The sequence below is a fragment of the Primulina huaijiensis genome, chromosome 17 (genome assembly GCF_012295235.1).
Source record: "Primulina huaijiensis isolate GDHJ02 chromosome 17, ASM1229523v2, whole genome shotgun sequence".
In the NCBI taxonomy this organism is placed as follows: domain Eukaryota; kingdom Viridiplantae; phylum Streptophyta; class Magnoliopsida; order Lamiales; family Gesneriaceae; genus Primulina; species Primulina huaijiensis.
The window spans coordinates 5,024,820-5,131,034 of record NC_133322.1 but is presented as its reverse complement, the minus strand read 5'-3'; the positions used below and the strand labels follow the sequence as shown (position 1 = coordinate 5,131,034).

General features: G+C 34.1%; 10 protein-coding genes across 12 annotated transcripts in view; 6 read left to right on the top strand and 4 right to left on the bottom strand.

Annotated features, from left to right (window-relative positions):
* Positions 1–1,168: 1,168 nt before the first annotated feature.
* On the top strand, positions 1,169–5,202 carry LOC140963566 (sugar carrier protein A-like). Of its 2 annotated transcripts, XM_073422943.1 has the most exons (5): positions 1,169–1,224; positions 2,459–2,701; positions 2,996–3,315; positions 3,651–4,277; positions 4,693–5,202. In XM_073422943.1, the coding sequence occupies exons 2-5, from the start codon at positions 2,557–2,559 to the stop codon at positions 5,098–5,100; spliced, it is 1,500 nt and encodes a 499-aa protein (XP_073279044.1). In that variant the 5' UTR covers positions 1,169–1,224; positions 2,459–2,556; the 3' UTR covers positions 5,101–5,202. The 2 variants fall into 2 exon arrangements, with proteins under 2 accessions (XP_073279044.1, XP_073279045.1); XM_073422944.1 differs by lacking the exon at positions 1,169–1,224 and having other exon boundaries at positions 2,458–2,701.
* Positions 5,203–5,859: 657 nt separating this feature from the next.
* On the bottom strand, positions 5,860–8,284 carry LOC140963531 (uncharacterized). Its single transcript, XM_073422889.1, has 3 exons — positions 7,695–8,284; positions 6,201–7,123; positions 5,860–6,114 (listed from the first exon to the last, which is right to left on the bottom strand). The coding sequence occupies exons 1-3, from the start codon at positions 8,221–8,223 to the stop codon at positions 5,989–5,991; spliced, it is 1,578 nt and encodes a 525-aa protein (XP_073278990.1). The 5' UTR covers positions 8,224–8,284; the 3' UTR covers positions 5,860–5,988.
* A 17,406-nt stretch (positions 8,285–25,690) lies between these two features.
* Positions 25,691–40,155, top strand: LOC140963095 (protein ENHANCED DISEASE RESISTANCE 2-like). The gene is made up of 23 exons (XM_073422329.1): positions 25,691–26,223; positions 26,991–27,065; positions 27,235–27,288; positions 27,905–27,970; positions 28,227–28,285; positions 28,677–28,753; positions 29,366–29,491; positions 30,392–30,426; positions 30,608–30,708; positions 30,779–30,874; positions 31,697–31,761; positions 32,486–32,557; positions 33,276–33,446; positions 34,005–34,213; positions 34,302–34,368; positions 34,497–34,672; positions 36,278–36,379; positions 37,209–37,256; positions 37,733–37,876; positions 37,971–38,066; positions 38,836–38,937; positions 39,742–39,828; positions 39,925–40,155. The coding sequence occupies exons 1-23, from the start codon at positions 25,921–25,923 to the stop codon at positions 39,931–39,933; spliced, it is 2,340 nt and encodes a 779-aa protein (XP_073278430.1). The 5' UTR covers positions 25,691–25,920; the 3' UTR covers positions 39,934–40,155.
* Positions 40,156–44,600: 4,445 nt separating this feature from the next.
* On the top strand, positions 44,601–61,798 carry LOC140963094 (dicer-like protein 4). 2 transcript variants are annotated; one of them, XM_073422327.1, is made up of 25 exons: positions 44,601–44,863; positions 46,060–46,237; positions 48,030–48,140; positions 48,346–48,486; positions 48,589–48,661; positions 49,956–49,996; positions 50,239–50,382; positions 50,461–50,589; positions 51,546–51,684; positions 52,005–52,101; positions 52,323–52,509; positions 52,684–52,844; positions 52,914–53,120; positions 53,230–53,492; positions 53,574–53,848; positions 53,931–54,358; positions 55,943–56,037; positions 56,573–56,781; positions 56,898–57,107; positions 59,071–59,529; positions 59,618–59,890; positions 60,284–60,610; positions 60,744–61,095; positions 61,170–61,284; positions 61,619–61,798. In XM_073422327.1, exons 1-25 carry the CDS (start codon positions 44,715–44,717, stop codon positions 61,791–61,793), a joined length of 4,938 nt encoding a protein of 1,645 aa, XP_073278428.1. In that variant the 5' UTR covers positions 44,601–44,714; the 3' UTR covers positions 61,794–61,798. The 2 variants fall into 2 exon arrangements, with proteins under 2 accessions (XP_073278428.1, XP_073278427.1); XM_073422326.1 differs by having other exon boundaries at positions 48,322–48,486.
* Positions 61,799–64,619: 2,821 nt separating this feature from the next.
* On the bottom strand, positions 64,620–69,369 carry LOC140962706 (ATPase 8, plasma membrane-type-like). Its single transcript, XM_073421665.1, has 12 exons — positions 69,122–69,369; positions 68,520–68,738; positions 68,299–68,436; positions 67,894–68,208; positions 67,272–67,718; positions 67,037–67,159; positions 66,838–66,942; positions 65,908–66,732; positions 65,639–65,812; positions 65,343–65,525; positions 65,050–65,231; positions 64,620–64,918 (listed from the first exon to the last, which is right to left on the bottom strand). Exons 1-12 carry the CDS (start codon positions 69,170–69,172, stop codon positions 64,822–64,824), a joined length of 2,859 nt encoding a protein of 952 aa, XP_073277766.1. The 5' UTR covers positions 69,173–69,369; the 3' UTR covers positions 64,620–64,821.
* A 1,929-nt stretch (positions 69,370–71,298) lies between these two features.
* LOC140962707 (triosephosphate isomerase, cytosolic-like) lies at positions 71,299–76,137 on the top strand. The gene is made up of 9 exons (XM_073421667.1): positions 71,299–71,469; positions 71,964–72,039; positions 72,624–72,747; positions 73,542–73,626; positions 73,739–73,871; positions 75,097–75,191; positions 75,379–75,457; positions 75,725–75,807; positions 75,916–76,137. The coding sequence occupies exons 1-9, from the start codon at positions 71,431–71,433 to the stop codon at positions 75,964–75,966; spliced, it is 765 nt and encodes a 254-aa protein (XP_073277768.1). The 5' UTR covers positions 71,299–71,430; the 3' UTR covers positions 75,967–76,137.
* A 1,711-nt stretch (positions 76,138–77,848) lies between these two features.
* On the top strand, positions 77,849–85,441 carry LOC140962764 (protein INVOLVED IN DE NOVO 2-like). Its single transcript, XM_073421744.1, has 7 exons — positions 77,849–77,996; positions 79,323–80,361; positions 80,447–80,628; positions 81,474–81,563; positions 81,657–81,944; positions 82,523–82,732; positions 85,047–85,441. The coding sequence occupies exons 2-7, from the start codon at positions 79,443–79,445 to the stop codon at positions 85,281–85,283; spliced, it is 1,926 nt and encodes a 641-aa protein (XP_073277845.1). The 5' UTR covers positions 77,849–77,996; positions 79,323–79,442; the 3' UTR covers positions 85,284–85,441.
* Positions 85,442–89,657: 4,216 nt separating this feature from the next.
* On the bottom strand, positions 89,658–91,230 carry LOC140963169 (nod factor hydrolase protein 1-like). The gene is made up of 2 exons (XM_073422434.1): positions 90,048–91,230; positions 89,658–89,946 (listed from the first exon to the last, which is right to left on the bottom strand). The coding sequence occupies exons 1-2, from the start codon at positions 91,159–91,161 to the stop codon at positions 89,924–89,926; spliced, it is 1,137 nt and encodes a 378-aa protein (XP_073278535.1). The 5' UTR covers positions 91,162–91,230; the 3' UTR covers positions 89,658–89,923.
* An 8,741-nt stretch (positions 91,231–99,971) lies between these two features.
* On the top strand, positions 99,972–101,663 carry LOC140962902 (class V chitinase-like). The gene is made up of 2 exons (XM_073421982.1): positions 99,972–101,152; positions 101,250–101,663. Exons 1-2 carry the CDS (start codon positions 100,069–100,071, stop codon positions 101,306–101,308), a joined length of 1,143 nt encoding a protein of 380 aa, XP_073278083.1. The 5' UTR covers positions 99,972–100,068; the 3' UTR covers positions 101,309–101,663.
* Positions 101,664–102,117: 454 nt separating this feature from the next.
* LOC140962903 (mannose-P-dolichol utilization defect 1 protein homolog 2-like) overlaps positions 102,118–106,215 on the bottom strand; it is a 5,465-nt gene continuing 1,367 nt past the window's right edge. Inside the window, exons 2-8 of the mRNA XM_073421983.1 lie at positions 105,978–106,131; positions 103,601–103,673; positions 103,417–103,483; positions 103,244–103,303; positions 102,895–102,955; positions 102,766–102,807; positions 102,118–102,464 (exon numbers count right to left, since the gene is read on the bottom strand). Of these exons, the coding sequence (XP_073278084.1) occupies positions 102,361–102,464; positions 102,766–102,807; positions 102,895–102,955; positions 103,244–103,303; positions 103,417–103,483; positions 103,601–103,673; positions 105,978–106,131 (561 nt within the window). The 3' untranslated portion in view covers positions 102,118–102,360. The remainder of the gene's footprint in view (positions 102,465–102,765; positions 102,808–102,894; positions 102,956–103,243; positions 103,304–103,416; positions 103,484–103,600; positions 103,674–105,977; positions 106,132–106,215) is intronic.

The window sequence follows — 106,215 nt, the reverse complement described above, 5'->3', positions numbered from 1 at the left end:
AATTATACTAATCAAGTAACATAAAAAAAATTCGTGTGACGGTCTCACAAGTCAATTTTGCAATACAGATTTCTTATTTGAAGCTAATGTAATAACCTGCAAATTATACTAATCAAGTAACATAAAAAAAATTCGTGTGACGGTCTCACAAGTCAATTTTACAATACAGATTTCTTATTTGAATCACTCAATAAAAGATATTACATTTTCATAACAAAAGTCCACCTACTAACAAAGTAAATGATATTAAATAAATCATATATAATAAATTCGTCTAATAAATCAAATTGTTGATCATTGACATGACCGAATACCATATACTCCAACGATCATTGGAGGCTAGTAGGGTTATATTTAATCATTCTAATTTGAATCTTATAGTTTAAAATATCTTTAAAAATATAATAATTACACACGCACTACACATTTGCCAAATTACTTAGTTTATTTAATCAATTTTGTACTTATTTAGATGCATAGAATTAAAAAATATATTTTTCAAACATATTTTAATTTTTTTGTTTTACCCAAAAATAAGTAATGACTCTGTTATTTCTAAGTTATTGTTTCATTTCAATTTCATAATTATATTATAACTTTAAATAAATTGTGCTCACGTTTTGTTTAAATTCTTCTTCCGTCGTGGTATTTTTTTCGAACATCTACTTTATTTAATAAATATATTTTAAAAAACATTAATATTATTTTTAAAATTAATAAANTAACTTTAAATAAATTGTGCTCACGTTTTGTTTAAATTCTTCTTCCGTCGTGGTATTTTTTTCGAACATCTACTTTATTTAATAAATATATTTTAAAAAACATTAATATTATTTTTAAAATTAATAAAAATTATTTTATTAAAAAGTAAGATTATTTTAAAAATTAGAATAATGATTTAAATAATGTAAAATATATTTAAAACATATTTATTTAATATGAAAAAAATTTAAGATGATTGAGTGGACTGTGAGACCCATAAATAATGAGTTTTAATGTTAAAAAGAATGTGGGTAAAAGAGATATGTTGTTATAATGAGTATGTGGCAGTAGACCTCACGATTTTTGATGACTCATTGCGGATGCTCTAAGTGATTGGGGGAGTTTTTTGCAACATTTTTATTTATATTTCAAGAAAGGTTCATGGGAAATTAAACAAATTAGTTACAAGTCAAATGGTGATAAAAAGACAGATTTTGTCAAATCTTTTAATATTTCTTTCATGTTGGCTATTAGCTGTGGATCACTTACAGATTATGTATAAATAAATAGACATGCATATCTTCTTTCTTGTATCATAACATATTCAAAATATTTATCTATAGGTGTTGTATGAGTATGCAGCTAAAGTAAATATCATAATTTGTTAAAATATAAAATATTATTAAAATAAATATTATTTGTTATATAAGATCAATAAATTTTAAACCATAAATTAATTTGTTGGATATATGCTCTAACAGAAACACCATTGTTCTATTAATAATCAAGAAATAATTTTTGTAGATGGATTAACTATTCAAAAAATTATTCAAAAAATTGTAATTTGGTCATGAAAATTATTCAAAAAATTATTCAAAAAATTGTAATTTGGGTCAAAAAATTATTCAAAAAATTGTAATTTGTGACGATCTTCCGAGTCAATTTTGTGAGACGAATATCCTATTTAGATCACCATGAAAAAATATTGTTTCTTATTCCAAAAGTCTCACAGGAGACATACTAACCAAATAAACCACAGTCAAAAACTTTTGTGATAATCTTCCGAGTCAACTTTGTGAGACGAATATCCTATTTAAATCATTCATGATAAAATATTGTTTCTTATTCCAAAAGTCTCACAGTAGACATATTAACCAAATAAACCACAGTAGACAAGTTGTATATGATAAACTCGTCCAATGAATCAAATTGTTGATCATTGATCGAATACTGTATATTGCACTAATACTGTATACTACACCAATAATTGTGGGGAGTAGAGTTATATTTGATCATTCAAATCTGAATCTTGTAGTTTAAAATTTTTTTTCAAATATAATAATTACATAGGCACTACACATTTTCCAAATTACTTAGTTGACTTAATCAATTTATATTTTTTTAGATGCATAGAATAAAAATTTATATTTCAAATATATTCAAAAAAATATTTTAAATTTTTGGTTTTACCCAAAAATAATAAGGGTAATTTTTTTTAACCCCGATCAATTATACATATGAGATGTTATTTTCTTAAAAAAAAAAAAAGAGTTATAGATATTATTTAATCGATTTCCCCAAAATAAGTCATGGCTCTGTAGCCCCCCAAGTGATTAGTTTCGGGGGAGTTGGGCAATTTTTTCTGCAACGTTTTTATATATATTCAAGAAAAGTTCATGGGCAATGAAACAAATTAGTTACAAAGTCAAATGGTGATGAGAAGACAGATTTTCTTAATCTGTTAATATTTCTTCAGGTTGACCATTAGCTGTGATTGTATAAATAAATAGACATGCATATCTTCTTTCTAGGTGAAGAACAGCTAAAGATTCGAAACAAAGGTCAGCTGCAGCAATGCCAGGCGGTTCGATTGGGGCGGCCGGAATTCCCAAAGAGAGGGCCGAGGAATACAAAGGAAGGGTCACTGGTTATGTGATCATTGCTTGTGTTGTTGCCGCCGTTGGCGGATCACTCTTCGGCTATGATATTGGGATTTCAGGTACTGTTTCGGTTGGCTGTGTGTTGTTGCAAATATTTTTTTCCACAAATTTATGCCCAAAAGTTGGAAACTTTATGGGTTTTATTTATATATGATTTTAAAGTTGATAGAAATGTAAGTGGCGAGAATACGGATTTAAAGGAAATTTATGTGTGGGTTTTTGAATTTGGGTCTGGGAAATGAATAAAATGAATTCGGGTGCATAAGAATTTATGATAAATATGAATTATAGCAAGATGGATGGAGTTTGAAAAAAATATCAGAATTAGTGATCCTTTCTGTGTTTTTAATCAGGAGGAGTCACATCCATGGATGGATTTCTTGAGAAATTCTTCCCGGCTGTGTACAGAAACAAGAAGCATGCTCATGAGAACAATTATTGCAAGTACAATAACCAAAGGCTTGCAGCATTTACTTCATCACTTTATCTTGCTGGTTTGGTGTCTTCATTGGTTGCTTCCCCGATCACTAGGAGATTTGGCCGTCGAGGGAGTATAATATGTGGTGGTATATGTTTCATGATAGGAGCTGCACTTGATGCTTCTGCAGTAAATATTGTCATGCTCATTTTAGGCCGAATCATGCTTGGGTTTGGTATTGGGTTTGGCAACCAGGTAAATTTGATGTGTTTTGGCATGTTATACACAGTACCCTATTTTGCTCATTTGCAATTAAGGAACCAAAATCTTGTTAATCAAACTGCGTGAAAAGAGTTTTCATAAAGCATTTCATATCTAATATTCAAACAAGTTAAAAACATAGTTTCGAACTTTGCGTTTTCAAATATAAGTTGCACATTGAAGTAGTCTTTTATTTGGTGTTGAGGGAACTATTGCCGTCTATCCGAACCTTCCATAGTATAAGAATGGTGGATCTTGCTTATATCACTGGAAAAACAAGATTTAGTGTAACTTCAACTCCCTTAACTGTTTCTCCTTGCTGTTTGAAGGCAGTGCCGCTATATTTGTCAGAGATGGCACCAACCCATCTGCGAGGAGGCCTTAATATGATGTTCCAGTTGGCCACAACACTAGGAATTTTCACTGCCAATATGATAAATTATGGAACAGAAAAGATTCGTCCTTGGGGATGGAGGCTGTCCTTGGGGCTTGCTGCAGTACCGGCAGTCTTGATGACAATTGGAGGAATCCTACTACCCGAAACGCCAAACAGTCTAATCGAGAGAGGCCACCAAGAAAAAGGAAAAAAAGTTCTTGAAAAGATCAGAGGCACAAGTGATGTGCATGCCGAGCTGGAAGACATAATTGATGCGAGTGAACTTGCAAATTCCATCGAGCATCCATTTAGAAATATACTCGAGAAGAGAAACCGACCACAGTTAGTGATGGCGATTTTTATGCCAACTTTTCAGATACTCACGGGCATAAACTCCATTCTTTTCTATGCACCAGTCCTGTTTCAGAGTATAGGATTTGGCGGAAATGCATCACTTTACTCTTCAGCTTTGACGGGAGCTGTTCTTGCTTCGTCAACCTTTATCTCTATTGCAACGGTTGACAAATGGGGCCGTAGAGCTTTGCTGATAAGCGGAGGAATACAAATGGTTGTGTGTCAGGTATGAGAAAAAACTGATACTTGTTGACAATTGCATCGATCAAAAGATTTTCCATGGACTGCATAATCTCTTTAAAGACATTTCAGTATTTGAGATGGCATTGAACATTTTTTAGTCTTGATCCACCATATTTGGAGGACGGAATGTTGGAATCTAAAATATTTAATTTGGAGTGGAAACGAAATGTTGACTTATAGTTTTATGGGGGGTTTTACGGGAGGGTTTGGGTTGTATTTTCTAATATTTCCGCTTGAAATTTTAGTACTTTTTCAGTCAGGAGGCGACTATCAGCTACCCCTGCTATAGCTAAAGCTGAACAATATAAATCGCACACTTCAACACATTCATAGATAGCCTTGGTGTCCTGAGATTTTACCTAAACGATAGCTGATAATGTCTTATACTGCCAAATCAGGTGATAGTTGCAGTAATACTTGGACTCAAATTCGGCAGTGACAAGGAACTTTCCAAGAGCTACTCAATACTAGTGGTGGTAGTAATCTGCTTGTTTGTGACAGCATTCGGATGGTCATGGGGCCCCCTCGGCTGGACCGTGCCGAGTGAAATATTCCCATTAGAGATACGATCAGCTGGACAAAGCATAACGGTAGCAGTAAACCTTTTCTTCACATTCATAATTGGCCAGTCCTTCCTCTCCCTGCTGTGTGCCTTCAAGTTCGGGATATTCCTCTTCTTCGCTGGCTGGATTACAATTATGACCATCTTTGTGTACTTTTTCTTGCCTGAGACTAAGGGTGTTCCCATAGAAGAGATGATTTTCTTGTGGAAAAAGCATTGGTTTTGGAAAAGGATTGTGCTATAGGTGAGCAATACTAAAGCATTTAGAGGCAAGTGTACTGAAATAACATGTTGAAATATGAAACCATTTAAAGTGAAATGAAGCACCTCAGTATTTGAATTTTTATGGTATAGTATGATATAGGAAGTGCTTTTCATCCCTTGTAAGGGTTTTCACAAGTTATTATTCGTGTGATCTGTGTTTTTTTTAAAATATTAAAAAAATGAGATTCATAATATATAAATATATAATACATAAGTAACAAATACATCAGAAAATACTAATTTTCTAATTCCTTTCTCTGAAAAAAACATATCTGTTAAAGTAATATTAAGTAGTCTATTTCTATGATTCAATAAATATGAAAGGGGTTAGGTAACTATACTTCAACGGCTTTTTAGACATGAAAATTTGAAGTCTCCTTTTTTGGTAATTTTTGCTAATACTTGATTATCAACCAAAATGACAACATACTTCATGCGTCCCAAACATATATGTTTGTTCATTTTTCATACAAATTAAGAAAATAATTTAAAAAACAAAGCTTACAAACAAATTTTCTATTTTGTTCTTCTTTATTCATATTTAAAATAGTTGTACATTTTCCAATATTTAGTTAACAAAGATATTAGTGAAAAAACAAGAAAATTTTTAGGGATCGAACTATATATTTGAAAAAACTGAAAAACAAATTCTATTAATCTATATAACTGAAAAGGAGGGAGCAGGTGTTTATTCTGCTCTCTCTCTGTACAAGCACACCAGTAAAAGAACATCTTTCACGATCAATCAAATGTGTGTATACAAACATAAGGATGATTCTTAAATCTTTATTATGATTATATTCCTAAAGGATCATCAATCCCATAATAGGGAGACAAATATGTATAAAATCCTTATTCTTAACGAAACTTAATCACTTCCAACACCAAAGCACAGGAGTGGGCATATATAAGAACAGAAACCTCTTTTCTTCTTCGGTTGTTTAGACATTGCATCCCTCTCAGTAACAAAATCAGCCATATATTGTACAACAGCCTGAAAAATTTACCGAAATAAAAAGGTTAGTGCATGCTAAATCAGCCGACAGGTCGAATCACTACGGTGATACATAAGTGCCATACCTGCGCGCCCATTTTCGTTATATGCATCGGTGGCACTTCCAATGGAGTCTGATCAGCTCGAAATTTTGTCAACTTTGACAGAAATCTAAAGGAATCAGGCAAGATTTTGATTTGATTGTCACTTATGTCGAGCTCTTCTAGCATCTCAATCTTTCCAAGTGATTCTGGCAATGTTCTTAGGTCAGCAAAATTTTTCCCCACATTCAGTTTCTCCAACTTTGAACCAAAACAAAGTGTTTCGGGTATGTTCTCAAGTTCATTGAAGCTAGCGTTGAGTTCTCTCAAGTGCGAAAGATTCCCAATGGTTGATGGTAATCTTTTGACCCTGTTGTAGTGAAAAGTCAGGATCTCTAACTGTTCAAGCTGTCCGATTCCCTCAGGAAGAGCTTTGAGATTATTGGAATCCAATCTCAGTTCTACAAGTGAAACGCATAACCCAATCGTATAAGGAAGTTCTTCAAGAGCATTTGTCTCCACATTCAAGATCTTTAAAGAAGTTAGATTCCCAACTACATTTGGCAAATTCGAGAAGCGGTTTGAACTTAAATCTAGATTAATTAGATTGGTCAAGCTCCCAAAAGACTCGGGAAGTGATTTTAACATATTTGCAGAGAGATTCACATCGGTCAAATTACACATTTCACCAAAAGAAGAGGGAAGGTTTATAAGTTGATTGCCACGGGCATCAAGTATCATCAAGGCGCTAAGATCAGCTATGGATGTTGGAAGAGCCATGATACGGTTTTCAGATAGATATAGCTCTGTGAGTGTTGATAACTTCCCAAGAGAGAGAGGAAGCCATTCGACCTTGTCTACCAATTTTCCCCGAAGGTCTAAAATATTTGCTTTCTTTCTAGCAGAATTCTCGATTACTGCAGCCAAGTCCAGCAGATCCAATTTTTCAGCTTCTGCCTCTTCTTTAGCTGGAAAAGTAGATGAAACTCATTCAAGCCACCAGAAATCGTTTTATGACCATACCTTGTGAGAAACTAATGCAGTCAACTAGCTACACATTTGAATAAACAAATACTTGAACAACAAAATTTTCCTTTTTCCCTCGACAAGCTGTACTCGACCCATGAATTATAAACAGCTTGATCAAGATTTAATATAGAAGAAGTTTACATGACATCAGATTTCGGAAAAAGGATTGATAAATCTTAGTGAACTACAGACTATCTATCTGCTTCAGCAATTCAGCCAGTAATACAAAAATACTCGAAACAAGCCCATCATTAACAAAATCCTAAATCAAGATTTAAACCCTTCATATATTCATAACGTGGAACCCAGTATCTCCATGTTTTAACTTTTATGGGGCAAGAAATTTACATTTCTATACAATTGCACACGAAATTTGACCTGCCACCTGCTTCTCACAGCTTACCTATAGACAGTTCTCAAATCTTTCCTTTACCGTTGTTATTAAAACTGAAAATCATACACTAGAGTTACCAAAACATAAGTAAGGTAACGAGAATTAACCAATCAAACCTGAAGATGGAACAATTGCATCTGTTTTAGAAAATCTTGGCAAAGAACCTTTGAATTCATTCCCACTCTTGGAGTCAACTTCATCGCAAGTTTTCGCAGTCATCACAACACTTTCCTCGAATTCATCATCAACAGAACCCGAATCATACTCTTTCTCCACATGGTCATCCCCAGAAACCATCGCAGAAACCTTCTGGATGAGCTCATCAAACACCTGAAAAATCTTGTCTTGCTCGATCAAGTGCGCCGCCTCCTTCTTCTGCTCAAGGCATCGAAACAGTACCATTGATTTCCGAGCTTCTTGAAGCACGGAGAAGATTTCAGGGGGCACGTCCTGTGGAGGCACTTGCTTTGAAATGTCCTCCAATTGAAGAGCTTTCTCTGTTTCCACTGTCTGGACTACAGAGATGGCGGCCTCAACCACTTCGATGGAGGGTCTCGGCGGGAGGGTTTTGTAGATTCTAGTGATTTCATCAACAGTTTCTGCATATGCGTGTGGCGGGTTAGTCGTCGCCGGGGCGGAGGCCATGGCGGAGAGGAGCTACGTGGGCGAGATCAATGGTTGACGTTGGTTATATATGAAGCTAATCATTCATATTTTCTTAGAATATATAAGCATATCATCATTGAATACTTATATTTATAAATATTATTATATGAAAATTTTGTTTATGAAGAAACAATTATTTTATTTTATTTTTCTATATTTAATCATAGTTAATACGTACATAAATAGAGATTATTGGATTAATAATATTTCGATATTCCCATTTAGAACAATATTATTATAATGCACGTGGAAAATATTACTCATATTAATGATGTAATAATCAATTATATCAAACATACGGAAGAAGGTATAACTTGTAAGAAACATGCTAATTTTCTATAAAGCTATATTAATTATCACTCGAATACAGAGATAAGAACCCTTGAACCAGATTTTTTTAAAAAAGGAATTTATAAAATTTCATTTTCTATAATGTTAAAAGACAAAAACTTGTGTGATACGGTCTCACGGATCGTATTTTGTGAGACAGATCTCTTATTTGGATCATCCATGAAAAAATATTACTTTTTATGTTAAGAGTATTACTTTTTATTGTGAATATCGGTAGGGTTGACCCGTCTCACAGATAAAGATTTGTGAGACCGTCATTCAAGAGACCTACTCATGTTAAAATTGAGTTTTGGTCATGCATTTTTCAATTTTTGATAATTTTAATCATCTTTCATCAAAAGTGTTGATATGACACTGCACACTTAAGCTTCATGCTAACGTCATATAAAGTCATATTGATGTTAGGCCAGCGCCATGCTGCCACATCAGAAAAATGAACAACATTACAAATATAGGAAGATATATAGCGTGTTAAATGTTAAATTTGACCCAATTAATTAGATTACATGAACAAAATTACAAATGTAGCTTTTCAAATATTTAATCATTATATCAAGATTTTTTTTTAATGATCATACAGTCTTCAAGCTTTAAACCTCTATAAATCTTTTATATATTTTTTTCATTTATTATTAATTTTCTGCATTAATTTATTTACTCATTTGATTCGAGTTTTTTCAAATATATGTACCAACCCTCCATTTATCTAAACTATTCTCTATTTGAAGGTGATCATTTTCTCTTGAATATGTAATATAAAAATATAATATAATAATTTGTTTGTCAATCTAATTTTATTAATTAATATATTAAATTATATTTTGTTACTCATGTTGTCTAGTCTCTTTACTAACAACCAATGATTTTTAATTAAGATGAACCTTATAGCAACTCATCTTGATGGAGATCAAGAGATTATTGTAGTCTTTTTGACTATCATGTTATCCATATTTCAGGGTAAGCATTCGATCAATTATCGAGTGAGTGTTTGTAACATTTAACAAAATAATGATTCTCCATGTTTTTTCTACTCTATAAACCGAACTTCTTAAATTCAACTAACAAATTCAAACTATCTATATCAAATAACAGGGTGATCGTGAATGTTATGTATATGGTGTAAACGAATCTTGTCAGTTCGTTTTCAAAATTATCAAATTTGGACAAAAATTAAACATGTTTGGATTTTTTTAACAAAACTCGAGATAAAATTATTGTTTTCGATAGATTATGAGTCGCTCGCAAATTTTAGTATTTTATTAATATATATAATATAAGTTTGGAGTATTTATAACCTTTGTTTATTTTGGAATAATTGTTGGAATTATTTTGTGGGCTCACATAATTTAATTAATTGTACATGGACAAGCTATCTAATAAAGAACCCAATAAAGTGATCTAATTAATTATGGGTTTCCAAATTATTAAATAAATTGGTATGGTCCACCTTATGTGTAGAAACCCAGCCCAATTAGGTCTTCTATGATGGGTTGAAGACTGCTAAGGTTATATAAGGTTATGGTCCCCAAGGCACAGAGGATATAACACAGAATACATACGACAAACGTATTCTAAATCTCTCTCGTTCTCCCATCAAAGGCAAGAATAAGGTGGTCGATCCTCTGTTGCCTCAGAAGATCCATAACTCTGACGCTAAATCAATCAATGGATTCTGGTACGTGTTTACTGTTATTTATATATTCTGATAATTCGACATGAATTCCTGGCGTGTTGTGATATATGGATTTAATCACATGATTTATAGATTTATTTTATTAAATCTCCAACAAGTGGTATCAGAGCCACCTTCATGTTGAATTATGAGAAATTTTTTTATTGATAGATCGAAACAGAAAATTATGTTTTATTCTCAGATCTGATGCGATTTTCTAGTCTATGAATTTTTTGGATTCAGATCTGAATAAATTCATGCTTTTGGATATAGTATTTTTCGAATTTTACTCACAAAATTCAGATTTATTTTCGAAATTAAAAAAAAACGAAAATCGAAAATTTGATTTTTCGAAACTGGAAAATAGCTGCCGGATTTTTGGCCAAATCGGACGTTCTCCGGCCTGTTTCCGACGACGAATTCTTAGGTGTTTTGTTCGAAACACTCAGGCGCTCCATAACCCTCCATTAATTTCCCGTAAAAGCTTCTGTATCGATCGAATGTAGTCGCGTTTTCTTCCTGAATCGCGATCTTATGTGTGTTTTGTATCTGGACTGATTCCGGCCGATTTCCGGCATAATACGGACCGATGATTGTATGGCGGTGGTCGGCCGTGATAATGCAACGCCTGGGTAATGGTTGCCGCCCACTGGTATCGCCGGAGAAGGTGGCGGCGCCGATTTTTGGGGCTAGGGTTTCGAATTTTGGGATTGATTTTTGGGTTTAATTTAAGGTCTTGTTTGGTTGTCCAAATTTTGAAATCCAGAATTTTAATCTTTTATTAAATTTTGATTTCCGCAATTCTGATTTGTGAAATTAAACTCGACCATTTCAAGATTTAATTGCATGAAATAAAATTAATATAGAATTATTCATTATTTTATCGTCTTTATTTATTTCGATAAAATATTTGTGGATGAATAATTATAAGGTGCAAATATTTTATTTCTTACATATTTGGTCTTCATGCTTTATTTGGCCCAATTAAAGTAAATTAAATTTTCTTGTGAAAATATTAAGTTAAGTTGATATATTGTATCTCAAATTTGGTTAAATTTAAATTTCATGTTAATAAAGTGATTTTGAGATATGTAGATATTGTTAAAGTTCATAATAAATTGTGTTTCAATTTATGTGAAAAATAGTCGGCCCAAAGAAAGATTATTTTTTGGCCAAATTCCAAACACAATAGATTATTTTAAAGTGCTTCTAGATCTATGCGGAAAATAATCGGTCCAAAGGAAGATTATTTTCTGGCCAGATTTTAGATTCAATATATCTTCTTCAAGTGCATTTATATCTATGCGAAAAATAGCTGGCCCAAAGGAAGACTATTTTTTGGCCAGATTGCAGACTTAATAAAAAAATGTGTTTATATCTATGTAGAAAATAATCGGCCCAAAAGAAGGTTATTTTTTTGGTCAGATTATAAGCACATAATTATATGCTCTTAAAGTGTGTCAAAGCTATGCAGAAATTAATCGGCCCAAAAGAAGATTATTTTCTTGCCAGATTGTAGACACATTATATGATATTAAGTTGTGTTAAATTTATGCGGAAAATGATCGACCCAAAGGAAGGTCATTTTCTGGTCAAATTTTAGCACAATATGTGGTAATAAATATGTGATAATTTTGGATTTATCCATGCATGCAATTGTCGGTCCAAAGAAAGGCATATTGTTGGCCGGATTTATTATCAATATTTAATAACCATGATATTTGAGGGTACCACTTACAAATTGTTATTTTTGTTCAAAGACTAAATATCAATGTTGTGCTAGGTATTTTTTTATGGGCCCACCACCAGCATGCTTATGTTTTGTTATTCATTTAATTTAAATATATGCATGGACTATATTTTATTGTGAGTTTTTTGTTCAATTTTGTTATAGCATCTTCTATATCTGCCAATCTAAACAACATTCCAGTACTTAATGGCTCAAACTTCAAGAAATGGAAGAGCATGTTATGATAGTGCTCGGCTGCATGGATTTGGACTATGCGCTAAGGGAAGATCGCCCCGCACTTTTGACCAGTTCAGGAACTGCTGATCAAAAGAGTTCTTTGGAAAAGTGGGAGCGATCAAATCGCATGAGTCTGATGATTATGAAACATTTCATTCCAGATACTATAAGGGGTGCAATTCTTGAAGAAAATGATGCCAAAAGGTTCCTTACTCAAATAACAGATCGTTTCGCTGCAAACGAAAAGGTCGAGACAAGTACTATTCTGACTAAACTTGTCTCAATGTGGTACAAAGAAAAAGGGAACATAAGGGAGTACATAATGGAAATGTCAAATCTTGTGACTCGACTAAAAGCATTCAAGTTGGAATTGTCGGAAGACATAGTCGTGCATTTAGTCTTGATCTCTCTGCCTGCGCAATTTAATAAATTCAAAATAAGTTATAATACCCAGAAGGAAAAGTGGACTTTGAATGAGCTTATTGCGCAGTGCGTTCAGGAGGAGGAGAGATTGAAACAAGATGTGATTGAAAGTGCTCATTTGACATGTAACTATCAAGGTAATTGCATCAATAAGAAAAGGAAATTGAGCAATAAAGAAGGAAACTCTGGGACTTCACAACATATGGAGCAACAGAAACAAGATAAAGTGATCACTTGTTTCTTTTGCAAAAGGACTAATGGGCATGTGAAGAAGGATTGTCCCAAATACGCCAATTGGCGTGCAAAGAAAGGGTTGCCTAAGGAGCCGATTTCCAACTGATGGTGAAAGATACATCTTATGAAAATGACAATAAAACTGTTGGTGTTTTTTAAAAGCTTTATTTAGGAACTGGGTTTTTTATTTTCTGGTATTTGAATTTGAAAAACGAAATTTGATTTTAGTTACATGTTTGGACAAATCAAGTTTTTTTGCTTTAATTTATCCATGTGGTATTTTCAATTTTTTGAAATACAAATATATTTGGTATGAGTTCCTTGATTGATAAGCTTGATAAATTGAACATCAATATTTTAAATGACATTGACATTATGCATGCATGAAATTTTGAAATTAAATGCAAATTAATTTCGTATGTTGACTTTAGTGGGAGTGAGTAAATTGGAAAGTCAACATTGAGAAGAATATATTGATGTTTATGTCCACATATGTTGTGGTATAAATTTTATCAGGTGGTAATCTCATTCGGATTTATAGAGAACACCGTTTGGATATTGTGTACATCATTGGAATGTTGGGCAGATATTTAAGAAATCCGACACTAGATTTTTAATCGGGTTATGCGGTACATAAAGTGAACTAAGGATTTTATGCTCACATGTTGGAAATCTGACATTTGGAATAGTTGGATATTTGGAATCCGAATAAAGTTGCGGAATTTTAGCACCGGTAATGATCATTGGTCTAAGAAACCATTGAGGATCAATTGTGATAATAAAGCCGCTACATTATATTTAAAAGAACAACTGAAACTTGTCAAAGTTAAAAGATATTGACATGAAGTTTCTAGTTGGAAGGAAATAATTCAGAGTGGTCGTGTGTCAATTGAGCATGTTATTGCAAACTCTATATTGCGGATGCGTTTGTCATGGGTTGGCCACCCAAGATTTTTGGGCATGTGACACACATTGGTGTTGTCCATATAGTTAATATGCTTGTACAGTGAGAGTTTGTATTCGGTTTAAGCGTTGACTCATTTGACATGATTTAAGTTTCTGTACAGACTAAGGTTTATTTGAATTACTCTGAAATAAAGTGATGACTTTCATTGCGATTTAGCAATTGGTTGAAAGTTTGTTATTGGACTCTTTGAGTCATTAGGAGGACCAGTTGGAAATACATGTTTTATTCTTGGATCACATTTATGTATTTCTATGCTACACATCCATACTTGATCTATGTTATTGATTATGCTAATATTGTGATCATTGATGGGTCTAGTGATTTTAAATGTAGCGATGACTGCTTTTGTTCAATATTGGTATAATTGATAGACCAGATTGTTAAGGAATATTTTGGTTTAGATAGCAAGAGCTCAATCTAGTTTTTTTTGCATGTACAATATCCGGATAACTTATGTGGCCCAAGTGGGAGATTGTTGGAATTATTTTGTGGGCTCACATAATTTAATTAATTGTACATGGACAAGCTATCTAATAAAGAACCCAATAAAGTGATCTAATTAATTATGAGTTTCCAAATTATTAAATAAATTGGTATGGTCCACCTTATGTGCAGAAACCCAGCCCAATTAGGTCTTCTATGATGGGTTGAAGACTGCTAAGGTTATATAAGGTTCNGGACAAGCTATCTAATAAAGAACCCAATAAAGTGATCTAATTAATTATGAGTTTCCAAATTATTAAATAAATTGGTATGGTCCACCTTATGTGCAGAAACCCAGCCCAATTAGGTCTTCTATGATGGGTTGAAGACTGCTAAGGTTATATAAGGTTCTGGTCCCCAAGGCACAGAGGATATAACACAGAATACATACGGCACACGTATTATAGATCTCTCTCCTTCTCCCATCAAAGGCAAGAATAAGGTGGTCGATCCTCTGTTGCCTTGGAAGATCCATAACTCTGACGCTAGATCAATCAATGGATTCTGGTACGTGTTTACTGTTATTTATATATTCTGATAATTCGATATGAATTCCTGGCGTGTTGTGATATATGGATTTAATCACATGATTTATAGATTTATTTTATTAAATCTACAACAATAATAACTTAATAAGTTGAGATTACCCGCATTTAATCGCTTGAACTTCTTTGTTGACTTCTTGTGAGATTGTCGGGGCAAAATACAATGAATTCAACTTTTTAGTGTTTACGGATTAAGTAGTTTTGATTCTGTCATCATTACAAAACAATTAAGAAAATATTCAACAACTTACATAAAGATAATATATAATCAAAAAATAAAAGAAATAATGAGTTCGGATTTATTTAAAAAATATATAAATTTATAGAAAAATATAAATTATAGTGTATGATCGGTTGNTGTGGCGCCCCAAACCTCGCCACGTAATCATACAACATGTGACGTCATATGCATAAAAATTTTCTTTTCAACGACGTAATAATATAATGCATATACGACAAAATAGTGCAATCACCACACTATCTACATCAGTGTAGCAGAAACAATATAATAAATACACACATACAACTCAAATAAGACAATAAACTATACTGTCTCTATCTACTATCAACTACAGGACTGTTTGACTAGACACACCTAGTCCTTCACCACTATTCTGTCTCACAGCAGAGTCCTGTAACCTGTCCAACAGAAACAGCCCCCAAAGGGTGAGCATACACAACAATCATCATCGTAATACATAACAGTTATATTATCAACAATATAAAATATAACTGGAATGATAACAGAAATACTCCCTTTGCTGTCTCTTGACAATCAAACCACCAACGATATCAACGTCATCACTCCCATACTACTGCAACAACAACATCGACGATACGTCGCACCCCAACACCGGCGACGGCAATATCGTCGAACGAATAACATCAACGATACGTCGCACCCCTACTCCAGCGACAGCAATATCGTTGAACGAATAACATCGACGATACGTCGCACCTCAACACCGGCGACAACAATATCGTCGAACGAACAACATCAACGTGACGTCTCCCAACAAACAACAACCAACAATATCAACGATAATAAACAACAACAGATATAATATCAAATCACCCAATACAAGTGATTTATCATCGTTCAACGTAATAGTATTTATCAATACTAAACAATAACAACATATGCTCATACGTCAACACGTACCTCATAATCGAGTATATATATAATCTGGCTATTTCTTTGATCACGAGGCTTGTGTTGTATCTAATTAATTCAACAACAATTATCAGATCATTATCACCGTATCAATACAATCATAACATCCTCAATATACAACATTAAATAGCCCAACAATAATTAATTCAACAACATATAAAACTCGATTATAAATTCTTATCGTTCATCAATTTAATATTCTAGTGTATTTAATTCACAATACTACCATCAAATACACACTAATTAATTTAACTTCAAATAATAGGCTATTCTACAACATCCGTCATATTTTTCTTATATAACAACTCTCGCTGGAAAAAAAAACTTATATTCTTATAAAATCCAACATATTTAATATGATTAAATTAAACTAAATTAAATTGTATGTTTTTTTATTGTTAAGAAATTTTTTAACTCTTTTATTTTTCTTATTTAATTTACTGTTAGAAATGAAGACACCAAAGAATCAACAAAATCAGATTCCTTTTCTCGCCTCTCTCTCAGGCAAACAGTTCAATCACAGCTTGTGCTTACGAAAACTTTATATCAACGTGTAGCCTATACTTCGTAGACTTCGAATATATAATTAGAATTAATAACAACTGACAAACAACTCTCCAATCTCAATTCAACGATCAAAATCCCTAATTATAATAAATTAGGAATAATTCAAAACAACAACACAATAATCTTCTCTACTTCGTTAAGATCATACACTATTCAAAAATCTTCAATTTCAGTATGATTTAACAATTTATCGGATTTATTCCAGAAATCTACGAATTTTAAATATCACCAAAACTATAAAATTTATACCTCATATCGAAGACCTCGTGTCAACGATTCCAGAACTGAAGTCGGTTCGTCGATTGGATAAACCGATAAGTCGCACGAGCGAAAAGAAAACCTGAAATCTATTTTCTATCCTCTCCTCTCGTTCGTTTCTATCATCTGTCAATTGAGTTTGGTGGAATTCAAATATGAATTCTACCGACTCAAATCTAATTTAGTTTTTTTTAAATATTATATTATATTTTATTAATAATATAATATAATATAATATATACTATTTAACATTTTAACATCGTTATATCCCTTTGAATTAGTCGAACGATCAAATTTTTCCAAAACTCAAACCATGAAACTTCTATATCTTTCAGTGTTCTATGTTATATCCAAATCTCAAATCATTTGGACTTCATATGAGCAAGATATGTCACTAATTACCATTTTGCCTTTAAAATTAATTCATTATTTTTCAACTTATTTACGAAAATGCCATCAATACTATTTTATAGTTGTAAATCTCAGGCATTACATTTCTACCCCCTTAAATGAATTTCAACCCCGAAATTAATCAACAACAGTAATAACATGCATAAATAAAAATACGTCATACCATCAGAATAATTAGGGGTAGAGTTCCCTCATATGCCGCTCTGTCTCCCAAGTGGCCTCTTCGACACCTCTATGTTCCCACTGAACCTTCACCATCGGTATAAGCTTACTACGAAGCTTCCGTTCAGATCGATCCAAAATACATACTGGTCTCTCAACATAAGACACATCAGGATCTAACTGAACCTCAGAAATATCCAACACATGTGAAGGATCTGGCTCGTACTTCCGCAACATCGACACATGAAACACATCATGAATACCAGATAAAGATGGAGGTAGAGCCAATCGATAAGCCAAAGTGCCTATCCGCTGCAATATCTCATACGGGCCAACATATCTCGGTGCCAACTTTCCTTTCATACCAAATCGTACTGTACCACGAAAAGGAGACACTTTCAAAAATACTCGATCGCCCTGCTGAAACTCCAAGGGTCTTCGTCTTTTATTTGCATAGGCGGCCTGTCTATCTTGAGCTGCTTTCAATCGCTGCTGTATCAACTTTACTTTCTGTTCCATCTCAAGAATCATCTCAGGACCTGTGACTACAGCTCGATCAACATCATCCCAGTATAAAGGAGATCTACAACGTCTCCCATACAATGCTTCAAATGGAGCCATCTGAATACTACTCTGATAACTATTGTTATACGCAAACTCCACCAATGGAATAGATGAATTCCAAATAGATTTAAAATCTATAACATAAGCACGCAACATATCCTCCAGCGTCTGAATAGTACGCTCAGTCTGACCATCTGTCTGAGGATGATAAGCTGTACTCAATCTCAACTCTGTCCCCATCGCAGTCTGCAATCCTTCCAAAAAATGAGAAGTAAATCTAAGATCTCTATCAGATATAATAGACACTGGAATCCCATGCAACCGTACGATATCTCGTATATACAACTGTGCCATCGTCAAATACGTACTATTCATGCTATAGGGTATAAAATGTGCAACTTTTGTCAATCGATCAACAATCACCCAAATAGCATCAATAGTTCCAGTGCTTCTTGGTAAATGAGTCACAAAATCCATCGATATTGATCCCATTTCCAAGTCGGTACTTCTAAACTCCTCAATTCACCTCCTGGCCTTCTCCTCTCAGCTTTGATCTGTTGACAATTGAGACATCGACGTACAAAATCAATCACATCACGTTTCATTCCTTTCCACCAAAACTGAGAACGTAAATCCTTATACATCTTCTTGCCACCAGGTTGGATAGAATATCGACTACAATGTGCACGTCGCAACAGGCCCTGGCGCAACTCAGAAGTATCAGGAACTACCCATCTATCATTCATCCTCAAACTGCCATCATCAGTCACTCTAAAACGAGTTTCTTGTTTCCGAGAAACCAACTCCTTCCATCGCTGAACTCTCTCATCTGTCATCTGTGCGTCACGAATACAACCATATATATATCAGGTTCAGCTAATAAGGTAGATACATGGATAGGAGTCGTCGAGATTTCAAAATCATATCCCAAGGAACAACAAGTCATCATCATAGCTGATAAACGACTCACATCCTCTGCAGTACAACTAACTTTACGACTCAATGCATCAGCTGTAAGATTGGCTCGACCAGGATGATACTCAATTTCACAATCATAATCTTTCAGCAAATCTAGCCATCGTCTCTGTCTCATATTCAACTCTGTCTGTGTAAACAAAAATCTCAAACTCTTATGATCCGTATAAAGCGTAAACGAGGTACCATATAAATAGTGTCGTCATATCTTCAAGGCAAAGATAATGGCTACTAACTCCAAATCATGCATAGGGTACCTAGTTTCGTGTGGTTTCAGCTGTCTCGAGGCGTATGCCACGACATGTCGATCCTGCATCAAAACACATCCCAAACCATGTAATGATGCATCAGTATAAACAACAAACCTCTCGGTTTCTGTAGGGATTGATAACACCGGTGCAGTCGTCAGTCGGTGCTTCAACTCCTGATAACTCCTCTCACATGCTTCAGACCACTGAAATCGCACACCTTTCTGAGTCAACTGTGTCAAAGGTCTAGCAATCTTTGAAAATCCCTCGATAAATTGACGATAATAACCTGCTAAACCCAAGAAACTACGGATCTCTGGTACAGATGTAGGTGCAGACCACTGTAATACGGCTTCGACCTTCGTTGGATCAACAGATATCCCATCTTTCGATATAACATGACCCAAGAAGACCACTCGATCCAACCAAAACTCACACTTACTGAGTTTGGCATACAACTGTCTATCTCGCAGTACCTGTAATACTGAACGTAAATGCCTGCATGCTCAGCCTCACTCCTGGAATATATCAATATATCATCAATAAACACAATAACAAACCGATCGAGATAAGGCTGAAATATCCTATTCAACAAACTCATGAACACAGCTGGAGCATTCGTCAATCCAAACGGCATAACCAAAAACTCATAATGCCCATATCTGGTCCTGAATGCTGTCTTCTGAATATCCTCCTTTCTAACTCTTATTTGATGATATCCTGACCTCAAATCATTCTTCGAATACACTGAGGTTCCCTGCAACTGATTAAAAAAATCATCAATACGAGGGAGGGGATATTTATTCTTAATCGTCACCTTATTCAGCTGTCAGTAGTCAATAAAAAGCCGCATCGTTCCATCTTTCTTTCTCACAAATAAGACTGGTGCACCCCAAGGCGATACATTAGGGCGAATGTATCCCTTGTCCAGCAAGTCCTGTAACTGGGCTTTCAACTCTCTCAACTCTGCTGGTGCCATTCTGTAAGGAGCACGAGAAATAGGGGAAGTACCTGGCATCAACTCAATCCCAAACTCCACCTCACGGACTGGTGGGAAGCCTGGAATCTCATCAGGAAATACATCAGCAAACTCAGCAACTACAGGTATCTCCTCTATTCCCACCTCTTTTTTCTTCTCTGTCACATCTACAGCATAAATAAGATAACCCTCATGGCCATGCTCCAATAACCGAGACATCCGGATAGCAGATACCAACGGAACACGGGGACGAGAACCCTTCCCATAAAATGTCCAACGCTCTTTGTCATCGGTGTAAAAATATACTACCCGCTGATAACAATCAACAGTTGCACAATATCTCCTCAATACATTAATTCCCACAATACAATCAAAATCAGTCATCTCTAGAATAATCATATCAGATCTCAACTCATAGCCCTCATAAGAAATAATACCATCTGATATCATCGATACAACTGATATATCAACTCCAGAGGGTGTCGAAACAGAAAGAGGCATAGACAATGGAGACGAGCGCATATGATGCTCAACCACAAACCTCTTCGATATGAATGTATGCGAGGCACCTGTATCAACAAGAATATAAGCAGGATAAGAACATAAATAACACTTACCCGCTATCATCTCCTCTCGTGCCTCCTCTGCCTGCTCTCGTGTCAAAGCATACACCTGTGCCTGAGGCGGACCAGCTCCCTGCATACGTGGCTGTCTTCCAGAAGGTCGTGGTGTAAACTGCTGAGGCTGTCGTCCTCCTCTCTCTGAGGGTCTACCTCTATCACTCCTGGGCTCTCGCTGTCCCTCACGGCTCGGACACTGTCTCGCTATATGGCCAACACCGCCACACTCAAAACAGGTGATCTCGGTCTGTGTACACTGTCTAATCAGATGAGGTCCCCCACAACGAAAAAATCTCACTACTCTGGACTCCCCTCTGTGCCCCTGAACAGACTGAGAACTGCCCCCACGACTCTCAACACGTCGTGAATCAAATCGGCGCTTCCCAGATGATGCTGAAGAAGATGATGAACCCTTCTGATATTTAAAAGACTGTCCCTGCGGTCGCAATGACTCCCTAGTCGGCTCTGATAATCGTCCCTGAGCCCCATACTCCTGCATAACCAACTCAGCCATCTCAGCCCTCGTCACTGCATCCTAAAATGATACCGGGTTATTTGATTGCACACGATCAAATAACTCTAATTTCAACCCTTTCAAGAAGTGTCTCATCTTAGCATGAACATTCGTAGCAACATGTGGCACATATTTCAGCAATGCAGAATATCGAGTCTCATACTCAGCAACAGACATACTACCCTGTCTCAAATCTTCAAATTCTTTCTCTTTCTTTTGCTTGGCTATTATAGAAAAATATTTCTCAAGAAAACAAGACCGAAACACATCCCAATCAACAGTACGGCCCTGGGCTCTCAATCCGGCCTCAGTCGTCTGCCACCACAATAATACATTCCGCGAAAGCTGAAATGTAGCCAATCGTAACCAAGCAGATCTAGCACACGGTGCAGTCACAAATATATGTTCAATCCTCTCAATCCACTCCTCTGCTCGCTCGCCAGTCTCAGAGATATCAAATCTCGGCGGAAGATAACTGCTGAACTGTGCCAAAATCAACTCACCAGGCAATAAAGGCTGATCTCCAGGTGCATGTTCCATAGGAGGAGGTGGCAATGGATTCATTTGTCCAAACCCACTGTCAACCTCGTCCGTTTCCTCGCGTGGATGTACCTGTTCTCTACCTGCCATCACTGATAAGCAAATTGTTAATCATAATATTTAACAATTACAATCCAGTAATCATCAGCAGACATTTCTCACGAAAGCACACGCAACTAAAGAACAATCAATCATATCGAGAAATCATCAATAACAAGTCAAATGCACAGACACACGCAGATAATATCGTCATCCAACTCTCTCATCACAAACCCAACTCCTAACCATCCTAGACATCTAACATATGCTCTGATACCACCAATTGTGGCGCCCCAAACCTCGCCACTTAATCATACAACATGTGACGTCATATGCATAAAAATTTTCTTTTCAACGACGTAATAATATAATGCATATACGACAAAATAGTGCAATCACCACACTATCTACATCAGTGTAGCAGAAACAATATAATAAATACACACATACAACTCAAATAAGACAATAAACTATACTGTCTCTATCTACTATCAACTACAGGACTGTTTGACTAGACACACCTAGTCCTTCACCACTATTCTGTCTCACAGCAGAGTCCTGTAACATGTCCAACAGAAACAGCCCCCAAAGGGTGAGCATACACAACAATCATCATCGTAATACATAACAGTTATATTATCAACAATATAAAATATAACTGGAATGATAACAGAAATACTCCCTTTGCTGTCTCTGGACAATCAAACCACCAACGATATCAACGTCATCACTCCCATACTACTGCAACAACAACATCGACGATACGTCGCACCCCAACACCGGCGACAGCAATATCGTCGAACGAATAACATCAACGATACGTCGCACCCCTACTCCGGCGACAGCAATATCGTTGAACGAATAACATCGACGATACGTCGCACCCCAACACCGGCGACAGCAATATCGTCGAACGAATAACATCAACGTTACGTCTTCCAACAAACAACAACCAACAATATCAACGATAATAAACAACAACAGATATAATATCAAATCACCCAATACCAGTGATTTATCATCGTTCAACGCAATAGTATTCATCAATACTAAACAATAACAACATATGCTCGTACGTCAACACGTACCTGATAATCGAGTATATATATAATCTGGCTATTTCTTTGATCCCGAGGCTTGTGTTGTATCTAATTAATTCAACAACAATTATCAGATCATTATCACCGTATCAATACAATCATAACATCATCAATATACAACATCAAATAGCCCAACAATAATTAATTCAACAACATATAAAACTCGATTATAAATTCTTATCGTTCATCAATTTAATATTCTAGTGTATTTAATTCACAATACTACCATCAAATACACACTAATTAATTTAACTTCAAATAATAGGCTATTCTACAACATCCGTCAAATTACGAAAACTTTATATCAACGTGTAGCCTATACTTCGTACACTTCGAATATATAATTAGAATTAATAACAACTGACAAACAACTCTCCAATCTCAATTCAACGATCAAAATCCCTAATTATAATAAATTAAGAATAATTCAAAACAACAACACAATAATCTTCTCTACTTCGTTAAGATCATACACTATTCAAAAATCTTCAATTTCAGTATGATTTAACAATTTATCGGATTTATTCCAGAAATCGACGAATTTTAAACATCACCAAAACTATAAAATTTATACCTCAAATCGAAGACCTCGTGTCAACGATTCCAGAACTGAAGTCGGTTCGTCGATTGGATAAACCGATAAGTCGCACGAGCGAAAAGAAAACCTGAAACCTATTTTCTCTCCTCTCCTCTCGTTCGTTTCTATCCTCTGGCAATTGAGTTTGGTGGAATTCATATTTGAATTCCACATACTCAAATCTAATTTAGTTTTTTTTTATTTTAATATTATATTATATTATATTAATAATATAATATAATATATACTATTTAACATTTTAACATCGGTATATCCCTTTGGATCAGTCAAACGATCAAATTTTTCCAAAACTCAAACCATGAAACTTCTATATCTTTCAGTGTTCTATGTTATATCCAAATCTCAAATCATTTGGGCTTCATATGAGCAAGATATGTCACTAATTACCATTTTGCCCTTAAAATTAATTCATTATTTTTCAACTTATTTACGAAAATACCATCAATACTATTTTATAGTTGTAATATCTCAGACATTACACTCAGGCTCTTATGTCACACGTTCTTTCTTTTGGAAGGCTCACACTATAAGATTTTGGATAATACAAGTAATTTGCTAGATTCCAGTTCAGTTTGAACTTAAACACTGCCAAGCTGAAACTTATTTATATATACCTCAACTGATAATACACAGTATGCAAACTGTAATTCAAATGTAGTGAATTACAATATTATCTTATCACTTAATGATCTTTAAATTATCATATACATTCTTTTTATGAAGTGCTCAACTGATTGAGTTTCATTAAGATATATGAAGGCTTTAAATATTAAATCTTGGCAGTGCCGAGAATCCCTTTTGTTAGGCTGAATTCTTCATTTATATATAGTTTCTGAAATAAAATATATGTTACAAAAAAGTGCTTGTTTACTTGTTTTTAGTCCATGTTAACATTTGTGACAATCGTACACTGTTGCAGTCGGTTTTGTATCAAATTACTTTAATTAATCATCATTTTAATCTTCTTGTGTAAATTGATTCTTGTAAACTGAAATCCTTGAAACTAAACGAGGAAAACTGATGATATGATAAGAGCTATTTCAAATTGGGACCGTATTAGTTTTGTTCGATTACACCAGTTCATCTTAAGTCAGTTTTGACTCAATTATTTGTTAGAATTAAAACATAAAAATTCTTGATTCTACATATAGTGATTTAAACAATATATTTTGGTGATAAATTTTTAGCGTGACGAAAAATCTTATTTTACGATAAAAATAATATATTAACAACAAAAAACTAAAAATATAAGCGTGGGAGTCATATTTTTATTTTTATTTTTATGATGTTTATCTTATAATTTTTTCAAAAATAGATTTGTCCAAGTGCCAGAATTTACCTATTTATTATTTTTTAGAAAATGAAAAAATAAAATATTATGATACAATATCTTCAATCGGACAATATACTGTGTTTTTCGAAAGAAAAAGACAATATAATTCAATTGTTACTTATTGTCGCAAAGACATTTTTTATTGACAAGCACCCAATGATATCCATAAATGATAATAATCCTGTGCATTGACATTTGACAAGTCAATATTAGACTTAAATTCCATTAAATGATATTTGAATCCATGACTGCCGACAATTTATAAAATTATTAAAATAAAAAATTATATAGATGATTTTTATATGATTTAGATATTTTATAATAATACTGTACTGGTAAATTTACCATGATAGATTTTTTTTAAAATTTTATAATAATAAATGTTAAATCAAATAAAGATAATTTTGACATCGAAAATTGACTGACCATAATGTCTACAACAATGTTCCATGTTTGTCCTCCTGAATCGGAGGCTAGACAAGAAAAGATGCGTAACTCGTCCGAGCTCGTAAATAACTCGTCTGATCCTCAAACATCGCTATAATTCTCGCTCAACCCCAAATTAAGGAATATCTACCCGGAGACTTTTCAATTGGATATAGATTAAAAAAACACAAAAAATATGACACATTAATATAACTAAAGTAATATTTTACTCAAGGATTTATATATTCATGTCATATTGAATATACGCATTGGATTATCTTGATACTGTCTAGGTGTACGCGCAAAGCACACACAAAGCCCGAATAGTATAATTCGGAGAAGTCGGCACCGAGTGACGCGACATGCCTACAAATTCCTTGTTTAGTCGACTTTCGGGTGTTAGTTTTTCCTGCTTTGACTTCATTCGCACCACGTCTGCAACCACCATTTTCCATTTTTTTTTATTGTAATCCAATTATACCGGCTACCATATTTCCACGTTCACGCGTAGATCTTGATTCTTGCCTATGGCTTCAGCACCGATGATGAAAAAGGTGGGGAGTGAGGCAGAATCACCCGCGAGTATGGGCTCGGAGTCTGGCTCCGAGGAGAGATTGCGGACAAACAATGGTTCTGCCAAACATAATGATAAACACAGCACCAGCATCAGGAGCAACAGCGACCATGGCGAGAGGTTTGAGTATTCCGGGTGGGTTTATCATCTGGGGCTCAATTCAATTGGGCATGAGTATTGCCATTTTCGTTTCTTGTTCATCCGCGGCAAGTACGTGGAGATGTACAAACGTGACCCCCATGAGAATCCCGGCCTGGTATATGTTGTTTTCCCTTTCTGGGCTTTTTTTCCTGGAATTTTTCGTCAGCTTGTGCGCGGTTATCGTTATATTGTTTTGTTTATTTATTTATCGTTGGTTTGCTCAGAAACAGTAACGGACTGTATTGGGGATGATTTAAAGTATTTTGGATGAGAAACTTGTAGTTTTAAATGATTGCGAATAAAGTTTGAATTTTTTTAAAGAGATCGGCTTCTACACAGGAGAAAATTTGCTTGAGAACGCGTGGTTAATTTTTAATATGGTTTGCACGACGAGGAATGGGTCAAAGTTATGTGCATGTTACATTGATGGTCCATACTTCATATATTGAGTCTTGAGATGTTTGAGGGATCAGTGATATGAGGGACTCTAGACACCCTTTTCCAATACACTCTTGCTAATGCTTTCTTTAAAGTCAAACCACCTAGGTTGGCCTAAGTTTCCTTTTTTTATGGAATCTTGTTTGAAGACTTACCATCAACTTTGAATATTTTTTAACTGTAGTACTTCTGGCCTTGGATGATAGAAACATCTCTGTACATCTTCCATTCACATAATATTGGCACTTGCATCTCTGTCTCGCTAATGTGCTAGTTTCATGCATATGTACACGTTTGGTCATGGAGATAAACAGTATACCATGGTCATTTTGTTGAGGTTTGCGCCTCATGTCACAAGAATATTTAGAGAACTTTTATAGTAGAGTTTAATGTTAAATCTAATCTCTGCAATGTGTTTTCCTGTTCAATAATTGCATATTCCAGAAGCCCATTCACAGGGGTGTCATAGGGAATACGTTTATGGTGGAGGAGTCAGGACGTCGGAAGGTTAACCATGGTGTAAGGGCAATTCAACTCTTACCTTGTTTTGATGGATGTGTTACTTGACTTCATTTGTTCTCTCTTTTGTTATGTTTTATTTCCTTGGTTTTTCCATGCTTGAAGTAAAAATTATAAGGTATAGATAAATATAGCTAATTGTCCTGTGGATATTTGGTTTATTTTGTAGGATCTTTATGTGCTAAGGTTCTACAATCGGTTGGATGAAACCAAAAAGGGAGAAGTAAGTTATAGTTTGATTACATTTTATACATTAAAGAAAGTGAGTATGAATGCATGAGGAAGACAACCACATTACTGCAATACTGCTGTAGTTGCTATTTTAATTATCTGCATTTGTATTATTATGCTCCACTTTCTCAAGTTCAGAATTTTTATCTATAATTTATTCAGCAAAGAGAAACTAATCTATCAGCCTTATTAACAACTTTGTGAAACTTTAGTTCTGAATTATTTCCATTTTATTGGTCTCGAACTTATGTCACATGTATTTTATACTCGAGTGAATTGGTCCGGAGCAAATGATCCTTGACTCAACTGTGAGAATCAGCGTGTATTAATAAGACCTTATTTTCTTCCAAACACGAAATCTTCATCCTGTTCTTGCGTACTTGCGGCGATCGCCAAGCTAAATGATTGCATCTTGAAGATAACCTAATGAACAAGATTTCCATAGAACCACGTGTTTAGTTCATGAAGTTGTTTATTACTTAAAGTGGTGAAGCCTTAATGTCCATATTTGGGCTTTATGGCACCGTTTTGCTGCTGCGAGTTACTTTTAAATTTTAGTACTCATAGTTTAGGTTGCTCACATTGAATAATTATTTGGCTGCTGCAAGATTGCTTGTGCTACCGCTGGTGATGCCCGGAAATGGATGGAAGCATTTGATCAGGCTAAGCAACAGGTATTGATATGCTTTGCAGACCAGTCTTAAACTTTTCTTGTGCACGAAATTGTGATATTAGTTTTTTCATTATTATGATGCCGACTTTGTTTCACTCTCACTCACGTTTTTGACGTTCTAAGATATGTGTTGAAAAACATTAGTAAATTGTTTTATAAATATTGTGGGTATGTTTATATAAGACTTGCTGATTGCAGTTGATGTTAGCATAGAGCCATTATTCTGCTCACGGATCTCACTATATGTTGTATTGAAGGTAGAGTATGAGCTTTCAAGAGACAAAAGCGTGAGAAACAAGCTGAACATGGAGGATGAGTATGTTAATTCACTCCTTAAATATTTTTCCAGAATTCTCATTCAGAGATTTTGAGTCTTCTTTTCTCATTATGAAGTACTTCATCAGATCAATCCCGATGAATAATAAACTTCCATGTCATTATACATTACTTTGTTTCTACTCCTACACTACAACATCAAGATTGAAATTTTGAGAAGAGATCAACTACAGGAAAATGTTCAAACTGCTTGCATTTTGATCTTAGAATAATTTTAATTCTGAATGATTATGTGTACCATTATGCATGTTGGCCATGCAGTTCTAGCCAATATGATTTGCTATTTACTCGTATAGTTTATCTTTTAGGCTTACACTTTGAGCTATATGAGTTACCCGCACAAAATGTAAGATTGATTTTCTTTTTGGAAGGATTAACCTGGAGGAACATCGGCCTAGAGTACGGCGTTATGCACATGGTTTGAAGAAGCTAATAAGGATTGGTCAAGGTGAGGCAGCATTATGTGGTTGGCATTCTTCTTAGTGGCCTTAATTGGGTTATTGGTACGGAATTATGTTTAGAGGATCTTATACGCATGTATTGCTATATTTAGACGATTGTTAGAGAGATATTCTCCTTATCAAAATGTTGGCATTTCTTTTATTTTTTCTACATCACCTCCATGGAGCGTGTGTGTATAAATACGTTTGAAAGTAATTGTTCTTGTTTCCTGTTATCAGCTGTGTAAACAAAATAAATACTCTAGACCAAAGGTCTTGTGTTTCAAATGACTTTTACCTCTTCTTTAATGTTTCAACCAAAAATTTTCACAAGCAGCCCAGATACCTTAGTTTTAAACTGTGAAATTACTAAAACAAATCATAACTCTTATTCTTCAATGTAACGATCATACAAGTGTCAAATTATCTCGAGTGTGTGTAGCATTTTGTTTTTTCTTGTGTGCTTATATTTTGCTTTGTACCACATCATAGAATTGCTCTATGGTTATAGTAGGCCAACATATATTTTATGTGATTTCTTTTTGGGGAATTTAGTTGCTGTTCTGTGATTAGAAATATCAAATATTGTTTTGTGATTGCTTTATCTTTGCTGTAAACAGGGCCTGAAATGCTTTTGCGCAAAACCTCAGACTTAGGTTCTGCTGGTAGATTGGATGCGTATTTTGATGCCGATGGTGGAGATGTGGTCGAAACGTATGAATGGAAATGTGTCCGTACAATCAATGGTAAACTTTTGTTCTTGTTAGTGCATTGGTATTATCTTTCTGAACTTGAAAAACAAAATAAAAATCTCATTTATCTTAGACTGTGCATTTCATCATTTTAAGTATTAACATGAATGGTCAAAAAGGATTCTTAGTTAAAATTCAAATTTAACAGCATTGTGTATCATGTGCTGGTGGTTGACTCCATGTTTGTCTGATGCATGTCTCTAATTTTTCTTTGTTTTTTCAGAATTATTTAATTTAAAATGAACTCATCCATTTCTATTAAAATATGAAGAAGCTTTTCTTCTGTAACATATGTGTGAGTGGGTGGGAGGATTCTGACACGCATTTGTACACACATCGTTGAATATGTAATTGTGTGTCCTCTGATGGCTTAAACGTTTTGACAAAGTGGCCAATCAAAGTTGGACATAGAACATTCTATAAATTGGAATTGAATGAATGTTGGGGTTCATGGAACTGTTGCCAATCTTTTCCCTAGGATTTTAACTTTGTTGCTTCCTGTTGGGACCTAAGGTATGGGTTTAGTGAAGGAACCCAGATACAAGTTGAAAACATGGATATAGGGGTCTGCAAGTGTTGTAATCAGCAGCATTTGGAAGTTAGATACTTAGTCTAAAAGTGGGGTTCTTAGTTTTTAGATGCGTTAAAATTTTAGTCTGGCAAAAATATTAATGTCTCTATGGATTTCTGGTATACGACTGCGAACAAATTTAATTAAATTTATAGAATGGAGAAACGCCTGATTTGAGAATAGGAATAGGAAGCAAAGAGGATGTGATCACTTGTGGATCGGAACAAATATTCTTGCTTTGAGATATCATTTGGTATTTATAAGAATTTATATCCTACTTAGATAACTGTCCCTAACATATGTTCTTCTCGCTCGGGTTTCAGGTGTGAGAATATTTGAAGATGCGGCCCACTCAAAGGTAGATAGTTGATCAAATGTCGCTGTAATTCTCATGTTGTGCATATTTCAAACTTCTGTTAACACATCATTCTACTTATGGTTTATTTTGGAGCGGAGACTAGAATGCATCTCCCTTCATGTTAAATTATAATGTGGATTTTGGCATAATGATTTCATTGAATGCTTTGCTTCTTTTGAAGAGTGGCAAAGGCATTCTTGTCAAAGCTGTTGGTGTTGTTGATGCCAGTGCAGATACTGTTTTTGAAGTTGTATTGAGTACTGAGCGACATATGAGATATGAGTGAGTTGGCCTGATTAATGAATTTGGATTTGCCTTTTCAAGTGAAAAATAGTTAATGCATCTTTTACAGGTGGGATACGTTAATAGGTGACTTGGAGTTGGTGGATTCAATAAACGGACACTATGATGTTGTGTATGGTACATTTGATCCGCGTTATCTAACTCGGTATGTTTATTTTGCACTAACTTTCTTGTATTATAATATTCTCTTTTGGAGATAAAGGAGGACACATTGAACATTTGGTTTAAATCTCCTCAAGCATTTTGGTAATACTTTCATTGAAGAATCCTAACATTTTTATTTATCGCTCAACTTTATATCCTCTTGGCTTTGCATTAGAAGGTAACTGATATAAGAGAGAACTTAATCAATGATTATATTACCACAGGATGCTGCTAGTTTGAAACTTATTCAAAGGGTTGTTTCCTTGTTTGAGGACCTGTAAAGGCTTGAGTTTATACCAAGTTATTGACTATGTCGAGTGATAGTGTTATACTTGACTTAATCATTTTCAGAGATTGCACTGCCTTATATTTTATATATCATTGGTTATCACTTTGTGGAACCGAGAAGTTCATCTTGGCTGAAAGTAAACTGTTTCAACCCATTGTGTCGATTGACTTCGCAAATCTTTTGTATGCTGAGAGTTAGTGGCTGCATCTATGTGTGTTTTCTTCAAGGTGTTCCCCTGCTATGTAATAACCCAGATCTCTATGATTTCATGGAAGTGTAATATAAATATCAATGAAGCTTATGGCGGCTGCATTATATAATTGGCTTGAATTCATGCAATTGTTAGGCTATAGCCTTTCTTCCTGTCCGATTTTGTGGTTTTTTTTTCTTGGAAGTCTTATCATCTAAATATTTCATTCTTATCTCTTTATTCATTATTTCAATCCATTTCATAGAGAGAAAATGAAGTTTTTTTTTTGCTGTTATTTTCTGCCCATATCATCGATCATCATTTTTATGATGTTCTATATGCAGGTGGAAGTCAAAAAGAGATTTTGTCTTTACCTGGCAATGGTTTCGTGGACAAGATGGAACATACAGTAAGCATTAGCTATTTTGTGGCTTCTCCATGCTTACATTCAGTTAGCTTCACTTGATGCATAATAGTCAAACTTCAATACCCATAATCATTCATTTTCTGTTCTTGAAAATTGTTAGAGCTTTAGAGTTTAGAAACTTCCATAAGCTAGCGATTCAATCAGTTTGTAATTCACAATACTTTCTTAAGACACGGGTGAAGAATGCAGGTCACGTGGAGTTTGAGAATGTCTTAATATCAGATTTATTGAGAGATTGAGTTTTTGTGTATTGTTGATATAGTTAGGGTATTGTTTGGCATTTTGTCGTGAGTCCGCTTATTGTAATTAAAAGCCTTTAAATATTTAATAAAATATCAATTTTTGTTGCCAAAAAAAAAATACTTCTTAAGACATACTGTTAAAATAGTGGATAAATGTCTCCCAAATCTACTTGCCACGAAATCATCTTTCTAGAGTCTACTTTGAGTGGTAAGAACCATTCTATAAATTTGTCGTCCATAATTATTTTCCATACAAATACTTTCCAGGATTTTTTGTATTAGTTTAATTTTAGAATACATTTGACTTTCTGAAGACGAAGAATAGATGTTTCTGTATTATTAATCTGGAATTATATCAATTTTTTTCTTTGGAAATGACTGTCCTTCCTGGATTGAGTAGTACACGCAGTTTAAATCAACTAAACCATTTTGTGATTGACAGTCTTTGTGCACATATTGTGCAGCAATCCTGCAGTTCCCCTCTGTACACAAGAAGCAGCCTTCAAGATCTGGATACAAACGCACAAAAATTAACCGTAAGATGATTCAATATAATCAACATGAATTTCCAGTATTTGGTAATCAGTTTCTGTATTGTACTTAAGAAGATAGAGGAACCGGAGAATCGAATCATCTATATGCTTTTTTTGGCTTTTATTTTACCTGAAACAATAGAAGCTAAAGCTCATTGGTAACTGCTGGTGTATTGGCCATATGAGATGTGATACCCAAATTTCATGCTTTTGGAAGTTAATACAGATAACACGATTTGTCATTGCCTCTCATTTTCATTTTCCGTTTGGTTTATCAAAAATATTCTGAAGCGTTGGCATGAGACTAGCAGCAGGTAATTACCTGCTTAGACTTTGTATGGTAATCGCATGATTGGAGATTGCATGAAATCTCAACTGAAATAGATTTTCAATCTGTTGGCAATATAGTTTTCCCATGGGTCCAATGATCTTAAGGTGAAAGTTATTTTGTATTCCTCCAAAAAAAAGTTATCTTGTATCAAATACCACATTTACTGTCCTAATAATAGCAGTTCTGCATGAGAGCCAAATTGTTATTCATTCTATGTGACTTTGTTGTTTATGGGTGCTTTGTCAACATTTTCTCTCATAGTTGAAGTTTTTTCTTCTTTTATTGCCCTTTAAATAATGTATGTCAGATAGCTTGATTGTCCTTAATTTTTCAAGTTAGCAGAAATTCCTATGCCTGGTAGTTACCTTTTCGATTTGCTTCACTATGTAGCTTCCACATGGGAAATTAGTAGTTTAAGCACATCTTCATCGCCAAAAACTGTTAGATGTCTTGTGACACAAACACTGGAGATAAACCCCAAAGGTTGGCTTAAGTGGAGGAATAATCACTGCCAGAAGTTTGAAAAGACTGTTGCTTATGCATTGCTGAGTCAAGTAGCAGGTTTGTAATGTTTTTTATCCGGATTTGCCCATAATGCGTGAAACATTAATGAGAGGAGTCCCTTCCAATCACTGATCTGATTCCTGTCTGCTTTTCTTACTGCTTTCTATTGTTCATACTGTTTCCCCATCCTCATAAAACTGGGTTTCTCGTAACTTTTTGAAGGAGAGAAGATATAAGTCTTTGACTTTTTTTATAGGTAATTATAGTTAGGTTGAAGTTCAAATCGAATTGCCTCCATGATTTCTTGTCTCGTTATTGTCCAAAATTCGAGAAATATAACCATTATACTTCTTGATTATTTGAAGGAGCTGGTATAACCAATGATTCTTATTTCTTCTTTTGAAATCTGTGATCTAAAACTTAACTCTCTATTTAGATGCCCATTAGTTGCCGTCAATTCCTTTACCCCCTTAAGCGATTAACTCTGCTTAGCAATGCCTAAACTTCATCTATCCAGATTCTCTTCCTCTTCTCTGACACATGCTAATGCTTTACTTTTTTTTTTCCAATTTCCTCTTAGTTGCACAAATCCTTTATTACTTTATGATATTTCAGGTCTCAAGGAATACGTCGCAGCAAATCCAACACTTGCATCAGATTCATGTACCACGGTAGTTCATACAACTCTATCCGATCATTCTGGGTCCTTGAGTGAATTTGAGGATGCAGAAACAGCAGATGAGTTTTATGATGCAATTGCTGCTGATTCTTCATCAGATGATGATGATGACGATAACGATGACGATGAAATGGGAGTTAATAAGGTTATATTCCTTACTTGGTGTTGGGAGTATTGTATCATCTACTTTTAAAGGACTTCATGGTCTTTTAACTTTTGTCGTTTTTTGGCAGGTCAAAAAAATTAGGCTGAAGAATGTTTCATGGGCTATAGCAGGTTTGGCACTAAAGAAGGCTTCAGGTATTTTATCCAATCACTGTATTAAAGAATAATTCTAGTTTTTTCCCTGATATTTTTTTCCCTTTAACAATAAATATATTTTTGCATTTAAAGTATTCTTCAATCATCTCTCTCATTGATTTATACAGATCCAGACCCAAGTAATCAGTTGAACTCGAAGGTACATCCAATCAACCTAGATGCAAGTCAGTTTCAAGGGTCCATGAGGAGAGCAAAGGATGAAGCTGATAAGAACTGCTGGTCTTCTCCAGATGGTTCTGGATTCATGATAAGAGGGAAGACCTACTTGAAAGATAGCATAAAGGTCTATTTAGTATTTTAAATGCAATGTTTCCCTGATATTTATACCATATCTTTGTGATTATAGTGATGTTAAATCAAATATCCCCTGCCAACCTAAAATTTTTTCATAACTCAAGTGGCATTGAGGGTTAAAATATGGAAGGTTTCCTGCAATTGGTGCAATGTAGGATGATCAATTCTTTAATGCAAGGCTGTTTGGCTTTTACAATTAGTTGGAAAAACTTGAAAGTTGATCAACATTGAAGAATAGGAAGAACAGCAGAAAGACATCACTTTTGAAAGCTGTAAAAATCATAGGATCTCTTTGATAGCTTCCAAGGATGTCTATTGAAGAAAGTTAATGAATTCTCGCCATTAAACTTGAGATACTTCAAATAGTTTATCGCTCTTTAATCGATTAAATTTATCAAAGCTCTTTCATATTTATAAACTTCTTTAAACCTAAGTCTTACCTGTAAATAACTAGGAAACACTATGATCAAGGATTCAAGGTGATTATTCTACGAGTAAAGTTTGACTTAACTTAGTAATTCACAGCCAGCTCTCAAAAAGAAAAAAAATCAGAAACATTGAGTTGTGGAAAAATAAATGGAAAAATAAATATAATACTGAAATTGACAAATATCCAGAAAAAGATACTGAGTACTTGCATCACCTGCAGTATAAAATGTGGATACTAAAAGGACTATTTTACGAGCTATGTACCAATCACCATCCCTTGAAGCTGAAAAGTGAGGATGATTTCTCTTTAGGTGTTATATCTTCTTTTTTGTAGCATTCTAATAAGAGTTCCTGATTCTGTATGAATACATTGTGTCAATTTAAAATCACATGAAAAATATTTACTGGAAAAAGCCCAAATCTGAATTCAAATGATAACTGTGATAGACTTTAGCAGTCAATTAAATGGTTGTATGTGTGTGTGCGTTGAACATGAATCCTTTTATATTCTCGAATTAAGTTTTATTATCTACACGGAAGTCAATAAAAAAAATATGTCCACTAATGAGCATAATTTTTTTGTTTGTACAAAGGAATACATCCAGGCGATTAAAGTCTCTTCCTAGAGTTGTTATCTCTATTATATAATTTAAACTACAAAGAAAACTTTTGGAGCATTAGTTTATCATGAATAGTAAGAATGTAGCTTTCTGGTAATGCATTAAATTTCCAGTTATCTGATCTATATTCCCGACAATAACTTCTTGAGTATTTCAAGTTTATTTATCCGATATCTTTAGTCAGCTACATTTGGTCTTAGAATTATATAATTGCTGATTTTTGTTTTCTTGAGATGGTGTACAAAGCCATTTTTCCCTGATTTGTTATCCTTCTGCCACCATTACCATTCATGCTTTTTAATCTTTATTATTATTGTTGTTGTTGTTGTTGTTGTTGTTGTTGAGTTTCCATTATAAAGCTGGAGTAAATCTAGTCCATTTACAAAGTAGACCCATCTTGTACAATGAACCGTTTTCTACATGGATGTTTATAGGACAAAATCAGTTCAATTTTTTTTGCATTGGTTCTTTTATATTTGTAGATATTTTCTCTCATACATCATCTATGATTCTCTAACTTCATCAAATTGTACTTCCTGATCCAGGTAAAAGGTGGCGAACCTCTTCTTACGCTCATTGCAGTTGACTGGTTTAAAGTGGAAGATTGTGTCACAAATGTTGCTTTGCATCCTAAAAGCATCGTTCAGGTAATGTAAAACATTGAGATTGCATCATTTCACATCAGTGGAAAGCTATACGAGCTGATTTTCCATTCTATTCTATATTGATTCTCTTAACACCGTAACTGAGAGCTATTGAGCTGTTACAATTTGAAGTTTCGATATGCTGACCAATGTTGTGCTCTTCTCAAATTGACTTTTGGAACGAAAAGCTTTTTAAAGAAGCTTTCCACGATCTATAATAGTATGGTAGCAACCTCAGTTTTCTATAATCATGCTTGTAATAATTATTTTGGTAATTCATGAATTCAGAGTGATTGATCAACTGATGATTAATTGATAATGTAATGTTAAATCCATTGTATTGTCCAAAATGTTTTTCAGACAGTGTTTCTTTACTAATTTGTGTCTGAATGGCATGGTCGTTTGGATTACAACGAGAATTCTTTATGGCCGACTTCTATCTTCCTGCAATTTCCCCTTAATTCTTTGTTGAATGAGCTACTCAGTTCATGAAGCCCCGTGTATGAGTTAAATATGCATTTTCTTCAAGTGCAATGCCATTGAAGTTTAAGCAGTTCCACGTGAGTGTTTCCTTTTGTTTCTTGTAGGATGCATCATGTTCCCTGATGTATTTCCACATCGTTTTCTGATATATTATTTGTTTTCTTATTATGTTGCTTTCATTCTCTCTTATGACAGCAATGTTGATAGTTAGAGTGTCTGCTTCAACAAAGAATTTGCTAGCTCAAGAATTGTTTTATTTCACTGATATAATTTTTCCCTAAGAGTATTTTCTGTCTCGTGATACCTAATTCAAAGAAAAAATTTCTTCTTTCTTTTGTCTCAATTGCAGAGTGAAGCTGGGAAAAAGCTTCCATTCATCCTTGTCATTAATCTTGAGGTGTGCTGATAACTGTTGTCTATTCCTTTTCTTCAGAGTATTGTGAACATAATGTTTGAATTTTATGTATTTTTGATTAGTTGTCTTGGTCTCATATTACAATATCAACTCCTTTTCATTGTGTAACTCTGTATTTTGCTTCAGAAACTCTATTGCAGGCAAAAAATAAAATAGATGCTTGAGGTTGGTGGAAACTGACAAACATTGTAGCAATTATCATACACACTTATTTTTGTGTAATCGTGGAAAGCTCTTGTGATTTCTAAAACTGCACTGATGCTAATTTGTACTGGGGAACCTATTATTGTGCAAAAAAGTTGTAAAGCGAAAACATATATGTATTTTAGGTGCACAGAAGTCTAATTGAAGCTGGAAAATTCTCCTGCTTAATCTCAATGATTTTGTAGAATTTTTTCCTCTTATTTCTTGTAGCAACTTTTTTTAATTGAATATTTTACACTTGTTTTCTTTATCAGGTTCCAGCCAGACCGAACTACAGCCTGGTTATTTATTTTGCGGCAGACAGGCCCATAAACAAAAGTTCTTTGTTCGGTAAATTTGTCAATGGCACTGATATGTTTCGTGATTCAAGATTCAAGCTTATTCCTAGCATTATCAAGGTAGCCCTATTTCCAATTACACGAAGTGGTGTCTTTTTGCGAAACCTGCCTGACATTCTCATAAATCATAATTTATCTAAATTTCTTTTAACAGGGATACTGGATGGTAAAGCGTGCTGTTGGAACGAAAGCTTGCCTTCTGGGAAAAGCAGTAACATGCAAATACCTCAGGCAAGATAATTTTCTTGAGGTGAGAAATCATACTTTGTTCCCATCATGCTAATATCTGGTGACTTTTGTTCGGAATTCTGCATCTATTATTGCTGCCTCTGAGCTGATTGAGTTAAACTTAAAAGTATTTTGGGCTTCATTTTTCACATTACTCTGCAATTCACTGCTTATTGAAATGGTCTATTTCTACCCACTTTGTATGTTTCTTCCTCATCGGTTGCTATTTTTGTTACAGTTTGTATATCAACCTTATGGTGAACAAGATGACATTAACGTTTGAGATGAATTAGTACTCTGCTTGACTAGCTAGTTAGCCCTGTGAAACAAATTGATGGAGCTTTTGGCTTGGCCTGACCTTAGATTACTCAAAACGTCAAACAGTAATTCTTAAACTTGATTGCAAGAATGGTAGAGCTGATACCATGTTTCTACTAGTGTATCAAATAGGTTGAACAAATTATATGGTACCTATAAAAATAAGTCCATTTCATTGTTGGCAACTAAAATCACCAGGATTTCTTTGGTTAAAATTTCCAGTGAGATTTCTGCAAAGAATCTTGTGGACTGGAAAGCAAGATAAATGTGGCACTGTAATATTTCTGCTTATAGATCATTGTTTTATCTTACTTCATTGGCTGGAATATGTTGCAGTCCCATGATAACTTCCTCTTGTCTTTTTAGTCTTTCTGTATTTGCAACTTATTAGCTACAAAGTTTCTCTAGTATAGAATATGGTGGCCTTTGACATTTTTACAGATTGGGCTATTGATGAATAACCCATCCTGCAGATTGACGTAGATATTGGTTCATCATCAGTAGCAAGAAGCGTCATTGGCCTTGTCCTGGGATATGTCACAAGCATTGTTGTTGATCTTGCAATTGTCATAGAGGTTCGTGTATTGTTATTTCCTCTCTTTGCCACTTAGTTTCACTGATAAAAATTGAATCGATATAGTGATGTTTTAGTATTGACATGCGATTGAATCATCTTAAGATTGAAATCCTTGGGCATTCACTTGTAAGATCATTCCTGAAAAGCTATGGGTTGTCATGTGCTTATGGGACAAGATTGCTTTTGGTTTTAGCCAATCTAAGTTCTCGTCAATTTAATACGAAATAGAATTTATATTCTCCAGTCAACTTTGAAGAATAAATTCCATCCTCTTTTCATCAAAAACTCATTCCATCGACTTACCTTTTTTAGCAGCCAAATTTTTTCGACATAGCGGGTTCCCATTGTCTACAAAGAGTGGCTTAGTTTTCTTTGGTGTTTCTGCTTGCTGTAATGTGCTGATATTCACATCTTTTATTAGATGTCTTTTATTCAACATGTTATTACTAAATTAGAGCATGTTTGTTTTGTCTTCGGCTGTGGCTTGTATTTTTAGCAATTACGGAAACCTTTATGTTTCCACATAAATCTTTTAGTAAGTCCACTTTTTGTGAATGGATTTAAACTTAAATATTTCTGAACGTGTCTGTGAGAACTATAAGCTTAAATCACTGCCTTAATGAATAAATATTTCTGAACGTGTCTGAAAGTTAAATAAATAATGATTTCAGTAAGATACTCGTTACTGGATGTCCTATAAGCTTAAATCACTGCCTTAGCTTACGGTTTAACTACTGAATAGAGATACCTCGTAAAGCATAGATGTTACATGTGAAGAATGTCTCATCTCTCTTTATTACAGGCAAGAGAAGAGGCGGAACTCCCAGAATATATTCTTGGAACCGTTAGACTGAATCGTTTTCAGCTTGATTCTGCTGTAGCCTTGAAGGTTTGAGGTCACCTATTCATGCTACTTGTTCGATAAAACATAACACAGATGATTTTTGTCTACTCTATACTAGAGTACAAAAATTGGTACATGCAGATATATTAATGCTACGATGGTTGAGCAAGCATTTGTACATCTTCTTGCTTGTCATTCGGTATTGCGTTCGGATTGTGAAAAGGGTGTATCTAGATAGGATTTTGGATCAATTTTCCATGATAGCTATTTGTGAAAGTTGTTGCTACTGAACTCTGTTAATACTGTTGTAATACTACTTTAAGCAACTCAAAATTTTGTGATGTTACAAATGGAAAGGTATTTGGTGTGACATGGACTCGTCCAAATAATTCATAAAGTCACATGTATTTTGTGTAGAATCTATACCAGTCTAGCATTAATATCGCGTAAAAATATAGCATAGATCAATACACTATGCAAATGAATCTTTGGAGATCCTTAGTTTATGCGCTATTAGCAGATGGCCTTCAACTTTCATCACTTGTGCTGTATATGCTTCGATTTCTAGATGAAAGAACTTTTCTTCAAGGTATATGCTTCAATTTCTACATGAAAGATGTGTCTGTTTTTTTAAAAATAATTATAAAAAAATGAATTTAAAGAGTATATCGATTATTATTCGAATTTTTACCATCAGGGCTTGATGTTAATACGGTGATGATGATGATAATTTTTATATATTAAAGATAAGTAAGCTCTATAAAGTTAAGAGTTTAGTTTTCTTGGAAGAATTTATATTTTGGTTACATATGTCACGAAAGCTTGGAATGTTAATTGTTGCATGGATAACAGTAGAATTTGTTGAAAGGTCTTAGAATAAAAATTAAATCAAGAAAAATTTACTTCTCGGTATGTTTGTCTTGGTGGACTTTTGAATTTTACTTTTTTGGTCTGTTTGGATCTCTCTAAAATCTCATTTTGATATTATTGAACTGACCATTTCGGGAAAAAATAAATAAATTGGAGTAAATACAAAAATAATTTAATTGTTCATGTGATTAAATTAGCCAAATTAATTAAAGTACAATTTATCATGAGAGATGAAAATAATTAATTCTGTTGTGATTATGATTATATATCTGGATTATCTGTTCATGTTAAATAATCTTTTTAAGTTAATAAATATTATGCAAGAAAGTAAGAGTTTGAAAAATATAATACACGAGTATTAATAATGAATGATCAACGAAACTGAAAGTTGATTTGTTTAACATAAGAGTACAGAAAATATTGTGTGTATAAGATTTTAGGTATTGTTAGATTGTGTGTATAAGATTTTAGGTATTGTGTGCAAGTGTTATAACATCTATCTACAACATGCAGCAGAATAAATTAGGTAACCACACAAATAAAGTTTTATGACTAAAACAAGAAAGAATAAATTATGCACAAAATATTCACTAGAAATTGTAAATAGTTTACAAAACTAATACTAGTGAAACTACGAAAAAGATATTCTTTAACAAGACAAGGAAGTAGAGTGCATCACAAATAAACAATTACAAAACCACAGATACACTGATTGTATTGCCAAAAACCCGGAACCACAAGTAACTCTTTGACCAGTACTTTACATGAGCGTTGTCTTCGAGTGTCTGCAACACTTTATGGCAACACAGCAAAACAGCGTAAGTCAATCACGCGAAATCTTCACTTATAAATTCTTTTCTCTTCATGCAATTCTCGACCATCAACAACAAAAGTATCTTTAGTCACACACAACTCTCTAACGAGAGGCTCTCATGTTCTCTTATTTATATCCTCTTTTTCCCTAGATTTTATTCCTTATATAGAGTCTTACAGACATAAGAAATCAAGGCCAATTCTATCCTACACCAGGTGAATTACACCCCATTAAATTTTTTCTTACACGTGTCTTTTTTTCTTTTTCTTTTTCTTTTTCTTAATTATTATTGCATTTGACACTACTTTAACCATAATCACACAAAATCATTAAACTAATTTCGTTTCATGTATATAACATGTGTCATATTATTATATTATTATTATTATTATTGTTATTCTCAAATTTTAAAACTTAATATTTTATATTTAAAAATTACATGAAATTTTTATTTCATAGTAAAACTTTTACGTTTGAGATTTAAAATTTTTCGTTATTTTTGTGGTAGAATAATATAAAATGTCAAAAATAAATATTTTAAAATTTAATTATTATAACAAATTTATATAAAAATAAATATTCTACCCATTTATAAATGCTAATAAAATTACTCTAGCTATTGTAAATGCTATACAATATAAGAGATACAATTACTTAAATCTCAAAACTACATAGCTTGTTTATATATTTATTCAATTTCTATTTTAGACATTAAAGCTTATACTTAAATTAAAAAAAAAATTCTCTCTTGCTTCTTTCATTCTAACACTATAAAAATTTTAAGCATACCCAGAAAATAAATCATGTTTCTTCAATAAAGTATAAAACATGTGTATCAAAATCACGTAAAAATATGATATCACAAATCATAAATGAAATACCAAAGACATGATATCTCTGTCAACAAAATAATTGAAATTGCAAAACTTTTTCATCTCGAATCAACAAAATACGTGTTCTAGCATTGTGGTCCAAAATCTCCAAACTTTTTAATTTATGTTAATTAGTGATATATTTTAAGAAAAAATGATTTAGTGGCAAAAATAATTATTAGTGACGGAATAAAAAGAGGGAATTAACTAATAACCAAAATAAATTGATAATAAAATAAAAATTTTTGACACATATATTATTTAATAACAGGGAGTAAATCTCCCGGATTAGGATAGAATTGTCCAGAAATCAATAATTCATTAGGAAAAAATTATTTTGAATAGTAATATGATATTTAGAGAACTTATCATTAATATCAATGATATTATCACAATATCATCGAACAAGGAAAAATTAATTAAAGAAAATATAATTAGTTTAGAAAGGAAAAACTCCATATTTAAATATATAATTATTATCGATAAAGAAAAAATTAATTAAAAAATATTTAAGAATAAAATATTCTTTTAAGAAACATCGAATAATTTTATCATCTCATATATTGCTTTATTTACTTACAATTAAAATTTTCCATTTGTAATACCATTGACAATTATGCATCAATAAAATGTTAAACATTTTATTTGGACTGTATAATCGACATGATTTAATTGTTATTTACGGGTATATGCTTCATATTACCATATTAATATAAATAAGCTTTTTCACATTTGAAAGATAGAGAATTGTATTTTGTTCGAATATTGAAATGCTGAGAGAGTTAAGTGGTCGAAATTTTATATTAATTGATTTCAAAGAGTAACTGTGGTAGGTCATCTACCAACACTTATAAGACGAGCTTGCCACATTTAATTTGCTTAGTGTGTTTGTTTTGCTACCATGATTGATAAAATATTGCGTTAGTCAAAAGTTCACACAATGTACATAGAATTATATTAGTTACGGATCTTTATGTCATAAAAAAAATTACTATAGATTTCAAATAATCTAAGATTTACGTGATCATTTCTCACATCAAACACCTTTTTCAAATCCACAAATTTTTATACACTCCACGTAGGAATCAATAGTTTCTTGATTTATTTATTTTAAAATGCATTTTTTGAACAATAATATTTAATTATTGTTCTTTTATTCCATACCATTAGATTTTAGAGTAGTATTTTTTGAGACGACCTCACGAATCTTTATCTGTGATACGGGTTAACCCTACCGATATTCACAATAAAAAGTAATACTCTTAGCATAAAAAGTAATACTTTTTCATTGATAACCCAAATAAGAGATCTGTCTCACAAAATACGACCAGTGAGATCGTATCACACAAGTTTTTGTTTAGATTTTTTTATTTGTTTGGAAACCATAATTGATAAATTTTTGAGTCGATTTTCGTGAAGAATCAAGTCTTCCCTTAATCGTTAAGAATTGAAGGGACAACTCTTATTACTTTCATCATCAATTAACTATAAAAAAAGTCTTAAAAAAAATTTGATTTCCCATTGCTTTTATTAGAAAATCGAATAAAAGTAGACCATTGAATTGACCAAAAAAGAATATAATTAAGGAGAGAGAGTCACGTCACGTTACAATCACCTTGTCATAGTCCTTGCACGCTTTACATTGCATATTTGCTCACAAGTTATTTTTTTAAAAAAAACAAAAATTTGTGTGAGACGGTTTCACCAACGTATTTTATGAGACAAATATCTTATTTGGGTCATCCATGAAAAAATATTATTTTTTATGCTAAGAGTATTACTTTTTATTGTGAATATCGATAGGATTGACCTGTATCACAGATAAAGATTCGTGAGACCGTCTCACAAGATACATACTCTTTCAAAAATTAGATTTTTTTAAATAATCATTTTTAATATTTTATTTTAAGTTTTCAAGTGGGGTTTTTTTTTATAAAGTAAAGATAATATGAGGTTTTTTTAAATTATAAAATATGAGATAATGTGGTAATTTCTAATTATTATGATTTATCTTTTATTTTTAAAAAAATGATTAATCTTTTACGATATATAATACAAAAACACCCTATACTATATATAATATAAGAATAAAAAATTATTTTCAAACAATTTTTGTTTTTTTTTTCCCAACAAAAAATTTCTATAATTGTTTTTTTTAATTTTTAAAAAATACGATATAATAATAAAATAAATTCGAGTATAATTATTATTTTTATTTAAGTTATTATATTTTGGTTTATTATTTAAGTCTCACGAAGCCCAAAAGAAGTCACTTTCTTACGCAAGTGACAATCTTAAGACTCTTGTCAGACTTTTGAGTTAACTACAGGTCAATCCACTGTCCGACGCCGATAACCAGCGCCGGAACCGCCTCTATGGACGGCGGCTGCAGCATCCCGCACCATCAGAGTCAGTTTGTAGCAGACGGGATTTCCGAGCAGCTATCATCTCTTTCTCTCGAGGGTGATGAGGAACAGAAAAATACAGAGAAGTCGGAGAAAGACCCCAGAACAATCGCTAGAAAGTAAGCTTTTTTAGCTCTGGAAAGTATAGTTCCTTAATCATGCTACTGAATTCTCATTGTGGGTTTTGTTTGATTTTTTTTTTTGTTTTGTCGTGTTTTTTTATTTTTATTTTTATAATTGTGTATGGGGAAGTAGGAGAGAGGGAAACGGAATAGAAGGGAGATGACAATGTTGGTAGATTTTTTGGCATGACAGAGCCATGTGCGATCATTAAAGCATGCTGTATTGGATTTTGTTGGGAATTTGAAGCTGGCTGGACTTTTGCATGACTTGTGGGAAATCCCTGTCTCTTTGTCCACATTCTCAATTTTAGTGTAAATAATACAACATATTGAGATGTTACCTCGTTAATTATGGGAACCAGTTAAAAAAAAGGTTCAGGTACATATGTTCTTACGTGCAAAATCCATCCTTTGTAATTACAAAATTGGAAAGCTGCTTCTTGCGAGGTTGGTTTTTGGATAAATTATCTGTTAATCCACCCTGACACTTTGGAGATCCTTAAATATGTGTTCTTGCGCAATAAAACTGGTTAAATCCATCAAGCATGTGCAGTAGCACACAAGCCTGCTAACTGCGGACTGTGTGTCGGCTCATGGCTCGGCCCTGAGAGAGACCAAGCCCAGCTATTCATTCTTCTTGGTGTGCTTGTAATAAGAATGTTTATATGCTTATTTATGGCATGCCAATATTTTTTCCATACGTTACCTTAAGCATTTATATATTGAGGTCTCGATAATATCATAGTAATTGATGTCAAAGGCACCTGAGCGATCACTTGTTTTTTTTGGTCCACCTGATAATGTGCTGACATAAAAGAAGAATGTCGAAAGAATTTTCTTATTGTTCTTCCTTGATTAGTTTATTGGAGAAAGGAAATTTGTTGACCATTTTACACTGGAAGGTTGTTTTTTACTTTAAATTTTAGATGTTGTTTTCTTGGTTCGTTCAGAGTCTTTTTGATCTTCCTTCTCTGGACCAAGCAAGAGGTATTGTTATCATCACCTATAAAGGAATGAAAGAAAGAAACTAATTTAATGTTTGTTTTTCATGTTGCCTGATGTCATCTTAGTGACAGTCTAAGGCATTAGAACTCAAATGAATTAATTACCGTCCCAAATGTATGTCTGAATTCTGATCTCGTATAGGTTGAGACAGAAAATCAAATCTAATTGATGTTTTGAAATACTCACAGGTACCAGATAGACCTTTGTATGAAAGCCGTGGAGGAGAATGTAATCATCTATCTGGGAACAGGCTGTGGGAAAACTCATATCGCCGTTTTACTAATTTATGAGATGGGACACCTGATTAAAAAGCCTCAAAAGAATGTATGCATTTTTCTAGCTCCTACAGTTGCTCTGGTCCAGCAGGTTTCCCCATTCCTTTCTGCAGTCTCCATTTTTTCCTTTTTTGTGGTATTGTAAATATTGGATCTAGCCGTGGACTGATATTAATGCGTGTGGGGCCGTGGACTGATATTAATGTGTGTGGGCCTTTGCTGTTTCATTCAAGGATCCATATTACCAACTATACCATGAATCATTTGCCTTCAATAGTGAAAATAGCTCTATGTCCTTCCATATTTGGTGTGAATTCAAATTTTGTGCTTGCCTCGTACATTTAATTTTTCAGAACTAATGATGAATTATGCCGGTTGTGGCGGGAAGAGAGAAATGGGGACTAGATAAATTTTCTATGGCTTCTGCCAATTATCAGAAAGTTGTGTGACACATGTTTTTTCAGATTCCCCGAAGTATCTTTTCTTGCAAAGCTGTATCCAAATTATTCTGACTGCTTGTGATGCCAAAAATTAGGTGCATAATTGCATATGCACTTGTGGTTTAAGTCCTTCCTCAAATTATGTCTGCCCATTTATGTCTTGTATCCCCAGCGCTTTTCTGCTAATACCATTCCTCAGCCCTCAGTGAACTATATCGAATGGTTCGATGAAGTATAACAATGCCTAATAGATGAGGTAACATGTTGAGGGATAATTGAATGTGAGGAGAACATAAAGGAAAAGTAAAGTTGGGCAGAAATGTAGTGGATACGTTTCTGTAAACAAAAATACTGAATATGGAAATTAAAGTAAATGAATCGAAATAAACTGGGAAAACTCAAAATGAATTTGGAGGATTAGTATAAGAAGAAGGATTATAGGCATTTTCTTGGGCTCTGAATGAATATCACTCTCTACATGTTATATTTTCAAAATGAGGATGGGTCTTATACATATATATACTATAGTCATGGTTGTGGCAAGGGGGGGTTGGAGAAGCACATTTCTAAGTCTCGTAGGACTCGTACACCGGGTCGCCGTGTCAATACTTGAACATCAGAACATATTAAATTGTTTAGATCAAGGTTTGTTGGGCAGAGCAAGAAAAATATAATGATGTGAAAGAGACTTGAGAATTGTATATTTAGTCACTGATATTCTCGTATACAGCGTATCCTATTTATATACAATTGCATTTAACCTCATATTGACAAGTGTAGAAAGAGTTTGTTACGCTGTTGTAACAAATCTATCGAACAATGACAAAAGATGTTTGTAGAAGAATCTGTAGACGTAATGGGCCAGTTCTTTCCGATGGCTAATTCATCTTGGACTTATGGACTTGTTGATCTTGGACTTATGGGCCAGGATGATTGATAAGCATTGGGCCAGCTTATCATTTAACTGGTAGCATAATGAGATTATTGGCATTATGTTTCTGTGAAATTATAATGCTTTTTTTCCTTTTCGACAAAATGAAATTAATAATGTCGAGAACACTTTATTACATGTATGTTTAGGTTGACCTCTTCCTTTTCCTTTTAAACTTTCCCGGTCACTTTTCTCAACTGGTGAGCCTTTGTCAAATGTGATGTAACTTTTTCAAACCACCTTAGCTTGAGTGCTCCAAGGGTTTAATTATATTTTAAACAGATTTCAGCTTGTGTACGTAACATAAACAGTGCCTTTGTTAGATGAACAGCTTATAAATTAAAACTATTAACTTCTGGTTAAAGCATGTCAGCACTGTGTTGTATTGATAGAATAATCACTCCTCTTATAAAGAAAAAATAGAATAATCACTCCCTAAAGAAGTTCATCCGGAGTTTGTGATAATTTATCGAAATCTTACTTCGATTTTTTTTTTCCATGGGAAATTAAAGCAAGCCAAGGTCATAGGAAAATCTATTGATTTCAAAGTTGGTACCTACTGTGGGAGTTCAATGAATTTAAGGAGCAGATGCAACTGGGAAAAAGAACTGGAGGAACACGAGGTTAGTTTAGTTAGTTGTCAATTTTTAAATATGGATGTACTAGAACTGTTTCTTTAATACCTTTATGGTTCATTCAACATGTTTGCGATAAATTGTCTCCCTCTGGCTTGCCTGGGGGAATTATCTTCCTCTGGCTTGCGAAGGAAAATAGTTGAAGTTTTTTTATTGTTTTGATTTCCAGATTGTACATTTCTTCCATTTCCAGGTCCTTGTTATGACACCTCAGATATTGTTGCATAATCTTTCACATTGCTACATTAAGATTGAGCTGATTGCCCTTCTGATATTTGATGAGTGTCATTATGCTCAAGTTGAAAGCAATCATCCTTATGCTGAAATTATGAAGGTGGGTAAACTGAATTAATGAGTTAATCAGCATGCAGTGGTTGAAAATTGATCCTTTTAGTCATAAGAAGAGACACATGGATTAATGTTGAAAATGCTACAGATCTTTTACAAAGTGGATTCTGTGAAACTTCCACGTATTTTTGGAATGACAGCATCTCCAATATTAGGGAAAGGTAAGCTGTCCAGGTAACTTTTGAAGAACATTTCTGTTTGAGCATGCTAAGAAACTTCTTTCTTTTTTTCCCCTTGATATGACGTATTTTGATTGCATTCTTGTTGAAGTTTTCATATCGTCCTATTTCAAGTATGCTGCATTGTAAACTAAATTGCTGTATTTTGTAGTGCTTCATTTACTGGGAAAATGTTGTAGTTGGGGTGAGATACCTAACTGTGGAAGTTGAGCAAAGGATTATCGGTATTCAGTAGCAAGAATAAAATTGTCGGATCCAACAATCTTTGGATAAAATGAATTTTATGAAAGAATTTGTGGCCTGATATCTTATGATTGTGGTGGCTAAACTTCAATCATTCGTAGTTTTATGACGTAACACATTATATTGTGCTTTAATTCAAAATGCTAGGATAAAAAAACAAACAAAACACGATTGTTAATATTGAGGGTCACAATTTAAATATTCAGTGAGGCAAGTTGGAGTTCCGATGCATACATTTAGTTCCTATATTTTCAGAGGTGGGAAGGGGTTAGCAGATTAGCTTGCAAACCAAGAGCGTGCTGCTAAGTGAGAAAAGCAATGTGAGGAAAATTATTCTGATGGTGCCATAGGTGAGTCTGAAAATGGACAAAATGGAATTTCCTCCTTCAGGTTTAAATGACTTCTCTTGTGTCTTTTTAATTTCAGAAATCAAGCTTTTACGGCTCGGTCCTATTTTAGTACTTTGGTATGATGTATAAATTGATTGGTTTGATCTGACCCTATTCCTAGGTAGTTGATTAAATGTATTCGATGAGAGCTAAGTACTGGAACAAAGGCTTATACTAAATTTTAGAATCGTATGTAGGAAAAATGTCTACTTTTGTAAGCATTGGGTTTTAAATTTTATGTTGTTGAGTATGGAGCAAATTATTTATCAACATGTTGGTAATTTTTATTTCTGTGAAGTGAATACATGTTACTTGCATCAGTTGCATTGACCTGTTAAATGTATACATTTAAAACTGAAAAACATACTGGTGTGTTGGATAGTTTCATTTTTAATTGTTATTGATCTCCCAAATGAGTGTAATTTGTTTATCCCGATTTCTATTTTCTTTAACTTGCACTCTCACTTTGCAACCGATATTTGCTTGCGTTTTTTTCTTCCATTACTCCATCGATCTCCATTTTTACGTTTATTTCCGAGCTTCTGTATATGCTACGAAGTACTGGAAATTCTGTTGATTTTTGCAACCAACAGATTGTACCTTGGTTCATTGATTTGTTTCCTGATAATTTCTTGTGTTTTCAGGAGGTTCAATTGACAGTCTCGAGGCTTTGTTGCGAGCAAGGGTGAGTTCCGAAGGATGAATATGAAAATACTCATTTTTTATATACTTCAATTTGATAAATTATATATTTTATAGTACAAACTATATAAAGCTGCAAGTTCAGAGGATTGGCAGATGAAGCAACTCTCACTCATTCTCTTACTTTAAATTCAGTTTCCTAGATGTTTTGGGATTAGAATCACGATGTTGTGGCTCTGGTGGCTGTGACGTAAATTTTTGATCATTTGACTTTCTTGTTGATAGGTTTATTCCATTCAAGACAAAGATGAACTGGAACAATTTGTAACATCCCCCAAAGTAAATGTATACTATTTTGGTTCTACCGAGAATGGCAACTCTTGCACTCACTCGATGTTCATTAGGAAACTTGAGGAGATAAAGCACCAGGTATTGTGTACTGGTACATTTTAGTTGGTGAATTCATTGCATTTAATACACTGTGTTGATCCCTTCACGGTATCACAGAGTATGTCTACCATTCGGATGAGCACACTTGATCAGAATATTCTCAGGATCTCCAAAAAGTCACTTCTAAAGAAGCATTCTGATTTAGTATTTTGTCTACAAAACCTAGGACTATGGGGGGCATTACAGGTAAGGTCAAAATATTTAGAGCTATGAGTTCTTTCCCATTTACAATTATTTGTCTGTTTATACTTCTAAATTGTTCCTCAACTCTATTGTTTTAGCAGTAAAAATAAAGAGATTTTCTCTGTCTTTCCAAACTCAGTGGCGTTATTGTTATTCTTTCTATTACATTGTGCCAAACCTCTAATTTGTTTTTAACTTTTTTTTTTGTGTTTTAATTGTTAGACCTAGTTTCTATTCAAATGTCAAACCAGAACCCAAAGGGTTTTGCAGGCTGGATTTTTGAGAAGACGTCCTGATCAACGAGACCAATAAATGTAAATTGACTTGATCAGTTGAATTTTCATGTCATGTCACGAACCATGAATGGTTTTATAAAATCAGAATGATTCAAAGTTGGATCTATCTCATCAAAATCCACTGTCATCGTGTCTGTTTTCATCACTTGATGGTTGAACTAACATTTTTGCCATGTGCTAAAATTATCATATGTTGTTGTGCTAGTATGTGCACTGTGATGAGACCGAGTGTGCCTTACATTACGGCCATCTAGTCTGCATTTTCCAGTGTCATATATGAGTTGGAACTCATTTCAACTTTCCTTTTGTAAATGTCAATATTTGAGAGTGTTATTTTGGCAGCCCTTGGCTGAAACAGTTGGTATCATTAGTTTTCAGAAAATGTACAGCACCAAGGGGAAAAGATAAAGATATTTCTAAGAACTTTTAAGGATTGCTCTGCTCATATCCCTACCTGAATTTCTATGAGAGGTTGAGCCATTGTAGGTTTTCTTACCTGTGACTTTTGAAGGACCAATTCAGTCTTCTGTGTTGGATTTTACTGCTTGATATCTTGATTTTAACAATCAACCCAATGTCGCTGGTTTAGGGTGTGTACGTGTGTCTTAAAATCTCTGATGGGAGATGACTGACTTTTTAATTCGCTCTCTCTCTTTTCCAAAGGCCAGCTATATTGCTTCAAAGGGTGATCATTACGAGAATACTGAAATGGTGGAGGAAGAAAGGAGTTGCAGTGATCACTATTTGTGCAACAAATACTTGCAGCGGGCAGCCTCAGTCCTCGCTTCTGATTGCGCCGGAGGTAGTTTGTAGTTGATACTATAGGTTTTCATCCATCATATGGCTTTTTAATGTTATATATGTGTGTGTGTGTGTGTGTGTGAGTGTAACCTACACATGTGCTATGTGTCCCTGATGTTAAAGAAGTGCGGAGACCACCTCTATCACCATCACTGACTTCTTTTTACCTTATATTAGCGTTATCCGCGTTGCATGATTGCATCAATTGATAGGGAGCCTAATATTTACATTTATTTTGGTACAGATATTTCTTGATAAACTTTTTGGCATGTGCATTTTTTCCTACCGTCGATGTTTGAAATTGTCCTATTATTTTTTCAGATGGCATGCAAGCTGATATATCCCGTGTAGATGTTTTGAAGGAGCCATTTTTCTCTAAAAAGCTCTTACGGCTTATTGGAATCCTATCAAATTTCAGGTCGGTATTTCGCTGGCGCAAAATTATGAATACACTATATCAACTTGAATCTGTTCTCTAGAAAAGTATTTTGCCGAAACCGAAGGTAAAGTTAATCTACATTTTGCTATCGCCACTGGAAAACGATTATCATGACCTAGAAACAAAACTATCATAACTGAAGTATGTATTTGTGGTCATTTCTTTGTTGCTTCTCTGAAATTTAACCAACTTTTTTCCAGGTTACAAACAAGTATGAAATGTATAATATTTGTCAATCGAATTGTCATTGCAAGATCTCTCACATATATACTTCAAAATCTGAAGTTTTTATGTTCTTGGAAATGTGGTTTCCTTGTTGGTATTCACTCTGGACTTGTCTCACGTAAAAACACAGACATCATTCTCGAGAAGTTTCGTTCTGGTGAGGTAATACTTTCTTTTAATTTCTACTATTTATGGCCTGGAAAAACGGTTATTTAAGTAGGTATTGGTCGTCTTTAAGCCTCTTCTTTCCTCACTTAGTTATGTTTATCTGATTGTTTGCAGAAAGAATCATGTTCACATAGCTTTTCAGTTTTTCTGATGAACTTGTTTTGGCAGCTAAATCTCTTAGTTGCGACAAAAGTTGGCGAGGAGGGGCTTGATATTCAGACATGCTGCCTTGTAATACGATTTGATCTTCCAGAAACAGTTGCTAGTTTTATACAATCAAGAGGCCGTGCTCGTATGCCCCAGTCTGAATATGCATTTTTGGTGGACAGGTGATTTATGCAAATCCATTTTTTGGTTTCACTTTATGAGTAAAGTTAAAATCTAATGAAATACTACAGGGGCAACCCGAGGGAACTTGATTTGATTGAACATTTTAAGAAAGATGAAGACCGGATGAACGAAGAAATTTTCTCTCGAAAATCTCATGTGACACCAACTGATTTTGAGGAAAGAACCTACAAAGTTGATATTACGGGGGCAACTATAAGTTCTGTTTCGAGTGTTGCATTACTGCACCACTATTGTTCCAAACTTCCACATGATGAGTATGATATTCTAGTTATTCAGTCTCCATTAGGCTCTCTGGTTTTGAGTATTAAGGCTATTCCATTTAGTTTCACCATATTTTGTTTAATTACTTTTTGTCTTGATTAGGTACTTCAAGCCAAAGCCACAGTTCTTTTACTATGATGATGCAGATGGAGTGGTTTGCAACATAATCCTCCCAGCCAATGCTCCAATTCATCAAATTGTCAGTGCACCACAATTGTCGATTGAGTTATCTAAAAGAGATGCCTGCTTGAAGGCATGCAAGGAATTGCATGAAGTCGGAGCATTGACTGATTACCTTTTGCCAGATCATGATGATAAGTATGATGAGGTGACTCAGGACTTATCAGACTCTGACAGCTGCGATGGTGAGGGAATGTTGGTACTCGTGAGTTGTACTATCTTTCTTCAATATTAGTTTGATAATTTAATGAATTTGTTCATTGCAGATGAGAATTCACCAGCAGAACTCCATGAGATGCTTGTTCCTGCAGCTCTGAGAGGACCGTGGAACAAAGTGGGTGATTCCACTTGTTTTAGCTCTTATTACGTCAAGTTTTCTCCTAATCCAGTGGATAGGATTTACAGAAAGTTTGGTCTTTTTGTGAAAGAGCCACTACCCCAAGAAGCTGGGAACATGCAATTGGATCTTCGTCTGGCTCGTGGTAGAATGGTGACTACAAAATTTATTCCATCTGGAGATGCCATATTTAATGAAGATGAGGTAAATTTCAACTTTCTATTCAAAATAGTTAAGCACGCGTAGCATAATTTATGCAGCGGAATTTGGAATTTATATTGCACAGGTTGCATCTGCGGAGAAGTTCCAGCAAATGTTTCTTAGTATCATTCTTGATCGGTCTAAATTCATACCAGAATATTTTTCATTAGAAGAGAATGACGTCCATAAAGCAAACACTTCAACCTTCTATCTAATGCTTCCCATTGTTCAGCATGATGATGACAAAATCTCTGTTGACTGGATGCTAGTGAACAGATGCTTGTCATCACCAATTTTTAGACACCGAGACAATGTTGTGGATGATGAAATTCCTCAACCCGGCAGCCACTTGCATCTTTCTAATGGTGGCAAAGATGTGCATGATATCGTGAACAGTTTGGTATATGTCCCATGCAAAGATACATTTTTCTTTATTTCTGATATTTGTCACGAAAAAAATGGGTATTGCTTATATGATGAATCAAAAACTCATGCGGAGCATTACATTGAAGTGTAAGTTATTTCTTTCTTTGACTTTTTTATCGCTACTAATTCCTTGTTTTTATTCTCACCATCGGCTTCATTTAGGAGTAAATGATAATATATGAGTTGATATGAACTCCATCCATATGAAACATACTTTGCTTATATCTATACTGCATTATTAAATTTGAGACCATTAGAGTAACTAACTTTTGGTGTCATAGTCTGTTTTAATAATATATATTTTAATAAAGTGTTAAAATATAACGTAAATAACATGCAGCTTAACGGATAGAGTTTGTGTTTCTTAAACATTAAGTTGTATGTTCAATTCCTACTTTGGTTTTTTTTCTTTCTTTTTTCTATTTAGTTTTTAATTTATATATCAAAATTACAGTGTAGTCTTTCACTATTTCTTATAATTACATTTTGATCTTCATTTAAATATAAACCAAATTAATTATAAAAAATATTGTACAAGCACGCAACACGTGTGGCGGAGCACTAGTTTCAGTTATTTCTGCATGTTATAAATTACAATAATCAACAGCACTAAAGTAAGAGTGAACTTCAGAAATTTAGTGACTCTGAGCATTGAACCAGTATTTTCTCTTCAGTAGTTTTCATGCGCTTTAGATTTTGTTAAGAGTGCATTATAAAACTATTTTACTTGTCTGTTATTTGGTATTATGTTTGATTTAAGTACTGAGAGATTCATCTTTAGCTTACGTTTCTGTTTACAAAATTTATGTAAAGGAACAACTAAGGCAAGTTTTTCAACAATAAGCTTTTCTTTTACACTGACTTTTGTGACAAACATTGATAATCGTTTTGTATCTGGATCAGGAAGCTTATTTAGTTCTTGAATAGAATTTTAGATCAGAATATCTTTTTTTTTTATTTTATAGAAAACTAACTTTATTATAATATGTTGAGGTTACACCATATCTGCGGATGAGTAATCCGCAGCAACGTTACAAACAACAAGAAAAATAAAGTGCAACTCTACGTCATCTTAAATTTCTCACAACCATACAAATTTCCAGTCCCTAACTAGATCTGATATGCGTAAATGATTATACTCTTGCAAGTTGATCGTCCAAGATGCCAATCTGAATTTTATTTTATCCCACATTTGGTCGACGGACTCCGACACATCTTCAAATATTCTGCTATTCTTTTCCAACCATAATGACCAAAAAATGCAGTGAATTATCAAATACCAGAAGTCATTGAATTTTATCCCGATGGGGCACATGGAATCGAAAGTGAACAGATCTTTAGCTTGCCTCGGGAAATCCCATTGAAAACCCAACTCTTTTAGGACATTAGTCCAAATTCCTCTCGAAAAAGAGCAATGCACAAGAAGATGATCTTGATTTTCTTCATCCTAACTTCATGGTTTTTACCTCATTAGATTAATAGTTTATTATTAGACTTAAAATATTTGTTTGATAAATTTTGTAGCTTTGTTGTTTATTGATTCTGAGATCTCAGTCCAGCATGTATGATTTGTTGTGCTGGTGTTACACGATTGATCATGTTGTGGTGAGTGTTTGCATCAGGTTTTAATGTCACTTCAGCAAATGTGACGATTCATATTTCACGTTGTAGGTTTGATATTCATCTTGCACACCCTGATCAACCACTACTTAAAGCAAAACAACTTTTTATTTTGGACAACTTACTACGAAAGAAAAAACACTCAGGTATAGTTTGTGTAAGTCCGTGAATCTTTTATAATTATTTTGTCAGATTATGTGCGGAAGTGTAGTGTGAAAAAAAAAAGATAATAAAAAGCTATGGTTTGAGTTTAAGGTTTTTACTAAGAATAGAAAGCATTTGCCACATTCCTTTGTATGTATTTCAACAACACTAGTTTGAGAAGAAATTTATAACTTTTCTCTTTTAAGAAATTTATAATATTCGAGGAAGCGAATTTTTTAGTTTGTCCATTTTTCAGTTGTGAAGGCTAAAACTTTTTTGTTTGAGTCCTGACACCCAAATTGTTTAATAAATGAGTATGAATGGTGGGGCAGCTGAAATTCGAGCTTAGGACCCATTCCTATCACAATTCACAATACCATGTACGTTGATGATATAATCTTAAAACATAAGTAGCTAGGAAATTGAAATTTATTTCTTCTGGTACTTCATGTTGACTTTTATACACTTTTAGAATTAATTTTCCAATTTTTCTTCCTTTTTCTTTGAATTCGACATTTTGGAGTATTGTTTTTTCAGAAGAATGGCGAGAAAAGGAGGAACACTTCGTTGAATTACCTCCGGAGATATGTCAATTGAAAATTATAGGTTTTTCTAAAGATATTGGAAGTTCATTGTCTCTATTGCCATCTATCATGCATCGGCTTGAAAGCTTTCTTGTAGCCATTGAATTGAGGGAGAAATTATTTGCTTCATTCCCTGAGGCAGCAGAAGTTACTGCTGATCGTGTAAGGTTTATTTGGGTTTATGGCTGAGCTTTTGTTTAAGGCCTGCATGGACATTCTGTTATAATCTAACCAGTTTATTATAAATTTATGTGATGAATGATTTAAAATTATGTCAGATTCTTGAAGCGCTGACTACTGAGAAATGTAGTGAACATTTCTCTCTTGAAAGACTTGAAGTGCTTGGAGACGCATTCCTCAAGTTTGCTGTTGGAAGACATCTTTTCCTCGAGCATGATGCCTTAGATGAAGGGCAACTAACAAGAAAGCGTTCCAACATTGTAAACAATAATAATTTACACAAGCTGGCGACAAGGAATAATCTACAGGTAACTGACATGACGTGTATTTTTTGTCATGTTTGGTTTTCTCAGGATATATCTGTCCTTAGAATGTGAATTCAAGAACATTGGGATTGGGCGATTGCCCGATCGCCAGTAGCTTTTGTTTCTTATTACTTATTAGAAAAACAAATGTCAGGATTAAGACGTTAGAATGGAAAAAGGACATCCTAAAGGTGATAGTGGATCAAAGTTTTTTAAAACAATAATAAGTTATCAGGTTATCTCCATTTTAAATCTGTAAAGGCTTCACCCATGAAGAATGTGGATCCCCATGCTAATGAGTAGATTTAAAACTGTGGTTACTTCCAGTTAAGAAAACCGTGGTTACTTCATATTTACTATGTTATTTTGCTGACATGAGCAGAGTTATATTGTGGTTACTTCGTATCTACTATGTTAATTTTGTTCACCTGTTGGTTCACTATTACTTCACAAATAGTTCTTTCTTGAAATTGAAATTTAAAAGGTTTTTAGTACCTTTCTTAACAAGATGAGAAGGAAAAACCTGAGTGAGTGACAGCATATTTAGCAACATGATATTTATCTGTTATTAAACCACAATAAGTTCTTAAAATGCTCTTGATGGTGAAAATGGATGGAGACAGATGGAGTTGAGTGGGATCAACAACAAATTGAGGTACACTTTACTTCCTTTATTGATTTGATTGAGAGACATGGGCTGAACTTAGCTTGCTAAACACACTCTTCCATTTTATTCACACTCTTCCATTTTATTCATGGCTTTTACTTGACCATACCAGACCCGCCATTGAATTGCTCTTCGTTGGAACTATGGGCAGTGCCTCATTGAGTTCAGTGGGATCAACTGGGTCCTAGAACATATTGTTTATAGATAAAAATATTAATAGTATAGATGTGCACCTGGGAGTGGATGTTGTTACCCTGACGCGGATATGCTTGGAATAGAAAACTGCGTCAGGAAGTGGGTTAAATTCTTGAATGGGAGGACCGAGAGTCTATCTGGGATGATTTTTTGTTACTTATTTCTTTTCTATTTTTGGTGTGTGGCATTTTTTCCCAAAAAATAATGAAATAGCTGGCTGTTTGGAAAACAATCATGTTTGAGTAGAAATAGAAACAAGTGATTGTTTGTGAGTTTGTTCAAAAGCAACTTTTGTTTGGTGAAATGATCAATGAGTAATTGTAAATAAGTTTAAATATAAATTTAATTTTGAAGTTAAATATAGTCGTTAGATCATTAACTAAGTATAGTATAAATATTTATAGATATTTTATATAAATACTATACTTAGAAATAACTAAAATATGAAATTAAAATAAACTGCTAATTACATTAGTATATATTAAAAATAGAACGCCAAAATTACTACATTCAAATTAAAATGCCATCCAAAATATTTTGACGTAATATATCGGTAATTTTATAATAATAGTAGTGTAACAATTGTATATTATGTATTCACAAATATTTTTGTTTAAGTTCTACAATTTGCTTTATATTTGGCTAAAATTCTTTGGATTTTCATTTTGTGAAATTTTTTCTGTTTTTAAATTTATTATTAATGCATTTGGTGAGAAATGTGTTATTTTGTTAGAAAGTGAAGGGTAAAGAAAGATATTGTCTTATAAAACCTAAACAAAAACATATAATAAACAGAGGTACTATTTCTGTTTAAGCTGTGTTTCTGTTTATTATTTCTCTAGAATAGGCACTCTGTTGTGGTTCTAACGAACTAATTATCTGCTTTTTGGCGGAACACTATATATGACACTCGAACATTATTGACAAATTATTATTCTGTTTTTGGATTTGGAATATAAGCTTATAACATATTAAAGAGATAAACCTGTTGCTCTACACATAATGTGCCAGTGCTTTGAAGATGTATGGCTCTACATTAACAATTGTTTCCTTAATAGTTTATAATTAGCTGACATGTTGTATCATATCCAAATACATTTTCAGGTGTATATTCGTGATCAATCATTAGAGCCAAGCCAGTTCTTTACATTTGGTCATCCTTGTCCTATAATTTGCAAAAAGGAGACTGAGAAAAACATACATTTTAGATGTTCTGACAAGATAAAAGGTGAAAATGCCGAAGTTAGGTGTAACAAAGGTCATATCTGGTTATACAAAAAAGTCATAGCAGATGTTGTTGAGGCACTTATTGGAGCTTTTATTTTTGACTCTGGCTTCAAAGCTGCAACTGCATTTCTTAACTGGATAGGCATACAAGTAGATTTTTCACCTTCCCAAATTCATAACATCTGCTCTGCTAGCGCAGCATTCCTCCCACTTTCCGATCAGATTGATGTTAATGCCCTTGAAAATCTGTTGGGGTACAAGTTTTACCAGAAGGGATTACTCATTCAGGCTTTCATTCATCCATCTTTCAACAATCATTTGGGAGGTTGCTACCAGGTATTCCTCACTGCCTCTAATGTATGAAAATCTGTAAGTTAAAGTTTTTTTTATCTCTTCTTCTAACACAACAGATCTCTTGAATCAGAGACTTGAATTTCTTGGAGATGCCGTCCTGGATTATTTGATCACTTCCTATCTGTATTCAGTGTACCCAAGCTTGAAACCTGGCCAGCTAACCGATTTAAGATCAGCTTCGGTAAACAACATTTCATTTGCTGGTGTAGCTGGACGATGGTCCTTGCACAAATTCATTCTTTGTGATTCTAGTTCTCTCCATGAATCAATGACTGAATATTTGAACTCCATTAGCACATCAACATCAGCAAAAGGGCATATTGAAGAGCTAACTTGTCCAAAGGTTGAATCTATGCACTTTCTGTGTCCTCATTTGAAGCTTGAGTATGTGTTCCATTGTATAATTGGATTCCACAATTCTTATTTTTCAACTAAATTATACTTCTTTCGATGTATTTGATGATTTAGGTGAATAGCTTGAAAAAGTTATCAACTATTATATTGCATGATGTCTATGAATTGCTAGGATCCACCTATTATTATTGTTATTTATTAACTATACCATGATCTCTTGTGGCAAAATTTCAGAACTGTTCAAATTGAAGTTGTCAATATGACATGGCTTTTTCTTGAATTAATAGCTCTATTGATGTATGAGATCATATTTATCGATTATCTCTATGTTCGTTTTATTACCGGAAACAATGGTGAACTGATTAAACTTGTATCGATTCAGGTGCTTGGTGACGTGGTGGAGTCTTGTGTTGGTGCCTTATATCTTGATGCAGGATTTGATTTGAACTGTGTTTGGAAAATAGTATTGTCTTTGTTGGATCCTGTTGTTACTTTATCCAAGTTGCAATTTAATCCTCTCAGAGATCTACGAGAACTTTGTCAATTCCATAACTGGGAACTGCAGTTTTCTAAAGTGAGGAAAGATGGTAAGTTCTTGGTTGAAGCTAAAGTGGATGAAAAAACGATTACAGCAACAGCTTGTGCCACTAACGTAAGCGGAAAAATAGCCCAAAAAAATGCTGCAAGACAAGTATTTGAATGTTTAAAGGTGATTTTGAAAATTATTTCACTATTTTGTGTTCTCATTTCATTGTTTTTTTTCCTTTTTATGGATTTTTTCTGTAGCATATTAATCCCTAGCATACTGGGGTCTGGGTTATGTTCTTTGCTTTTGTTTGAAGGCTCAAGGTTACAGATCCAAATCAAAATCACTCGAGGAAGTGATTAGAAAATGTGAAAAGAGAGAAGCCAAGTTGATTGGGTTAGACGAGACATCCTCTATTGAATCTGTAAAACTTGGTAAGCTGATAATTCAAGAATCTCCTCGAAGTGACTGTGAAGCGAAACTATATCCTCTCAGTGAGGCATCCACCAGCAAGGATGATATTGTTTCTAGACCCTTGAGACATACTTCTTATCGGCACACTGCTTCAGAATTACATGTGACACAAACCATTCACAATAATGGCTTCAATGTTGAATCACCGGCTAGTCATCTAAATATTGACTCCGGGTTTGATCCACAGGGAACAGGTGCGGACCCATGTGCCTTGTAAAGTCTTCTTTTCAATTTTTACTCTTTCGTTAACTTATAACAAATGCTTTAGGTTCCATCTGTAATGGCATGGCAAAGTCGTGCCTGCATGAGATGTGTGCTGCCAACTGCTGGAAACCACCTATATTTGAATGTTGCAATGAGACAGGTCCAAGCCACTCTAAACAGTAAGTTATCGGCTCAAACTATTTGAGTAATCATTTTCTATATCTGAAGTCCATTTGTAAGTAGCTCGAAACCGTGGTCTTGTCTGTTTTTGTTTGAGTTTTAGAAATAGAATTTTGTGGAAATGATTTGAGCTCAAGCTTGATTCATTCTCTGTAAAAAAAAATAAATTAAAAATTGAGCTAGACAATCTAGTTATAAGTCAGACTAATTTGCGCCTTTGGGAGATCATGTATTTTTCTCGAAAGGTTTCAATTATGCTGTATCCGTTTTCATATTTTTTACACTCCTCACTGCTCAAAGAATCTCATTATGCACAACTCTTGTTTCTTGCAGATTCATCTACAAAATTGTGTTGGACATTGAAGAGATGCCAGAAGAAACTTTCGAGTTCTATGGCGAACCTCGAACAAGAAAGAAAGATGCTGCTGAAAATGCAGCACAAGGGGCGATTTGGTTCTTGAAATGCCAAGGCTATTTATGGGATAAAAAATTAAATAAAGGACACTAAACAAACAAATTGATATGCTGGTGTTTTGATATGAAAATATAAAGTGTGATTGATTTTCATAGTGTCACTTATTGTGTTGTAGATATATCTATATATATGTAAAGACCTCTGAGTAACAAAAACTTATACATGAATCAATTTATAATTGATATCTCATTCAATGTTTGGGTTAATGTAAAGTTTATTATACTAAGATCATTGTTATTTACTACTTCAATGTTATTTTAATACTATTTAGCACCACCTGTCATGTTCTGAATCGAGCCATGTACTGCGCTTACTTTCTTACTCAAAAGAAGCTAACTAAGGATAAAACACGCAGACTTTGTATTGCTTGAATGCTTTACAAGACATGGATTGTGAGACCCGAGTCCAACGGGGTCTTATACTTTTAGCAATAGCCCAAAGCGATAAGCAATCTTCTATCTCAAAGTTGGCGGACAAGAAATTTAATAAGGCAGATGGTTGGTAGCTTTGTTGAAAAATGAAGATGGAAGTACTATCTTTACTCGGTTTCACACGACGAAGAGCTCAAGAGCTCCTTCCCCTCATTCTTTGTATCCGATTATATTTTTGTTTGAGTGATTAGTTCTATAATATTTGTGAGACATTTTATTCTGTTATATTAAGAGAGTGTATGTTGTCTTTGGAAACACAGTGAATGGTTGTACACTATAAAATATTATAGTGAAATTCTTTTCATCTTACCCGTGGTTTTTACTCTAATAATTTTTAGGTGTTTTACACGTAAATCTTGGTGTCTAATTTTATTTTTTATTTTCATATTTATATCTCAAGATGCCGCACCTGAGACCAACATATACTCGGTGGCTAAAAAACTGAAGATTTCGAAGTCATTTCGCAACCTAACTCCGTCCGCTGCCTTCATAGCAGAAAACTACAATTGAAATCACAGCCTATTCTAGTAGGATGAAACTAGGGGAAATTGCGTGCAGACGTTGACGATGGTTTCCATTGATATTTTGGATCAGTATTGTGAGTATTTGAATATATTCTTATGAGATTTCGATACATTATTGTTTTAAAAAACATGAGAATACGTCTAATTCGCTAACAGGGTGTCTTCCCCAAACACTCGTTCTTTACAGTAAAATTTATTAATATAAATAAATAAAAAGTATATAATATGATAATTTCTTTGTTCTATCCCATCTCTATGTTCAAAGTGACAGGAAAACAAGAAACCAACCGATTTAACTTCAATGCCATGAAAATATGCTGCTTCAGCTATATATTACGTCTTATTTTAATTTTATTTTGCCTTCGATTGGGTGCCAATAATACTTGGAAGACAGCAATAAAAATAACACGAAAATTAATTGTTATATATATTAAATTCGTTTAAATAAATAACATCACATTCTTTTTATGTTATCAAACAACCACATCCGATGCATCTCAAATGAGATACATGTAACAAGGCTTCACTTGTTACATAAAATTTACCAAAATAAATACTCGCAATTGTAATGTGATGTTATGATAGGTTCCATTAATAAAAGACATGATAGGATCGATTAGGAGATAATCGTAGAGCTGTAATAATTTGTTTATTGAAATATTGAACACCGAAAAATTAAATCGAGTTTGATTTTCAAATCAAGAGGAAGACACTTAAAAAATATCTCGTATTAAATATTTTGAAAATCATTTAAAAGTTATGTAAGTTGAATATATAAAATATTTTTGGTTGAAGTATTTTATCAAGCACATGATATGTAATATTTTGGGTATTTGAAAAACACATAAAATGCTTCAACATGCATCTTAAAAACAATAGAAATAATTAAATGCAATAAATAAATAGAAACCAATTTATTTATGTATATTTGGAGATTGACAACACCTATTTTTCCACATAGAAAGGATCTATTAGAATACTTGATTTATACAACTTCTTGTACAAAACCATTTCAACTTACGACTTATTTATTGCTTAACTGAAACTCCCAGCACACTCGCTTGTAGGTCGTAGCCTCATAATCTACATTAATGTTTAATGTCTCTTATGTCAAGACTATAAACACAATATTTAATGTCTTTGTGATCAGACTAACTCATCTAAATCTGCACGAAGGCGATGAAGCTTTTCTGTGCTTATGTTACAAAGTGCTGAAGCTCTGCGAGACAGTGAACCTTCTCCATTGGTTTGAAAGGACCCGAGTTATAGAGGACGGTCATCCCTTTCTTGTAAGGAATTATTGTCGCTGTAACTCTTGAGCCCAGGTTCGAATTTTCGGCGTACGCATTAGGAAAGCCCGAAAGTTGGTCTTTTATGAACTGTACACAATCAAAAGAATCTGAATTTTCATGTACAAGCATATTTTCGGGTAAATTAGTGGCAAAATCATTCCATGTTTTGACGCTCAAAATGGTTGAATGAATACCTTAAAATATCATTCAGCATCACCAAACTCAAACTTAAACCGGTTGAGATCATCTTTGTGTATTTCTTGTCTCTGTTATACGCTAAATCGCATGGTTAATACTTAATAAACACATTTTCAAATTTATTTTGACATTTCTTTGCTCCCCTTTTTGTTGTTTGAGTTATTGTATGGCAGCTCAGTTTAACTTGTTGAACCATCTACAAGAATTAACTTTAATCTTATTTTATATTCAATATTTACATTGTAGATAACCCGGACACATAATACATGGCCTATTATTTTTAATTTTCCCTGATAATGGTGAGCATAATGTCCTACTCTATTTGTCACTACCTCGTGAAATAACTCACATTCAACCAAATAATACTTTATCAACCAAAATTCTTTGTATGTTCTTTCCCTGGTGGTCACTTCAAAACATATTTTGAAATATAGTAATTACTACAGATGTAAGTTTAATGGTACAAGTGCATAATAGATGTTAATTTTAATGAAGACATCTGCCTTGATATACAAAAGAATGTTTACACGTCACAAACGTGTTCTAGGTGAATCTAAATTCTCCATTTTCTCTTGTTTGACAATGAATTCGGTCGTCCAGTTAAACTTATCGGATGTTAGACAGTGTAGTGTTGTTGTATGGTTTCAATGTCCAATCCCTTTAGCTTGACTACCGATTCGACGTGTCCCTTAAGAGTGTGAAGCTCCCTCAGCCTGCAATATGTTTTTTCATAGAAGTAAATGAATTCAGTAGGGTAACTGATGAAGAAAAAATATTTTAATTAAGAAAGTACTAGAAAACATTCCCAAAAGTAGTAGTCTTTCTATAAATCATATATGGATACCTTGCAACTTCAGCTCTTTTCTTGGCCTGCTCAGCAATCTCAGACAATTCACGATAGTTTTTGTCGTTGAACAGCCCAGAAGTGTCGGTTGTGGTCGAGAGACCGTGAAGAGTGCGTTGAGCCACTGCCCACTGTGCTTCTCTTTCACCCTTTCCATAATCTTTCTTGGTTGTGAATGCAGTCTAATTTGTTCAAGAAAGAAAACATGAAATTGAATATTTGATAGCAGGTAAGCTTATTTATCTTGTATTTCTTGTTTGATATAGACATGATTAATTTCATCATGTGCATACCTTGTTCTGGATCATGGAATCCCATGCCTTACCACTTAATGCATATCGAATGATGAACTTGAGAATGTCAAGTGGGATGTAAGTAATAATGCTGTAGATCCAGATGACTCCTGCCCATCCCCATCCGATGCCTTGAATTCTTGCAAATTCCCATGATGCGTATACGGCAATAACTGTAGCCAACTGAAATCCAACAACTTATAGTTAGTTAAAACTTCTAAAATTTGAGTAGGAGAATGATCTGATCAACTATGATTTCTAATGAAACTGAGGAATTTGGTTTCTTTGTAACCTACCAGTTGAGCTATCAGGAATGCGCTCACAAGCAAGAGACCAGGGCGTTCAACAAATGACCAGCTTCGTGACCTTGTGACAAAGATGAGTGCCTGACTGATTATGCTCACTTGAAGGTATAGGGCGGCGGTGAGCTCATCTGGACTGTCCCTAATAGGTTTTACTTTAAAAATTTCCTACAAGCGATCAATTTTTTGTCAATAATCAAATTTTTATTTATTTTCCTAAGAGTTGATTAAAAAATGATGAAACTGGGACTTAAAGAGCTTACAGAGAAGAAATCCGTGTCAGTTGCGAGGTAGAAGAAGATAACAGTCATGATAGCCATATACGTTCCAAGGACGACGCCTGTGGCGAAGATTTCCTTGAGCTTCCACGAGTCAGGCAATGGAGATGGCTTCACTCTGTCTTTTGAAATGGTCATGATGGTTCCGTCATTCAGGATTGCAATTATGAGAACCATGAATGGTGAGAAGTCAAACTTCCATATCAGAGCAATGAGCATGAATCCCATGACAATACGGATTGTAATGGAAACTGCGTAAATGGTGTAGTTCTTCATTCTCTGGAAGATGGCTCGGCTAGTCAGCACGGCACTAACTATCACGCTAAGTCCTGGCTCAGTCAAAACAATGTCCGATGCACCCCTGGCTGCATCAGTTGCATCTGCGACAGCAATACCAATGTCTGCTTTCTTCAGTGCTGGAGCATCATTAACACCATCTCCAGTCATACCACAAATGTGCTTCCTTTCTTGCAGTTTCTTCACAATCTCGTATTTGTGTTCTGGAAAGACACCAGCAAAGCCATCGGCCTTTTCAATGAGCTCATCCACTGGGATTGAAGCAATGGACTCATCTTTGCTCTGTCCAAGAAGAGAAGATGATGGATACATGTTGGTTCCCATTCCGAGCCTACGACCAGTCTCTTTGCCTATGGCTAATTGATCACCGGTGATCATCTTGACATTGACACCGAGATCAAGAGCTTTTCTTATAGTCTCTGCACTGTCGTGTCTTGGAGGGTCAAACAACGGCAACAATCCAACAAACTCCCACGGTCCACCAGCACTCTCTTTGGTTTTCTCGGGGATAGTCTGTGAAGACACCAAATTCACACTGTTTAGAATTCAAAATTTTTATTTTATGGCTATTCCTATGTATAATGATGTTTTATTACTTATTGAGAGCCATGCCATCACCTGTCGTGCAACCCCAAGAGAACGAAGTCCGCGGTTTGCAAAGTTGTCAATGGTCTCATGGGCTTTCTTGCTTGCTTCTCCACTGAGTTCACAAAGTTCGATTATCTGTCAAATCATAGAAATAAAAAAGGTAAGCCCTAGAGTATGGAACAGATGAAGACCATTTATTAGTTACCACACACATTGATATAGCCCTTACTTGCTCGGGAGCACCCTTGCTGCATCGATGCCAGTTTCCATCCGAGTCGTAGTACGTGATTGCAGTGCGCTTGTCGACTGGATTGAAGGGCAAGAAATGCACTTCTGTGAGTCCGGCTCTTGCCTAAAGTTCAAAATGAAATGTTTTTTCAATTTTGAACATAACAATAAACAGATTCATATCAAGAGTACAAGTCTAAAGAGCGAGGGCTAAATGATAATTATTCCAAACTCACCTCCTTTGGATCACCGAGCATGTTAACAATTGAAGCATCAATAGCATCCTGGTTCTCAACCCTGGAAGCCCTGGCAGCCAACAAGACAACACTGTCCTTATCAAGATTCTTTGGGAAGACCTCGATTAAACTTTTATCGACTGTGAGCTTGTTTAGGGTGAGTGTTCCTGTCTTGTCACTGCAGAGCACATCCATGCCAGCCATTTCCTCGATGGCAGTCATTCTCTTTGTGATGGCTCCCTGCTGCGACAGCCTGTGAGATCCAATGGCCATGGTTACGGACAGAACTGTTGGCATCGCAATTGGGATACCTCCAATGAGCAACACAAGAAGATTGTCAATTCCTTCCCTGTAATTCCTGCCTTGGATTGGGAACATTACTAGGATCTCAATCACCATTCCCACAGCAATGGAGCAGATGCAGAAGTTTCCAATAGCAGTCAGCACCTGTGTCATTTCAAATGAATTAGCATCAGGGATAAAAGGAGAATCTTGATAACCCTTATTGGTTCACATCTTTATTACTAGCTTCAGTCTCGAACTAGTAAGTTTTTTATGTTTCATTCAAGAGATGGTACATTTTCGAAGTGTCCTTTTTCATGTTTTATTCAAGAAATTATACCTTTTGGAAGTGTCCAACATTGTTGGTGTTGTCCACGAGATGAGCAGCTTTGCCAAAAAAGGTGTGGACACCGGTGGCGATCACAACAGCCTCAATCTCACCTTGCTTGCAGGTAGAACCAGAGTAGACTCCATCACCTGGGTGCTTGGTTACAGGAAGGGACTCTCCAGTGAGGGCCGATTGATCGATCTTTAGAGGATCACCCTCCAAAAGACGAGCATCAGCAGGGATAATATCTCCCAACTTGACACTGATCAAATCTCCCGGAACCAAGATTGCGGCTTCTTGCTCAGACCAGGCACCATCTCTCAAAACCTTCGACAAATGAATCATACAATTAGCCAGGTATTGAACAAACAACAAAATTGAATCCTTTTTCTCCTAATGAAATGCGTAATATAGTACCTTGGTTTTGGGAGCTAGGCCAGCCATAAGGGCAGCAGCTGCATTTCCTGCATTGTTCTCTTCAATGAAACTAATGGTCGAATTGATAATGAGCAGCACGATGATACCGACAAAGTCTTGCCAATCTGGAGGCTTGCCCTACATTTATTAATAAAACTGAGTTTATGCACGGATATTTCTAATTATATAAAGAAAATTTAGTGGCCTAAAAACAAATTTACCCCTCCGTTTGCCAAAACAATGGCCATAATGGCAGCAGACTCCATGACCCATGAGAGAGGATTCCACATAAATCCCAAGAATTTAAGGAACTTGCTCTCTTTTTTCTCCTCAAGTTTGTTGGGACCAAAAATTTCGAGCCTTTTCTGCCCTTCTGATGATGTCAAACCTTCTCTTGAACATTTCAGCTGTGTAAACACTTCCTCCAATGGTATATTCTCCTGTACGAATAACAAGAAAATACATCATTCACCTCCTCTTTCTTGAATCCAAAAACATGCTTGAATCAAGAAACGTACAATAGATGTAGGTGTGGAAACCAGTCGGATGATTTATTGAATCGAGTATATATTATAAGAGCATGCATCGTATTATGAAGAGAAGATTGAATCAAAACTTGAATATCAAATGAACTTCATTATTATTATTATTTTTTTTTGAGAATAACTTCATTAATTATCATGATGTTTAATTAATTGATACAAAAATTGATAGTTTAATAGCAGTAAAACACGAGCTTTTGGAACGATCATGTAAAAGCTCAAATTTAGCTCGAATCGAACAAACTCACGAGCCTGTGCATGGGATGAAAAACGATACTTACAAGGTCAACAGTCTCATTCTTGATCTCTTCTAGTGAAATATCGGAGGCCATGATCTTTCTTTCTTTTTTTCTTCAGTAAAAAAGGAAAACAATCAATGAAAATTCAAAATAGATCAAGGAAGAAAGATTGAGAACCCAAATCTCTCTCAATCTCCCTCCCTCTTACTCTCACTTTTCTTCCACACACCAATCAACTTTCCTTAGGCCTCCATGCAAATGAGCACACAATGAGGAAGGAGAAGCCTTGGCTATTTAGAGGCCTTTCCTCTTTATATTTAGCCAATTATCTTGGCCTTGAGCTCTCTAAAATGGTGGCGGATCACACAGTTCCAACTTCTTGTTTTGGCAAAAAAAATTTGAACCTTGAAACTTTCGTGTAATATACCTAAAGGATTTTGAGTTTTGTCCTTCAAATTTGGAGAGCCACTCGTGGAATTTGGTCATATGAACTTGAGTGGACTCAAATATTTTAGATGAGAATGTTAAAAAAAATGCCTAAAGAGGGTATATAAATGACAAGTAAACTGGACAAAAAAAATTGAAATTAACATTTTTTTAAATGTAATTGATATGGTAACGTAATAAGCAAACAAAATATAAAGCCAAAAAATATTGTAAAACACAAAAACTCCTGTGAGACTGTCTCACGAGTCAATTTTGTGAAACGANCACAAAAACTCCTGTGAGACGGTCTCACGAGTCAATTTTGTGAAACAAATATTCTATATGAGTCACCCACGAAAAAGTATTACTTTTTATGTCAAATATATTAATTTTTATTGTAAATATGAACATGATTGATCCGTCTCACGAATAAAGATCCTTGAGACCGTCTTATGAAAGACCTACTCATTGTAAAATAGTTAAAAATATGAAAAACGGAGAAATTTCTGCTCTATGACCAAGAATTGGCCTTATAACTACAAGCACGTGAAGAATTCCATGAAAAAAATTCATAATGTTACGATATCACATGGTTATATTGTAGATTAGATTGTTCTACAAATTATAATACGACTATAGAGTGTGATATTATACTTGGGACCGATATTTGTGTGATTAATGGAATCAATAAATTTTTATGTTCTCGATTTGAAATGAAAGATCGTTGAATAGATTTTGTAATACTTGTTGTTTCATTCATGGGACGATGAAAAATGTGTAATATTTACGTATGGATAACATAATGTATAATGACTCTGATCATTTGTATAATTTGAATCAGATGAAAGAATGATGTAAAATCAATTAATGTCTTATTATTTGCATCAAACGGTGTTTATGTAATTTATCACGGAAGAATACGATAAAATTAAATAAATCTAGAAGTATATAGAATTTTTTTTAAAAAAAAAACTATTCAATGATTTCATATTTTTTCCCAAATTTAAAGTAAAAGTGTATTTATATCTATGCTCCAAAAATTCCATAAAAGTCCAATCTGAATTAAACCGGTAAACCTTTTAAATAGTAAAAATATTTTTAATTCTAGCAAAATTTACAAATAAAAAGTCCTAAAATTAACACACACCTCAAATTTATATCCAAACAATAACATTTTAATAATAATTTAGAAACAAACGATGATAATATTGTGAGATAAGGTATCATTTATCTTACTATATCATAAAGTATAAATTAATTTTGGACATTTAAATGGTTAAAATTTTGGAAAAACTTATATAATTATAATATAAAATATAAACATGTTATTAATACATATGCAGGACGAATTTATTAAACTCGTTCTTCTTCTCGTACCCAGTTTTAGACTTGTTTGATCGGATTTAAATCTATATCAAACAGACGAGTTTAATACGAAAGTATATTTAAAACCGACTCTATAACAAGTTTAATACGAGATTAAGTTTAAAATCGACTAATCGTCAATTCTCGTGGAAACAACTCTCTGTCAATAGTTTCTCCATGGGTCAGTTTACATTTTAGATACACACCTGCTTAGTTAAAAAAATTGAGCCAAGAATTTTAAATATTTTTTGGAAAAGACTGGGTCTAATGTCCGTGAGACGGGTCAACCCTACCCATATTCACAACAAAAAGTAATACTCTTAACATAAAAAGTAATATTTTTCATAGATTATTCAAATAAGAGATCCGTCTCAAAAATATGACATGTGAGACCGTCTCACACAAATTTTTTGTATTGGAAAAAATAGAAATAATTTTGTGTTGCATAATAGTAGAAAGTATTCACTCATAGCTTATCCCCAATCCACAGTCCACACACCCAAAGCCTCGAGGCTTCTGATATTTTCCTTGTTGAGCAATTATTGTGATCTTCGTCGGAAATGGGGAGAAAATTCATCGTCGGAGGCAACTGGAAATGCGTAAGTTTCCGAATCTGATTCTACTATTTCAATCCTCGACTTACCCACCTTGGTAACTGATCCGCTGGTCCGTCCACCGTTGTTTCAGATTTAACGTTAACCGTGTTGAATGACGGATCTTCGAGATCCGAAATTGAATAATTAGTGTATGATTTCTATCAGTTGTTTATCCAGATATTTAAGTTTTACTCGTGTATTTTTCGATATTTTTTTGTAGAAGGTAATTTGTTATATTATAGCTGATTGATGGTATCGATGAAATAATTGACGCGTGTATATGTCTATGTGTTCATGCGGTATAATCGTAGATTCGATCGAGAAACTTGTATTTTTTCTTGGAAAACCTATATATACAATTTATTTATATATTCTTTTCATGTGAAGCTTGCAATTGGTGAGTCGTCTCAAATGGCTTAGCCCTTCTGTATACGTACATGTTTGCGTGCTAAATTTAGGAAATGATAATGTTATTTAAAGAGTGAAATTCTGTGTAGAATGGAACTGCCGAAGAAGTGAAGAAGATTGTTTCAACGCTAAATGCTGCTGAAGTGCCACCTGAAGATGTTGTGGGTCAGTACATGTGTATAGCTACTCTTTCTTTAACCGTACTTCATGGAGGCTAGCAGTTGGCTATCTGATGGAATTTATTCAGGATGGAGAAGAAATTAAATGAAAGCTTAAGTAAAAGCAATCTTTGGCATGAACTTGCATGTGTATTCTAATTCTTTTTTTTTTTAACTGGTACGAAGAACTAAAGACAGTGAGGGAGCTGTGTTCCCTACATTCTACTCAGTCTGAACATTGAGTATTCAAGCTCCGTACCTTGCATGTTTATCTCTAAAAGCAAGAGATTAATATTTTTCTGTTGAGAAATTTACATACAACGAAGACCAAGAATAATGTTCTGTTGTTCCCTTGAACAACCGAAAGTATCCATTCTTGATTTTGAAAACAGTTTCCTGTATTTGAGCTTGGGTCAGTCATATTTGAATTTAAAATTGTTTCGTGGAACTATTCCTAGAGATTGAAAACTACAAATGATTAATTTAAACCTTTTTGGCCTTTTAACATATGCACTTTCTGTGATGCAAATTAGATTTCCGTGTCATTAGTTGATTTGATTGCTCGAGTTACGTGATGTTTTTGCCTTACAGAGGTGGTTGTCAGCCCTCCATTTGTTTTTCTTCCTGTCGTAAAAAGTCTCCTGCGACCTGATTTTTACGTCGCTGCTCAGAACTGTTGGGTTAAGAAAGGGGGTGCTTACACTGGTGAGGTTAGGTATGTCTTCTTGAACACGTTTTCTTGATTTTTATTGTCGAGTGTCTTAAAGATCAATGGGTTTAGGCGTTTGGCACATAGGTATTAGAAGCCATCCACACCTAGGCTCATGGTGCAGCGATTCCTATGCAAAGCATGCGCCATGGCACATGGCCGTGAAGCGCATGCCTATATGCTGCTTAAAGGCTGAATTCAAGAGTTATAAATACACGATTAAATACGTTGTTATGGTAATTGGTTTTTTGTTTGAAACCAATGAATCATTTGTATTTTTCAATAGTTTTTAAAGTACATTTGGATGATATGTGGCCAAATTTATTTAATATATCTAAATTTAAGAACATTATTCTTTAGTAAGCCTTGCTTTAGTAAGTTGCATGCATCGCGCTCACCTTGTGCTTTGGCTTCAGATCACTCGCAGCCTTGTATTTTTTTTTTTTTTACAAGGGAGGGGGGACACCCACAATAAACATCTAACATAATATTACTCTTCTACAAGAGCCAATTCTCATCTTGTCTTTGTCGATGATGTCTTGTAAACCTGTGGGAGGATTCCATATGGTTTTGTAATATAGTTTAGAAAGTCGTGGTTTATATATTTTCTTTACCATGGTTGACATTTAAATAAATTTTCCTAGTAAATAATATATTTACACAGTACTTCCATGGTTTATTTCTATTAATTTATTCAATTTTAATTTTGGACATTCATTATTTCCCACTCAGAATGTGGAATAGCATTTTAATGAATCTACTTTAACCTTGGTTCATAAATTACGTGTTCTTTTGTCTAGTGCTGAGATGCTTGTTAATCTGAACATACCGTGGGTAATTCTTGGTCACTCTGAAAGGAGAGCTTTGTTAGCAGAATCGAACGAGGTAATTCATCCCAGTGATTTTTAATAATGAAAATTATATTATATATTGGTATTGGATCTTACTCTGTTTCTACTTAAGATTTATGTGCTTTTGTGCTGCCTTCTCATTTCAGTTTGATGGAAGTAAAGTTGCATATGCACTTAGTCAAGGTTTGAAGGTAATTGCTTGTGTTGGCGAGACTCTTGAACAGAGAGAAGCAGGATCAACTCTTGATGTTGTTGCTGCACAGACGAAGGCTATTGCAGGCACTTGAATCGTCTCAAAAAGCTGTTCCATGATTTCTCTTATTTTAAACTTAGTTAAAATTTGTTTTTCCTAATTGACTATCTTGAACTTTACTCGATTTTCATTTTATATATATATATATATATATATATATGCATGTATGTATGTATGTATGTAATATCTTATTTTTAGTTGCTATAAAGAACTGTCTCTGATCTCTCAGTGTTATAATTTGTCGACAATATTTTTTCCCGCAACTTCAATTTCCTGCCTTTCTACTATGCTTCGAAGGTGCATAAATCTTCAGTCATTGGGATTTTTTTTTTTTGACATTTTCTCGTTGGTAAAATATGAAACTAGTTATAAGGCATCTCTTTATGAATTCGAGGAAATGAAGTGAAAAGTTTGAACTATAATCTCTGAAAATTCATGTTTAAATGTTGCTGTACATTCTCTTTTGTTTCAACACATGTTTCCTGTGTAACCGAGAGACTTGGGTTGCCTAGTGTATGTTTCTGTAATGTTCACTCCTCCTCCTCACTTGTTACTAGATTACCAACATTGGATTAATTTTTTTCAAAAGCTCTTGGGACATAGCTAATCGAGCTCTGAACACTGCTAAATGTACAACTGATGCACTTCCATCTTTGTTTGGGTTGTTTTACTCTCCTTTTAACTTTATACTGTACTTACCTTGTTATCGACATGAAAGTGCTTCTTTTGGGTGCTTCGTGTAAATGTTTGTGAATTGTCAGCTCGCTTGTCCATTGTTGCAGTTTTCATGTTCTTTTCATTTAATTGTTCAGTAGGATTTCCTGAGTTTTTCTTCCAAAAAGCTTTGCACTCTAAATCTGAAGGTTAGTTACGTGAAAAATTTATTGTGTAGTTGGAGCACTTGGTCAGTTTGACTGGGAAGACTTTCCGATCATTGTATCATGTTTCACATAGTTTAATGGTCCTCTTGACCTATATAGGGAATTATTTTTTTCCCCCCCAAATCATATAGGGAATTATTCTCATCCTTCTGCTGTAAACATTTTTCTTCACCCCTAAAATGAGAACAGAAGTCCTTGTATTTTTTTTCGAAGGTGAATGATATCTCGTAAATTGAGCTGGGAAATAACATGCCTCGACTGATGAGCCTGTCATGGAAATTTTGCATCTTGTTCAGGATTCAGAATAGTGTTTGTTTGCCTTGCTTTGACTTCATTCACAACATAAATTCATTTTGATTTTCATGTACAGAACAAATAGCTGATTGGACTAATGTCGTCTTGGCTTATGAGCCTGTTTGGGCTATTGGAACTGGGAAGGTTGCCACTCCTGACCAGGCTCAGGAAGTATGTTGGCTTCAACAATTCCATATTCACATGATACGCACACACGATTATTGCCAAAAATCAATTTAAAAATGAACTCAGTGGATTATTTCTGGGTTGAAGTCCCCCCAAAAACAAAGTGTTTATTGGTTCTGGTATACTCATGAAACTTGAAAATAGTGAGCTCAATTTGTGGAATGATGTACAGGTACATTGTGAATTGAGGAAATGGCTTCAAGCAAATGTTAGCTTTGAAGTTGCAGCCTCAACCAGGATCATGTATGGAGGTAGCGCCCAATGTCTAACCAAATTATGGAACAACAATTGCATGCAAAATTTAGAAATGTGGCTCTATTTGCTTATAATAGAACTATCGTAACAAATCCATGACACATGACATCCATACACTCTCTTTTTGCGAGATAAGTGTTGCAACCACAACATTTATGTTTAACTTCCTTTACTCAAACATAGTTCTTGTACGACAAACTCAATCCAAACAACCTGATGCTCATTTTGCAAATGATGTGCTTCCAAATTCTACTGAATTGCAGGTTCTGTGAATGGTGGCAACTGCAAGGAATTGGCTGCGAAACCTGATGTTGATGGTTTTCTAGTTGGTGGCGCTTCACTTAAGGTATATTACGTCCCTTTCTTCCTCTTCTACTCTGGTAATCCTAAGAAAACGATAATTTTTAATAATACAATGGAAGATAAAATCATATTCCTCGTTTCCCACGTGTAGCCGGAGTTCATTGACATCATCAAGTCTGCTGAGGTGAAGAAAGCTGGTTAAGTGTAGTTACCCAGTCGTGATGGTTATTTTTTGAACATTTTGGTTGAGTAGATGCAATTACTATGTGGGTCTTCTTCTGGTCTAATTATGACTTTGAACTTTTGGCCGCTTGTTGAAGACAACAGCCTTTAGGGTATGAATAAATCGAAACAAATCCTTTCTTCTGTTGAATGAACGATTATGTTTCTGTAAGTGATTTGATATATTTGGCTAGTTGGAAAATATATTTGCTATTGCTCTGTGCGGGTGTTTATGTATACTTGAAATTCGACACATCTCGTCATTATGGTAGTGTTTGCAAAAGTTTATTTCAAGTATTTACAAACTTGTAGTCAGTGAAATGTTTGGAAATTGTGCGTAGAAATTGAAAGCACTTAAATCGGTTTTTACATATATTACCCACATCTTTCCTTATTTGCCTTTTATCAGTGTATTCTTATATTAGCTCATATTTGGTTTTCTTGTGATTATGAAATTTAAAATATTTCACAATATATAAATAACTGTGTAATTATTACACAATGAAATATGACATTATTGGAAGGCTACATGATAAACACTACGATTATCCTCTTGTTAAAAATTAAGCAAGTCCAGTTAGATTCTTGAGAAAATAGGGCTGGATTACAAATAATATACTGATCTTTAATCTTCCTTCACTAATTTTTTTGTTAAGAATTAGGCAAGTACATGTGATATTTTGTTTTTTTTTTTTAATGGGGCTTCATGCTCCTAAGTTGCATGTGATTGGACTGTGGTCATAGCTTTTTCACTTGGTTTCGATATATAGAAGATAATTTTGAAGAAGAATAAAACATTTGTTTAAGGAAAAAATTTGCTTTGAACTTGTTTATTATATTAACTTTTGTCTGGGGTTTTAGGCTTCTAATTGAAATCGTAAACAAAAAAATGTTTTTATTTTTTCATTTTATCAGTTTCTAAGACAAAATTTACTTTTCTCGGTGAAATTATTGCTTGTTGATCGTTTCTCAAAAAATATGATACAGAAACTCTTAATAAACATTCACGATCAAATCATATACTCCATAATTTAGCAGTATTTAGTTACTAGAAAGACAAATTTTTTAAATAATTTGACATCTATGCTACTAAAAACTGACTTCGATTCTACAAGATCAATTTAATAAATACGTCTTCATCTCACAAAATCATGTTACAAACTTACTTGTTCAAAATCTTTTCCCAAAACATATAATGATATACCTAAAGACCAGTTCCTAACATTTGTGATTCGAATCACATATTGTAATTAACAATAATGCAATCTCTCATTCGATATCTCGATTGTGTGAAGAACATAGAAGATCAAGCCTACCTATCCAACTTGCAAGACCTAGACGAAGGGCAATTGGTCGATATTTGTAATTTGTATGGATGATGTGTGAATTTTTATACAAACAATATATTAAACATGTACGGTGAATTATTTTGTAGGATAGATGCAGTATGAAGATTGTTAAAGCTTGGTTTGTTAATAGGAAAGAAGGCAATAGCTGAATAATTAATTGATGATATAACATAGAATAATATAGATATGACATACAATAAAAATAATAAATTCCGAGAGTATTTGATAAATTTGTCATATTTTATTAATTGTTGACTTTTTAAGTACATGTATACAAGATTAGAAGTGGGTGTATTTCGGTTCGGATCACGTATCTGAGTCGATCAGATAATTTGTGATAATGTTAATACGAATCTGATAATTCTTTTGGGTTGGTGTCGGATAGTGTTTTCGGTATCGATTGGGTTCGGTACCCGACATATATAGATTTTTTTTATATAGTTTTCATTAATTTTATATTTTATTATTTATTAATAATAATAAAAGAAAAATTACTAAAAAAAAGTACAAATATTCTCCTCTTTTCTTTTCAGTCGTCTAAGGATTCCTCAGTCCTCGGCCATTTGCTGCGGCTACAGGATACGGCCGGCGGTTCATAATCACCGCCCACCGGTATTCTCCTCTTCTTCTTCGGAGATTTCGGCGGCCACACTGTGCACCGGTATTCTCATCGTCTCCCTCAGTGTTTTAATCCGAATTTTGTTCCATAATTCCTTCTGTTTGGTGATGAATGTCGATTATTTCGCCATCTCTGCTAACTTTTCGGTTTTCCCCAATTATTTTCTTTCTTTAAGTTATGGTTTAGTCACTTAAATTTGGGGGAAAATTCTGATTTTGCACTGGTTACTCTCAACTCAAACGTTCTGAAATTTTGAATGTCGATTATTTGGCCATCATTTCATTAGTTTATGCCTTTAATTTCTTCTAGTTACTGAAATGTTTACCATAAATTTGCTGAGCAAAAACAGTTAGAACATAAACATGATGAAGGGTGAAGTGTATTGCTCGTGCATGTACGAAGCAAAGCAGGAAATTTACCGCAAAACTAAAGAAATTCACCACACTCTAAAAATGGGCGTTGTTAATTTGGTGAGAATTAAGTTTTTTGTATGTACACAGTGAGTGATGAGTCAAAGCTTGAGCATTTGCTTTGGGATGATTTCTATTTTCTGACTCGGCAGTTGACGCAAAGCCTAGTTGCTCATCATCTTAAGCATTTCATATTAATAACCTAATTCTTTATTTATAAAATTTAAAATATTATTATTTTTTTAACTAATTTTTTTTAATCAGTCGGGTGTTATAAATAATTTTCTAATCTAACTTGATTTTTATTTCATCAACGTTTGAATTATTTTCATGAACGCCGATTTTTACAGTGCAGCGAATTACTCTATTTTCGGTAAATTTTATGCTTCACTTCGTACATGCATGTGCAATACTCTTTGCCTTTTATTCTGATTAAGTTCATTAACTGCTGCATTTTAAGATATAATTTGATTGAAATTTTCAATTTCTGTTTTGTTTTGGGTTTTTGTAATTATGCCACATTGAATAGCGTCAATGTTGAGAAAGTGAAATAATGGTTTCCACACTTTCTTTGTTTTTCTCTGAAGTCTGAATTAAATGTACCGAGGTTCTGTGCAGTTTAACTCAGATCTGAACTTTTGCAATTTTTGTTGAGTTTGCCAATTGTATTTTATTGTTCTGGAAAAGGAGTGGGGTAAAATGAGATTGATTGCAGATTTCCTTTTCCTTTGTTGAGTAAGTAGTGAAGGCAATAGTAATTTAAAATGTGATTCAATGATATTTAACTTTCATATTTTAAAAAAAGTGTGGATTTTTTTTTATCTCCCCTTTTAAATCTAAAAGCCTTTTTTAGTTTGGCTTTTGTGTCCAATTGTACTTTATCGTATCATGTTCAAAAGGCTGTATACTTTTTCTTTATGTAGATTCCTGGACAGTTTTTCTCTCCTTTTCTGTGTAGGTGCATCATTTCAATATGGGTTGGTGTTGACCGAAATAAGAATCAGGTTTGAAACACTTTCACAGTGACTTTCAACGATATTCTCTCGTTGGGTATGTATATTCACTGAGGTGAAAACTCATGAGAAGTTCAATGGAGCACGTTTCCGGAGAAGAAAGTGATGGAAACGATTCTGAAGTGGAGGAGTATGTGGAGGAGACATATGAAGAGCTGAAGAATGGTAAGCACCAAGTTAAAATCTCTGATTACGAGTATACTTGCCCCTATTGTTCTAACAAGAAGAAGAGAGACTATCTGTATAAAGAACTCTTGCAACATGCAAGTGGGATTGGCAAGTGCAATTCAGCGAAAAGAACTGCTAGAGACAAGGCCAATCATGCTGCACTGGCAAAATACTTGGAAAATGACATGGGTGCGCATTCTGGTCCTTCAGAGCCTGCTGTTGAGGCTGATGCCCTTGTAGATTATGACCGTGACGAGATGTTTGTCTGCCCATGGATTGGTATAGTTGCCAACATTCCTACTGAATTAAAGGATGGTCGTTATGTTGGAGGAAGCGGGTCTAAGTTGAGGGATAAGTTGGTAAGCGAAGGATTTAATCCGACTAGAGTGCGACCTTTGTGGAATTATTTAGGACATTCAGGAACCGCTCTTGTTGAATTTGTTAAAGATTGGCCAGGGTTTAACAATGCCATGTCATTTGAGAAATTTTACGATGCTAATCAACATGGCAAAAGAAATTGGTTAGCAAAAAGTGAAACGAAAGCTGATCTTTATGGATGGATTGCTAGGGCAGATGATTATAATGCTAATAACATTGTTGGAGAAAATCTTCGCAAGATTGGAGACCTCAGAACTGTTTCGGATATCATGGAAGAAGAAGCTCGAAAAACTAACAAGCTTGTAGGTAATTTAACAAATGTTATTGAGGCAAAGAACATGCACTTGATTGAGATGGAGAGTAAGTTCAATGAGACTGAAAGCTCTCTTAGCCTATTAATCATGGAAAAGGATAAACTTCATCAATCTTACAATGAAGGTATGTTGTGTCTAATTTGGACTTTGAAAAAAAGAAAATGTAATGGATTTAAATTTGATCCTCACATCCATTTTTGCAAAATCAGAGATAAAAAAGATTGAATCAAGTGCAAGAGATCATTTCAAAAAGATATTCAATGACCATGAAAAGCTAAAGATGCTTTTGGTCAACCAAAAGAGAGAGCTTGAATTTCGGGGACAAGAACTGGAGAAACGTGAGACTCATAATGAACATGAGCGGAAAAAACTTGCGGAAGACCTTGAAAAGGTTCCTTTCTCTTTTATTATTATCATTATTGTTTGTGATTTCTATTCGAATTTCCTATGTTTGTTTTACTTGACAGAAACAAAGGTGGACATCATGATGCTTGTAAAATTAGCTGTAAACGTGCCCTGATGGCTGAGTGCTGTTGATGTCGAATGACACTAGTCTTATCCTTTCTGCATTTAATTTCTCACTTTTTGATATTTACTTACTGTACTACACATTTTGATGTTATATTGTCAACAAAGCAACAATTTTCCTCAAATAAAATCTCGTAAACCTGTATCTAGCTGTCTAAGCAGCTTCTGTGACGCTCGGGATAACATGAGACTCTTGAGAAACCACTTTTGTCATCCTTGAAGGGGTAGTTGTAATCCACGCAGATTGTAGCTTTATCATTGTTTATATTTTTAAGGGGACCGTTATAGATGACTGGGGTTTACCACTATGCTAAAGGAATCAGTGCTATTCATCATGTAGCACCTCTAAATAGAGGAAAGATCTTAGAATTGCTTCAAGAACAATTTTAGCAAGTGGACCTGCAAAAGGATATCTTCTTTTGTGGCACTTGGTTTAGAGGCCCATTTTTCATACAAAGCCTTCTAAATCTCCATTTAAAGTGACAGGACTGCCTGAGATCTGAATAATGCATACTTTTATGTGCCTATTTTCTCACAAAGTTCCCAATATTCAAACCTGCTGTTTGCACACCAAAGTTCTATGGCGCCACAATTTTTTTAGGCTTGTTGTATTGAGAGAATTGAAAATTTCAACATATTGTTCTTTGTGATATTGTTCCGCATCTTTATAATCTAACCAAGTTATTATGTCATCGTTCTTTCTTCCAGAATGCAGTGCAAAATTGCTCCCTTCAGGCTGCTGCTGAAAAGCAAAGAAAACTTGATGAAGAAGTAATGATTTTGGCTGAAGAACAGAAGGTATTTAACTTTTCTTTTATCCTTATGGTGACTGGAATTGTTCCAGGATGCAAAGTTAAACATGAGTCTATATTCTGGGTTTATCGATTTCAGAAACAAAAGGAGAACCTCCATAATAGAATAATTTTGCTGGAGAAACAACTGGATGCAAAACAAGCTGTGGAGCTTGAAATCGAGCAATTAAGAGGTAAATTAAATGTCATAAAACACATGGCGGTGGAAGGTGATCTGGAAGTGCTAGAAGAAGTGGATTTGCTGCTTAAGTCCTTGAGGGAAAAGGAAGGAGAGCTCGAGGATTTTGAAGCATTGAACCAAACTTTAATTGTGCAGGAGCGCAAGAGCAATGATGAACTACAAGAAGCGCGGAAAGAACTAGTCAACGTAAGTTTCAAATTTGTTTTCTTCGTTTTATTTGGAAAACTCAGTACCATTCCTTGCCATGAGATCTGGCCTGGGTATGACTGAATGGCCAAGCTACTGATTTAACAGCTAACACGAGCGCAGTTCAACTTTTTTACATTGACTTTCCTGCTGTGTGAACCTCGAGGAAGGTTGCTCATGGGAAATTCAATGTACATGTTTTAGATTATATGTTTTATTTAGCGCTCACGGGCAACTCCAAGCAACATAGGATAATGCATTTGTTGCACAAGCTGTAAGTTAGAATTTGTGTTTTTCTGAAGGAGCTGATGATATAGCCACATTTTAGGTTAAAGTGTTAGGTACTTCTATCATGATTACCCTCTTGATTTTGGTTTCACATGCATTTCATAATTAAAATGGCAACCCTTTAACTTGAAGAAGTGTTTTTTCCTCCATGGAGCCAACCTGGCCAGTGGGTAGATTTTTGTGTCTTGAATCATTATGATAGAAGCATGCTAACTGAACATGATATTTCTCGATACAAGCACGTTGTTTGGATAAAATTTGGAGAATGGCTTGATAAAGTTGCTTTCTAGGGCTTGAAAGATTTATCATCAAACGCTCATATTGGTGTTAAGAGAATGGGGGAGCTTGACAGCAAACCATTTCTAGAAGCCATGAAGAGAAAATACAGTGAAGCTGAAGCCGATGAGAGGGCCACAGAATTGTGCTCTCTCTGGGAGGAGTACCTTCGAGATCCTGAATGGCATCCTTTAAAGGTGGTTCAAATTAATGGAAAACATCAGGTATGTAAGCAACATATTCATGTGACTATTTGTTTGTGTGGTTGGAATTCTATTTCTGCAGAAAAAATCAGGACATCTTTGTTTGTTTTTGTACTTCAAGTGGAAGCTAATTCAGCATCACTCTTTTTTATTTGGGTCGATTGCATCTCTCAAGTGCTACAAACGCTAACATGATGCTGATAAGTTGTAGGCTGATAGCGTTATGACTTAGTTTCTCACTTGCTCTATTTGTCTATCTTACCCTCTCTAACCACCCCCCTCCACCACACACTCTAACCACCCCCCTCCACCACACACACACACACACACACACATAGATACAGAAATGAAAAACAAGCAAAAAATGAAGAATACCTGTATTCGTTCATAAACCAAACTGTAAACATGGGATTACACTGTCCAAGCCCCATCAATCAGCTAACAGGTATGCATCAAAGCCCATAGACTCTATACAAGGTCAAATTGATTTCTACCAATTGAAGCCCAATTAACAGTGAGATATTGAATGACTGAAGTTTGTTTATCGTATCGAATGATGATATCGATTTGACCTAATGATGGAGCATATGAGTGAGTCAAATTGATCAGGGCCTTGCTACTCATTTAGAGGGTAGGTTGTGCGTGAAGAGTTTGTGATAACCATGTAATATTTCTGTAGGGTTCTGGATTTAAGGGCTAGCTATTTGACAAAATTGTTGTGGAAATCTTATTGCTTATCCCTTATTTAGTTCATTGAGGCCAAACTACTTGATTTATTGCTTGCCAAGTTGTTAAATGTCTGAGCCTTGAGCTTACAGGATTTTATCTAATCGAGATAAAGAAATGTTTTAGTCAAAAAAAGTTTATAATTATTACATTTCTTAAAAGATTTTGGACCCTCATGAGATAAGCCTGAGTGCTGGTGGTGCTATCTTCTTATCAAGTTGCAGCTGGATATTGTCTTGCTCCACACTTTAATGTTGTTTTTCCAGTTAAGTAAATAGCAATTCAACTCCTATAAAATTCCGCATCTGAAATTCCGAATCAAAATTTTTTTTAACTAACTCTTTCTGTAGACATGGCCCTAATAGATTCTTGCAGTATATCTTTGGACTCTTTCCAGAACCATTTGTTGGTTCATTGTCGCATTAATAGCCATAAAGGTCTATGAAACCATTTTAAATTATTTATTTAAAAAATTTAAAATGGTAAAAATTAAATCAGCATATGTTACTAATAGAATTAACTTCCACATTTATTCATGTTTGGGGTTAAAAAAAATAAATGGCAAAATAGAAGGGAAAGAAATGAAAAAAAGCCATACCAACCGTACCAATTTGGTCAATCTAGTAGCCTCAGCCTTAATTTAGATAGAGATATTTGGAAACGATGATGTATATTATAGTGATAGGAGTGTCAGTCATAATCTAACTCTGGTAAACTTGTACATGATACTATTAGATCTACGTTGTTTAACCTTCCAAAGCAGCCTATCTTACTAAAGAATTAACTTCCACATTTATTCATATATATGGAAACGATGATGTGTATTATAGTGATGGGAGTGTCAGTCATAATCTAAATGTGGTAAACTTGTGCATCATACTGTTAAATCTACTTTGTTTAACCTTCCAAAGCTTCTTGTATGAAATTCGGACTACTCTATTTAGTTGTACGGCATATTTGCTTGTTTATTTTTACTTGAGACAACCTTTTTACTCGTTTGATAGTTAAGTTCCATTGAATTTCTGTGTTTTATTCGATAATATAACGGAGTGTACTGGATCCAATGCATGTAAAAATCTATTATTTTCTAAGTAATGACTTCATTGGTATATTTGAGTGTCTAGTATCCTTAACGCTTGAAGTGTGTGGCTGATGAATGTAGATTCTTGCTGTTGTCAAGAAATTAATTTACGAATTTTGCATCACCTGTTCATCAATTACCAGAAATGTAAGGTAGTCATGATAAAGTCAATTGATGTTTAATATTCCAATTTTAAGATCATTGTGTAGATAAATAAATTTGACTAATGGTTAATAGAATTAAATTTTGAGGCAAATGGATGCGACTTACCGTTTCATGTTATGTATTTAACACAACATAATGCATTATCTACAAATCTTTTGTGGAAAGATGAAATGCAAATACAGAATCCTATTTGATTCACATGATAGTTCCTTCTAAACTAGAATAGATTAAAAGATGAAGTTGGATTCAAAGTGGTTAAAAATTGGCAAGTCGTCCACAATTCTCTTGAATTTATTATTGCCACCGGTCTCGATCTTATGGTTTACGAACACTTTCCTCCAATGACTTCTTTTGTTGTTTCAGACAGTGATAAATGAAGAAGATGAAAAGCTAGTAGATCTTAAAGAAAATTGTGGTGTCAAAGCTTACGATGCTGTGATATCCGCTTTATTCGAGATAAACGAATACAACCCAAGCGGGCGATACATTATTTCTGAACTATGGAACTATGAAGAAGGTAGGAAAGCTACTTTGAAAGAAGGAGTCACCTCTTTATTGAAGCGATGGGGATACCAAAAGCGACAAAGGGGAATGGATTGAAAGTTAGAATTATGCTAACGGTTTAAATCTTGGACTGGTGCTCTGTTGTATTTGTACACTTTGGTTTTAAACATTATCATCGACCAATTGTCGTACACTTTTATGTTTTAAATTAAAAATAAAAAGCCTATCTCTTAGGCTGCATTTGAAATACAAAATCAGTCAATTGATTTAAAATTATATATTGTTACAGAAAATTTCAAGTATTTTTAAATTATAATATACATAAAATAAATATTGGCTAGATTGTTTGCTGGAACATGGATGTATGGACGTGGTTGGGATCGGAGGGGGGATTCTTAATTTTTTTAGTTATATCTTAAGTAAATATCACATGCGACGCGTTGTGATGACAAATTTTTATATATAATAAATCTATTAATATTTTTATAATTATATATTAGGCGAGGATAAAAATCAAAACATAAGTATAAACATTGAGTGTAAAAATAAAACAAATTTCACGAGAAATACCAAAATTTGAATTTATGTATCCTTTTTTCTCAAAAACTATATCACCCGGATAAGCTCAGTGTAAAATAAACTTTCTCGAAATAACAATTGAAATAATAACTTAAATTAGATATTTATTACTTATTATGTATTCATGTTAAACTTAAAAAGTTCTCAAACAATATTCAATATAATTATTTTATAATATATTGTTCTCTGTAATATCAAATAAAATACTTATAATAAATCGTATAATAAGCGAAATAATTATTTAAATATATATTTGAATAAATGATTTTACGATTAAAAACCGTCAAATATGATTTTTATGGAACAGATTAAAACATCTATGATTGTTTGAAATACATGTCACATTAATTTGTGAAAAGAATGCATGAAATAAATAAGCCACACAATAATAATCAAATAAATTTGAATCGCCAATTATAAAAATCAACTAAAGTAATATAATAATTATCAACAAGTTTCCATGGAGAACGTCTCATTGACGCCAATATTTGAAATGTAATCATTCAAACAAAAATTCATGATGTGAATAACATATATCATCGAATTACTAGAAGATAACAAGTAGAATCTCCTGCTCTTGATCTTCCACCGGTCGAGTCCGACATACCAAAAGATGCATCTCTTATTTTTCCCAATCACGAAAGCACCTTTGGAGACGATAAGATGGAGGATGTTGGGATGGGTACTGGTAATGTAGACGACCGGTGTGAACCTAGTGACAGTGAGGACGACGCTTGGCGCACAACTGATCAGATTGTGGCCGATGTACACTTTGTAGAGGTCAATTTTCATCTTGAAAAGGTATGATGCCTCATGGTCGATTTTTATGTCGTCTGATGGCTTCCGATATTGGTATCTCCAATTTTCGCCAAGCTGTTATGAGAAATGTGTCTGAACTCAAATCAGACATCAAACTCCGCACGAATGAGTTCAATAGTTCAAAGAAGCATACCAACAATGTCATAGTCACCTTATCTGGACAGTTAACTCAAACTGAACAAAGATTTAAGGCTCATATTGATAGTCTTCATGCTACACTTGACATCAACTACGAGAAATACTATATCATTTTCAGAAAGGTGATGCTAAAAGGGAGGAACAATGAATGCAAAAAGAGACCAGACGAAGACAAGATGAAGCTAGGAGAAGAGAAACTGAAGAGGAGAAGAGAAAAAGAGATCAGCATAAGAGATGTGGTGGAAGTTCCTAGTTTAGAAGGTAATATAGGTGGTTAGGAAGTAATATATGTGTTGATATTTTATATGCATATAGGTATATTAGGATGTACTGCTTTTTTCTTATATTGTAACAATGAAATTCATTCTTCTTATAGCTTGTGTTTCTGGTACTTAGGTTTTGTCATAATTAAAAGGAGAGAAATTGTTAGATCTCTTAGTTTTGGTGAAAAAAATAACTTATTGTATTAGATCAAGTTGTCTTTGCAATGTATTATAGGTACTCGGCTGCCCACTGAAGACTCAGAAGAATGAGTTCATATGGTCTCAAGATGCAAAGCTATCAAATCGTTTTATCATCTGCAGCTTGTTTGATCTACTCAACCGCACAAGCGTACAAGTCTATGGCATAAGGGGTTACTCAAATTGTTCACTATATCTAAATACATTTATAAACGGTTGAGTATGATATATTCAAATACAAACCACACGGATCTCGTCTACTTTATCAGAAAATTTGGTATATTGATCATGCACGACAAACAAGACATCAGAAGATCATATTGTTCCTCTAATAAAACATAGCATAGAGCTAATTACTTTTCGCTATCAATGGTTCTTTTTTCTCACATTTGGTCAATATCAAATTACTCATTATTTAAAGTATACGATAAATTAGGAAATGACGACAACAATACTATTGCATTAATGCTCATTTATTGACTTACAGTCGAACATTTAACACGAAGATGCAAAAAGTACTATAAATAGAGAATGCTAAGAAGAACTCAAGTGCTTCAACAACGAAATTTTACAAACAGACAACAAACATCTAAGCTTGCATTTTCTAAGAGATTTATGAGCACTTTTTCACTCTCAACAACTACTGCTCAACAGCCCTCACTTCAAAAAATTTTTATCTGATCATCAAAGATCATCAAGGGCTCCTGTCAAAACTACTCAACCATTTCTATCTAGAACATTTGAAGAATTGAACGACGGTTTGAATATGAGGATTCATTATATTGTTACATTAGTGTTGTATTGGTTTTTTGACTATGTGTCTCAACCGGTTATAAGAATTGAACTAGGAGTTCCGATTAAGCACTGGATAAGTCCTAAGATTGAAGTGAATTGATACAAAGTGTTGTAAAACCCACGTGTTCTAGTAAAATTATTCATAAGTGGAAGAGTGGCTACCAGACATCTTGTATATTTTTTATCTTTTATCGCCTCCCGTACTTATCAGGATGAGTGGCTAAGAGGCTTGAAGGCTCTTCGTGTTGATACTCTCAATAAATTGAAGAAAGCACTGCCACAACTGGAGAAAGAGGTATTTTCCTTTGGTTAAAGTTTGCCATTCATGTTTCTGCCTCTGTAAAATCTGACCTGACTATCTAATTTTGTTTTTATAAAAAGAGGTTCACACACACGATGTGACTCGAACCCAAGATCTAGGTCCTAGAAAACCAACTTCTCTACCATTCGGATATTTGGTTGGCCACAATTTACTAGTTGCTCTATGATCTGTTTTTTTTCCTTGTTTAGTTTCATCAAACTTATACTTTGCAATAGTTTATTTCTTAAGTTATTTGAATATTATGTCCTGCGAGATTACAAGGTAATGAGCATGGACCAATGGATAGGCTTCTATTGATTTTGCAAAGAGGTGATTCTCTCCTCTGTCATGACTTGATTTTCATTGCATCCTTTGGTATTTAGTTTACATTTACATGATGTATTTATTTTTGTAGATAAGCTTTCCTGACCTTCAGAATTACGATTCTAGTGATGCCTGACCTCTAATTCTTGATAATTTTGTTGAATGGTTGAGAGAAAGATCATATGGTTACCCCATCATGAAAGTGGATCTCATGCAAATCCTTTGCAGGTATCTTCAGAACCCTTTTCTAGTCGAAGATTAAAAACCATCAATTTTCACCTTCTTTTACTCCCAAGGATGCAGGAATTTCCGTGCACCGCATTTATTAATAGTCCCTTGAATCAATGTTGTTGGCAGAAATCTAGATCATAATGCTTAGCGTCGATAACCACCATGGAGCGCCTAGTTGCCAGCCATTTTTTTCAGTTTTTTACTCAGTTTGCAACTCTTTACGAGTCCCAGATATGCTATTCTTTTGTAAAATGACAAGAGTGTGTTTACTGGTCCCATTTCTGATAAAACATGAACAAGTTGAAACACAAATTTACGGACGAGTGATTTGCTAGTGTCAATTGAAATATGTTTCTTTTTGTCAGGATTGATTACCATTTTCAGAGTTGAAAACTTGTAACAAAGCCAAGCCAAGAACAAACTAACAAACAAAGTAAACAAACACAACCACAACCTTCCAACCATATTAAACAGAAATTGATACTGTAAACATCTTTACCAACTTCCACTGACCATCGGCAAGGCTCGGAATTCTCCCCAAGAACAGGGCCGATTTCATTTAATCATCTTCAGATATGGTGCATTCGTACCCAGATGGTAGGAGTAACTTATATTGATACTGTAAACATCAATACTAACTTATATTAACTGGACTCAACATGATAACCCAATTTCTATAAAATACAAAGTTAAGTTTGTTAAAGCTTGAAGCCTTGAGGATATTTTACCCAGACACTAGGTTTTGACAGCAAGTGGGATTTTTCTGCCGACGCGAAAGTTGAAGACGAAAAAATCCCTTTTTGATCCTCTTTGAACTTGAGTTGTTTAAGTTTTGGTTTGTGGAATTTCTTGTTATTTAAGAAGCATTTATATAATATTAAGGAAACATTAACTAGGACAATCACATTGTTTCCTTTTATTTGACATTTCACTAATTTATGCATATAAAAAAGAATAAAAGTTGTCTTTCTAGAATTGAAACAATGCATAATGAATACATTTGGAAAGAAAAAACATGCAATGATATTCAACAACGTGAGAAAAACCAAATGTGCACTCGACCTATCGATCCAAATCTGATCTCACACTCATAGAGACCACAACTTCGACGCTGCAAATCGAAACATACCAGAAGATCATAAGTTAGCAAAAAGATTTTAAAAGAGCCAAATACAAGAAACAGAATATCAGATCTGTGAAACAATAAAGTACCCGTTTTCGAAATTTTCCATTTATAATCACCATTAACAGCCCAAAAGAAGTACCCTCGAAGTCCAAGAGCTCGAGCATAACCAATTTTTACGGCCACTGTTTTAGTATCATCGTATCCAATCCATATTGCCTCTGCCACAGAATATACTGACACAGTCTCCATGTCATGTACTACCTTAGCCTTGTGATCCTTATTATACTTTACCACCTCGGCATAAGTCAATACTCCGGTTTTATCCGGTCCTGGTCCCACGTCAACCGCGGGCGCACCGATGAAATATGATCTTGGGTCCTTGAGCTGCCATGTCCTACCGTACAAGGGAAAGCCCATGATCAACTTGCTCAGTGGCACACCTGATCGGATCCATGACTCAACTCCGTAACTCGTGCTCAAGTTGCTTTTGGGGTCGAAGAGTGCTGCCTGAGCTCCAGTTAGAGTAGGGTCCCAACCACCATGGTAGTCATAATTCATCATATTAATCCAGTCCAGGTTCTTGCTGATAGAACCAGAAGGATACGATCTTTGCGGGCCGGAAAGAAACGTATCAGCCGAATAATACACCGCGGCTGAGAGGAGTAGCTCCGCCCTGCAGGTGGCTTTCGCTTCCTTTTTGACCTCCCCACGCCACTCATCTAGCAAATGCGACAGGTTTTCCATATCCTCGGGACTCTGCGGAAACTCCCAGTCAAGATCAACCCCATCGAATCCAAATTTTCTTGCTACTTCTATGCTCGAAAGGATGAACTGCGAACGAGATGACGAATCCGCCACCATACGTGAGAATAAAACTGGGCCATCTGCTGCCCCTCCGACCGAGAAAATTGTCTTGACTGGTGGATTCTTTGCATGAAGAGTTGATGTGAAGTTCAGAAGCAGTGGAGCTTCTTGAGTTTGTTCTATGTCGAACTTGAAGGTGACATTGTTTGGTGTGAGGAATGCGTAGTATGCGTGAGTGAAAAGCTTCGTGTTAATGGAAGATGGAGAGAAATTTGATGAAGCCCATGAAGGATAATAAACACCTTTGATTGCTTGAGAAGATGCATTGACAGAATATGAATTCATGAGGACCATTAAAAATGTTGCAAATGCGCAAGTTTTCTTCATTATTGCCATTGTTTTCCAAGTTGAGTTCTGTGTATTTTGTGTGGATATTTATAAACTACCAATAATGAATCTAATACCATACGATAGACATAAAACACCAAATTTGGTTTATTTAATAATCCATCAACCATTGATATGTATTTGTTGTTTTCTCAAAATTGCAAATAATACTTTAATTTTTTAATTTCAAGAACAATATGAACTCTCTCAATAACATTCAAGAGGTACCTCGAAGAAATTTAAATTCGATATACTCATACATTTTCGTATTGGGCGATTGTTGCTCACGTCTTTGTTTCCATCTCTGACACCCTATTTTACAGGATATGTCTTAGGTTGGATGGTTCGGATGACCAAGGCAATGGCTAGAGCAGTTGGGTTTTCGATGATGATCCAGTAAAGATTTTATGTGATTTATCGTTTTACCGTTCAAAATTATGTGATCCAGTTAAAATAATATGACACCAAGTTGACGTCGACGCTACCATGTGTACCATAGATAAAAAATATTATCCTATTTTGACAAATGTCAGCCGCATGTATAAAGTGTTTTGAATGTTATTTGACCAATATTGCATCATTAATACATTAAAATATTAAATTGATTTATGAAATATGTGACAACATCGAGTTAATATTATGAAGATTATAAGATGTTAGAGTAATTAATATTTAATCAATATTTTTTCGGAAGACAAAGCCGCCCCTTGCCCTTCATGATTGTATAATTAAATTAAAAGTTTAGACTAGTTCAAAAACACATTGCAGTAATAAAATTGAACAAGTGTGTTGCTAGCTAGTGGAATTTTGTGGGTGGAGTTTACTGACATATTCAAGAAAATATTTGAGGGGTACTTTTTTTATTGATATTTTGATCACTTTACATGTAACGATCATGGATCATTAGGCTGAACCAACATAGGCTCGACCCATGGGTCATGCACCACTACTGATCATGGGTCATTAGGACGGTCCACCATGAGCCCTAGCCCATATGCATGTACCGCCACCCATAGAATATCTCACCCCTAGCCCAACTGGTACCAACACTTTAAGAATCTAGGTACTTGAGCCTGGAGGTCCTGGGGGAGGCGAAAGAAACCACTTTTCAGGGGTGAGATATTCTATAAGTGGCGGTGCATGGGTATGGGCTAGGACCCATGATGGACCATCTTAACGACACATGATCAGTAGTGGTGCATGGGTATGGGTCGAGGCCCATGTTGGTTCATCCTAATGACCCATGATCATTACATTACGAAATCTGTTGTCGCTACTCTTCTATGTGTTTAGGTAAATTCCGAACTAACTCAATAGCCAGATAAATCGTATTGGACAAAATCCTATATGACAGGCTTATGGGTGGAAAAAAATACCGAATTTTCGGTATACCGAGGTTATCGTACCAAAAAATACCGAATTTATCGAAATTTTTGGTATACTGAAATTTTCGGTACGGTATGGTACCGATACCGAAATTTTCGATATGGTAACGGTATGAAATTTGAAATTTTCTGAATATACCGAAATACAGAAATACCGAAATAATATATATAAATTTAAAAATATATTTTTTTTTGGTATAAAACTATATATATCGATACTCAAAATAAAGAATTTAACTTCTGTTTGGACTCATCATATGAGAATAGTCCAAATCAAAGTTCAGTTAAGCAACTCCACTCATAGTTGAGAATTTAAACTGTTGAGAAGTCATATCTTTATAGCATAATCTTACAGCTAGCTAGAGGATTGGATGTTGATCCTCGACTTATTGAAAAGCTGACAGGCTTCAGAAATCACAGGACCTCGAACATTGTTGCAAACATAGCGGATGAAGAAGTCGCACATGTTGTGGTTGAAGTTTATTGGTGTTTATGGATTTGTTTTGTATATATCTTTCCTGGTCTCTTTGACAGTCTTGAGGGATTTGTTAAGTATTGGTAATCATTGGCTTTGAAATTACAAAAGAATGAATTTTTTATATATATTTTCGGTATGACTGTATTTTACCGATACTGTACTGAATTTTCAGTATGCCGACTTTCGGTATACCGAAAAGTCGGTAAGGTAACAGTATCAATTTTTTCATATCGGTATTTTTGGTACGGTATACGGTATACCGTACCGACCTCCTCTAGACATGCTCGTCAGATTAAAGAAAAATATGTTTATTAATTTTTTTCTTTGATGCATTTCATGTTTATTTTTTATCATATAAATTTGCTATTCATTGTGAAAAGTGCCGCCCGAGACAAAATCATGTTGCATTTGGTCGATATAAGGTGGAAGGTTCCTCATGTTGGAATAAGACCAATGTCAACAAATAATATTGAGTGGAAGGAAGGACCACCATTAAATTACATTTTATAATATACATTAAAAAAATGTTTGTAAACTATAATATCATTTCTTGGATAAAACTTTTTTCACCTAATGAATTTGTAATTTATTAACAATTGTCTTTGAATAGAGGATAAATAAACATATTTTCTAATATTTTTTAAAAAAAAAAAACTCCCCAATGATTGCTAGTTCATATGATTCGAATACACATCAATTCTCGAGCCGTGTTGTTACCGCTACATTTAAATAAATATGAAGTTCAATCATGTCAATTTTTTTTTTTGTCTATTCTTCCCATTTAAAGGATGAAGAAAATTTGAGAGTTATCAGTATTTATCAACTTCTCCGAATATGAACGAGCTGAACGATATGTCAAAGCTGTGGGATGTAAAAATACATTGGTAAGGAATATCTCAACAACCACAATTTTTGGACAAATTAGTAACATCAAAAATTTAAAATTAAAACGATATTCTTCCCTTGATTTGAGAAATTCATTATTGAAAATCAATAATATTAAATATATATTTAATATAAACCCACGCAGGCTCATTTAGGACCACCTTTCAATAGATTGACAAAATTTCAACGCACTTAAATATTTTGGCCATGTGGATCAACCCAACTGACTCGACCTAAATTGACGACTCTAATCACAATGATCTTTTATTGTGTTTTATTCAAGTAATTTATAAATGTAAACCGCAAAAATATGTTGGTTGCAAAAAACTTTTATGTAAATACATAAGTTCTAGCGAACGATCACAAGCAAATAAATTTTAAAATTAGAATTTTTTTAAAAAATATATATCACAATAATTTTTTGACCATATTTTATTAAATTAATTTATAAATATAAACCATAAAAATTTAAAAAGAATATAAAAAATTAAAAATCGGAAACCAAATGATATGATATAATTGATACTTTTTTAAATATATAATTTAACAAAAAAATCATATGAGACAGTCTCACAAGTCAATTTATGAGACATGTTTTTTATTTGGGATACTCATGCAAAATTATTACTTTTTATTGTAAATATGAGCAGAGTTGACTCATCTAAAAAATAAAGATATGTGAACAGTCAGTTTTACAAAAGGCATACTCTTAATCTAACTATATAATTTATGACTAATGGCCATAAGTAGAATAATAATATTAAAAATTAGAAACTCTAAAAAAGCATATAACTTTTATTTATACATATAATTTATGGCTAATGGACACAAGTAGAATAAAAAGAGTGGAAAAATATAAGCTCTAAAAAAAGATATATATCATAATGATTTTTTTATCATGTTTTATTCAAGTAGTTTATAAAAATAAACCCAAAATATGTTGGTTGCAAAATTTTTTTAAAAACACATAAATTCTAGCCAACATCACAAACAAAAGAATTACATATTAGAAAATTTGAAACTCTAAAAAAATGAATATAACAATTATCTTTTTATCATGTTTTATTCAAGTATTTTATAAATAAAAAAAATGTTTGTTGTAAACAACTTTTATTTAAACACATAATTTCTAGTCTTATTTTTAAAATAATCAATGGAAATAAAGATAAAGTATGATGACAAACCAAATAAACAATGCACAAACTAATTAATGAAGACATGAAAAAACAATTAATAAGACACCAAAGAAAATTCACAATTCAACGATGAGCTACTTTTAAGCTTTAATTAATTTAATTTATAAAATAAAAAGCTCAATTTAAAAATCTAAATCAAAAGCATGAATAAGGAGATAAATGAATATATTTTAAGGAAGTAATTAATAATGAATAAAATAGAAATTCACATATAAAGTCACGTATTTATATATATAATAGATATATATGCAGTTTCCTTTCATTCACGTCACCTAGACAGAAAATTTTGGTTCATTACTTGATTGGAAAAAAAATGAGTAATGCTACGTATACAATCAAATTTTTACAACAATTCATACAACGTAAAAAAAATCAATACAAAATTTTATTTATCAAAATATCATGATAAATTCAATACAAAATCTCCCGAAATAATAGCAAAATATCATGATATAATTGTTATAAATATCGATGTACGATATTTTTTTCCTGTTTCTTTAGTATTATTAAAAAAAATCATTTTGAACAAAATCTTGTTAGAAAAAGAAATCAAATATTCCAATATAATTATCATATTGTACCACTTGGCTCTTGAAAATGCGACCAGTAAAGATATATAATTAAATTTATAAGAAATTGAAATATAAAGATAAATAAGACGTTGGGGGTTAAATATCTTAATTTTAATTTGATATAATTATGTAGAGTTATATAGTGTGATTAGTTTTTCAGAGATAGTAACAAATTCTGGTAAATTAAATACATTTCTCTAGCTATTAGATCGCGTTTTGGCTAAGACTTGGGTTTCAACTGGGTCGCAATTAGGATCTGAAGGACCTAGAAAATCGTCTTAAATATTTTAGAAATGATTGATAATTATATCTCAATTTGTCACGAGTCACAATATATATTGATGCGATCAGGGTGAAATGGATGAGCCGGGTCGGATGTTCCACCGGATCTGCTATCAATATAGTGAAGGAAATAAGAGCAAGATGTATTATGGACCAGAAGCTTCTTTCCTCCCTTAAGCAGCCTAGAAGATCTGCGAACAAGAAAGTAACCACGTGAATGGGCGTCGGAGAGATATCCGACGTGACCACTCCGATGCTTAAGTCAGTGAAGGACTCAAGCTGTAAACCAATATAACCAAGTAATGGTTGCGAAATTGGTGTGGAAGGTGAGTGGTAAATGAACAATAAATGTGTGCATTCAATATCTGAATAGAGAGTAAATGCCAAGAGAGAACCTGATATTTATAGTAGAGAATGCAATGATGACCTCGTTTTTTGTGCTGATCATTAATTATAGTAGGACGGCTGATTATACCATATTATTCTGATATATCAAATCTCATACTAGTCACATCCCACCTGTCTGATTTTGTCAACCAATTGTATTGGTGTCAGAGATAGGTCGGCCGCACACACCCTACTTTGTCGGCGTAATTAAATGCAGCACTCATATCGAAGTGGCTCGGGCAGAATGCTTCTCGGGAAATTACATGAGAGCCCGGGCATCCAATAACCCGGGGAGGTTATGTCCCGAGTATTTCAATGGCTCGGCCTTTTGACTGGCCTCTTCATATATTCTCCCTCTCACCGTCCCGGGCAGCTTGAGATCTGGATTTCTATTCAGATTGTCGTCTTGTTGACCAGGGAATAGTCCATCCTCCTGACCCGAGCATTATCCATGACTCGGCTCCATGGCCCGGGACATCCCGAGGTATCATCACTCCCTCCTTAAATAGTCGGGCTAGAGTCGTACTCGCTGTCCCGATCAGTCTTGTGTGCCCAGTCAGGAGAAACAATTTGTCGTTTAGTCTCCCCGATATGATAGGAATGATGACATACTGTCGGTGCTGACGTAAGCCCTAAAATTTAAATCTTTGCAGAATCTTTTCGTATTCCGAGAAGATCAATCATCATGACACCTCGAATCCCGTGCTTGTCTTTTCAATTATCCCGCACGATTTCCCAGGTAGATCTCATGCGTCCATCTGTCCTATGATCAACGGCGCAGATCTATGCATCTTCCTCTATATATAATACCACCTCAGATTTATTTAGAACTTTACACTTCTCGTTTTCCTTTTCTCTGCGCTCTGTCTTCTCCGACGATTCATTTCCAAGCGACTTCATCTCCGGCGACCTTTGCTTCCTGTTCACTTGTCATCATTTTTTCCTCGTAAGTCCTTTTCCCTTTCTTTTGTTTACCGTGTCAAATTCCACTTCCTCTACATCTGGTAAGAACGTTAGGGGTTGATCAGAGGATAACTCCCCGACCCCTTCTGAAACCTCTGTCCACATCCCCGTAGGCATCCCCATCCCTCATTTTCGTCCTCTTTCAAAACCCAAAGTTTATTCCTCCCGGCCTACGGGCACCCAAGGCAAAGGGAAAGACAAAGTAGCAGGTCCCTTGTGGTTCTCTACTATGACTTCTACCATTTGCCCGGGTAATTTAGAAGAAATTAGGTCATTAGGCTCCATTCCTTCCTCTTACAAAATATTAATTCCTAAGCCTAGCGATCACCCGGACACTCCTCCCTCGGGCTATCACACTTTTTTTGTTGAACAACTCAAGAGTCGGCTTCGATTCCCAATCCACCATTTCTTCAAAGGAGTTGCCCGGTTCTTCGGGCTCCCGATTAATCATCTTCACCCTAACGCCTTTAGAATTATGGCGGCCACTTTTGTTTTGTTCCGTATGAAAATCATCCCCATCAACTCTTCCATTTTTCATTATTTTTATTTTTGTCGGTTTAATGACGGGGTCTTTTCTTTTATGGCCCGGATGCATTACCGGTTCCTGACAGACATCTCTTCCTCTTTGAAGGGATGGAAAAACAAATTTTTCTTTTTGCAATTACCAACTCTTCCAACCTGTGCCATGGGTTTTCTATCCTTACTTCCCGAGCAACTTGAGCTTCCACGGGACTACAAACTCCTTCTCCCATTCACCCAAGCTTGGGATGCTATAGAGGACCAATCCTTTCTGTCATCAGTGTTGATTGGGGGGATAACCTGGTGTACTATGGGATTGGGTCTCGTCCTCAAGGATTTTTTAAAATCCCTGAAATAGTTCGACGGGTATAAGGATATTATCCTCATCACCGAACCCGTCACGAAAATAATATTAATAATAAAAATAATAATATTATTAGATTAATAATATAATAATATTATTATTTTTTAAAATATTAATAATATTAATATTATCACCAATAATAATAGATAATAATAAGTTTTGGTTCGGAGAATCTTCATATCCGCCTCTGTCTTACCCCATTAATATTTTGAAACGAAGATAGGGATTTGATCCCTGCTGTTTCGGGTTAGGGGAAAACGGAGATCGAGAAGTGTATGGAGATATGGATGAAATTCATGAATAGAAATGAGGATGACAAAACATGTTCTGGTCTCATCTCATTGACATCCCTATGTTCGCTATCTTACATGAGGTTCATTAAACACATTTAAGAATAATTTTAAAAATTGATACAATGATAGGCTCTCACAATTAGAAAACAATTAAATTTTATGTATCATTTTTTTAAAAAAAAAAATCAACTTTGACCCTAAAAAGAATCCATTGACTCGTCTCTTTTATGTGTTTTAACTTAATTGGTCTAATGATTAGCTCTCATAATGTAACAAAAAGCAATTTCGGGGCAAGTGGTTTCCAGCTCATAATTAAGTTTAATTTATTTATTATCTTTATTCAAGAGTGTATTAAGATTGTACCCGCACATAAATCATGACAAATTAATTAATATTTTAATAACTTTGAGAATTAAATTATATTTTTATATAAATAAATATACGCCTATAAAATATGGGGATATATAACTCTACTCGAGTGAAATTTAATTTTATTTTAATTTGTATTCTTCCACTTCTTTTTTTTCATTCATCCATTTGCAAATTGATATATTCATTTGCTAATATTTAGAAGCTCTTATTACCACACGATGCTAAACTTGAGACAAACGATTTTAAAAAAAATTTAGGAGCTCATATATATTAAAATACTAGCGAAAACGAGATTAAATAGCTAAATTTCCCGAAAAGTAATCCAATTAATGAATAATTCGATTGCGTTTCAAAATTGGAAACGTTTGCATCATATAATTTATATGTCATAGTGAAGTTACCGGTCGGAGAAATGTCCACCTTGCAAAAAGCCAATTCAAAAAGTTTAATGCGACCTAATCTAGACGAAAAATTAAGCAAGTAGCTCATATGAGACGGTGATAGAAGTCAATTTTGTGAGACATATATTCTATTCGAGTCATTCATAAAAACATAATATTTTTTATGTCAAAAATATTATTTTTATTGTAAATATGGATAGAGTTACTCATCTCACGAAAAAATATAATTGATATCGTCTCACAATAAACATATTATGTAATTAATACATAATAGTAATTAATACATAATAGTAAACAATGACTTGGGGAACACCATATCTAGATGTCAATTCTCATATGTGTGTGTATATATATATATATAATTAAAATTATTTGCGATTTTGACCTTTTATTACTCCTATGACTATGTGTTTCGATTGAAAGAAATATTCCATGTAATATATATATTGTTAGAATATTTTATGGATTTGGATCACCTGAAAACACAGCTCTCGATACTGTGCTCTTTTAACACGAGATGATCATCATTTCGTCTGACAATTTTTCAAATTTATCTAACAGGTCCATCAGATGATCAACTGATCATCTTGTGTAAAAAAAATGACTTTGATGTGACTGACAGAGGATCCAAATCCATATTCTAAATATCAATCAATTTAACGATAATTAGCAAGTACGGAGTAGCCTTAACCTGTTTGCCTATACCTCTAATTTCTGAATGCAAAGTCAAGCCACGTGATAGGTTACTTGCACGAATAAAACTCGAATTCTATAATTTTTTACTATAAAAACATAGATGAATAGCCTCGTCTTTTCAAAATGGCTTCGTCGATGAAGATCTTCCTTATTTTCTCTGTCATTTCTTTCGTTCAACTGCAATTTTGTGGAGGACAAAATGCAGTGAATGGTGTGTACTGGTTCCCAGACAGTGGATTCGCAGCCTCAGACATCAACTCGTCTCTTTTCACGCACATATTCTGCGCATTTGCGGATCTTGATCCTCAAACCAAACAAGTCACCATTTCTTCTGCAAATAATGCTTCTTTCTACCAGTTCACAAGAACTGTTCAACTCCAAAACCCTTCTGTCAAAACCCTTTTGTCCATTGGTGGTGGAAGTGCTAACGAAACTGTCTTCTCTCAGATGGCTAGTCAATCATCTTCTAGAAAATCTTTCATCGATTCTTCCATAAAGTTAGCCAGATCCTACGGATTTTATGGGCTTGATCTCGACTGGGAGTACCCGCAAACATCCTCGGATATGACTAACTTAGGTACCCTTTTAACAGAATGGCGCACCGCCGTGACGACGGAGGCCCAGAGCTCCGGGAAGTCAGCCCTTTTGCTAACGGCAGCGTTTTACTACGCGGCGAACGTAAACGGACTGAACTACCCGGTGAATTCGATCAATAAGAATCTCGATTGGGTCAACGCTATGGCATATGACTTCTACGGTCCTTCATGGTATGGATACACAAATTCACATTCTATGCTGTATGATTCAACCAGCCAAGTTAGTGGAAGTTATGGAATTGATTCTTGGATTCAGGGAGGCTTAGGTGCCAAGAAACTGGCACTTGGGATACCGTTTTACGGGTATGCTTGGCGTTTGGCCAATGCCAATAATCATGGCATGTTGGCACCATCGACAGGACCTGCCGCACCAGATGGCGGCGCGATGGGTTACAACCAAATCAAGAATTTCATTGCCAGCAATAGTGGCACGGTGGTTGTCTACAACTCCACGATTGTGACTAATTACTGTTACTCGGGGACGACTTGGATGGGTTACGATGACACTCAGTCGGTTGCTGCTAAAGTTTCGTATGCCAAGGATAAAGGGTTGCTTGGTTACTTTGCATGGCATGTGGGAGTTGATAGCAACTGGGCTCTTTCTACACAAGGTTACAATCAAAATTGAGCTTCTTTATATCATTATATTTGTTAATAATATATTTTTTAAAAAATATTGATCTTTTTGTTTATTGAATATTGATTCAGCTAAACAATCATGGGGACTTGGAGAGCATGAAGCTGCTTATGGGTTGTCTGAGTTCTGATCGGAACAAGTGATCATACCAGACTGCTGTCAATAATACAAGGCATTTAATAAAGAAATGGATGGGAAATGCCTGTAAATATACGTGGTTCAGAATAAAAAGAGTTTTGATTAAATCGGAGACATGGTTCTCGAATAGGAAAAGGCACCAATTTAGATAAGAGGGTGAGACGACAACATCAATCTCACTTACTAAATAAAATACTATTATGCATACACAAAGACGGCACGTGATATGACTTAAAATTCGAACCGAATATCCTACCTTCGTCGGTGGATCGTTTACAATGATACTTAGTCGGTTTGCAAATTATTATGTTAAGCATGATTATTGCGTTAAGTACGAAGATTTACCACAATGTTCCCGTCACAAAAAACAAAAACAAGAAGAAGAAGAAGTAAACTTAATTAAACAAGCTGTACATAATGACCTATAATTATTGGCCCTCTAAATTTATTCATAAACAAATAAAAGAGCATCATAATAAGATCATAAAACAAAATAAACATTCAACGATCATGATATAGAAAATAAAATATAAGACATAAACTATATTTTGGAGATACAAAAATGAGGAATTTCATTTCTTACGTGTTGCATTTGACCTAATACAGCAAGAACTTATACTCAATTATTGTAAATAGTGGGGTAAAAATTATTTTTGCGCTCTTTTTTAAAAGTTTACAAGACAAAAAATGTTCTCATGCAAAAGTTCAAGAACTAAAATACAATTTCGCATATATTTGAGTTTACTATAGTCTATAGTGGCTTAGATGTTGTTGCATAGAGCCTGGTATTTTAAAGGGCAATTAGGAACAACCGAGAGAATGTTTATTCTATCGTATATTAATTTTTGGAGAATTCCTTTATATAGTAAATAGAAAATTAAAGATAACATAATTATTTTTTACATCAAATATTGTAAAACTTTAGTCAAACACGAAATAATGCAATAATTAGAACCGTTACCGTGCAACAGCGTACAAATTTTTCCACCAAAATTGATTCGTCCTTAGCAGTATGAGAAACCTGGAGAAGCAATCTTTAGTTCTCTAATCAGCTTTCTTTTGTTTCTTTGCAGGTGGTTTTTGGTACAGAATTATTTGACTTAAGATGGTGCCATTAGTCATAATGCCAATAACGGAGCCCAAAACCACTACAGCAAATTCAAGAAACAAAGATAAAAGTCAGTTTAAACAACAGTGTAATAAGATATTCAATTGTTTGTCATAGGTCCTAAATTGAGTACATGTTAAGATACAAAAAACTCATTCAACTCCATTAACCAGGGACTAAAAATGCAAATTCCAAGACCACGCGCAGCTGAAGTCGGTCTTATATAGCATGCAGTAATCGATAGCAATCACATGAGATTATGGAGAGTCATTATATTTCAATGTTTTCATAGGTTTCACTACTAATACTAGTTTCCAGCAAATAAGAAAACGTAAATTTACCACTCATTGGTGCCTTTTCCTGCATGCTGGTGAAGACCCTTACTGGTAAAGAGAAAGTAACATCAATTAGACAATTACATACCTCCCATTAAATCCAACTATGCGAATGCGAAAATGCAACAAACTTACCCATCGAACCTGCAAAATTCATCAACGATGTCAAAAGGCTAAGCTCGCCCGTACTTTTGTTCTGCTCAAAACAGCAATAATAACTTGTTAGACAATAAGGGGGAACCTGTACTATTTCAAATTTTATTACTAAAAATTTTTCATCCTAAACAATTGATTTAAATCATAACCTTTTTTCCGCAATTTAGAAAATATCCTTCGCACTTCCAGAACACCATATTTTTTTAAGTATCCTTTGAATATTGCAGAAACAAAATCTCAATCATGGAATGAGTATATGTAATGAGATCGAAAGAGATATCTCATAATTGCTAAAACACAGAGAAATAAGGTTGGATTAAATCCTCACCTTTAAGTTGGCCCAGATCTGTGGAATCCTTGCACAGAAAAATATTGCGTGTTGAGAAGCCTGTGAAATTTGACCCACACAAATTAAATTTCAATGCTCAAACTTTGTAAATATTACTGATGAAGAATAGCAAAAACAAAGTAAGTGCATAAATAGTAGACATTGTGACTCACATATAGAGCCTCAAAAAGTAGGGGATCGATTCGACCAGCTAAGATAGTTGGTGCAAGAGCACAATATCTTTAGTCAAGTGGTCAAGGACATGGAGATTACATTATCCAACCATACAAAAAAGATCATCCAAACGGAAATGTAGACTACATTCTCCAATTATATAAACAGGTATTGAAAGGATACAGTAATGCCCTGATCCATGTCATGGTTCCTAGAGGTTGAGAAAAATAGTAAATGATTGCTACCAGAATTATGCCTGCAAAGAACAGAAAAGAGCAGTGTAGATGTGAAATTTGTAAGTGTTTTCGCAAGCACCTAACAGGTTATGTTTACCAAGTTTGATTACAAGAATTATTCAACATATATCAAGATCAACAAGGCTTTAGATGAACACTGATATTGCAAGGATCAATGCCTTATCAGATATTGTTGACTCACTTAAGAAAAATAAAAGAATTAGTGCGCCTAGGCCCTAGGGTTCCACGTTGACTCACATATATATAATATTAACATTAGTTTTGAGGGATAGGGAGCGACATATTTTGAAAAAGAAATGATAGAAGCAGCGGAAGAACACAAGGGAAACAAAGAAGGATCAACCAAAGATAGATATTCAAGAGTTTATCCTTATATTAAACTGTCTATTACATTTGAGGTGTTGCTAAACATTGTTAGACTATATTTCTTCGACCAAACTATGAACTAAGTTTATTCTGATCTTGAACTGTGAACTAAGTTTAGTTTATCAAGATCAGGTGACCTTTTGTTGAGCCTATAATTTAATTATTATCTGGTTGATTTCCTAAATTTTATGAGTGCATGTTTTATTGTTGTAATGCTTTCAAAATTTGAGCCTTTTAATGATTTTATGTATTATAGTCGAAAATCGAGAGACGAGATTATAATATGATTGAATACTACATGTCATGGATTTAGACCGAAACCGAGAAATAAAGTCAAATATATGTGTGATACCAATAAATTATCCAATTGAAGGCTAGTGGCTTTCAAAGATGTTAAAAGCAATATTAATTTGTTAAACAATTTAAAAATATTTAATTGTTGCAAATTAATATTATGTTTGATATAGTTCGAGAGGGTATAAATAATGGGTTATTAGCCTTCAACTTCCCTATACTTTAAACATTTGACACTTACCTCCCTTATCAAGTGTAAATATTATAACATGTCAAGGGATGTGAGTGTCAAATACATAAAATGTAGAGGAGGTGAATGCAAATTACCAATTAAATAATTTAGAAAACCCGTCACCTCAAGAATATATGGAAATTCGACCAGAATTAATAAAAGAATAACAGAGATTACAATAGGTGCACCAAGATCTTGATAAAAATTCCTCCTTGAATTTTTCATTGTCGTCTTACTTGTATAGTGTGGAAATTGAGTTATTTAATTTTGTTTTAGTAGTAAGTTAATAATCTAAATAATTTTATTCGGTACTTGATAGTTAGTCCAATAGAACAACCATTTATTCACCACTACATTAAAACATGACATTGTAATGTTGTGATTTAAATAATGCATTTGTATATAATTGGTGCATCCATATTTATATTATTTTGGAGTTTAAAAGAAGTATGATTAGAGTGTTAAGAAAAACTACGCTTGGTAACAACTTTTTCGAAATTGAGCTTGAGGCTAGTTTTTCAAGCATATTAATGTAAGTGTACATACCGCGTTCGCCATCGATGAACAAACATGCTGGTATTTATATATATAAAATAATCTACTTTTATCATAATTTTTTAATCAATTAAAAAACATAAGTAGAAATTCAAATTTTGGTTAATTTATGTAGTGTGATGTGATTAATTATATTATGTTTGGTGTATATGTTTAATTTGAGTAGAGCAATTAAAACTCATCTTATCAACCACACCAAAAAGATGACTGCAGCACAACACCACCGTTGGATCAAGTGGACCTCATGTTCTACAATGCATTGTAGATGATCCAAATCCCACCAAACAATGTGTAAAAAACTATAGTTTCAAGTAACATCTCTTTCTAAATAAAAAAAAAATGATCTTCTCATAAAAATAAAGCCACACAAAAGTCTTGAAATAATGCAAACATTGAAAAACAAATAATATTCTAGTTCAATTTTCCTTTACATTCAATTTTAAAACAAAATAATATTTGGAAAAAAAGTTTGATAATTTAAAGAATCGGTAGTAGGATTAAAGAAGGGAAAAATTATCGATTGAAACAACCCATTCTTCTGGAAAAATAAAATCAAAAGATTGATTTTTTGTAGATGTAATTGATAAATTAGTGAAAAAAATAACTAGATTATCATCTACACACTTAAAACCCATAATTTCCATAACATAAATCTGACAAAGTATCATAAATTCAAAAAAAAAAATAGTTTCGTTCTTTTTTTCATTGGAACTTATAATTCTTTATAAATTTTGGTAAGGCGTATAATATAGTAGTAAAAGCTTTTGCTAAGCAGTAACATAAATAATAAATAATTCTATGTCACATGTTATCAGAAATGGTGAAAACTTGAAAGCTGGAACCCTATTAAACATACCTTGAAGCAAAAGGAATGCCAACTCCCCATATGCTGAAAAAGGGAGCCCTTTGTGGAGACAATACGCTAAAGCAATGGTATAACCAACTACTTCAAGTTCGAAAGACAAAATACTTAGGCCCCTCACACTACTATTTTTCAATATTTTCAGTATCTGAAAAGGAGCAGCAAACAGTTGGTATCGNACACTACTATTTTTCAATATTTTCAGTATCTGAAAAAGAGCAGCAAACAGTTA

Excerpts from the sequence above, each read along its gene's own strand:
- LOC140963566 (XM_073422943.1), top strand. The coding sequence starts at position 2,557 with ATGCCAGGCGGTTCGATTGGGGCGGCCGGAATTCCCAAAGAGAGGGCC. Across the intron at positions 2,702-2,995 it reads CTATGATATTGGGATTTCAG|GAGGAGTCACATCCATGGAT; the intron begins GTACTGTTTCGG and ends GTTTTTAATCAG. Across the intron at positions 3,316-3,650 it reads GTATTGGGTTTGGCAACCAG|GCAGTGCCGCTATATTTGTC; the intron begins GTAAATTTGATG and ends TGCTGTTTGAAG.
- LOC140963531 (XM_073422889.1), bottom strand. The coding sequence starts at position 8,223 with ATGGCCTCCGCCCCGGCGACGACTAACCCGCCACACGCATATGCAGAA. Across the intron at positions 7,124-7,694 it reads TGCAATTGTTCCATCTTCAG|CTAAAGAAGAGGCAGAAGCT; the intron begins GTTTGATTGGTT and ends CTACTTTTCCAG. Across the intron at positions 6,115-6,200 it reads TAACGAAAATGGGCGCGCAG|GCTGTTGTACAATATATGGC; the intron begins GTATGGCACTTA and ends TAAATTTTTCAG.
- LOC140963095 (XM_073422329.1), top strand. The coding sequence starts at position 25,921 with ATGGCTTCAGCACCGATGATGAAAAAGGTGGGGAGTGAGGCAGAATCA. Across the intron at positions 37,257-37,732 it reads TCCTTGTCATTAATCTTGAG|GTTCCAGCCAGACCGAACTA; the intron begins GTGTGCTGATAA and ends TTTCTTTATCAG. Across the intron at positions 38,067-38,835 it reads GGCAAGATAATTTTCTTGAG|ATTGACGTAGATATTGGTTC; the intron begins GTGAGAAATCAT and ends CCCATCCTGCAG.
- LOC140963094 (XM_073422326.1), top strand. The coding sequence starts at position 44,715 with ATGGACGGCGGCTGCAGCATCCCGCACCATCAGAGTCAGTTTGTAGCA. Across the intron at positions 54,359-55,942 it reads GCGGAGCATTACATTGAAGT|GTTTGATATTCATCTTGCAC; the intron begins GTAAGTTATTTC and ends TTCACGTTGTAG. Across the intron at positions 57,108-59,070 it reads CGACAAGGAATAATCTACAG|GTGTATATTCGTGATCAATC; the intron begins GTAACTGACATG and ends ATACATTTTCAG.
- LOC140962706 (XM_073421665.1), bottom strand. The coding sequence starts at position 69,172 with ATGGCCTCCGATATTTCACTAGAAGAGATCAAGAATGAGACTGTTGAC. Across the intron at positions 66,733-66,837 it reads CTCTTGGGGTTGCACGACAG|ACTATCCCCGAGAAAACCAA; the intron begins GTGATGGCATGG and ends GTGTCTTCACAG. Across the intron at positions 65,232-65,342 it reads ATTCCATGATCCAGAACAAG|ACTGCATTCACAACCAAGAA; the intron begins GTATGCACATGA and ends TGAACAAATTAG.
- LOC140962707 (XM_073421667.1), top strand. The coding sequence starts at position 71,431 with ATGGGGAGAAAATTCATCGTCGGAGGCAACTGGAAATGC. Across the intron at positions 71,470-71,963 it reads TCGGAGGCAACTGGAAATGC|AATGGAACTGCCGAAGAAGT; the intron begins GTAAGTTTCCGA and ends AATTCTGTGTAG. Across the intron at positions 73,627-73,738 it reads TGTTAGCAGAATCGAACGAG|TTTGATGGAAGTAAAGTTGC; the intron begins GTAATTCATCCC and ends TTCTCATTTCAG.
- LOC140962764 (XM_073421744.1), top strand. The coding sequence starts at position 79,443 with ATGAGAAGTTCAATGGAGCACGTTTCCGGAGAAGAAAGTGATGGAAAC. Across the intron at positions 80,362-80,446 it reads TCATCAATCTTACAATGAAG|AGATAAAAAAGATTGAATCA; the intron begins GTATGTTGTGTC and ends TTGCAAAATCAG. Across the intron at positions 81,564-81,656 it reads TTTTGGCTGAAGAACAGAAG|AAACAAAAGGAGAACCTCCA; the intron begins GTATTTAACTTT and ends TATCGATTTCAG.
- LOC140963169 (XM_073422434.1), bottom strand. The coding sequence starts at position 91,161 with ATGGCAATAATGAAGAAAACTTGCGCATTTGCAACATTTTTAATGGTC. Across the intron at positions 89,947-90,047 it reads ATGGAAAATTTCGAAAACGG|CGTCGAAGTTGTGGTCTCTA; the intron begins GTACTTTATTGT and ends TTCGATTTGCAG.
- LOC140962902 (XM_073421982.1), top strand. The coding sequence starts at position 100,069 with ATGGCTTCGTCGATGAAGATCTTCCTTATTTTCTCTGTCATTTCTTTC. Across the intron at positions 101,153-101,249 it reads CTGGGCTCTTTCTACACAAG|CTAAACAATCATGGGGACTT; the intron begins GTTACAATCAAA and ends ATATTGATTCAG.